At 49.3% G+C, this 121,896-nt stretch overlaps 1 protein-coding gene across 4 annotated transcripts; it reads left to right on the forward strand.

Annotated features, from left to right (window-relative positions):
- The first annotated feature begins 26,991 nt into the window (after positions 1-26,991).
- WHRN (whirlin) lies at positions 26,992-118,473 on the forward strand. Of its 4 annotated transcripts, none has more exons than XM_059071316.2 (13): positions 26,992-28,477; positions 52,818-53,036; positions 63,843-63,968; positions 96,307-96,509; positions 97,617-97,653; positions 98,827-99,039; positions 99,842-100,051; positions 102,967-102,999; positions 112,545-112,616; positions 113,843-114,380; positions 116,529-116,710; positions 117,210-117,332; positions 117,605-118,473. In XM_059071316.2, exons 1-13 carry the CDS (start codon positions 27,857-27,859, stop codon positions 117,785-117,787), a joined length of 2,760 nt encoding a protein of 919 aa, XP_058927299.1. In that variant the 5' UTR covers positions 26,992-27,856; the 3' UTR covers positions 117,788-118,473. The 4 variants fall into 4 exon arrangements, with proteins under 4 accessions (XP_058927299.1, XP_058927300.1, XP_066896996.1 ...); XM_059071317.2 differs by having other exon boundaries at positions 116,532-116,710; positions 117,605-118,467; XM_067040895.1 differs by lacking the exon at positions 102,967-102,999.
- The last annotated feature ends 3,423 nt before the right edge of the window (positions 118,474-121,896 follow it).

The raw sequence follows: 121,896 nt of genomic DNA on the forward strand, positions 1-121,896 counted from the left end.
GTCATAAAATAAACTGCATATGTTCAAAGCATACAATTTGATAAGTTTCGACATATGTAAACACATGTGAAACCATCACCACCACCAAGGTAATGAACACATCCATCACCTCCAAAAGTTTCCTCCTGCCCCTCCCACCCCTCCCAATAACCCTCATTCCCAGAAAACCACTGATCTGCTTTCTGTCATAATAGATTGATTTGCATTTTCTTTGTTTAGTTTTGGATACTTTCTATCACTATGTCATCAAGTTCACTAAAGTTCTCTGATGTATAATATGCCATGCATTTCCTTTGATGTATTTTTATCTCTGATGTTATAGTTTTCATCTCTTAGAACTTCAGTTCAGGTATTTTGATCTTTTAAGTATCTTCCTTGTATCTACTTAACATGTCTATTCTTTCCTCTAGCTTCTAGAACATATGGAATAAAATTATAATGACGGTTTCAATGTCCTTATCTACTAATTCTATCATCTATGTCATTTCTGGGTCAGGTTTAATTGATTTTTCTCCTTATTTTACTGCTTTTGCTTACCTAGTCATTCTTTATTGGATGCCAGACATTATAAATTTTACCATGTTGTGTACTGGACATTGTTGTATTAAACAAACAAACAAATCTGAATAGAGATCATTTTAATTGAGGACACTTATAACCAGAAAAGAGAAAATGTATAGCTTTTAAACTTTGTACACATTTAGCCCATCCACTTACCATTTTATCTGGCCAGGTCGTCATTATATATTTCTAAAATATATTTTTGAGCTGTTTTTCTGGGATGTGGTTCAGTTACTTGACGGCAGTTTCATCCTTTCAGGGCTTTATTTTATGTTTTATTTAGCATGACCAGAGCAATATTTAGTGTTAATTTTCTCTGCTAATGAGGCAATACCCTTTTTAGTCCTTTCACTAATGCCCCATGTATTATGAGAGTTTTCCAGTCTGGCTGTTTCCAGTCTTGTGTGAACTCTCAGCCATGTTCCTCTAGTTCTTTCAGGTGGTTCTTTCCTCAGTCTTGGCAATTTCCACACATACATGCACCTGTCAGTAAACGGAAGACTTGTGAGTGACCCTCTGACAAGCACCAGAGTTCTCTCTCTGTTAAGCTCCCTTCTCTCTGGTACTCTACCTTGCAAACACTAGCCACCTTGACTTTCTTGAACTCTCAGCTCTGTATCTTCAACTCAAGGAGCCTGAGTTGGGGATATCAGGCTCTACCCCATATCCCCATCAGCACTGTAGCCTAGAAACTTTCTCCAGGCAGAAAGCTGGTGTGTGCATAAGACACCTCCTTCGTTTCCCATCTCTCAGAGATTACTGTCCTTCATTGACCGATAGCCAATATCCTGAGAGCTGTTGTTTGGTTTTTCAGTTAATCAAGAAGGAAAGTAAATCTGATCCCTGCTTCTCTAGTTTGGCCAGAAGTAGAAACCAGGAAAGTTACTTAAACTCTCTAAGACTCAATTTCCTTACCTATAAAATGCAAATAAAAATAGCGCCCATGTCATAGAGCTGTTGCAAGGATTAAATGCTTTAATATGTGAGTCTAATACATGGTAATTGCTCAATAGGTAGAAGCTATCATTTTTGTTGTATCAATCATTGTTTTTGGGCTTCCCTGGTGGTGCAGTTGTTAAGAATCCACCTGCCAATGCAGGGGACACGGGTTCGAGCCCTGGTCCGGGAAGATCCCACGTGCTGCGGAGCAGCTAAGCCCATGCGCCACAACTACTGAAGCCTGCATGCCACAGCTAGTGAAGCCCACACGCCTAGAGCCCGTGCTCCACAACAAGAGAAGCCACCACAGTGAGAAGACCACGCACCGCAACGAAAAGTAGCCCCTGCCCGCCACAACTAGAGAAAGCCCACGCGCAGCAACGAAGACCCAAGGCAGCTAAAAATAAATTTATTTCTTTTTAAAGGTGTTGTTGTTGTTATTATTATGGATGGATGGGTTTCTGGGATCTGTAAAACTCCTGAATTTTCAGTCCCAAGCACCGTACCTGACACTTCAGTGGTATTAAATATTTGTAACTTTACTAGTGTATCCCAGACCTCTCCAGCAGATAGCTACTCAGCCTCGTACTTTGGAGCAGGTTTAGAATGACCTTTGAGATCTTTAACAGCCATCATTTCTATGCCTCAAAGATCTAATCGATATTCTCATTGAGCAAATTAGCATTTGCAGCAAACATACTTCGCTCCGGATTTATTATGTCCCCCAAATTAATGTAACAAGGGTATTCGGAAGAGTAAGCCAGAGTTTAATTCATATGAGTCAGGAGGTCAGTCTCTGAGTTAGCAAGAGGAATTCAGGGCAAGAAAAAAAGAGCTGATTCCAATCCTTCCCACGTTAACCATATGGGCAAATGAGATAGAGAACTCAGCTCTTTAAAAAAGGAGAGAAACCGGGCTTCCCTGGTGGCGCAGTCGTTGGGAACCCGCCTGCCAGTTCAGGGGACAAGGGTTCGAGCCGTGGTCAGGGAAGATCCCACGTGCTGCGGAGCAACTAGGCCTGTGCACCACAGCTGCTGAGCCTGCGCTCTACAGTCTGCGAGCCACGACTGCTGGGCCCGTATGCCACAGCTACTGAGGCCCACGCACCTAGAGCCAATGCTCCACAACGGGAGAGCCCACCGCAGTGAGAAGCCTGCGCACTGCAGCGAAGAGTGGCCCCCACTCGCCAGCAACTAGAGAAGGCCCGCGCACAGCAACAAAGACCCAACACAGCCCAAGGTGAATAATACATAAATTCATTAATTTTAAAAAAAAAAGAGAGAAACCTATTTGGGACATACAGTTGAAATGAAGGAAATAGTGGCCTAGCCTCTCCATCCCCTTAATTTCCAACCCCTGGCCTTCAGACATCTTCCCTGAGTGATGACGTGGGTGTTATCAAATGTGGTGTTTATAACTTTTTGTGGACCAGACATCCTCTTCGCTCCTCCTGGAGGCCTGAGGAAAGCCAGCAGTTTGAGGCAGGTCACAATGTGTCACCTAAAGCAGTAGGCAGCCTCATACAATGTCTACATTTCAGTGTTCTTATAAGACCTTTCCCTTCCCACCTGTTTCAATCATCAGAAATAGGGTCTGCTCCCTCCATCACATCTTGCCCTAGTGTTGCAGAGACTTATGTCTCAGGGGCTTATTAATGCCCCACACATGTTCTTAAGAAGCAGGAGCCCACTGGTACTGCTTTATCTTGTTTAAGAAAAGTGGTTTTATAGTCATTAAGAACTAAAATTCGCATGCTCAAATCAGCGGGGACCACTGGTACACTGGTTTTGCATAATGGTATCTACAGTTCATTAACAAACAGTCATTTGCCCCTTTTCATCTCTGAAATCAAGTCAATCACAGACAGAATTTTCACAAATATCTGTACACTAAAAAGGACTAAGTTTGGTCCTGAAGGCTGTTTTAGGGCTGATGGGCTACGAAAGAAGCCATGACATTCAGGGAGCGTGTCTGCGCTTAAACCTAGCCCATCATTGGGAACCTGCATTGATTCCTTTATTCGACAGTTATGAAAGAAAGGTCTAAGATAACCTCCTATTCTCAGATGGCTGCAGTTCAATAGGGATATAAGACAAGGACATAAATTATTGGAACTCATTGTAGAAGACGCTTAAGAAGTTGTATTGCAGGGCTTCCCTGGTGGCGCAGTGGTTGAGAATCCGCCTGCCGATGCAGGGGACACGGGTTCGTGCCCTGGTCCGGGAAGATCCCACATGCCGCGGAGCGACTGGGCCCGTGAGCCATGGCCGCTAGGCCTGCGCCTCCGGAGCCTGTGCTCCACAACGGGAGAGGCCACAGCAGTGAGAGGCCCGCATACCAAAAAAAAAAAAAAAAAAAAAAAAGAAGTTGTATTGCATAGCAGTTAAGATTTAGAACTTTGGAGTCAGACCTGGGTTCACCTACTGGTTTGGACTTTGACTGTGTGTCCTTGGGCAAGTCATTTGATTTCCTGAGCCATTTTATTCCTCATTGGTTTCCTCTTTTGTAAAATGGAGAGAGAGAGCAGTTGTGTGAATGAAACAAGATGAGATACGTAACGTACTTAGCACGTTGCTCCAAGGCAGCACTCAGTGTTAGCTATTATTATTCATTGTTTTTTTCAGTCCAGAGGACAGGATCTTAGATGGTTCCTCAGAGGCGGTGGCAGCCGCTTGGTGGCTCCCTGGACCCCGGAGAGGGTGGAAGCTCCAGCATTCTGATTCTGCTCCCTGTTGTCCCAATGTTTCAAAAAAAAAAATTCAAGATGGTGCTACTTCTGTCTGGAGGCCTAAGCAGCCTCGGCATGGGGTACATAAGCTCTGTGTCCACTGCTTTTCTTACCTTATGTTCCTTGACAATCACACAAACCCTGGGAGTTTGAACTCCCACCTGAGATGCTAAGATTTTGTATTTCCGGACAATGCAGTTTGTCCCAAATTAAATATTCCCATCCCTGTGGCTGCAAACTCATTGATAAATGGCATCATCCGCCCAGGCATTGAAGCCAAAAACCTTACTGACATCCTTGATGTTTCCTTTCTCCTTTCCTTTACCCTGTATCATCTGCCACCCTCCCCATTCCCCCATTCTGATGCCATGCAATCAAGTCTTGTCAGTTTCATCTGCTAAGTATTTCCTGAATTCATCCACAGCCAGGCCCCCGTGTAGATAATTGTCATCTCTCACTGATGGGCTGCAGCAACCCCATCTCCCCAGTCCTCCTGCTTCTCCCTTGTCCGTGTCAACCCATTCTCAACTCTGCAGAGAGGATGCTTGACATCCACCCATGGGTCTATCCCGCTGAAAAGCCCTCCATAGATCCCTATACAATCTTCTTTCTATTAACCTAACATCTAATCATTGCCTTCTCTCCTAACAGATCCCAATTTTGCTTGGGGTAGCAATGTGCCCAGTTAAAACAAACAAACGAACAAAACCCTTACTTTCCAGACTCTCTCAAAGCCTTATGATCAGGTTCTGGTCCAAGAGATGTATGCAGAAGTCTATAGATTGAGATTTCTAGGGGAGCCATGGTTTTCCTGATAAAAAGGGACGGCTTTAAGCGGTACAAGGCACTTTTTCTCTTCCCTCTTTTTGTCTGATTGACAGATTGATGCGTGGAGGAGGAATCATCTTGACATCAGGGAGATGAAGGTCGTACATTAAGGTTGGTAGAGCAGGAAGGTAGAAAAAGCCTGTTTTCTTGATGCCCTCATGGAGCAGCTGCAGTAACCAAGAACCATCAAGCTCCAGACTTCCTTTCCTACACAGGGAAAATAAATCTCTATTTGGTTAAGTAATTGCATCTCAGTTTCTGTTACTGAAGTCAGATTCAGTCTTAACTTATACACTGTCCCATCAACTACAGGAGCAGTTTGTAAACTTTCGTGAGCGTCCAAATCACTGGGGCGCTTGACACAAATTCAGCATGGGGACTTCCCCCCAATGGACTCTCTCCTAAGTGGATCTGCAGTGGGGCCCTGGGACCAGTATTGTTTAAAAGCACCCTGGGAGCTCCCATTACAGATGTTCCATATTGGACAATTAGAGAAACACCAAATTCTGAAAGTTACAATTAGACAATTAAGGAAACACACAAATTCTGGGTTTATGAGGGATTTTGTGAGCCGGCCTCTGCGACTTCTCCAGTCATCTCTAGCCACTCCCATTACGTGTAGTTCCCATTCAGTGACTTGACTTGTGCTGTTTCCATGTCTATGAAGCCCTTCCCACCTTTCTGGGCTGGATTCGGTCCCCCAAGATGCAGCTCAAGCCTCCCCTCACCTGGGAAGCCTTGCCTGCACCCTTAGGCTGTGCGTGTTGTCAATCGTTGAGGAGCCCTTGAAAAGTTCTGGATGGAGATAGAGTTCTGGAAGATGGGGGAGGGAAGGAGAGACACAATGTACATATGGGCAGACTTGCCTGCCCACCTGTTCCCACTTCTTTGTCTGAACGGACGTGGCAGGATGGAGAAGAAGACTTTGGGGGAATTTTAAATTTTATTGGTTTTAGTTTCAGTCCTCATTTTATAATAATTTCTAGAGTCTGGAATCTGTAGCCAGAGCTGAAAGCCTGCCCCAGAAATTCATTAATTTTAGTGGGCTGTTTTCTCCTTTTCACTTTTCATTTACATTTCAAGAGTTAGTGTCGACACCGGGCATAATAGAAGCAATCAGACAGGTCCCAGTGGAAACCAGGAACACCTAATTAAATCCTTATATTTGCAGGTCTAGCTCTCAAGAGAGGAAAAAACATTGTCTAGTTTGTTATTTATGGAGCTCATTCATTTATTCAAGCATGCATTCACTCATTTATTCACTCCCTCACTCTGCACTGACAAGATTCTCTTGGTTACAAGTTGAAGAATCACAACTCATGCTGTCTTAAGTCAGAGGAAGGGAATTCATTGGTCCATGTACCTGGAAAGTCCAAGAAGTTCAACTGGCTTCCCACACGGGGGGCTTAAACTATGTCCCCAAGTATCTGTCTTCCTCTTCTTCCTCTTCCTCTCCTTTTCTTTTTCCCTTCTCCCACCTCTCATCTTCCATCCTTCAGTCAGGCTCTCTCCTTGTGGCAAGTAAAAGAGTCTCCAGCAGCCCTAAGTAAGTATCCTAGCAGCTTAGCCACCCAGGGAAGAGAGATTGTCTACTGCTCGCCCCAACGGAAAAATCCCAGGGAGAACTCGGATCTAGCTCATGTTACTCGTCCTGGCCTGAAACCAATTTCTGTAGCTGGAAGTTTGGAACAGTCTGATTAGCTAGGCCTGGGACACATGGCCATGGTGGAGAGTGTGAGTGGTCAAGTTCAGCGCCATCTAATTGCAAGGGGTGTGTACAGGATACTGAAGAGACATAGCAAACAGATTCTACCATTCAACCTATCCATGCATCCATCCATCCATCCATCCATGGATCTGTCCATCCATTTTTCTATCTAATAAGCATTATTTAAAGCTTTTTCTATGCTTGGCACCATATGGGCACTCGTGTATAGATCACCTACCATATAGCTAAAGGGCAGGATCAGGGCTTGGTCTAAAGTAAGTGCTCAGTAAGTGTTTGAATGAATTAATAGATGACCCTCAGTCTTAAGCCTGGGCCATCAGAACAATGAGGGTGCCCCTGACAGAAAGTGAGAGTGTGGACAGGAAAAGTGGTTCTCGGGTGAAGGGGGCTGTGCTGGGCAGAGTGCTTGCTTGTCTCATGTTGGCCCCAGAGTGGTCGATGCCACCACTGCTCCCCTGGCAGCAGGAGAGCCAGGCAAGGATGGGAATTAGTTGCCACTCTGCACTGCCAGGCTCAGAGGCTGGGGACTCGAGCAATTTTTCTGAGCGATCAGATGAATAAATATTTAGGAATGAGAGTCAGCAGGGAGAAGTGATGGGATCTAAATGGTGATACAATATGCCGGGCTGCTTTGGGGAGGCCTAATAATGCGCAGGACAAGAAACTGGGAGGACAAGAGCCCAGCGTCCAGGGCACTAATCAGCCAGCGACTTCGTGCCTTGTTCCCTTCCTCTCCCTTGGGGATGTTCCCAGGGAAGGGAAGGACACTCTGCCCTACTCTCTTTTGGGCTGCTATGTCCATCAGCTTTTGGATCACATCACTGGGTGTTCTGCGTACCCACCAGTGATGGGAAATGTCCTGGTCTTTGCTATAAGAACGTCCACCCCCATGCTTGCCACCCAGCTTTAAATAAACATTAGCTCCACGCAGCCCACAGGCTGAGTGGGGTGGGAGCTCAGAGGTAGTTGAAGAGTCAGTTGAGCATGTGTTCAACTGTTACTTTACTCATAAATGTTCTCTTTCCTTCATTCGTTCGCTCAACAAACATTGGTGAGCCACATTATTAGTGGCCTGCCCAGATCCCTTCTTACTCTTTCTGTGCCCCATACCCTCGCCTTAGATGTGCCTTCTCTTCTGACAGCCAGCATCTGTAGGTCTTTGGGGGAATTTACATCCTCGAAACCCCCAGGGTGACTTTACCAATGACAGCCGAGTGCAGGAATCAGAAAGCCCCAGACCCCTGGCCTCTAATCAGGAAAACTGAGGTGTAATTTACACTCCAGCAGCCCCCAAAGGATCAGGCTGAAGCTGCCCTCTGAGGGATTTTGTCTGAAATTCCATCCTTGCCCAGAGGCCTGGGGCTAGGGCTAGGCAAGTGGGGCAATGGGGTGCAGAATTTATGGGGATCCTTATTCTCAGGTTCGTGCACAAACATCCACACATTTTGCACCTTGAGCACTTGGTTCCTGCAGCCCTGCACCCTGCTTGCTGGCCCTCGTCCTCTTCCCTATCTGCTTCCCCTGCTCCTTTATGGGGTTCCCCTGGGAGTACTTCCAGAACTACCTACGCGCCTGCAAATCTTCATCTCAAGGTCCGTGTATGAGAAATCTGACTGAAGTCAACTGAGTAAGTGCTGTCTGCTGGAAATTGTCCTGTGTATACAGAAAGGAATAAGACATGTTCTCTGCCCTCTGAGAGCTCACAGTCTGGTGGGACCATGTGGTTCTGGGCCCTCTGTCTGCAGGTAACCATTCTCCCTCTGGGTGCAGCCTGGGGAACAGAGCAACTTACCGGAGCACTCAGTTGACCAGCCTCAACTGACTTGCTACACAAAGCTGCCCAAGGCTGCTGCTTTGAGGAAAATCCACAGCATATGGAAAACTAAGAGCACTTTTAAAAATAATTGGCTTTGTACTGTCAACTGCTACAGACATCCACGGATTTGTATGCAGTAAAGGCAAAGAGATTTGTTCTTAATTAACTTATCCTACAGTATTTGGATTTGAGGTTTAGTACAATCCCAGCTGCAGGAGAGATATTTGTCTCTTGTCACCATGGAACCTCCCTGCAGAGTTAGGGTATGAGGCCAGGGTGCTCTGAAGCATCCAAAAAAGAAACCATGGAGCCAACAAAGGGATTTCACACTTGGAGTAAGTCCAGAGACCCACCCCGGCAACACACACATGGGTTGAAGTGTATCCCCCAAATCCAAGTCCACTTGGAACCTCCGAAGGTGACGTTACATGGAAATAGGTTCTTTGCAGAGATATAATTAGTTAAAAATCTAGATAAGAATCATCCTGGATTTAGGGTGTGCCCTAAATCAAATCACTGCTGTCCTTAGAAGAGGAGAGGGGTTAATATGGGGACTTCCCTGACAGTCCAGCAGTTAAGACTCCATGCTTCCACTGCAGGGGGCAGTGGTTTGATCCTTGGTCTGGGAACTAAGATCCCGTATGCTGTGCGGTGTGGCCAAAAAAAAAAAAAGTTAATATGAGAAGAGGAGAGGGCCACTCAGACCAGAGGAGGAAGGTCATGTGAGTATGGAGGCAGAGGTAGAAGGCTGCAGTTCCCAGCCAAGGAACGCCAAGGATTGTAGGTAGCCGCCAGAAGCTAGGAAGAGACAAGGGAGGATTCTTCCTAAGAGCCTTCAAAGGGAGCATGGCCCTGCCAACACCTTGATTTTGGATTTCCAGACTCCAGAACTGTAAGAGAATACATTTCTGTTGTGTTACGTCAACAGGCTCGTGGTGGTTTGTGATGATTGCTCTGGGAAATTCATACAACCCCAAGCCTCTTAGGAGAGTTACAGAAAGGACGTCTTAATGAAGTTACAAACCAGGGTCCAGGCAATTTAGAGCCATGGGCTAGGAGTCAAGAAATCACTGAAAAGTGGCAACTGACTAGCAACCCCCAAGAGGGTCCCTCCAACTTTTCACTAAATGCTTACGACTAGGAAAAAAAAAAGAGAGAGAAAGGACCCAGCAATGTGGAAAACTAAGGTGGACTCTCAAATTAAGGCCATTGTGAGTAACTGACATGAATTCAAGGCTGATGATGCAGAGGGACTGGGAAAAAAAACCTATCCAGGCTTAATGCAAGGTATACACTCCTCTGGTCCAGGTAAAAGAGACCACCAGGCATGCTGTGCTGTAGAGATGAGCCTTTTGGATTTGAATGCACAGACTCCAGAATGGTGAGAAGTGAGTTTCTGTGGTTTAAGCCACCCAGTCCATGGTATTCTGTTAGAGTTGCTCAAACTAAGAAACTATTAGTGGGTATTCAAGGGAGGATGCAAGGCTGGAGGGGCGGGGAGAGGGGTCTTGCTTACTCCTGTTTGTCTGCTGATCCTGTCAGTGCTGCCATAGCAACAGCCCTTGTTCCTGAACTAAGAGCTGGTTCCAGTTTCCAGGTGTTCCAGCCCTCCCAGAACCAGCCTCATAACACCCCCCCCCCACCGTGAGGTGCAAGCAGCAGCACCCACTCCCCACCCCACCTCCAAGCCACTAGGCTGTACCATCCCCAATCCCTCCCCTTTGCTCCCCCAGACCCAGAGGTGGTCTTTGCTCCCTTGCAGTTACTCTCTGTATTACCTCACTGTTCCCTTTGACTTTCCATACCACTAGTACTCAATAAAACAATCCCTGTATTAAATTCTCTCTGTTAAAATTAGAGTGGTTTTTGTTTTCTGACCCTGATGTCCCAGATGGGAGCTCCTGCAGCAGCCTGGATCTTGGAGCAGTGCTGCGGGCAGAGCCAACCTGCAGTGGACACGTGGTCTGAGCAAGAAATACACACACACCTTTGTGCTGTGACCCGCCAAGATTCCTGAGGTCATTTTTTTTTTTTTTGATGGGGCACGATCTAACTTATCTTGACTAATACAGAAGCCCTGAAGTCACAATGCCTTCCAGTTGGAATTCTACCAAGAGGATTGTCTTGCCATGCTGCTGGGCAGGGAGCTGCACCCAGAGCAAGCCACACACTCTGGCAACTTTACAAATACCCCAGAGTCTGGACAGATCTTGCTGTGTTTGAAACTGAGTAAAAAAGAAAAACCTGTGGTTCAGGTATGAATATTTTTATTATATAAACAGTTTTATAAATAAGGAAAAGACAAACACCCCTGTAGAAAAATGGCCTAAGGTACATATGAAAAAAAATGCTCAATTTTACCAGTAATCAAAAAACAATAACAACAAAAAGTATGTGAGAAGGGAGAGATAAATTAAGAGTTTGAGATTAACATATATACACGACTATATATAAAGTAGCTAAACAACAAGGATCTACTGTATAGCACAGGGAACTATGCTCAATATCTTATAATAACTAAATAATGGAAAAGAATCTGAAAGAATGTGTGTGTGTGTGTGTGTGTGTGTATAACTGAATCACTTTGCTGTACACTTGAAACTAATGCAACATTGTAAATTAACTATTCTTCCATAAAAAAAGAAATCATGTCAAATGAAAAACAAAAAAATCCTAATCTCCAGTACCTCAGAATGTGATCTTATTTGGAAATAAGGTCATTGCAGATGCAGTCAGTTAGGATGAGGTCACACTGGAGTAGGATGGGTCCCTAATCCAATATGACTAGTGTCCTTATAATAAGATGGCCTTGTGAAGACAGAGACACAGGGAGAAAGCCACGTGATGATGAGGGCAGAGACTGGAGTTAGGCCGTGCAAGCCAAGGAACACCAAAGATTGCCAGCAAACCACCAGAAGCTAGGAAGAGGAGCAAGCATTCCCCAACAGTTTTCAGGGGGAGTAGGGTCCTGCCAACACCTTGATTTTAGACATTAGCTTCCAGAACCGAGAGACAATACGTTTCTGTTATTTTCAGTCACATGGTTTGTCGTAAGAACAGCCCTAGGAAACTAATAAAACCATTTTTACTTTTCACACTGGAAAAGAATAAAGAGAATAAATTCTCTGGCATTTAGTAGAACGTTCCTGAGGGGTGGGTAATAGGCATCCATACACTGATGATGGGAGACTGTGCTTTACAGTTTTTTTTGTTTTTTGTTTTTTGATGAATGAATTGGCAAAGTGTACCAATAGTAGCCTTAAAAAAAGAATATACCTTTTGACCCAGTAGTTATATTTCTACAAATTTATCTGGAGAACTAAGGAAATAAAAAGATGATTATAGCTACGTTGATAATAGGGGAAGTTAAAAATAATCTGCTTGTACAAAATAGGGGATTGCTTAAATAAATCATAGCATATTCTATGCATTCATTAAGAATAATAATGTATTGCCACAGAAAAGGATGTATCACATATTGTAGGAATGATAGAGAAATTCAAATGATAAAGTACATATATAGGGTGATCCTGTTTTTTGTAGGGAAAGATGTGTATATTTACACATATACATATGCAAAGAAAAATGTCTTCAGGGTTTAATAAAGTACTTGGCAATTAGTAGATGCGCAATAAAAATTTACTGAGTAATGAATAACGAAATGAATAAAAGTTATAAACTAAAACGTTAACATTAGTTTTCTGTAGGTGTTAAAACTATGGGTGATCTTTTTAAAAAATGTTTTTTACTGTTTTTGGATTATATCTGTTTTCTAATTTTTATACAATAAACATGCGTTACATCTATACTAAGAAAAAAAAGAAAGAAAAAAAACCCGGGTTTCTGTTTCAATTCTGCTATCAACTTATGTTTTTATCACAACCTCCCCGTCCCCCTCAACCTGCCTCAGTCCCCAGCGAGAAATGGGAGTTCCTTGGATGACCTCCATGCCTTTCTCTGGTGGCCTGGCGGAGGAGTGGCGGTGTGGAAGGCTCTGCAGAAGAGGCAACAGGAATGAAATAGAACTGGAAACAGAAAGATTCCCCAGGAGCCCTGTGAAAGCATGTAGGGCAGGGAGCCACTAGCTGTAAATCCTGTTGGGGCCTCAGAGGCCCGCAGGAGGCATAGTCAGAGCTGCCCAAACACTGTCAACTTAAGTGGACCTGAAGCCATATCACACCTGAATCCTGGTTTGTAAAAAGCCAGCAAAGAGGGCTTCCCTGGTGGCGCAGTGGTTGAGAATCCGCCTGCCGATGCAGGGGGACACGGGGTTCGTGCCCCGGTCCGGGAGGATCCCACGTGCCGCGGAGCGGCTGGGCCCGTGGGCCATGGCCGCTGAGCCTGCGTGTCCAGAGCCTGTGCTCCGCAACGGGAGAGACCACAACACAGAGAGGCCCTCGTACCGCAAAAAAAAAAAAAAAAATTACACGAAGAAATGTTAGCCTTAAAGAACCCAAAAGGCTGACTTGAGAGCTATAAAACTCTGTAAGGCTTCGTGCAGCCTCTCTGGAAAACAATCTAGTAGTTCTGTTAGACATGGAGTTTCCATAAGACCCAGAAGTTCTCCTCCTAAGAGAAATGAAAATATATATTCACACAAAAACCTGTACATGAATGTTCTAAACAGCAGCATTCATAATAGCCAAAAGGTAGAAATAACCCAAATGTACCTCAATGGATGCATGGATAAAGAAAATGTAGTCTGTCCGTAGAGCGGAATATCACTCTGCTACAGAAAGAATGAAGTACTAATATAGGCTATCACATGGAGGAACCTTGAAAACATTATGCCAGGTGAAAGAAGCCAGTCACAACAGCCACATATTGTTTGATTCTATTTATATGAAATATCTAGAATAAGCAAATCTCCAGGGACAGAAAGTAGATTGGGGGTTGCCTAGGGCTCAGGGGGATCGTGGATTGGGGGTCCGGTGGCCAAAGGGTATGGAGTTTCTTTTTGGGGTGATCGCATATGTTCTAAAATTGATTGTGGTGATGCTGTCACAATTCTGTGAATACATTTTTAAACGACTGAATTGTTAACTTTAAGTGGGTGAATTGTATGGTACGTGAATAATATTCCAATAAAGCTGTTATTTTTTTAAAAAAAAAGAAAGAAAGAAAAAGAATAAAACCTCTAAGCCTACCTTTCCCTAAACCAGGTTATCGGTTCATCCAGCAGGCAAGTGTGATGACAGCTCCCATTTATGAAGGACACCCCTGTACCAGGCAAGGGTGTTAATCGTGCATGGAGCCAGAGGACAAGAGACATGTGGCCCAGCCACACCTCTCAGCCCAGCCAACAGCCAGTGAACCCACAGGTATGTGAGTGAAGCCATCCTGATCCTTCCAGCTGCCAGTCCTACATGACAGAGCCCAGCAGAGGTGAGTCAAGCTGGGCCAGACCAGAAGAACTGCCCAGGTGACCCACAAAAGTGTGAGCTGAAGAAATGATTATTGTCTAAGGGTGGTTGATTCTGCAGCAGAAACTGACTGACACACTTTTGGTACAAAAGTTCGAGAGGTCCTCTGGGGAACATGCTGTATCAAGCTGTAGAGCTGCTGGGTTATAGACTGGGCACGTCTTCAAGTCTACTAGAGATTGCCAAGTAGTTCTGAAAAGTAGTCGCGCCAAATTACACTCCCACCAGCCCTGTAGGCGGTACCTCTTGCACCATGCTCTTGCCAATACTTGGTACTGTCAGATATTTTGATTTTTGCCAATCTGATGGTGTGAAATAATGTCTCGCTGTTGTTTTAATCAGCAATTCCCCGCTCTCAAGTGAGGTGGAACCTCTTTTCTGACGTCTGTGGCTTGAACGGGGTTTCTGCAAAAGAAATGACACCCTCAGTCAGGTTTGCATATCTCCACCTTCATGGTACGGCAGACCCCCACTCATTCCTTAAGCTGCGTGAAGAAGCTTGGCTTCGATTCCACAGCACCTTCTCCAACCGACTCTCTTCACCTGCCTTCTCCTTTAGGATTCAGCTCAACCACTGTCTCCTCTAGCAAGTCCTTCCTGACTTCCAGCCCCCGTGTTGGGCTAGGCGCCTGCCTGTTCTGCGCCACGGTCCCCTCCTTCTCCCTGAACACCCACCTCATTGTAGTGTGATTGTCTACGTCCCTTCTTGAGCAGAGGTCAGAGGAACAGGGAACCACTGCCCATCCTCCTTTTCTAGGACTTGCCCTCTCAGCTCAGTGCTGGGCCCTGGGGGTGCCTCCATCCTAAACAGCTTTCTGAGGAGAGGGGTCAAAAGGACAAATTTGAATTCATGCACCTTGAGAGCATTTATCTTCACCTTTGTTTGCTGTCTTGAAGGTTCACAGAGGGCTTCCAAGTTCATCATCTCATTTTGATTTAACAATAATAATAATAGCATATTAACGGAATTAATTATTATTATGTTTATGTGGCATTCACTGAGGACTAACCACGTGGAAGGCACTGTGCTTATCACGTGACATGCATTATCTGACTGAATCCTCAAGAAGACCACACGAGGAAGACAGGTAAGATGTGTGTGTCCATTTTATAGACACAGACACTGAAGCTTTCAGAAGCAGGTGAGTCAGGGTTTAATCCAAGGTCAGTCTGACTCCATGGCCTGTGTTTTGCTCCTAATTGTGGAGCCATACTGCATCTATGAATCTGAGACCGAGACCTAGAGGAAGGGAAGTTATCCCTGAAAACCTTCCATGAACTTCCACTGCTCACCCCTCATCCTCCCCTCACCTCGTTTAATCTGAGATGGGTGGGAATGGTCACCCTCAGTTTACTCCCACTGTGAAAAGTGAAGCAATTCAGCCACTTGCTCCGGGTCCATGGTGAGGCGAGAGTGGAGCCAGGGCTCAGGATGGAAGCCTGAATCGGGACCTTCAGTGCCCAGTGCCCGTCCCCCACTACACCTTTGCTGCTCAGGTGAGGGTCCAGGCACCACGGCATTGGAATCACCCGGGAGATCGTGAGAAGCACAGAACCCCGGGTCCCATCTCATCTCATCTCATCTCATCTCATCAACTGAGATCTGCACTGTAACAGGTGCCCGGGAGATTCCTGTGCGTGTCAAAGTGTGAGAAGTCCTGCCAATACCAGGCTGCTTGAACTTGAGTGCCTCCACCACCTGTCTTAGGGAGGGACCCTGAACGAATCATCATACCCTTTCAACTTCAGTTTCCCATCTCTAAAATGGGGAGAGTCAAATACGATAACACTTGATGCACAGCAACTTTAAATAATTGTTATTAACCATGTGTATTAGTTTCCTATGCCTGCTGTGACAGATGACCACAAAGTGAGCGGCTTAAAAGGACAGAAATTTCTTCTCTCCCGGTTTGGAGGCCAGAAACCCCAAATCAAGGCATTGGCCGGGTGGGTTCCTTCTGGATGCTCTGAGGGAGAATCCATTCCATGCCTTTCTCCTAGATTCTGGTGGCTGCTGGCAACCCATGGTATTCTTGGCTGCTGTCAGCTTAACTCCAACCTCTGCTTTAGTCTTCTCCTGGCCTTCTTTCACATCTCCGGGTGCCAAGTCTCCCTCTTTTCTCTCTTATAAGGACACTAGTTATTGGATTTAGAGCTCGCCTTCAGGATGATCCCATCTCAGGATCTTTAACTCAATTACATCTGCAAAGACCTTTGTTCCAAATAAGGTCACGTGCTGAAGTTCTGGATGCGCCTGAATTTGGTGGGGTGGGAGAGACAATATCCCACCCACTACAGCCTGTTTTGTGTAGATTAATTGCAAGAATAGTCCCAGTTGTTCCCTTCCCTGTACCCATGCCCCTTGCAATGTGACTTTGCAGTTCCTCTCATTGGGAGGCAGAGTCTGAACCCCTTCCCCCCATCCCCCCGCCCCACACCTTGAATCTGGACAGGTCTTGTGACTTGCTTTGCCAACAGAACGTGGTGGCGATGTGGTTCTGCACTCTCTCTCTCTCTCTCTCTCTCTCTCTTGCGTTGCTGAGAGAGAGCCAGGTCAAGTCAGCCAACTGGAGGATGAGCCACCACATGGAGCAGAAACGAGGCGTCCCAGCTGAGGTCAGCACAGCCAGCCAGACTCCAGACGATCTGTCAGCTGACTGACAGACGCATATGTAACCCTAGCCAAAAGCAGCCAAGCAGGCTCAGATCAGCAGAACCCCTCTGCCTGACCCCAAGTAAGTATTTATTATTGTAAGCCACTGAAATTTTGTGGTTGTTTATTATGCAGCATTATTGAGGCAATTGATAACTCGTACGTGCTATCATATAAATATAAGTAGGGCTTCCCTGGTGGCGCAGTGGTTGAGAATCCGCCTGCCGATGCAGGAGACACGGGTTCGTGCCCCGGTCCGGGAAGATCCCACATGCCGCGGAGCAACTAAGCCCGTGAGCCATGGCCGCTAGGCCTGCGCGTCCGGAGCCTGTGCTCCGCAACGGGAGAGGCCACAACAGTGAGAGGCCCGCATACCGCAAAAAAAAAAAAAAAAACAAAACATATAAATATAAGTAAAATAGTGTAACAGCATGTTTCAATCTAGTAGTTGTAATCTCAGTAGATTGTTCAGATCTCCCTAGCATGTAAATTCCATGAGAACAAAGACTTTTTCTGTTTTATTTTCCACTGCATCCCTGCTTCTTAGAATTAATGCATGGCGCTTAGTGTGTATTCAATAAGTGTTTGTTGCATGGATGGACCAAATCCAGGCTCTGCCTCTTGAAGCCTTAGACCCCCAGCCTCAGTTTTCTTGGCTATTAAACAGGGATGATACAGAAAGATGGGAGAGTTGACATGAGTGTTAAATGAAGAAAGCAACATAATGTACCTGATACAGAGTAAGCGCTCAGTAAATAGAAGTAAATATTATTTGGAATAGGGAGGTCTTAATCTTTTGGGCTCATAGACCAGAGAATTTAGAGAAACGAAACATCAATACACACACACAGAAGAAATATGTGCACAATTCCAGGGACTTCACAGATGCACTGCAGCACAAGCCCCAAGTTAAGAACCCATAATTTAGAGATATTTATAAATTATCAGTTATTTTTATTATTATGTCCACCCTCAGTAGCACCTCATAAATCTTCAATAAGAAGGTGCTGCTGAATGAGTTAATATTAAAAATGGATCACCTTTCCCTGAAATTCCTCAGCCAATGACCATCTCAGCCCATGGGCAGCCCTTCAGGCCCATCACCTGTAAGGAAAGAGCAATGACCTTGGCTTATTCTGACAAGCAAAAACATAGGCACAGAGCCTTCTCCACGTGACCAGCAGAGGCTCCCACAGTCTCCCTGGGCCACCCTGCCCAACCTCCTCACAGTTCAGTAAAAAACTCCTTTCCTCCAACTCCCAGATCAGGACAATGTGATTCTGAGATGTAACGGCAGCTTCCTTTTTGCTACACTGACTTTTAATTAGGCATCAAAAAGCCCTGGAGATCATACTGTTCCCTCGTAATGGTGTGTTCCAGAAAATTACTGCCATCCGATTAAATTAAGGACAGGTTTTTCAATTGATTCATCAGGCATGTCTCAGTGGTATTGGGTTAGCATCATGGACTATCTTGCTGTTATTGTTATTTACAGAGCGAGGTGTCAACACACGTCCTTCTGGAAGGTTATTGATGAGACAAACTAGTTCTCAGGGAATAGTTAAGAGAGGCTGAGAAATCAGAGCTGAAATTGGAACATAAGGATTTTCGCCAATCAGATGCAGAGGAAGAAGCATCTAACATTAGTTGAGAGTATACTATTGTGAACTGAATTGTGTCCACCCCCCCTCCAAATTCATATGTTGAAGTCTTAACTCCAGTACCTCAGAACATAACTATATTTGGAGACAAGGTCGTTGAGGAAGTAAATGCGTTAAAATGAGATCTTTAGGGTAAGCCTTAATCCAGTATGATTTGTGTCCTCATAAGAAGAGGAAATTTGGACACAGACATGCCCACACAGAGGGAAGGCCATGTGAAGACACACAGAGCAGACAACCATCTACAAGCCAGGTAGAGAGGCCACAAAAGAAACTACTCTGCCGACACCTTGATCTCAGACTTTCAGCCTCTAGAACTGTGAGAAAATAAAGTTCTGTTGTTTAAGCCACTCATTCTATGGCACTCTGTTATGGCAGCCCTAACAAACTAATACACATACTGTATGCCAGATGAGTGCCTGGCACATACATTTACATTGGATCCTCATTGCATTCTTTACTGCCTGCATTTCACGGATGAGGAAACAGACCAGAGAGGTTACTCACTTGCTCAAGGTCTTACCAGCAGGTGAGTGTCAGAACCAGAATTTGAACCTCGCTCAGTCTGACTCTGCTGCCTGCCACACATTGCTGCATCAGACTGACATGAGGAGAAAAGGCAGTCACTGGCCTGCATGAATTTTGCAACTCCCTTCCAGTATAAACAGTCTATGGCTTGGTACGCCATGGAGGTGCAGACATATTTTTAGCAAGCTCTAGTGTCTATCATACCCTTGAAAGAGTGCCACCCTCACTGAGGATTCTTTATGGAAACGTGTATAAATCTTCGAGAGATGTTAGAGAAGGTGCCAGATGCTCCTCTAGGAAGAATCGGAATCCACACTGGCAAATTGATGTCTCTCTGTTGCTTTGAGGACACTGTCAAAATCGCCGAGCTCAGCATTCCATGTCCATCATGATTTGTCTCCGCCCACCCCCTTCTCCAGCCGAATCTCTGGCCACATGCTTGCTGAATCCAACGATGCAGAACTTCCTTGCAGTTCCCTGAACTATTTGCACTCTTTCCTGTCTCAGTGTCTTTGTTCATGCTGTTGCTTCTTCCTAGAGTGTCCTTCCCTGCATTTCTACCTGGTGACCCCTTACTCACCCTTCCAGTGTTACCCTTCAAATGCCCCCTCTTTCAGGAGGCCTTCTTGACTTCACCTGGAAGAATCAGGGCTTCCTCCTCTGGGCACTTGTTACACTTTGTCCATTTTCTATGTGATGGCCACACCCTAAGGTGACCCCCACAATGAGTTACACCCTTTTATAATCCCCTCCCCATCAGTGTGGGCAGAACCAGTGACTTGCTTCTAATCAATAGTATATGAAAAGTGATAGGGTGTCACTCCCTTGATTAGGTTACCTTTTATGACAAAGATGATGGGATGGCACTCCTAAGATTACCTTACATTATAGAAGACTCCATCTTAGTAGGCTGGAGAGAGAGAGACTCCCTTGCTAGCTTTGAAGATGTCAGCTGCCATGTGTGGGCCATATGGCGAAAAACTGTGAGTGACATGTAGAGTCAGAGAGCAGCCCCTAGCCAACAGTCAGCAAAACGGTGGGGCCTTCCATGACACTGTCATAAAAGATAAGCTCTGCCATCAACTGAATGAGTTTGAAAGCAGATCCTTCCCTAATCAAGCCTTCGAATGAGAACACGGCCCTGCCAACACCTTGATTGCAGTCTTTTGAGATACTGAGTTGAGGAACCAGATAGACGATCCCCAGACTCCTGACCCATGGAAACTATGAGATAATAAATGTGCATTGTTTAAGCTCCCAAGTTTGTGGTAATTTGTTACACAGCAATAGATAACTAATACATTCTATTACAACACATAGCCAGTATTATTCTTTATCTATTACTCCCAAGTAGATGGGAGCCATGAAAGCAAGGACTAGCGTTCAGCTCTTTCAGCCCCACAAGGTGCCTGGCACATAGTAGGCACCTGATACGTGTTTGTTGAATGAATGAATGAGTATGATTTAAGGCTCCACTTGATTTTTTTAAAAAATCACTATAATTCTAGGATATTAGAACTCCATGTACTGTTACCTTCATAGAAGGTCAATAAGAATATCAAACTTCCGAGGAATAAAGAATGCAGAGAGCGAGCATTCTTCTGTAACAGTTATAGATTCTTTGACACAATTTGCCAAGCAGTTGGGCACACTGGGCCGTGTAAATGTAATAACAATGTCTGCCGAGTGTCTTTGAGGATGGTCAAAGTCAAAGGCAAAAATCACAAAACCTGCTGAAAGGCAGCTAGGACCATTAGCTGCTATTTGAAACCCAGAGGCAAAGAGACATTAGGAGCCTCAAACCAATCAGAGGAAGAGTCATCATTCAGCTGTGGAGCTAGAGACAGAATTCTAAACCTAAATCTGCTCAGAACCCCCGGAAAACTCTTCATGCTTCCCCCTAATCCTTGTCTTCCCCTCCCCTTCTCCTCTTTTTTTTGCGGTACGCGGGCCTCTCACTGCTGTGGTCTCTCCCGTTGCGGAGCACAGGCTCCGGACGTGCAGGCTCAGCCGCCATGGCTCACGGGCCCAGCCGCTCCGCAGCATGTGGGATCCTCCCGGATCGGGGCACGAACCCGCGTCCCCTGCATCGGCAGGCGGACTCTCAACCACTGTGCCACCAGGGAAGCCCCCCTTCTCCTCTTCTGCCCTAGAAGCAAACACTTAATTCTTAGAACTAGAAAAGCCTGCCGAACCCTCCCTCCCAACCCCTCATTGTACAGATGGCAAGACTGGGGCACGGAGAGAAAGGACTTGGCCAACAATATTCAGAGGATCCCAAGGACAGCGTTCTTTTTCAGAATCCCGGAAGACTGAAGTTAAAAATAGAAACACACAAAACAAAAAGTCTTCTTTGAGGAGCACTGAGGAAATGAGGCAAGTAACCAGACATTTAAAGCACCTGGCTATTAAAAACCAAAAAGTTTTACAGGATCGATACAGGCAAGGCAAGCTAAGGAGTTATTTTCTCAAAGCAATTCTTAGAGCAGACCGGACCTCCCCTGGTCCCAGGCACTGCGCTACCTGCTTTACATGCATTACCTTCAGTAGCCTTCCAACTATTCCTTTTTTTAAATAGCCCTTTCTCTCTCTCTCTTTTTTTTTTTTAATAAATGAAGAAACTGAGGCTCGGCGAGGTGACGCGATTCCTCTTGGGTTATGTAAGCTGGAATTATTTAACCGAGTCTGTCTGCAGTACTGATCCTTTGCTGTGATGCTGAAAGAAGACTCAGAGAAGGGGATGCCAGCTGGGAGCGTTGTCTGGGACCCTCACACCAGGCCTCATCACGCTCCCCTCCAGCCACCCATTAGTTCGTTTGATGCACACAATACGACAGCTCCCGACCGTCTGCTCCAGGAGGGCAGGAACCATGGTGGTCTTGTCCTTACTGGGTCCCCAGAACAGTCGCCTGGCAGAACAGAGGAGGAGCTAAGGAAAATTTGAATGATGAGTGTATGGACAGAGTGAAGGCATGAATGGATGCCCCAGTTAACCACGTGGATGTGTGCATGGTAAGGATGTGTTTGCTGGAGCTTCTCTAATCCGAACCAAGCTGATGTGTGGAGTGAGTGTCCCTGTGTAACTAATATAAGCCTCTGATTAAAGAAGTCCTTCCAGACTTTGTAGCAATCGGATTACACAAGCATTCCTGATAAAGTCACTTCCACTGCTCTGCCTCTTTCCAGCCCACAGATCAGCTCCCTGCCATTTATTATTGCCATCAGAGTTTGCGGTTTCCCCAAAGCTGTGTGAGAGAAGTCAGCCGCAATCTCATCTGTCTTAATACAAGGTACAGTGAGAACATGTAGTGGGCAAGCATGGTGGATGGTTAACAACACAGACTTTGGGGAAACCACTTCATAGCCTAGACACTCAGTTTCCTCATCTGTTAAGTGGGGATAATAATAATATCCGTTTCACAGGATCCGTTGTGAGGATTAAAAAGAAATAACACCTGTAGAGGGCTAAGCTCTTTGGAAGCATTCAGTAAATTTTCCTTTTAGCTACAAATCAGAAAGCCCGGGACAGACACCTCTAGCTGCCACTGGGAATGTGGACCAGACAGTGACCTTCTCCAGCCTTGACAGTCCTATCCGTAACCAAGGGTGGGAGAGGAAGAGAACTAAGGATGCATTCCACAGTAATTACTGAGCACTTACTATGTGCTTGTCCTGGAGCTGAGCCCCCGACATAGAGGTAAAGGAGCTATGGTCCTGTTCTTGAGAGCTTCCCGTGCAGTGAGAGCTTTGACGGAGACAGATGCCAAGCCTTGTGGAAGTGCTTGGTACATGCCAGGCAGGGCGGTAAGCACTTTGCATACCTGAGTTCAATCAATATTCATTATAACACTAATGGCAGTGCCACTGTCCCCATTTTACAGGTAAGGGCACTCAGGTGCAAAAGCCCTCTATGACTTGCCCAAGGCCACACAGGTAACAAATATCAGAGATGGGATTTGAACCTGGAGATCAACTCTGTGCTCTAACATCCTTCTAGCACAAACACCACATGATTCTCCATTACCATGAGACAGACTCTTTGGAGGTTATACCCAGGCTAAGATAAATACCTGTATCTCTCTTCTCCTGATGTTTTTGTGCTTTCTCTTTTTCTTGCCTCTCTCTTATCTCCCTGCACTTCCACCAATATTGTCTGCATTATCTACTAGTCATAGAGGCAAATGAGTTCCTTTTCTCTGCTGATACTATCCTCATTGATATTGCAGGCAAGAGATAGGCTGTGGTACTGGAGCAGAAATGATAACTCCAGTGGCTAACCTTCTTTCTTTAGGGATCCCAGAGCTGGGAGAGGCTCCCTAGGACACCCTACACCAGATGGCCTTTATCCAGACTGAGAGCCCGGGGTGTCCCCAAATCCTCTTCATCTTCATCTCTCTCAATGATATCTTTTTTTTTTTTTTGCGGTACGCGGGCCTCTCACTGTTGTGGCCTCTCCCCTTGCGGAGCACAGGCTCTGGCGCGCAGGCTCAGCAGCCCTGGCTCGCGGGCCCAGCCGCTCCGCAGCATGCGGGATCTTCCCAGACCAGAGCATGAACCCATGTCCCCTGCGTCGGCAGGCGGACCCCCAACCACTGCGCCACCAGGGAAACCCCTCAATGATATCTTTTTATTAACCCTCTGCCCATTCTCTCCACCATAGAACGTCAGCTTACCAACCAGGAGCCATTAGTGTGTGACTTGTTTTTAAACTCTGAGATGCCCAGCCCAACTTGCAAGAAATGTGGTCTTTATGCCGCTCGCATAGGGTACATTTTAGCGTCTTCAAACCAAACACTTGGAGGCTGCACAGCACAGTGACTGAGTAAGAACTCTGGAGCCAGATGGCCTGGGTTCAAATTCCAACTCTTTTATCAGCTACCGCTGTAACCTTGAGGATAGTAATGTCCCTACATCTCGGTTTTCTGTCTGTTTTACCAGAATGATGATGATGGTGGTGGTAGTGGTGGTGGTAGTATCTCTCTTTACAGAATAATTGGGAGACTGAGTGAGATAAAATGTTTACAAATGTTTAAAACAGTGTCTGGCACTCAATAAATATTAGCTATATTCTTCTATATGTCCCATGGGAAATGCATCTCAAATGAAATTAATCTCTCTTGTCTTCTAAGGATACATTCCAGTAGATAAGAGGGAAGGGGAGAAGCTCCAAATGACTATGAAATAGAAAAAGGATTTCAAAAATTTCCATAGAAAAGAGGAGAAACTAACAACATTAGGAGAACCTATGCGCTGCGTCCTGCTTTCACTTACTGCACAGGACGAGGTATTTACAGCTGTGCTCTGGAGAGACAGGGAAGGTTTAGAAGCTTCATTTTACAGATGAGCAGGGAAGCCATTTGCCATGGGTCTCTCAACTAGTAAAGGGACGTTCTGAGGTTGGAATAATGGTTTTCTGCCCAATATCCAGAGTGCAATTCGATAGGTTTTCTCTTGGTTAAAACAAGCACATGAGAAATAAACAACCAAAAATCCAGTTCAACACAAAGCACTTCTGAGTTGAATACAATTCACTCTTCTTCCCTCTGTCTTTTCAACTGCTCCAGTCCAAGTTTCCAGGAATATCCACAGGAGAAGGGCATTGATTTGCCAGAGTTGGGTAACAATAATGGACTATATTAAAAGTGGCTTTGGTGAAGACAGCCACGGGAAGCCTGAAGCAGACACGGGAGAATTCTATTTTCCTTCTGAAGAGGGCAGTATGCAACCAAGGCCAGGTCTGCTCACGTACTCAGGGTTTCCTTCCAGGTCTTGAAGGCTGGAGGCAGTGCAGCCCTCAGAAGCGCAGGCATCTTGGGTTTCCAAGAGCTTATTTCTGAACGACAAACACATCTTCAGACATGAAATAGGATTCTTGAGGTTTGAGCACAGTTACACACTGCCTCGCATCCAAGGGTACATAGTGCAAACTGATATGAAGGAGGTCATGCAAAGATGGCTGGAAGAAACCCCAATGAGTTCTTTTTCCATGTTCTTGCACTTGTCTGCCCCCTAAATTGGCCTCTATGACATTAAACAATAGCACAGCATCCCTGATGGTCTCTGATGTTTGCAGAAGAAAGTGTTTCTTTTTCTACTAAGACCTGTGTTCAGCAGTAGTTTCTGCTGCCTAAAGCAAAATACCTTCTTGCAAATATCCTCTGCACAGAAATAAAATGTTGGGAATGGGGATTTAGCTCCTGGGATGCGTTTATCAAGCCAATCACAATAATTATAATTAGAACACAAAGTAAGTGAAAGTTTAGCATGAAATACATTTGCAGAAAACCTGAGCTGCATACAATGAAGCCCTGCCTGGTGGCATTTTGAGGTTTGCCATTAATATATTTTGGGGGTGAGGGAGATTGATTTTTTTCTTAAATGCCTTTGGCAGTTACATCAAGGCTTCAAAGGCAGTTAAGGAGAAAGAAAGATACACATCATTAACTGCTGTAACAGAGCTGTCAGATGGATGTCCAAGACACTGGCTGTTTAAGACACCCTCTCAAATATGTTCACTGGGCATTAATTTAATCAAGCTCTGTTTTAGGGAAATGAAGAAGAGAATTGACAATCTGGGGAGAATAATATAACTTCAATTCCTAGCCTCAGTTCTGGGAATGCACTAAGCTAACAGTGTATAGAATCCCTCCGTGTTTCCCCATTGTCCAAAAAAGAAAATCCATTCCCTTCATTCAGGTGTCACCTCTTTGATTGATGACGTCCTTACCATTTTCTCCTCCCATAAACCTGGACTCTCTCAGCCGTTACAACACTTATTATACTGGTTTTTACCTTAATTTATGTGGTCTTTCTCCCCTGCTAGACTAACTTCCTTGAGGTAAGAGATTTCATTTTTTTAATTGGGGTCACCAACACTCAGCACAAGATCCAGGACAGAATAGGTGATTGGAAAATGGTGAATGCAGAGTGATCAAATAAGTAAATGAATGAATGAATGCTCCACCCTTCTGGGTCCGGCTCAAACCTACTCCTTCAGGTGACACCCCATCTCTTCCTCTCCCAGATGGAAGTCAGGTGGTTCTAGAATGGCAATTCCAGAATATTTGTAGGGAAAATATGTCTTTCTATAGAAGATAGATTAGGAGAGACAATTCAGGTTGGAGGGGATGTGTGCGAGGTAGGTGTGTGTGTATGTGTGTGTGTTGGGGTCACTACTGGGCTCCTTAGAAAGTCACCTCTGAATAAAAGCACAGGCTTCCCTTAGATTGTATTGGGGGGTGACGGGGATGAGAGTCTCTAAACCAGCCTTGGAGTATCTTCCCATTTGTCTTGGTATGGGAAGGCATAGAATACTTTTTTCCCAACCCACTTCATACACATTTTTAAAAAAATGTTTATTTTGAGATAATTGTAGATTCACATGCAGTTGTAAGGAATAATACAGACATCCCATATACCCTTCACCCGGTTTCCCCCAGTGCTGACAAGATCATAACGCTGATCCTGACATTGATACAATCTACCCACCTTATTCTGATATCTCCAGTTTTCTATTTTATCTGCATGTGTGTGTGTTGTGTCCACTTTATATTTGTGAAAACGTTTTTCCCACCTACTGGAGATCGGGCAGGGGTCCAGTCTGAACTATCCCTGCACTGGAGTTGGCTCCTGCAGACACCAGTATATGCTTGAAGAGATAGGTTTCTTGCACACAGTAGGTGCCCAACAATCGTCCACAGAAACACATGAACTTGAATGTTACTGTGTGCAAAAAGGGACCGCGAGCTTTAAAGGTGAAAACTGAGCCTGAAGCATTTAGTATTTTAGGGTCAAAAAGTTGGTTATTCCCCGCGTCCCCCCCCCGCCCCAGTTGTGAATTAGCTAGCTGGCTAGTTGCACCAAAGTGATCCTGACGAACAGGCTTCGATCGCGGAAAAGCACAGTTTTTGAGGTCCAGCCCCCCGGCCCGCGGCTGGAGAAGTGGAGGGACTCGCATTATCCTCCCACCCCTACCCCCACTTTCACCCCTTTCTTCCCTGGGGTTGGACTGTTTCACCCCGTCTCCAGGCAACCGCCAGGCGCGAAGCCGGACGTCATTTCCTGAAGAGCCCGCAGGGGGGAGGGGGCGAGAGAGGGGGAGGGGCAAGGGGGCGGGGCCAAGACTGGGCTGGCTAGAGCGACGGCGTCGGAACTCGGTGGAAGATCGGCCCCGGGCTGCTCAACAGTTCTCAAAGTCCCGGCCCGCGGCTGCGCGGCTCCGTCTGCGCGCGGGTGGTTCGGGGGGCGCACGGGTCCCCGGGCTGCTGCCTCCCAGGGCTGCCCCGGACATGCCCCGCACCCCCTGCCGGACGCTCGTGCGGCTCCATCAGCTGCGATTCGGGGGGCTCTGGGACTAGAGCGCCCCCCACCCCAACTTATGACTTTGGGGTCCCCCAGCCCGAGAGGAACGGGCGGCCTGGCTGGGGGAGCCCCGGGCATGGTGTGACGGGGCGGTCAGCTTTGCTGGGCACCCCCCACCCCCTGCAGCCACCCGTCGTCTCTGTGCCCTCCAGAATGTAGCTGCTCTCTCCGCGTCCCCCTGGACTCCAGCCGCAGTAGCCGCGACCTCCGGGCTCCAGCCGCCAACTCCTTGTCCCTTGGGACCCCGCAGCCGTCTCCGGCTTGCCAGGACTCCAGCCGCTGTCTCCGCGTCCTCTGGACTCCAGCCTCCGTCTCTGCGCTCCGAGGACTCCAGTTTCGCGACCTCCTCCGTCTTCGCGCGCCCGGGACTCTAGCACTGGTCTCCGCGATACCCCCAGCATTCAGGCACTGTTTCCGTGCCCACCCCCCGCCCCGCCCAAGCTCAGACTCCGGCAGCCGTCTCTGCGTCTCCCCGGATCCAGCCCCTGTCTCGGCGTCCCCCCAGCTCCCAAACCCAGACTCCGGCTACGATCTCCGCGCTCCCGGGGATCCAGCTGTCGCGCCAGTGCCAGCGAGTGCAGCGGCTGCCCCACCGCGCGCCCCGAGTCCGCCCGGCCCTCGGCGGGGAGATGAACGCGCAGCTGGACGGCCTGTCGGTGAGCTCGTCCTCCACCGGCTCGCTGGGCTCCGCGGCCGGGGCGGGCGGCGGCGGCGGGGGCGCGGGGCTGCGACTGCTGTCTGCCAACGTGCGCCAGCTGCACCAGGCGCTGACGGCGCTGCTGAGCGAGGCGGAGCGGGAGCAGTTCACGCACTGTCTGAACGCCTACCACGCGCGCCGCAACGTCTTCGATCTGGTGCGCACCCTGCGCGTGCTGCTGGACAGCCCGGTCAAGCGGCGTCTGCTGCCCATGCTGCGGCTGGTCATCCCGCGCTCCGACCAGCTGCTCTTCGACCAATACACTGCCGAGGGTCTCTACCTGCCCGCCACCTCCTCCTACAGGCAACCCATCTGGGGCGGCCCCGACGGCGCGGGGCCCGGGGAGGTGCGCCTAGTGAGCCTGCGGCGCGCCAAGGCCCACGAGGGCTTGGGCTTCAGCATCCGCGGGGGCTCGGAGCATGGCGTGGGCATCTATGTGTCGCTGGTGGAGCCAGGCTCTCTGGCCGAGAAGGAAGGGCTGCGAGTCGGGGACCAGATTCTGCGTGTCAACGACAAATCCCTGGCCCGGGTGACCCACGCTGAGGCCGTCAAGGTAGGGCTCTGGTTTGGGGATGAGTACGGGGCAGAGTGGCGAAGCTCCTCATATTGGCAGTAACTCCATGCTGTGTGTCCTTAGGCAAATCGCTTGACCTTTCTGGGTCCCGTTTTTCTTAAAAGTATTTCTTTAAAACAGGAACATCTAGTTTTTTGAGCAAATAGATGCCAGGCACTTGGGATATAGTGATGGGCAAAACGGACATGGACCCTGCCTTCACGGGTCATAAAGGCTAGTGCGTGGGAGACAGGTGTTATCAAATACTTAGGCAAATGTGTGATTACAAAGTGCGACAGGGGCTGTGGGTTCTTATGAGCATTAAAAGAGATAAGGTCTCTGCTTGGCATATAGTTAGTTATCAGTGGGTGACCTCCCCTTCTGCTGTTGTAATTCTCATTATTCTCTAGGCTTTTGCCCCTGAAAGAAAGTTTTGTTAGCGTCAGAGTGGTCCAAGGAGGCTGGTCTGGTGACCCACAGGGTTCTGACCTGACCCTGCTGTTTATTGAACCAGGCCATGTATCTTGGGACACGTCACTTGCCCCCTCGTAACCTCTGGTGCTCACTTGGACTGTAAGTGTCTCTAACCTTGTTGGGAAGGAGGCGTCTGCCTGAATGTCAAAAATAAATCCCCCACCCCCTTGAGAGTAGTTGTACTTTTTGTGTCTGTTAATTGAGAAAAATAACCTCCTGACAACTAGCTCTTAGGGATTTAATAATGCTGTTTAAAGGAATGTACATGTTTGCTGATCTCGTGCCCAGGGCTATTGCAGATCAACTGGAGTATGAGGTGGAGAGCGTTTGGTTTATGTGTGGATTCAGGGATCCCGTGCAGGGGTACACACAGACACACACCTTTGTGTGCAAGAATTGAAGGGTTCTGGGGAAAAGAACAGTGACACAATCTGCTTCTGCAGGGAAAATGTTTCCCAGGGGATTGGGGCTGCCTTGTGACCAGCTTCTCACCACCCCAGCACTCGCCCCTGCCTCGGGTCCCCTCTTTGCAGGTGTTTTGGACTCCAGTGGAGGGCCTGCAGGCTGCTGGGGAACGCTTAGGCAGCAGAGGTCCCCAGGCTACTTCCTGTGTCCGTCAATGACCTGTGGCCAGGTGCATCTTGAAGCCACTTCCTGACTGTTCACCTGGGGCATGACCATCCCCTGACCTTGGCTTCCCTCATTTGCTTCCTGATCTCTCTACCCCTCAGGGAGGCCCCTGAGGATTTTAGAAATTTCTTCACTGCTTCTGAAAAAAGACGGATGAGTTTATTTTGTTCAGGGGTGCAACAGACAAAGCTCCTTGTGGGTTTCGGGCATCCTGCGGTCTCCTCCCCCCAGCCAATCTCTTCCTGTTATCTGACATTCCACCTATTTATAAAGAAATAGTCCATTAGCCTTTGACCCTAAAAGCTCTGGAGCTCCCAGATGATCCATTTATACTTGAAAGATACTTGATCCAAATGGTCATTTATAAACGTGGATTCAATTTTAGGGGCAGTTTAAAAGGACTCAGGTAGCTTAATCATCACAAGGTGATAGACTTGGGAAAGGCCTCGGGTAACCTGGACTTTCGAAACACTGAGTCTCCCTTCAGTTCCCACCCCAGACTCTGCGGCACCTCTAAGGCTGGAGCTGCTCGGTTGTGAGTTTCCGTTTGGCCCTCCCCCATCTCGTTGATGGCGCTCTGCATCTTATCCCTGAACGTCCCTCGACTACACCAAGGTGCTGCTAGCCGGTGGCTCAGGGCAGCACCAGGCCTTAGCTCCTGTGTTTACTCTTGTTGCTTCCAGAGTCAGACCTGAACTCGCGTGGAATAGCTTTTGAAGCTTCCGAGCTGCCCTTGCTGGCGGGGTGCGGGGCGGGGTGGTGTTGATAGGAGCAGAACTGCCCTTGGATGGGTGAGAGCCAGTGCGATCCGGGCAGCTCCTTATATCCCTGTCACTTTTCCTGAGCAGGCTGAGGGAACACTTGCCTCTCGGGTGACCCTCTTCCTTCCGGCCAATGCCAGACACACAACCAGCCTGGAACACACACTCCTTTGGACCCTCCAGAAGCAAGAGGCAAACGAGTTCTGCTTTGTGTCACCTTAACTCCGGGGAGAAAGGGGGCCGGACTTTCCATGGATGGAATTTAAAACGGAGGAGGCGGAACCTCATCTCTGAGGCCTCAGGAGGGCCTGGGCTTGCAGGATGGGCGGGAGTTTCAGGGACAGTTTAGAACACTTGCAGCTGTTGACACATTTCCACAAAATGAAAGGTGTTAAGTCCCTTAACTGAAAGCCCAAAGAGGCCCCGGCTTCTCTACGAGGTACAAACTGCCCTTAACCGGGATTTCTGCACTTCCAGCCCCTCTTTATAAGCTATCGTGCAGGGATTTTTAACTTCAGATTTTATTCAAATGGCACCAGTGTTTCTGCTTCTGTCCTTCTTCTGTTCCAGGATATCATGTTGCATTTAGTAGGAGATGTGTTTTCTTTTTTCTTCTTCTTCAATTTTATTTGTTTATTTCATTTGTTTATTTTTCGCTTCCTCCCACAGTTTTATTGAAGTGTACCTGGCAAGTAAAAATTGTATGTATTTAAGGTATACAACGGGATATTTGATACACCTTTATATCGCAAAATGATTACCACAATTAAGCCAATTCACATATCCATCACTTCACAGTTACTTTATTTTCATGGTAAGAACACTTAAGATGTACTCGCTTAGCAAATTTTAAGAATACAGTTCAGAATTATTAACTGTAGTCACCGTGCTGTGCATTAGATCCTTAGAACCTACTCATCTTATAACTGGAATGTTTACCAATATCTCCCCTTTCCTCCACCCCCAAACCCTGGCAACCACTATGCTACTCTCTACTTTCATGAGGTCAACGTTTTTAGATTCCACTTATAAGTGAAATCATACAGTATTTGTCCTTCTGTGTCTGGCTTATTTTACTTAATACAATGTCCTCCAGGTTCATCTGTGTTGTCACAAATGACAAGATTTCCTTTTTTAAAATGGCTGAATAATATTCCATTGTATATAAATATATGCCACCTTTACTTTCTCCCTTCATCTGTCAGTAGACACTTAGGTTGTTTCCATGTTTTGGGTACTGAGATATGTTTTCAATCTTGAAATCTGTATTTTTCCTCTCTAGGTAGAAAGTGGGGAAAGATCCTCTGAGCTTCTCAAAGGAGAGATTAATTTTGTGTGTGTGTGTGTGTGTGTATAAAGAAAATTAAATTTTAGGAATCAAATTCCTTAAGAGTTGATGAATCAGAGAGGGTCACCTCCTCTCTGAACAGAGGAGATTGAGTATACAAGGGTTCTTCCATTTCTCTTCTGACAAATCAAGTATCCATTGTTAGGGCAAGTTCAGTGAGGATTTTATGCTCTTTGGTGGGGCTCCCCTTCCTCTCTTGAAGCCCATTTGCTAAATCAGTAGGGACAGGTGTGGATAAGGCAAGCCATTTACTATTTGCAATTATGTTGAAACGTTTGATTTTTGAAAAGTCTATCTTGAACGAACAGGAGCCAAGCGAATAACAATTAAAAAGTAGATCTTTCAAAGATTTTCAGCTGGGGCTTCCCTGGCGGCGCAGTGGTTGGGAGTCCGCCTGCCGATGCAGGAGACACGGGTTCGCGCCCCGGTCCGGGAAGATCCCACATGCCGCGGAGCGGCTGGGCCCGTGAGCCATGGCCGCTGAGCCTGTGCGTCCGGAGCCTGTGCTCCGCAACGGGAGAGGCCACAGCAGTGAGAGGCCCGTGTACCGCAAAAAAAAAAAAAAAAAAAAAAAAAAAAAAAAAAAAAAAGACTTTCAGCCAAAAATGCTTGATAAACTGGCCAAGAAGTCCACAGGCTAGGGATGTTGGACTCTGTTGCACATTTGTTGTGTGACCTTGGGCCAGTCACTGACTCTCTACGGGTCCTAGGGTGGATGAGCCAGGGCTGCCCAAGGTCCCTTCCAGTTCAGACAGTCTGTGATTTGCTCAGTATGTACTACACAGAGGCATTTAGAATGTCTAATCCGGTGTTTTCTTGTTCTTTTGGAATTGATTTCGTTTATCACAGAGTAAAGAAAGTTGGCTAACGATTGGGAGACAAGAATCTTGGCACTTTGGGGTAGCCTCCTACCAAATCAAGAAATTGATGGCTTACACACTGTGCTGACGAGAACTTGACTGCTGTCCCTCAACCCAAGAACACTAACCCTTGTGCCATTCCAGAGTAAATGAGAAAAACGACAACAGGACTGTGGCCTGCCCAGCACCACTCTGGGAGCGTTCAAAATCAAATGCACTCACCCGCCTGCTTGCTTGCTTTCTGAGTCCCAGATTCTTCCGGTAGCAGAATGCGGGGTATCCACGTGCCGCCAGGATGTGTGTGTATGGATGCGTGTGTTTCACCTCGATAAAAATTAAGCAGCTTCAGTACAGTCTCTGAATCCCCCCAGGTACATCCAAGGAGCATATTAGAATTTGAAACGTTCCGGAAGTTTAAAACAGTGGCTGGCCCTTTCATTTAGTTACAGTTATCACACCCTCCCTTCCTTTGCATAATAACCTGGGAAGAATCTGTCTGGATTAACAAAATTTATTGTATTTGGTCTGGCACATTCTAGGTGACACATTTGTCATCTTCCCATTGTACATGGTTGGCTGAAGCCATTACAAATTATTACCACTTCCAACTTGGTGTCTGAAACGCAGCTCCTCCTCCCCTGTCTCATTCCTGTCTTCCAATTTGGAAACCATGGGTAATGTGTTCGTGGAGACACACAGGCTTTCCTCTGGCTCTGCACTCACTCTTGGGTCCTCTGAGTCCTGCCAGCAATGACATGTGGAAAGCTCACTATTAATAAAACCATTATTGAATAGATGTTTGGTTGCTGGGCCCAGAGCGGGATGCAGTACCTTGAGAGGGTGCATTTCTTTAATTTAGTCTTGTGTATTTATTTGGCTGAAGCAGGTCCTCAAGGTTTTAGAAAATGATGGTGCCTTTCAACTGGTTATTTACGGTTCAAATCAAAGAAGCATTTTCTAGGGTGGAAGAGAATGCCTTTATTTGATTTTTTCAGGATTGATATTTTTATAGTAGAAGATTCCTGCCTCCTGACTTTAAGCTGGATGGGAAAGAGATGTAGAATCACTCCAGCGCCAGCTTCTTGTTATTCCCCCTCCCCCTCCCGACAAACCCAGTTGTTTATTACCTGCCGTAGATTCATCATTTAGATGGAGCTACAAAGATAAGTATGATCCTTTAACCCCCGACCAATTGGATTTTGTGCACGGTGCCACTTCCCACCTCCGCCTGCCTTCAGCCACAAGACACCCAGTCTGTACGCACCTGTCAAGTGCACGCAGCCCCTTGCCTGCGTGTCGGCTCGGCTCCGCTCGTGCTTGCTGCACATGTGCATTTCCTCCGAGTCATAATCCCCCGCCACCCTTCAAAGGGCTTTGCACTAAAGCAGGCGTTCCTGGGGATTAGGCTCCAACTGACTTTCCAGCAAGGTTCTTTGATGACCTGGAAGGGCAGTGTTTGGTCTCCACGGCTCAGGGACCCCGGACTAGTGCCCAGCAAGGACCAGATAATCTGATTAGAAAGAATGACATTTCATGGCTAGAGGTAGCTGCAGGCTGCAATACAAATCTTTCAAAACCGATTCTATTTCTTCCTTTTTTCTTCTTCTTTAAAAACCCCCAAGCAAGAATCTGACATTAATGTTGAGCGCACACAGACTTCTAATTGCGCCCCAGGGCGGGAGCCGCCTTTTCAAGATTCCTGTGCTGCAGACATTTCCATTGTACTTTTACAGCAGGACAGGTGGAAAGGGTGCAAAGAGCAAAAATCAGCCTCCTCCATTTGCTTCCCGTGCACTCGGGCATCAGCTGCAGGAGACAGCACCATGGGGTCGGTGCACTTGTGTCTTAGCCTTGCTTTCCAGAACACTGCTGGGAAGAGAGGAGGCTGACTCAGTGTGTGTCTACTGTATGCTGGGTGCTTTCTCCCCGCCAGGGAAGGCAGGGAGGTCAGGAGGGTTGTGTCCAAGGAGGTGAAATTGACTAGCCCAGGGTCACCATTGGGATTAGGAGTTAAGTAGCCCTTTTGCCTTACCTCCCCTCCTGGAACCCAGCCCTAGGGATATGGACCCGTCCTTCTGGAAGGCAATGCCAGCCCCCTGCTGGAAGGCAGGCAGACGGCACATTTTGTGCCTGACATTCAGGGGGCCTTTTAAAAACTATCCAAAGGCTTCATTTTACTAAGTGGGGAATCTGATGCTTACATGTCGAGAGAAAGTGGCATGTTTTAGTCCAGCCTGTCATCAGGCAGAGCCGTTTGTCCGCTGGTGCTCTAAGCAGCACTTACCACACCCAGACCTGTGTCTTGTACTTGGAAATCAGAAATGACAGAATACAGCCCGTGCCCTCGGGGAGTCATGAGGGGGACTTGGATCCATCCATGGCCACAGGTCACCAAGTGTTGATATTTGTGTTTGTTTTTTAAAATTTATTTATTCATTCATTCATTTATTTCTTTATGGCTGCATTGGGTCTTCGTTGCTGCGCGTGGGCTTTCTCTAGTTGCGGCCAGCGGGGGCTACTCTTCGTTGTGGTGCCCGGGCTTCTCATTGAGGTGGCTTCTCGTGTTGCGGAGCACGGGCTCTAGGTGCGTGAGCTTCAGTAGTTGTGGTGCACGGGCTCAGTAGTTGTGGCTCGCAGGTTTAGTTGCTCCATGGCGTGTGGGATCTTCCTGGACCAGGGATTGAACCCACGTCCCCTGCGTTGGCAGGCAGATTCCCAACCACTGCGCCACCAGGGAAGTCCCACCGAGTGTTCTAAGTGCCGTGACATCTGCATGCATCTGCATCCATGCCACCCTCTCCAAAGCAGTATCGCCCCCACCCCCCCAGCTCCTCCATCCTTGTACCCTGCTTTAATTTCCTTCAGCACACTTGTCACTACCAGAAGGACATTTTACTGTTTATCATTTGCCTTCCCCACTTCGAGTAAGCTCCGTGAGAACTGAAGTTTGACCTGCATTACTCACTGACACACCCCAAGCACCTCCACGGTGCCTGGCACGCAGTAGGTGTTTTAATAAATAAATATTTGCTGAATGAATGGAATGATCTTACTCCCAATACAGTGCTGGTGACTTCAGGATTCCTTGGTTCTTGAGTGTGATTGCTTAAGAAAGTCTGTGGGTTGCAGTGTACTGGGTGCTGGATAGAAAAATCAAGGAAAGCCATAGGCTCTACTGTGTGCTGTACCAGGAAGCTAGCAGCTGTGTGGCTGTGGGCAGATCACTTGACATCTCTGAACCTCAGCTTCAGAACTGTGAAATGGTCAGAGCTACCTCCCACTTGCCTCCTTCCCAGGGTGGCCGTAGGGATCAAATGAGTTAATAGGTATCAAAACCTACTGAAGAGGAAACCCTCTAATACCACTGAAGTGAAACACCTTTAAAAAAAAGTGTGGTCTGTGATGGTGGGCAATAGCTTTTTTTTTTTTTTTAAATAAATTTATTTACTTTTTATTTTTGGCTGCGTTGGGTCTTCATTGCTGCACGTGGGCATTCTCTAGTTGTGATGAGCGGGCGCTGCTCTTTGTTGTGGTGCGCAGGCCTCTGTTGCAGAGCACAGGCTCTAGGTGCACGGGCTTCAGTAGTTGTGGCACATGGGCTCAGTAGTTGTGGCTCACGGGCTCTGGAGCACAAGCTCAGTACTTGTGGCGCAGGGGCTTAGTTGCTCCGCGGCATGTGGGATCTTCCAGGACCAGGGCTCGAACCCATGTCCCCTGCATTGGCAGGTGGATTCCTAACTGCTGCGCCACCAGGGAAGCCCTGGGCAATAGCTTTTTCCAACGTCTGCAGCCCAAATCGACCCTAAGAGACCCCTTCAGTTATTTCATTTGTCACTTTGCTTTTAATTTAAAAATCATATTCCCAGAAGTGGGTTATTTCCACAGCCTGACTGTGTCTGAGATTCCAAAATAGAATCATTTATGCATTCTGAAGCAATCAATGAACCAATTTCGGGTGAGATATATCTTCTATATCTTCTGGCTTTTTATTATTTAAAAAAAAAATAAAAGAAAGAAACACTTCAGGTTTCAAGAAACCTCAACATTTCAGGTGAAGGGCAAATTCCTACTAATCACATGTATGTTTCAAAGCTGCTTTATCTGAGAATGCATAAATGGTTTTTTTTCTTCTTTTTTTAATTTTTTAAATCTTTTTTGCTGTACGCGGGCCTCTCACTGTTGTGGCCTCTCCCGTGGCGGAGTGCAGCCTCCGGACGTGCAGGCTCAGCGGCCGTGGCCCACGGGCCCAGCCTCTCCGCGGCATGTGGGATCCTCCCGAACCAGGGCACGAACCCATGTCCCCTGCATCGGCAGGTGGACTCCCAACCACTGCGCCACCAGGGAAGCCCTTTTTTCTTCTTTTCCAGTCCCAGCCCCTTTGCCTCCTTTCCCCTTTTGAGAATTTGTGTTCCTTCAGCTAAATTGGCTGTGGTACTGCGTCTGCTGGCAGCCAGTTTCATAGTTATTTTTCCTTTCTACCTGAGTTTTCATAATATCAGCATCCTCTCAACTTTGAATGCAAAGCAAATAGATCAGCCTCCCATAAACAAGTCCCAAGCTGTCCTCTTTACAGTACATTTAAGCTAAAGGCTACAGGGAAGAACATAGTAAAGTGACATCAAAAGTGTGTTTCCAGACACCCAGGTGGTTGGGGCCTTAAAAGTGGTGATTCACAAATTAACAAGCCCCCCCCCCACAAGTCTTAACCACTCTGAGGTTTGGGAAGCACATCTTTCTTTTGGATTCCACCCCTTCCCCCTACCCCACCCCTATTTATATCCACATAAAGACTTGATCAGAAAGGTGGATTGAGCCTGTCCCCATCCTTAGCTGTTTCAGAGCACAATTCCAGATGTGCAAGGTCAGCTGATACATTGGAAAATCAAGGGAAGGGAGGTCTGTACCCAAGAGGTAACTTTTGGAGATGGACCTGGGTTCATCTGACAGTGTACTTGGCTGTGACCTTGAGCAGCTGCCTTTGCCTCTCTGTGACTCAGACTCCCACACTGGTGAGCCTGGTTCACTGTCCTTACAAACAGGTCACTGACGCCGTGGCACATCAGAAGTTTGAGAAATAAAGATGTAGAGGTCCCACTGGAAGGATTGAAGTGAAAAATGCTATCGACTGAATTTGCTTGGCTTTGAAAGTTTTCCTTTGTGCCTCTTGAAAAACAAAGAAAAAATGTATTTGGAAGAAAACTCTGTAACTTGGGGCTTTCGTGATCCATTGTAGATGTTTGAATTGCACAGTCATTTACTAAATGTAATCAATATTCCCACATAGACAGAGTTTCTCGAAAATGTAATTGCTCCTATCTGGATGTTGGCATCTGCATTTTCATTTTACAGCAGTAATCAAGCCCAGGGATTGAGTGCAATTGTATGCCCCGACCTCCCTTAAAAATGTCGGGAGGCAAGATGGACGCATGGCCCAGAGGCCAGCGTGTGACAGCCTTGTCCCCTGATCAGCTGCATGTCCAACCTTGTTCCCCAGCATCCTTCCCTGTTGGGCGCCCCAGAGGCCCTGACGAGGAGGCAGAGGAGTTAGCTGTTTCCAGAACCCATTTAAGCAATTAATGCAGGTGAAAGTGGTGATTTGACAACATGGGCATCCGCACTTAAAAAAAAAAACAAAACCCTGTAATTTATTTGAACCACATCTGCAATGGTGTTCTAGGCTTCATTAAGAGGTTTCTGATTAAGAAAAGAAAAGAATAGAAAAGTGGTCCAGCTATCAGAAGTTAGCCTCCCATGTAGGCAGGGAAGCTTCGCTCAGAAGTCCTTGGGGAGGGGTTTTCCTTCTGCCGTTTCCATCCTCCTGGCCCCAGATGGGAGGGTATGGTGTCCTTTGGTGTGTCTGGACCCAGCATGACCTTTATTCTTTTCTTCATCTCTCTTCCGCCTCCCTCTTCTTTCTTCTTGGGTTCCCCAAACCTCTCCCAGATTTTCCCCAACTCTCCTGAACCCTCTCCCCCTTCCAAGAGTCCTTCCAAATCCTGAGATTTTTAAGTCTGCTGGGCAGGTCAGCATGTTCAGATCGCCCACAGATTCCTTCCCCTTTTCCCCCAAATGTCTGTCTCTTCACCCATCTCCTAGCAGGGTGGTCTCTGAACAGGATCTGTCCTCCCTTTAGTTTATTTATTTATTTTTATTTATAGCTTCAGCTCTTCTCTAGTATTAACAACAACTTTATTTGCCCTGGAAGCCCTGGCTCATCTCTGACCCTCTGATGGCACCTCTCCGCTCACCTGCAAATCGTGGACATTTCCCAAGTTAGTAACTTGACCTGCCCCTCTTCTCCATGGTCCCCGTTGGGGATTGCACCAGCGCTGGCGGGGTTAGACTCTCTGGGACTGACCTCTCCCCGGCGGGTCTCAAACCACTCCTCCCCCGCCATCGCCACTGCCGGACCTCAGAGGCCTCCTCTCTGTCTCCCATCTTGCTCACCTGCCGCCCAGTCCATTCTGCACCCTGGAAGCAGGGTGAACTTTCTAAACTTGGGTCTGATCCAGCCATGCCCTGCCTAGTGCCTCGCACCGGAGCTGGGAGCCCATGGGGCAGAGGCCGAGCTCCTCACCCTGATGTTCGGGCTGCCCATGATCCGATCCTTTTCTACCCACAGACAGTCCTTTTCTCCGGCTGTTCCCAAGTGCAGTTCACAGTTGGCCAGACAAACAGCACACCCTCCTCTGAAACAAGGCTTTGTTTCTCTCTACCCGTTGACATCCACGGCCCCAGTGCATCCACCCAGCAGTGCTGCCCCCATCCGCGAGAAACCTTCCCTTCTCCCCTCCCCTTCCTCTGGGTAGTGGCCTCCTCCTTCACTCTGTTGTGACACAGGGTATATATCTCCTAGTGTTTTCTTGTGTTGCTCTGCGGACAATAATAACCTTTGTACATATAAATTCACTTAAACATCATGACAGCCCCGTCAGGTAGGTACCACGTTTATTTGCTTCATTTTGCAAAACTACAAAGAATTTGTCACTTGCCTGTTGTCACAAAGATGGAAAGTGGCAGAGTCAGGATTTAAACCCAGATTTTGTTGACTTGAGGGAATGTATCCATCACCCCAGCACCGGAAAGAGGCAACATCCTTCTGTGCTTGACCCTAGAGCACAGACGCTCTGGGTTTGAAGCCCGGCTCCGCCACTTTGTACTGTAGGGCCTTGAGCAAGCTTCTTAACCTCTCTGATTCTTAGATTCCTCTTCAATCAAATTACGATGGGAATAATAGTCAAATGGCAGGCAAGTTACTTAACTGCTCTGTTCCATTTCCTCATCTCTAAAATAGGGATACTGATGGCATTGCAGGTAATGTATTGAAACACTGGGCACATCTATTAGTTTGAACATTGAATGATTACCCACTGTGTTGGGTCTGTTTTCCTACCAGGTGATGTTCTGCTTTGTATAAAATACATAACACACAAGTTGCTTACAAGCCTACGATACTGAGGACGCTCATAAATATGACCACATGGAGGGTCTTCTGTGCCACCAGGAGCTCTGCTTGGGCTTCACACACCGACTCTTCACACAGCCCCCGGGGAGAGGGGACTGAGCATCTGGGAGAGGAAGTGACCAGTCACCTGCACACAGATGGGAGGTCACAGGACCCGATTTGAACCCAGGTCTTTCTGCCTCCAAAGCGTTGCTCTTGGCCACTGCTCTCGACAGCTTCTGAGAAGCGGAGTGTAAGCCGCGGTGCTGGCCAGACCTGGGGTTTCGTAAATGTACGCTTCTTCCCTCATTTTTTCCATTTGGCAGGAAAAGCCATGAGGAACCAAACAACCCAGGCCACAGCCGCCCCGCCCCTTCCTGGGAAAGCTCTGTGCATGTCCTTGACTAAACCTTAGGTACAGAGGTGGCAGTGGGCACTCCTTGCCTCCTTTCCTTGTCCCCCTCTCTTATCTCTCTCACCATGCCCTGACCTTTGTCAGGATTTTCTTTTGTGCAGTCTGTGGAAATTCCCTAACTAGATAGCTGTGACCTCAACTCAACCCCCATTAGGATAAACCTGTAACTTACGAAATCATCTCACTGGATGGTGGAGGCTCGAATCTGTCTTGCTGTCTGCCACCTGGGCAGGATGAGGACAGAGTCTCCTCGGCCTTATGTAAAAGACTGGTGGCCATTGCAGAGTGGGTAAATCAAAGACCGTGTTGTTGGGTTCACAGGAAACATGAGGAGTAGAGGAGTCTGTTTGGGCTTTTAAAAAAATAAAAATGTGTGTGGGGGTGTTAATGACCTAAGAGATACGGGTTCAATTTAGAAAACTTAGAAACCCCAGAAAAACACAAAGGAAAAAAAACCCAGATCTGGATAATCCCCTCCACCCAGAAGGAGTCACTGTGGACAATTTGATTCCTGTCTGTTCAGTCCCCTGTGTGCCTATGTGTGTAAATTTGCACTGGGAACCTTCTATAAAACCGCCACTCTGAACATAGCCATGGATCCTGCCTCTTTCAGCAGACAATGTATCAGGACTGTTTTCCCACCTTGATAAATGTTTCTCAAAAATGATTTTTAATGATTGCGTAATTCATGGTTTATTTAACTAATTTCTTCTTGTCGGACTGTTTTTTTAAAAAAACATTATCCATATTTCTGCTTTAAACATCCTTGCACATTAATCTTTAAGCACATCTCTAATAATTCTTTGGACTGTCTCTCTAGAGGTGGCATTGGCTTAGGGGATAGGCAGATTTTTAAGGCTTGGGTAAAAGAGCCAAAGTGCTCTTGGGAAAGAGTTTGGGGTTTTTGTGGGGGTTTTTTGGGGTTTTTTTTTGCGGTACGCGGGCCTCTCACTGCTGTGGCCCCTCCCGTTGCGGAGCACAGGCTCCAGATGCGCAGGCTCAGCGGCCATGGCTCACGGGCCCAGCCGCTCTGCGGCATGTGGGATCTTCCCGGACTGGGGCACAAACCCATGTCCCCTGCATCGGCAGGCGGACTCTCAACCACTGCGCCACCAGGGAAGCCCAGAGTTTGTTTTTATTACAGTCCCTCCTCCCAACATTAGCAGCGTATGAGACGCCTCATTTTTCCCCAGCCTCGCCAACACTGGATATTGTATTTCTTTCCCATTTTTGCCAATCTGATCGACAAAATGTATCCTGCTCTGATCTGCATAATTTAAATAGTGAAGTTGAACTGCTTTGCATGTTTATTGTTTGTATAGCTGTATGTACATATATATGGTGTATAGAATATATCATATATTATATACATATATAGATATATAATACATATATTATATAAAACATTTATTTGGTGTATAACTTTTTGATGTTCTTTGCCCATTGAATCACAAGAATTTGACATCTCCATGTCATCAAATCTATCAGCCTTTTAGTTTATCATATCTCCTGGGTAGATTGTTAGGAGGTGGTTGATTCATCCACTTTGAATTCAGATTCTTCAGTCTAAGGGTGAATTAAGTTGGAAGCCCACCCCCGTGTTAACTGAGAATGCACAGAAAGTGATGACGGACAGGAATGTGGAGAGTCAGCAAGGAGAATACTCCCCATCCATGTATCCACTCGTGCACTGAGAAAATGATACTGATATAAACTGATTTTCCTGATGGATGGATGCGCTATGGACATTGATTCTAGACAGCAAAGCAGTCCATTGCAAACCCATCGAGGCGCACTGGTGATTATATTTATGACTCCTAGAATCTTGTTAGTTCCTTCTTAAAGGAAAAAAGAAAAGAAGAGACAACATTTAAAAGAACATTTGTAGGGGCTTCCCTGGTGGCGCAGTGGTTGAGAATCCGCCTGCAGATGCAGGGGACACGAGTTCGTGCCCCGGTCCGGGAAGATCCCACGTGCCGCAGAGCGGCTGGGCCCGTGAGCCATGGCCGCTGAGCCTGCGTCCGGAGCCTGCGCTCCGCAATGGGAGAGGCCACAACAGTGAGAGGCCCGCGTACCACAAAAAAAAAAAAAAAAAAAAAAAAAAAAAAAAAAAAAAAAAAAAAATTTGTAAAGCAATTTACTTAAATTATAAGAGACTAAAAGCCAGGCTTAGTAGATAATTGAAGAATTGCATTAAAAAGGAATCAGTATCTTTCTGGAATCCTCTGTCCTCACCTTGTGAATTGTTTTGCAAAGGGAGGGTCACTCTGTCACTATCTTGTAAATCTCTCATGGCATTATCGCCAAGGACAACATTTTTTTTCCCTCTCTTTGATCCTTCATGTTTTTCCTTTTCACACAGCCTTAGTTCACTGAGACATTTAGGGGCAAAAATACGGGAGAGCAGGGGTTTTGAAATTTCAGGTCCCCGTTCCAGCCTCTGGCATCCTGGCATTCCCAGCACTGGAGCAAAGGTTTCCTTCTGCATCTTCACACTGAGCCTTTGGAGAAGGTCAAACTCACAAAGATAAGAGAATGAGGGGAATGCGCAGGTGATATTTGAAAATCCACTTATTAAGTTCCCAATTAAAGGCAAGTTTAAACATCATTAAGAAAACTGAAAAGGAGGAAAGAAGATGCAGATATTCCCACCCTCCTTAACTAGTCATCACTTCTCTGCCATTTCCCCTGGCCTTTATCTCTATGTATTCACATTTCCTCAGTGGTTTAATTACCTTTCTCCTTTCATTTTTGCTTCATACGTCTGTGAAAAATATCTCTGCTTCCAACTGCGTATAGAAGATGTCTAATCCTTGAGATGTCCTTTAGCATTCATTCATCAACTTGACAGTTGTTTTACTGAGCACCTTCTATGTGACTGGTGTGATTTAACACCCTCTTTAAACTCTATGTATCCCATGTACTTATTTGTTAATATATTTGTAATTAATATTACTTCCTACTTCAAAAATAACTGAGTGACTTAACCTAAAAAGCATATCGTGAAAGAGGGATGAGAAACCATATTGAAAAGTGTATTGTGTGTGTGTGTGTGTGCGCGCACACACACACACGCACACGTGTTCACGCACAGGCATGTGTGAGGTAGTGCCTTTATAGGGATGATATTTCATATTCCAATGGAATTCTGAGCTTCCTAGCAACCAAGGCAGAAAGAGAAATTAATACATTTTTTAAAGATTCTATAGAGAACTCATTGGTACTTCAGGAGAGGTAAAATTCCTCATTGGCTGTCAGTTTCAAGAGGAAGGAGGTCAATTTCAGGAGGAAGGCAATTTCATTTGCATTTTTCATTGTCTCTCATTTTATGTGGAATCACCCACAGTCTCCTATCTTTCATATTTATTGATACATCTGTGACCAAACCAGAAGAATTTCCTGTCTTCTCTGTCTATTGAGAAAGATGTGGATAAAATAATCACTTACATAAGTGAGTTTGCTGAGATATGTACTTTCAGGGACAGGGAGCAGCACGTGCAAATAGCTTGGAGCACTTGATACTCTAAGGAAGGCTAGGTGGCAGGGCAGGAGATGAGGCTGGCGGGGCAGCAGGGCCAGCTGTGCAGGCCCGAGAGGCACTGAGAGAGTTTGGGCCAGGGCAGGGAATGGTCCACTTGCGTTTTATTTTTTTGTTGTTGTTACAGTTCAATATTTGTTTAACATCTTTATTGGAGTATAATTGCTTTACAATGGTGTGTTAGTTTCTGCTTTACAACAAAGTGAATCAGTTATACATATACATATGTTCCCATATCTCTTCCCTCTTGCGTCTCCCTCCCTCCCACCCTCCCTATCCCACCCCTCTAGGTGGTCACAAAGCACTGAGCAGATCTCCCTGTGCTGTGTGGCTGCTTCCCACTAGCTATCCACCCTATGTTTGGTAGTGTATATATGTCCCTGCCGCTCTCTCACTTCGTCCCAGCTTCCCCTTCCCCCTCCCCATATCCTCAAGTCCATGCTCTAGTTGGTCTGTGTTTTATTCCCGTCCTACCCCTAGTCTCTTCATGACATTTTTTTCTTAGATTCCATATCTATGTGTTAGCATACGACATTTGTATTTCTCCTTCTGACTTACTTCACTCTGTATGACAGACTCCAGGTCCATCCACCTCACTACAAATAACTCAATTTCGTTTCTTTTTATGGCTGAGTAATATTCCATTGTATATATGTGCCACTTCTTCTTTATCCATTCATCTGATGATGGACACTTAGGTTGCTTCCATGTCCTGGCTATAGTAAATAGGGCTGCAATGAACATTTTGGTACATGACTCTTTTTAAAAGGATGTCCGAACCCCCTGCAGAGACTAATCTTGAAGGCTGAGAGAGGAGGCTGGAAAGCCGTTGCAGTTGGTGGTCCCTGTAAGAGGTAGTAATTAACACAGACAAAAATGTGGTGCAGAGGAAGGAGCTCTGAAGACAGAGTGTTAATTAGGGCTTTTCTTTCTCGTGACATTAAAATATGCCACAGGGGCAGAGAGTCCACACACCAATTTCTGTCCTCTCTCAGTGGGGCTAAATGGAGAGGGTCTTCCTAGTGCCTATGGCTGCACCTGGGACCAGCTCAGGGTTCAAGAGTACAAGGCCTCTCATTTATTTACAGCCTGTAAGTCCACGCTCCCTTTTCCGATCCTCTCCTCGTCCATCCTGTGAGGCCAAGACATAGGATTGGCCTTGTGTTATTTGAACCTTCTTGAACTACTGGTAAGAGATGCATGAGTTTGGAGAATCCAAGATTCAAGTCCAAGCCCAGCCTCTTATCCTCTCTGTGACCTTACATAAGACACTTCAGCACCCAGATGTTCTTTCTTCATATGTGCAGTGGGAAGAATAAAACGCGTGGTCATTGCAGTAATTTTGCTGTTATCAATAATATTAACCACCATTTGCTGGCACCTGCTATATGCCATGCCCAGTGCAAGATGCTTTGTGTACATTATCTTGTCTGTCCTCATTTTTTCCATACAGCTCCATAAGGGTAGGCATTAGTAGCCCCATTTAACAGGTGAGAAAGCTGGGGCCTGAAGGGCTTAAGGAACTTGCCTGAACTCTCATAGCTAGGAAGACGTGGAACTATGTCTGGGAATGGTTTTCTAGTGAGTATACCTTTTACTGAAAAACTCTTGAGGGGTCCTCCAGCTCAGCCACCTTTTTATTTTGATGCTTTATAATACTTTGGTCCCCAGAAGGGATTGGAAGATAGAGCCAAGATTTGCCTAAACGGGGAGATTTCTGGAGCCTGTGGAAGAAGGCATGAAAGAGTATGGATCCCTGCGCCACAGTGAGCTCTGCTTAGGGAAAAGATCGCTGCACAGCCCTCACCCAGTCCCATCCACAGCGCCCATAGATGGGGGGCATTCAGGCCTCCTATAGGTCCAGGCTTCACAGTGCTGCCCCCTGCAGGTAGTTACAGGAACTACACAGAGAGGGACAGGGTTGCATATGAAAAAAAGACAGCCCAGTGCCTCTGGGATTCCACTTTTCTCTGGTGTAGAGAATTAGATAGATGCACGTGTGCTCCAAGATGCACGTAAAAGTATGTTATCGCAGATTGCTGGTGCTGGCAAAAATGAGAAGCAACATAAATGTCCAGCAATAGGGGAATGGGAATTCAGTGGTTGTGCATCTCTGCCAGGGAATGCCATGTAGTGTTGGAAGAGGTGATCTTTCTAGGAAAGAGCTTCAAAATATATTTTTTTAGCTGAAAAAAAAAAAAGACATCAATGAAACCTTAAGTATGAGTCAGCCTGTGTAAACCTCAGACAACAATAGTTTTGTGTGTGAACATCCACGTGTCTGTAAAATGCACACAAGAAGTCGGGAAGGACAGACACCAGAATGCAGCTGTGTGTGGTTACCATGGATGGTGAATTGAGACTTCTGCTCTAGGTTCTCTATAATAATAACACCTAACCGTTCTGTACCTCTTACCTGTCTTCCAGGCACTAAACACTTTATGTATATTAAGTAATTTAATCCTCACCACTGCCCTGTGAGATAATACTACTATTATCCCGTCTTATGCCTGGGACACTGGGGTACAGACTAGCTAAGTAACTTGCCTGGGGTTGCCATCGGCGGGTAGCAGAGCCAGGATGGGAATCCTTGCAGCCCTGCTTCAGAGCTGCGGCTCTTAACCATTCCCTCTTCTGCTTCTGTCTCTGAATTCCACGTGTGTCTGAGGTGTGTATGCCCACGTGAGTGTGCAGAAGCATGGAATGGTGACCCAGGGCTGCCTGAGCCCCAGGCTAGTGTACTGCTCTTTCTGTGGCCTCATTTGAACAAATTCCTGGGGGCTGCCTGGCGTCTCGAAAGCCCAGTGAATTATCTTGAATGAATGAGCAAATGAATGAAATGAATGAATGGGTAAGTAAGTGAAGGCGAAGGAACAGGGGGAGGGTATAAAGAAAAGAGAACATGCATTGTGCCTTAAGGAACTTGTCTTGTAGTCTTAGAGACAGAATGTATGAAGGTGATGCAGAGGCTATAGTATAGATGGCAACAAAAACATGCAAGTGCGCTGGGTGCTCTCCGAGAAGGGGAGTCACTCACTATCTAGGAAGGCTTCCTGGAGGTGGTGGGAAAGGGGCTGAGTGTCAAAGGCGGGGCTGATATGAGGCAGTGTGGGTTAAAGGAAAGAAGGACGTTTCTGAAGAGGAGGAAAGTTGGGAGGGAGGGGCAAGAGTTGCTCATGTATTTGTATTCACGTAGATGGAAGGTTTAGAGAATTTCTAGGGCTTTTGTTTGGGAGAAGAAGCTGGCAGACGTAGGAAGGAAATTCATGTGCATTTAGTACCTACTCTGTGCTATGTACTATATAGGTAGTTTACATTATCTTAATAGTCCTTACAACAGTTGCATTTTAAATGCAGAAACAGGCACAGAGAGGTTAGGTTATTTGCTCTGTGCCACACAGCAGGTCAACCTCAGAGCCAGGATTGGTGCCCAGTGAGTCTGAACCCAAAGCCCAACTAGGCAGCATCCTTCCCTCTCTTCCCCATCACTAACCTGGGTCTTAGACCAGCTCCCTCCCCTTCCTGATTTTGAGTGATCTGTTCCCCAGAAGAGAAAACCTTGCCCTGAAATAAGCTGGATGACTCACCATTATGTGTCCTTACTCGAGACGTTACTGAAACACTTCTTTTGTACCTGCCCCTCCAGACAGTAGTCTAATGGTCTTGTGACCTTGTGCTTGCACTTTGGTGCATATTTTTGAACACAGGAGCATGTGTGCATCTGTCGTGCTAACACCCCTCCCCCCGCCCCCCAGTCCCTTCGCACTGTAGCCCGTCTCCAGTCTATTTCTCAGTCCTCTGCTGAGCAGAGAATTCTATCACCTGGACTGTGATTTTGGGGTGTCAGAGTCAGCTCTGAAGAGCTGAGCGAGGCAGATTTGCCTCCTGAGAGCATTAATCCGAGTAGCAAGTTATTAAGTTTGAAGACATATACATATAATTTACATTTCTACAATCATAGCACGCAGTCTGAGTAGTCATCTGGTGATGGGTCGTATCTTAGCCGTGCCATCCGACGGGTCAGATCCAAATTTCCTTATTCTGACCTGGTGGAATGCTGGTGAGCCCCTCGGTCGAGTTTCATCAGTAAATGTGATAAGAAGCAGGGGAGCAGAGGACTCTGGTGACGGCTCTTGCTCGCAGTGGACTTTCCCCCTAGATCTCATGGGATTTTTTTAGCCTTAGCTCATTGGATTCTTAAGTATCAGGCACTGTGCTCATAGTGAGATACTCTCTACCTAAAGAGAGAGTAGAAAAGAGATCTTCATTTTACAGGAGGGAAACAGATGAACAGAGAGGTTTGGTAACTTGTGTGAGGTGGCACAGCTTATAAGCAATGGATTCAGGAGACTGGATGATTCTGCAGGTTGCTGCAGCAGGAGGGGGGTGTGGTTGACAGTCACCAACAGTCATAGGCAGAGCATGCAGGCTGCGTTAAGCTAGCTTTTGGATGTGATTTACCGCACATAAGCAGCTGCCTACAAAGAGCAGGGAGACACAGTTATAGTCCCATTGGAGTGTGTCCACCCCCCCACACACAGGTCCCTTTGAAGGACCCTCTGCTGCCCATGATAGTGCCGAGTTGGGGGGTGCGTCCTGTGACACCTGAGATGCTCCCTCTACCCCTTGGGTGTTTTCTTAAACCCTTCTGGTCCCTCCCAATTGATATGGAACCTCAGAGCCTCCAGGTTCAAGATCTGGTTCAGGGACCTGATAGCAACTTCTTTTATTTTATTTTATTTTATTTTTTTATTTTTATTTTTATTTTTTGGTGGTACGCGGGCCTCTCACTGTTGTGGCCTCTCCCTTTGCGGAGCACAGGCTCCGGACGCACAGGCTCAGCGGCCATGGCTCACGGCCCAGCCGCTCCACGGCATGTGGGATCTTCCCAGACCAGGGCATGAACCCGTGTCCCCTGCATCCGCAGGCGGATTCGCAACCACTGCGCCACCAGGGAAGCCCAACTTCTTTTCTTTTAAATACAGCAATGAACCAGAGGACATTGAAGTTTAACTTGGGGCAGGACCTTAGCAATCAGGGATTCCAACCCATTCATTGCCAGTTGGCAAAACGGAGGCCCAGCAAGAGGAGGACGTAGCCCCCGACCACCCAGCAGGACACAGTGGCACAGCAGGGACATGCCTGGGTCTCGGTTTCACAGCCAGAGTTCTTTCTACTTTGCCCTACTGCATAGGGCTGCTTGCCAGAGAGAGAAGCCACCAGTTCTGTGAAATGCATGGCCTGGGCACCTAATCACACTATCCTCCAGATGGCCTGAGCCTCGGGGATCAAGGTAGCAATGGTGAGTAAGTGTGGAAGGCAGGTGGAAGGGTTGTCAGGGCTAGAAAGCACCAGCCAGCTCTTTTTAGGAATTAACCCCTCCATTCAGTGACACCTTTTAAAATAAGCAAGCGGTTGTTTGTTTAAAAAAAAAAAGGGAGACAAGAAGACAATGAGAAAATAGAAACTGAATTCCTAGACCATCCCCTCCTCCTCGCCTTCCCTGCGTGACACACAAGGTTTAGTCAAAGCACAGTGGATGGAGGCCTTCCCTTGGGGTTCTAATGGCCACGGCACCGAGACCATATTCCCAGAGCCTGCTTGGATGTGGAAAGTGCTGTCTCAGGAATCTTGTGTTTTCTTCAGTCTTGCCAGGAAAGTAAAGATGGATAATGATGCAGTGGATGATGATATTCGTGCTCTCCAAGACCCCATGAGAGCCCATGTTTACCGCCACCTCCCCCAAGAGCCAGTATCAGAGGTTCCAGAATGGTCTAGGCTTGAGTGGCCGTCAGACTTTCTGGTCCCACAGGCTTGGGAGGGGGAAACTGAGGTGCAGAGGCGAAGAGGCTGGTCCAGGGCTGGCCTCCTGTGTCTGGGCTGTACCCTCTCAGTCCCTTCCCATCTTGGGTTGCCAGTGTCCCTTTCTGTACCACACTGAGGACGGGCAGCACTTGGGAGACTCAGTGACCTCCCAGGCCGTCTCCGGCGCCAGCTCTCCGTGGTGTTCTCATCAGTCATTAACATCCTCTCCGTTCTCAAGGTTGCTGCTTGCCTATTTATAGAACTGACCAAGAGAATTCCACTATTGCCAGCAATACAGAATACAGATCATGCACTGTGCATTGGTTTTCATTCTCTCAGACGCCTCTTTTTTTTTTTTTTTTTTTTTTTAAACTCCTTGGACAATGCTTATCCACACCTGGTTTCCCTTCTTAATGTGGACACTCCTGGGAGGAGAGGCGAGTGGGCTCTGCTACCTGCTGACCCCCCCACTGTGTGCAGAGGCCCGGCCCTCAAGCACACTGTTTCATTGAACCCTCGCAATCCTGAGAGGTGGGCATTGTCTGCATCCCACGTGTGCTGCTTTCAGAGAGGAAGCAGCCGGCCCCAGGGCTCCTGACCTACAAGTGACAGAAGCGACTTAAATCCGGTTCTGCCCAAATCCACAAGGTCCATTCCTTCCACTTGCCTTCCCCGTTTCCTAATTCCAGCGCAGCCTTCCGGATGAGATGAGGAAGGTGGCTGCAGGATGATGCCTGTGCATGCTGTGGTTCCTTTGGAGGCCACATATATGCTTTCTCATCCAGTCAGGGCGACCAGGTCTTTCTGAGGACCTACTGTGCGCCTGACGGAGCCTTGTCTCTCTCCAGGCTGTAGGTGCCCTGAGGATACGCCCACTTTGCTCTCTCCAGGCCCAGCACACGGTAGGCTCGGTCAGCCCTTGTTGATGAGTGCTGGGGCCCAGACTCACCGTCTGTCCAGGGAAGGGAGCAAAGAAGAGGCAGGCCAGTTGGAGCAGCATTAGAGCTGCAGCAGTGCCTTCACGGAGGAGGGAGCGGGGGGCAGGGCAGAAGGGGCAGGAAGACAGCTCAGAGGCTGCAGTGGCTTCTGCGGATGGTGGTCGTGTCCTGAGCTCTGGCAGAAGCCCGCTTGGTCTACGGCTTCCTCCATCCTGCATCTCAAACCTCACAGAGGTTTTATTTTCCCAACTGTTCTGTCAGGGAAGTCCCAGGAAATGTGAAAAGAACACTGTACAGTCTTTCTCTGCTCATCTTCTCAGAAATCTTTTTCACAAGCAGGATTTTGGAGAGCTGCCATCCTCTCGTTGTCCCTCCACCCGGGACTGGCTTTAAGCTGTGGAACTGAGGGGGTCACTCCAGCTTGCCCGTCCTCCTCTGGAAGAGGTTCAGAAGTCAGAGTGTCCAGTCCTGTGGCCCAGCGTCCTTGTCTGGCAGCCCCGCCCAGCCAGGGCTCCCCACGATCTTGGAAAGCCCCACTCTTGACCCCTTTTTTGTCTGCCAAGAGAACTGGGGGGTCAGTAGAACCCAGAGCTCCACAGATTCAGAGAGCTAAGTGCCCCCCTACCCTTTTATGTATATTGCTGTCTTCTGGTATTGGACACAATATACCTTCATTCTGGAACATTTGGAAAATAATGAGAAACAGGAAGGACAAAATAATAATCACCCATAATTCTGCCGCCCTGAGAGAAGCACTGCTGGCATCTTGGCACGTTACTCCTCAGTTTCACTTTTTTTTTTCCTGTGTAACTTTTCTCCTAACATAACTGAGATCACACTGTAAGACAGGATTTATATCCTTTTGACCGCACTTAACATTAAAATGTATCACACATCCATGGCATTACAAATACTTTGTAATGATTGTAAAATGCGATTTTAACGGCAGCGTGAATTTTCCCACGTGCGGGTACTATCTATCATTGGCTCAGAAGTCCCAGGTTTAGGGGTATGTTCGCTGTTAATCCCAGTGTTCAGTGACCGTCTCCTTGAATAAAGGGCTTCACGTCTGTACAGGTGCATCATGGGAAAGCAGTATGGCCGCTCCCAGGGCTCAGAGTTTGGGTTCACCTCTCCCTGTGGCTGTTCCATCCCCAGACTAAAAGTGTTGAGTCAAGGTGGTATGCACACTCAAAATTAGTTGCTGTACGAAAGGAACCCCTTACTAGCTGTGCGGGCAGGTCATTTCCCTCGTTTTCTTCCACTAAATCATGGAATCCCTCTCCCACTAAATTGGGTTCCATGAGGATTTCAGGAGATAAAGCACATCAGATACAGAGCCGAGTGTTTCATACATACAGGCCCTTTATCATTGTTAAGCTACAATTTGTATCAGTATTTTTATCTCTTGACTCTTGTCTAGTAATTTATCGGGGTCACCAAGGCCACCCCCAGTTTCCTTAAGGGCTCACAGGTTCAGCTTATGATTGTGCTTGTGGCCAAGATTTGTTACAGCAAAAGGATACACAGCACAGTGAGCACAGGAGCAGCACGGGGAAGCAAAGTCTGCAGGAAACCAGGCAGAAGCGTCTGAGTCCTCTCTCTGTGCAGTCACACAGGATGGGCTTGATTCCTCCAGCACTGAGTTGCAACAACACGTGTGAAATGTTGTCTACCAGGGATGCTCGTTAGAGACTCAGCACCAGAGGTAGGCGCCTCTGGCCGTACCCACATCCCAGACTCCCACGTGGTTTGCACAAATAATCCAGGCACGGCAAGCCGCCCTTACTGGTTAGGGAATGGTGGGAACACTCAGCATCCAAGTTCCCAGAGGCCCGCCCAGCAGGCCCTCGTAAGGGTGCAGTTGTAGGTCTGCTCTGTTAACTCTGTTCCGCACAGGTATGCTGAGAGGTCCTATTCCATGTGTTTGTACTTCAAGATGGGGGCCGGAGTGGGGTGAGACAGATGTCCTCATTTCCGTAGGACAAAATTGAGGGCTAGTAAAGGGAAGACATTTACGAGCTGGTCTCCTACTCCATGTGCGGGGTCCTGAGAGGAAGCAAGTTCTGGATAATCCCTCACCGTCCCCTTTCCTGCTAACTCGTGTCTCTCTCTCTCTCCCTCTAGACTCTCAAGGGCTCCAAGAAGCTGATGCTGTCGGTGTACTCAGCGGGGCGCATCCCTGGCGGCTACGTCACCAACCATATCTACACCTGGGTAGACCCCCAAGGCCGCAGCATCTCTCCGCCCTCGGGCCTGCCCCAACCCCATGGCAGCGCCCTGCGGCAGCACGAGGGTGACCGGAGGAGCATGCTACACCTCCTGCAAGGCGGGGATGAGAAAAAGGTGAGCCTCTGGGCCTTGGCCTCGCCGGCCCTCCCGCAAGTGGAGGGTGGCTGGGAATGGGGGGCTGGCCATCAAGACCACATTCTCCTTGCCAAACCCAGAATAGGGAAGTTTCTTAGAGGCTGGAAGAAGCGGGTTGGCCTGTAGGGGCTCTGGCCTTCGTCTCTCCCTCAAGTCCCAACTGAAGGGTTTTTTTTTTTTTTTTTCATTTTAACCTATGCACCACATATCATAGTTCACACTAAGCTGCTGCCACAAGAGGCCAAATACCGTGATTTAAATAAGCTAGATTATCTGCCCCTCACATAGCAGAGTAAAGGGGACCATCCAGGCTGATGGGGCAGCTCTGCTCTCCGTGTGCCATCCTCTGGGATACCGCCCCCTTATGGTTGAAGCCTAGTCCCCCTGTAGCCCCTAGAGTGGAAAGAGGAAGCGAGAAAGCTCGGATGATTTACACTAGAGATGATTTAACTTCTCAGTGGTCCAGACCCAGGCCATGGCCACACGCAGCTGCCAGGACTCCAAGCTCCACAGGGCACCTTTTGCAGTGTGGGTCTCAGGTTGTAAGGAACAGAAACCAGAAACCGGTCCTGGTCACCTTCCACAAAGTCAGAATTCACTGGAAGGGTGTGGGCAGCCCCAGAACTGAAGCTGAGGGACTCAGGGTGCAGTCTCCAGGAAGAAAGGGATCCCCGTGGTTTCTGTTCTCTGTATCCTTCCCCTCAAGATTCATATTCCAGGGAGGGAGCACCTGATTGCCTGGCAGGGAGGTGCCCTTTGATTGACAGAAACACCAAGACTGTGGCCGGTGGAGGAGGGGCTGTAGCCCAAAGCACCATGGGGTGTTGTAACCTGAAGAAGACGGCCAGGGGCATCAATAGATGCCCCCTACAGAGCCTTTCTCCCCGAGACCATGACTGTTTCTTTAGTAAGGACTGAGAGATGGTCCCCCTGATATTTAAGGTTCACTCCGGGTGCTGTTGGCATTGTGTCCTATGGTTGCTCCTGGGACCAAGAGTCATTCCTGTAAGCATGACTTTGGTGTGACCATGACCATGGTCAAAGCATGACCATGACTTTGGTCTCTGGTGTTTTAAGACCTTGACACAGCTTGGGGGCTCTGAGCCAACCGCCTTCCCTCTGGAGACTCTTGCTCAGCTCTCTTTTCCTGTCCATAAGACCATAACATTTATTTAATGTGTTTTGTGTTCTTTGCTCAAATGTCGATATGCAGGAAGCGGCAGAGATGGCGGGGGCCTCTGTGCCAGGCAAGAGGCAGTGGGGTAGCCAGTTCGTATGCACCGTCAGAGCCTGCCTGGGCTTCTTCAAGGTGGCCAGGTTTGCAGAGGTGGGCTCATATCCCCCTCCCCGCCAGGCGATGTTGCTCTCTGGCCATCTTGAGAAAGGAGCCCAGCCTGTGGCGTTGAGTCATTTTCAAGGCCAGCCTTCCAGGGTGGGTAGAGAACTCGCTTTATCTTTTTCTCAAGCTCTTCCCTGTATAGTGCATGAACTTAGAATAGTAAGAGCTCACCATGTGCTGGCTCTGTGCTTACAGCATCTCATTGAATCCTCGTGGCTTCCCCATGGGGTAGGTGTCCTCATGCACATTTTACAGATGCAAAAGCCGACATTCAGGGGGCACCGCGGCAGCTAGGACCCATTGAGCGAGTCAGCCCACACTTAGTGAGCACTTATGCCCGACGCTGTTATGGGAGGTGGGAATGAAGAAATGGACAAGAGACATGAAGCCTTGCTCTGGGGAAGCTTCCAGTGAGTTTGGAAGTCGTAGGAGGCATGAGACAAAAATCCAGCAATGAGCATAAATGAGCAAGATAATTAAGGTGGTGAAGATTGATGGAAGGAAATAAAATCAGGAAGGGGGTTAGAGAGTGATGGGGAGGGAGGCTCTGCTTCAGATGAGGTGGGCAGGGAAAACCTCTCTGAGGAGGTGACTTCTGAGCTGAGACTGAGAGAGGAAGGTGGAGCCACCACTTACCGTTCTGAGCACTGAACATGACAGGCAGCAAGGACAGCATGTGCAAAGGCCCTGAGGTGGGAATGAGCATGGCATCTTCAGGTCTTAGAGAGAAGGACCCTACCACTGGAACTGAGTGGGTGGGAGGATTGGGAGGATGTAAGGTGCCCTCTGGGAGTCTTAGAGTAACGTATATAGGAATGTAGAAGGCAAAGGCTGAGGGAGTCATGCTCCAGGGAGGACCCAGATACCTCAGGAGGCAGGAAATGCCCTGAACCACACGAGAGAAGCCTTCACAGATTTTACAGCTCCAGGCTGCAGCTTCTACACTCCCCCACCCCGTTCCTCCTTTTGCTGGTGCAACATGGAGCCCCCGTTTTCCTGTTGAGGAAGGGCATGGGGGACATGTCTCTGGAGCCCTCACTTCTGGCCCCCTGGCCTGATTCTCTTCCCTCCAGCAGCCTGGTCTCAGCTAATATTCCAGGTAGCTACGACCAGGCTCCCAGACTTCCCATGCCAAACCTCAAAACTCCTAACCTCAACCCCAGTGGGAACACACCTTCTAGGGAAATGAGTTCTCAGGGCAATAGTGATGTAAAAATCACACGTAGCAAAATTACCCTTGAAAACCGCCTAAGCTGTCCACTGAAGCTGGTTCTGGTTTTGCAACCCTTGCTAGGAATGCCCTTCTCCACACTGAAGTGTGAGAACCATCCCATGAGGCTGAAGGAAGGAACAGAAGGGAAGGACGCAGGTAGCACCTCTGGGAATCAGGCCTGTCTGCTCTCAAGTCACCATCACATCGTCAGAGGTGAATAGGGTGCAGAGTTGTTCAGTGTTCCAGCTTCCCTTTCTGGGCTAACCCCCAGCCTCTATAGTACAGATGTAGCCTCTGTATGAAAAAAATGGAACAGATCTGTTGTGGGAGTTAGATAGTATGGTGGCAGTGTGGCAGGGAGAGTAAGACACTGGAACCAGGCTGCCTGGGTTCAAGTCCTGGCTCCACCACTTGCCAGCTGTGTGACCTCGGATAAGTTACATAACCTCTCAGAGCCTGAATCTCCTCTTCTATAACATGGAGACAGTGGTAGGGCCTCCTCTCCCCACCACGGTGTAAGGCTCTTGTTTCTGTGCCCTGGTATGCCCAAAGTGCCTGGATCAGTGCCTGGCACAGTGGAGGTGCTCAGTAAGTATTTATTACATGAATGTCTGAATTAAAATGCAGAGCTGGGCTTCCCTGGTGGTGCAGTGGTTGGGAGTCCGCCTGCCGATGCAGGGGACACGGGTTCGTGCCCCGGTCCGGGAGGATCCCACGTGCCGTGGAGCGGCTGGGTCCGTGAGCCATGGCCGCTGAGCCTGCACATCCGGAGCCTGTGCTCCGCAACGGGAGAGGCCACAACAGCGAGAGGCCCGCGTACGGCCAAAAAAAAAAAAAAAAAAAAGACTTAAAATGCAGAGCTCACAACAATCCCACTACTGGGCATATACCCAAAGAAAACCATAATTCAAAAAGACACATGCACCCCAATGTTCATTGCAGCACTATTTACGATAGCCAGGTCATGGAAGCAACCTAAATGCCCATCGACAGACAAATGGATAAAGAAGATGTGGTACGTAATGGAATATTACTCAGCCATAAAAATGAACGAAATTGGGTCATTTGTTGAGACGTGGATGGATCTAGAGACCATCATACAGAATGAAGTAAGTCAGAAAGAGAAAAACAAATATCGTATATTAATGCATGTATGTGGAACCTAGAAAAATGGTACAGGTGAACCGGTTTGCAGAGCAGAAGTTGAGACACAGATGTAGAGAACAAACATATGGACACCAAGGGGGGAAAGCCATGGGGGGTGGGGATGGTGGTGTGCTGAATTGGGCGATTGGGATTGATATGTATACACTGATGTGTATAAAATTGATGACTAATAAGAACCTGATGTATTAAAAAATTTTTTTAAATAAAAAAAAGAGCGACCATAAAAAAAAAATAATAATAATAATAAAATAAAATGCAGGGCTCAAAGTCCCCTACTGCCCCCTGCCAGGGTCACTGGCCCATGAGCAAGTGAGCAAGTCTCAGTGGTTTCTCGGTCCCAAGGCCCCGCTCCGGGCTGAGCAGGCAGACCCTCTGCAGCAGCGGCTGCTCCCCCAGGCTCATGCCTTCAGCAGCCGCAGAGATAAGGTGGGGCCTGCCCCTTAGCTCAGGCTGGGGCCCAGCTGGGAATGGAAGGTGAGGAGCCTTTGGGACCGGCTCTGAAGAAACACCTACAGTTCTCCTCCTGTGTTTGTCCTTTACCATCACACTCACCGAGCTTCTGACACCAGATGTGGGGGAGGTTTTCCCACCAAGCAATTCTCTGTGACACCAGCTGGATGTCTTACAATTTAACTCAATTCTGACACTGTCTACCTGGAGAGAGTGTCCAGTCCCACAGGTTAAGGACTCGGTCCCATGAAACAGCCCCCTACCTGTCCCCACTTCAGGTACCAGTTGCAAGTCCACAGGTTATCACCTGTGCTTCTGACTGATCAGCTGTAACTCAGAGGTTCCCCTGACCCCATCTCAGCTTTGATTAATTTGCTAAAGTGACTCACAGAGCTCAGGAAAACAGTTTACTTACTGTGCACCAGTTTATTACAAAAGGATACGGTGAAGGATATAGATGAACATCCAGATGGAAGGGATGTGTAGGGCAGGTTATGTGGGAAGGGGCGCAGAGCTTCCATGCCCCCGACAGGTGCACCACTCTCCCCGTACCTCCACCTGTTCACTGACCCAGAAGCTCTCTGAACCCCATACTATTGGGATTTTTATGGAGCCTTCATCACGTAGGCATGGTCAGTTTTTAAAAAATTTTATTTATTTTTTTGGCCGTGTCGGGTCTCAGTTGCGGCATGCGGGATCTTCGATGCGGTGCGAGGACTCTTCATTGTGGCTCGTGGGCTTCTCTCTAGTTGTGGTGTGCGGGTTTTCTCTCTCTAGCTGAGGTGTGCGAGCTCAGTAGTTGTGGCACACAGGCTTAGTGGCTACGCGGCATGTGGGATCTTAGTTGCTACCTGTGGCACGTGGGATCCCTGACCCGGGATCGAACCCACGTCCCCTGCATTGCAAGACGGATTCTTTACCACTGGACCACCAGGGAAGTCCCGTGCATGATCAATTATTAACTCCACTTCCAGCCCCTCTTCCCTCTCTGGAGAAATTGGGGTGGGGCTGAAAATTCCAAGCTTCTAATCATGGCTTGGTCTTTCTGGTGACCAGCCACCATCCAGGAGGCCAATCAGAGTCGCCTCATTAGAATAAAAGATGCTCCTAGTGGTCTTATCACTTAGGAATTTACAGAGGTTTCAGGAGCTCAGTGCCAGGAACGAAGACAAAGACAAAATATTTCTTAGTATAAATCACAGTATCGCACCTGGTATCAGAACTCCCTGACTGTGTGACCTTGGGTGAGTCACTTAACCTTGGGTGAGTCACTTAAGCTTCCCTAGCCATGGTTTGTGGATGGTCATAGCAGCCATATGGGGCTGTTTCAAGAATCAATAAATCATGTGCACAGAGGATAGTGCCTGGGGCATAGTAATTCATTGCAGTAACAACCATCATTTATCCAATGCTTCCTAGGTGCTAGGTACCTTTCATATCATTTTTGTCCCCAAATGTTTATTGATGTCATCTCCTGAGGCTGCTCATGCTGCTTCCTGGACAGGGTTGGGGTTCTAGAGGAAGGTGGGAAGAGAGATAGCAGTGCTTGTGCCCGGTAAGCTGTGCAACTCTCATTTCACTGATGGGGAGACTGAAAGATCAGAAAAGCAACAGGCCCTGCCCCAGGGTTGCCCAGGAGTAAAGGGCAGGACCAGGATGCGAACTCAGGCCTGTGGGAGGCAGTGCAGTGAGCTGATTAAATGCCTGGGCTCTGCCCCCTGTTTGACCTTGGCCATGTCATTTCACCTCTCTGGCCTCACTTTCCTCACCTGGAAAATGGGGATAATAAGAGAAACCACAGAGGAGGAAAGAGGACTCAACGAAGTAAGGCATGTAAAGTGCTGAGCACAGTGCCTGGGATCTAGGAAAGACTCAATAAATTTAGTAACCAATTGATTTAGTGAGTTATCATTATATTCTTATTATTGGTGGGAATGGTATTCTTTTTTTTTTTTTTTTCAAAATTGTATTTTTATTTATTTATTTATTTATTTATGGCTGTGCTGGGTCTCCGTTTCTGTGCGAGGGCTTTCTCTAGCTGCGGCGAGCGGGGGCCACTCTTCATCGCGGTGCGCGGGCCTCTCACTGTCGCGGCCTCTCTCGTTGTGGAGCATAGGTTCCGGACGCGCAGGCTCAGTGGTTGTGGCTCGCGGGCCTAGTTGCTCCGCGGCATGTGGGATCCTCCCGGACCGGGGCACGAACCCGTGTCCCCTGCATCGGCAGGCAGATTCTCAACCACTGCGCCACCAGGGAAGCCCGGGAATGGTATTCTTTTCACTGTGCCAGGCTGCCTCTCACAGCTTAGTGCCCATTCCCATAGGTGAGTTTTGTTTCCTGCCAAGTGCTGGTGGAGTTTCCAGCAGGTGATTGAAGCAGATACCCTGCTGTCGATAGGTCTGTTATTACCGTCCTGGGATGAAGACTCCATTTTATTCCCATGTGAAGGATTTATGGGGAAGCGACTGGCAGGCAGTGGGGTTTGTTTTCATCCTTAGTATTCAAAGGCGGGGACCACAGCCGTCTGTGTGCTCCTGGGTTCCTGTCTGCTCTCTCCCCCCAGAATCTTCATGTCCCGGAGCTGGAGAGACCAGGTGGGGGTGGGAATGGGGGAGGGACTGACCCACGCCACCAAGTGAACCGGGCTGGAGCCTTGGTGTGAGGCCCCCAGGCCAGGCCTGGCTTGTCCCAATGCCCCAGCAGCACAGCCTGCAGGAGGGGTCCATCCGGGTTTGAGGCGGGAGCTGCCACTCTGTCCTCAGCCGGCCTCACTGACGTCGCCCAGGTGTGAAGCTCGCCTTCCCTCACCCCACCAGTGTCGTAAGGCACACACCGTGTCTTAAAGGAGCTCCAGAAGTTGGCCTCCTCTGCTGCTAGCCCTCCCCAGTAGTCTTCCTAAAATCCGAGTCTGAGCCTTTTCTCTCCTGCTTGAAGCCCAGGCTGTTGACCTCGCTCACTGCCCCACACAGGGTAGCGCCATGCCTTCCTCCCCTGCCACCCTCCCGCCAAACACAACCCTGCAGTGATCCCAGGGCGCCCTGCTCTGTCCTGTTCCTGAGCTTTTGCACACGTTCTTGCCCTCCCCTTGCCCTGGTTGACCCCCTCGGCCTTCAGGGCTTGGAGGTCATATTTCTGGGGTGCTCTGCCTGTGGTCGGGCTCCCAGGAATGGACTCTGAGACCAAGACTTCCCTGAAAGAGGTTTATAGGAATGTGCCTGTGGTAGACAGAATAATGATGGCCCAAAGACGTCTACCCCCTAAGCTCTGGAGCCTGTGAACAGGTCACTTTACATGGCAAAGGGGCTTCCCAGGTGTGATTAAGATGAGGCTCTTGAGATAGAGACATTTTCCTGGATTATGTGGGTGGACCCGATGCGATCACAAGTGTCCTTAGAAGAACGCAGGAGTGTCAGAGTCAGAAAAAAGGTGGTGTGATGCCAGGAGCAGAGTGAGAGAGGGACCAGAAGATGCTACACTGCTGGCTTTGGAGATGAAGGATGCGTCCATGAGCCCAAGAATGCAGGTGGCCTCTAGAAGCTAGAAAAGGCAAGAAAATGGGTTCTCCCCAACAACCTCTAGAAGGAATGCAGTCCTGTTGACCCACTGTAGACTTTTGACCTCCAGAGCTTTGAGGTAATAAACCTGTGTTATTTTAAGCGCCTAAATCCATGGTCATTTATTACAGCAGAAATGCAGTGCCTCGGGATCACCACCAGAAAAGGCATGAGGAATACAGGACTGCACAGAGGAAGGAGTAGCCTGTGATACCATCTCTGCAGAGGCCTTGGCTGCTCCCAAGGGAGCTCTGGAGCCGGGGGGTGACTTGCAAGATTGTCCTGAATTGAGGCAGGGGTCAGGCTTTCGCTCGTCTGCATCAACCAGTCATTGGATGGGAGCTGCTCCAGGGAGGCTGTGACCTTAGGTGAGGCAGGTCCTGGCAGGCACTCAGCTGTGAGCCATCAACAGCCAATACTCCAGCTCAGGGCCTCCTCTGAGGACAGGGACCCAGTTAGATTCTCCCCTGAATCTGTGCCCAGTGCGGAGTTGGGGTTTGGTTTGCATTGGATGCAATACCAGCAACGGCTCCCTGTCTCAGAAGCAGCCCATGTTCATTCTCTCGCATGAAGAAGCCTTCCTCATTCTTTCCAGATCATATCTGCCCAAGCTCGGTGCCATGGCTTGCCCGCGAGGGACATTTTGAAGATAATAACGATAGCTGACGCAGTGTGAGTGCTTCTGCTGTGTCATGATTCTAAGTGCTCCAAGTAGATACACCCGTTCATCACTCACAACAACCCAGTAAGGTTGCTGTGATTGTTTTACCCATTTTATAGATGAGAAAACTGAGGCACAGAGAGGTGAAGTAACCTGCCCAGTGTTACACACCTAGCGAGTGTCCTTGCCGGCATTAAACTTCCGCAGTCTGGCTTTAGAGTCTATACAGGCAGCCAGCACACTGTCACCTCCCAAACACACAGACCTGGATGTGATGAGGGACCAGGGTGAACCAGCGTGGACCTAGGTCACCTCAAACCTATCCCAGCCCTGGAGCTGCACTGGGGAAGGGAGGGGGCTAGGAAGTTGTTCCCAAGTCCGACTTCAAGCATCCCCAGAGCCTGCTCTTCCAAGAACTCTGACATTTCTGGGTGACTGCTCACAAGCCCCCCTGAGGCTTCTGTGGGCCTCACAGATGCTCTCCTTATAATGTGCTCATGGTGTCTGATGAGGAGATGGGGGGCTGGCTCTGGACTAAAGGGGCTGAGGCCATGCCACTGGGCGGTACGGCCTGGCACTGTCCCACAGGGCTGGGCCTCCCTGACATGCTGCGGAGTCTGCAGTCTTAGAACCAGACCATGTAGAGTCGTTCTGTGTGTAGGGCTCTCCCCCGACACTGGCCTGCCAGCCAGTAGGTGTCAGCTGCGGCTGTGTGGCCTTGTCTGCTTTTGTCCTGTGCAAAGTAGCACCAACAGCGGCTAACATCTATTGAGCGTTTACTGTGGGCCAGAGACTAGCCTACGTTTGTCTCTCAATTTGATCCTCTCCCTAGTAACCTTATAAGGCAGACACTATTTTCATCCTCATTTTCTAGGTGAGGAGGCTGAGGCACAGAGAAGTGAAGTAACTTGCCCAAGGTCACACAGCCGGGCCCCCACTGGTCAGTTTGGACTTGAATCTGTCCTCTTCAGCACCTCCCCTCTGACTTCCGGCGGCGGGGGGGTTGAAGGAGGAAGATAATAAATGTAAAAAGCTTCTCCTTGTGGCTGGCGCAGAGCCCCTGGTAACTCTTAGATGAATGACTTTTCGGAAATAGAAAGCTAGTTGGATGGCTTCCCTAACACCATGCCATTTGCCCTCCCCTGATGCCTGCCGGGACCTCCACCCCTTCCTCTCCCGTGGGTGGTCACACTGTGCTCTTTCGGTCCCTTACATGTCACTGGGTCTTAACTTGTTGCAGGATGTTTTCTGTTCTCTGCGGTAGGTTCCAGCTGTTCTGGCCACTTCTTTTTGTAAGTTCCCCTTTCAGACGCGAGGCACACTTAACCTGCATGTTCCTGCAGGTGCCTGCATGGATTCTGAGGCTCCGTGAATCTGCCCCAGCCTCTCCTGCCCACTCAGCCCCCTCCCCGGCCCCCATCCCACCCCCGGCTCTCCCTGCTCTGGCCACAGCGCCTCACTTCTCTGGTCCGGTGTCAAGTGTGCTCTCCTTCCTACTGCTGTCCCGTGACCCTGAATGCCCCTCTCGCCCTCGCCCTACCCTCTCCTGGTTGACTCCTGCCCACCCTCCAGTCTCATCAGAGATGTCGCTTTCTCCAGGAAGCCCCTCCGCACCCGTCCCCCCACCTCCAGGCGGGATCATTGCCCCTCCTCTGCACCCACACAGCCCACAAGTCACCGCATCTGGCTGTGATCACGCGGTACCGTGGAGGTCTGTTTACTGGTCTCTCCGCCCCTCAGGACTCTGAGCCCTCGGGAGCAGGCCTGTGTCTGGGTCCTCTCCACACCCCCTGGCCTGGCGCTGGGTCTGCCCTTAGTGGGCGCACCCTGTGTTTATGGAATGAAGAGCTGCTGAGGCGACACTGCCGTGGCCTCTCAGGATGGATGGCAGAGCCCTGGGAAGGCGGGAGACCCCTGGGGTGGCAGCTGGTGGGGCCCTGCACCTGGACTTGGCCTTGATCCTGAGGCGGGAGGATGGGAGGTGAGGGAGCTGGGTGGAGGGTCCGCGGCCTGACGGGTACTCCCTGACCGAAGGGCGTATAGTCAGGGGCAGCCAGTGGAGGCCTAGAGAGTCCGTGGCCGCCATGGTGTGAGGAACACGTGAAAACCTGGAGCGTCTAGAGTGTTAGCACCAGAGGGGTCCCTGGAGGTCCTCTCCTCAGCGCCTTGCTTTTACCGCACTTGTACCTGTGACCCACGGAGGGGAGAGGGGCTTCCCCAGGTCACTCAGCAAACGAGGGGCAGAGCTGGGGCAGAAACTGGAGTGTTCCAGGAGATCTTGCAGGCCTGAATAGGCATGCCCGTCGGAGTATGGCGGGGGGGGGGGAGGTCTTTAGCCTGCCGCCCCCCCAAAGGTCCTGGTGCCCTCCAGGCCCTCGAATACTCTCTTCGCTCCCTCCTGCAGGTGAACCTGGTGCTGGGGGACGGCCGGTCCCTGGGCCTCACCATCCGTGGGGGAGCCGAGTACGGCCTGGGCATTTACATCACTGGCGTGGACCCGGGCTCTGAAGCGGAAAGCAGCGGACTCAAGGTGAGAGACCCCTGACTCCCAGGGAGGGGATGGGGCGCCAGGCTGAACGTGTTGGGGCGAGGGAGGGAAAGACCCGTGTGTGGAGCCCTGTGCAGCTGGTTTCAACGGGACGTCCAGCAGAGCAGCCGGCACCCCCACGCGAAGGACCTGTCGCAGCCGAGAGCCCTCCCCTGGCTGCACGGCTCTAGCTCAGAGCTCAGAGCAGGCACCAGGAGCCGCCACCTCTCCCGAACCCCGAGTTCTCCCGGCCATCCGCAGAGCAGGGCAGCCTCCCACGAGCTGCTGGGCAGCAGGCCAGCTTGAGTTCCTCGTGGCTGCTGTTTTGGAAACACTGCTGATGGCCTGTGATGGCCCCGACTTCAGGGTTGATTGTGGTACTCGGAGAGGGAAGAGGAGAGGAAGCTGCAGGCTGGGGTGGGTTTGCACCGGGCAGCCTCGGGGCTGGCGTTTGATCCAGAGCAACCAGCAATTAGCTCTCACTTTAAAGAGGGCTATCTGTGTGCCCAGCATCCGTTAATTGACGTTACACATATCATCTCATTGAACCGTATCCCGTGGGGTAGTATGTTATTACCCGAATTTCCCGGTTGGGGAAACTGAGGCATGTAGAGGTTAAACGGACTTGTCCAAGTTCATGCAGCTGATCAGTTGCAGAGCAGGGTTTGAGCCCAATAGTCTTAATTCCAAAGCCCATGTTCTTAACTGCTACGCTGTATCTCCTGCTGGGGAGGGCCAGGAACTGGCTCAGAGCTTTGGGTGGGGGGAGGTGACAGTGAGTGAGGCAGAGACTGTCCACAAGGGCACTGGACTCAGGACACACCTAGTCACCTAGATAAACGGCAGCACGCTTTTGGGCTAAATCCTGGTGGCAGGGATGCCACAGCAGCGGTGACCCCGGGTGCAGGTGGCGTTTGAGCCACGTCTTGTGGGACGAGAGAGGCTGTTGGGTAAACGGGCTGGGCTGTGGAGCTGCCTGGTTGAAGGAGCCATGTGGTTTGACCGTGTGTGACTGGATGGGCAACCGGCCACATGTGAGGCTGGGAAAGAAGGCACGAGGTGAGGTCGTGCCTTCCTAACAAAGGGCCTTGAATGTCCCACTGACGGAGGGAAGCGGATTCTCTCTGTGGACGAGAAGGGTCATGGAGGATCAGAGTGGTGGTCAGGAGACCTCTTCGCCCACCAAGCCACAAAGGATGAGGCTGGAGTGGCAGAGAGACAGGAGCCAGCCTCATCCTCCGTGACGTGGCTCGGGGGGTTCTCTTAGGAAACATGGCACAATGGGAAGAGCTCTGGGTCTGGAGTCCAGATCCCAGCCTTGCTGCTTTTACTTTAGTAGCTGTGTGACCTTGGAGAATCTCTCTACCTCTCTGAGTTTCCCTTCCCTTTCCCAGATAATAACAATATATAGCATCTCTTTCTCAGAAAAAAAATGAGGAACCAACTCACAGTGACATTAAAAATAAAGGTTAAAATTATTGAGGGTCTGTGTTTTGGACTGAATGTTTGTGTTCCTCCCAAATTCATACCTTGAAACCCTAACCCCCAAAGTGATGATACTAGCAGGTGTGGCCTTTGGGAGGTGATTAGGTCATGAAGGCAGAGCCTCATGAATGGAATTAGTGCCCTTAGAAAAGGGACCCCAGTGAGATTCCTGGCTGTCTTTCCGCCTTGGGAGGATACAATGAGAAAGAAGTTGGCAGTCTGCAGCTCAGAAGAGGGTCCTCACCAAAACCTGACCACACTGGCTCCCTGATCTCAGACATTCAGCCTCCAGAACTCCAAGAAATAAATGTCTGTTGTCTATAAGCTATCCAGTCTGTGGTACTTTGTTACACAGCCTACACTGACTGAGACTGTCTGCTCTTTCCCAAGCACTTTATGTCATAAAATCACCTAAACCTCCCAACATTCCTGTGAAAGCAGTTCTTCCGTTAGCCCATTTTATAGGCGCAGTATCTGGGACTCAGAGAGCTGCACAGCTGTAAGAGGCAAAGCCGGGATTCCCATCCAGGAATCAGAATTCTGGTTCTAGAACTGTGTGCTGGTTACCAGGCCAGCCTGGGCGGGGGTGGGGAGAGGAGTAGATGTCCCACAAATGTTGGTAGGCTCTAGGTGATTCGGAAATGCCCTGGGTCTCCGGCTTGCTATGCTCTCAGTGAGTAAAGATGATTCCTTGTTGGGACTCCAAAAGGAGACAATCTCATGGTATTCTATATGCAGATAGTATTTAATAAATTTGTTATTTTGTATTAATTTTAGATTTACTGAAAAGTTGCAAAGAGATTGCCCATTTGTTCTTTATCCAGCTTCCTCTAATGTTAACATCTTATATAACCATGATGTGTTTGTCAAGACTAAGAAACTAACATTGGTATAATACTGTTAAACAAACTACAGACTTTATTCAGAGTTCACCAGTTTTCCCACTAATTCCCCTTTTCTATTCTAGGATACAGTCCAGTTCAGCATAGCACGTTGTGTTTAGCCTGTATGCATTTTTCATTCCATTTATTTTCCCCAAAATTTCAAAAAAGATTCAAGTCAGTTTCTAGACACAGAGTAAAGATTTTTTTTTAAACGATTAAGTGAGGAAATTGGGAGGAAGGGAGAAAGCGAGAAAGCCGAGGTGAGAGTCCTTCCGAGAACACTCGCCGTGTGGGGCTGCAAACCGCTACAGGCAACACACAGATTTGACTCCGAGCTTCCCGGCAGCCAACACAAAGAGGGCAGCAGGTCAGGGACATTTGTAAGATGAAAACAGACCAACTGTGCTGGAGAAGCCTGGTTATTCCTCTTCCTGAGGCCTGAGGGCAGTTTTCCTCTGGTCCTTCTTAGAGAGGATGTTGTGTGATGACATAAGCAGTGTCTTCAGTGACAGCAGACACGTGAGCAGGTCCCATACTTTGTTGGTGGTGAATACACGCTTACTGAATCCATGTTAAGAGAAAGCGGGAGCGGGGAACGGCAGCGTGCAAGAGAGATGACGTGCTAGGTTCTGGCCAGAGAGGACTGAGCATCTCTCTCTCTCTCTCTCTCTCTCTCTCTCTCCCTCCCTCTGATTACTGACAGGTGGTAGCTTTGCTATCATGTTAGCCACTTACTGAGCAGTTACTATGTTAGGACGGCGCTAAATGCTTCACATTATCTTACTGATTTTTGCAACAGTCTATGAAAACGGAATGTCCTTCTCCCTCTTTGACAGGTGGCAGATTCAGGAGCAATAGTAAGCAGCTTGCCCAAGGTCGCCCAGCTAGGAAGTGCTAGCTTTGAACTCACACCTGCTCACTCCAAGCCCATACTCTTAACCACCACGTTCCACTGCCTTCAAGTGATGATGTGGGTGTTACCATCTCCAATTTACTGTTGAAGAAACCAAGGCTCATGGAGATAAAGGCCAAATTCTTTCTCATGTCAGAACTGGGATTTGAACCCAGGCCTCACAGAGCCTAGGGTTGCCCTGTTTAGGGGGGAATGGGAGGCCTAGGACCTGCCCTGACCAGCTGTGTCTTCGAAGGTGGACTTGTCCCCTGCTCCCTGGGCCTCAGTCTCCCAGCTCAGACAGTCTGCAGGTGAACGGCTGGGCAGGCGGATCTCTGGGGCTTTCTCCTAGATCTGCACATTTTCCCGGCCTGAGAGCGCCAGTGGGTGCCCAGGCTCAGGAGCGTGATCCGTTCTCCTTCACCTGCAGGTTCCCATACCCACGGAGAGATGCCAAAGTAGGTAACCTGCCGGCAGATCCCTCTTCTGTGTGGAAGGAAGGAAGGAAGTGGGCATTACATGCAGGCAGTGGGTCTCCCTGGCTGCCCCTCCTTTCCTTCCTTGCATTTAATCAGCAGATATGTACTCAGGATTCCTGTGTGCCAGACACTGTACTTGCCCTGTGGCTTCTGAGCTGAGCCAGACAGACACAGTCCCCGACCTCCTGGAGCTTACTTTCTAGTGGGAAGACAAGGGCGGAATAAGTTCCACCACTGTTTGTTTAATTACGATTGTGATAAATACCAAGATGGCGAAGTACATGGAACTCTGTCTGGTGGTAGATATCCAGGAAGGCTTCCTGGAGAAAGAAACATTTCGGTTGAAATTTAAAAGGTAAAAATTAATTATGTGAAAGAGGAAAGGAGAATTTCAGGCAGAAAGGACAGAAAATGCTGAGTCCCTGAAGTGGAAAGAAGTGTTCCAGGATGCAAAGGAAGACCAGAGTTGGCTGAACGCAGAAAGCCAGGCAGGGAGATGGTGCCAGATGATGTGGAGGAGGCGAACAGCCAGATCACACAGGGTGTATAATGCACCCAAGACTGCAGCCATGAAAAGATGATGCTGAGATCTGCCATTATTGATATGGAAGGATGTCCATGGTATGTTATTAGGTGAGAAACAGACTGCCAAACCACATATCTGTCAGGATCGCATGCATATTGTATACATAGACAAAAATATCCCCAGAGAAACGTCTACACGTGGTTATCCCGAGGTGGGAAGATTATGGCTGATTTTCATTTTATTCTTTACATCCTTATACAGTGTCTGAATGGAGCAAATACTAGTTTTATAGTCACGCAAACAGCAACAATAAAGCAGTTTCCATTTTGAAACAAGGCAGAGGAAAAATATTCCATAGAAGTTCTTCAGTTACTTTAGTTTGCTTCTCAGTTGCAGGCAGTCAGAGGCTTTATTTGCTCATAAAATGCTCACCTTCAGTAAAGTCCCTTCCATCTTCAGTCCCCACCGCAGTAAAGCGTTTTTTATTCCCTGCCACTGTTTTACTTTCTTCTCCAAGGTCCCTCGCATCTGCTAACACCTGCCTACACTCACTCAGGCGTCCAGGACTGATTGATGCTCTTTGTTGCCAACGCACTTTCCATGGAATTAGGCATATTGAAATGGAATAAAGGGGCTTGGCCGTGTGGGCGGTAGAGCCAAGAACAGGCTTTATTTGTACATAGGGCTCCTTGCCACCGTGCAGAGCTTTCCTGGGGCAATAGTTCCCCTCGTGCCTGGCTTCCAGCCACTCCCTTAGCTCCTGAGGGGCCCTGTGAGTGCAGCCAACACTGCTGGGAGGAGAAGCTTCTCGGAGGAGGTCAGGCACTTCCCAGTATTCACCCGAGGGTTGCGGGGGCGCGCCTGGGGGGCGGCCACGTAGAACTTGGAACTGTCCCACCCTCCTGGCAGGGGCTGACTGCCCCTTCGGCATTGATCTTTAGGCCTCTCTTACTCCTTTGCACCTGCCCCCAGCAAACCCTACCAAAGAATAGACCATAAAACTTTGTTCCTTTAAGGACAGCCAGAATTGACTGGCATTTAAACCTAATAATAATGGTAGCAGTTGCTATTTATTAACCAGTTATTATGAATTGGGCACTGTGCTAAACGCTTTAGATACACTCTTATTTAATCCTCCAATAACCCTACGGTTGGCATTAATAATGCCATTTAATAGATGAGCAACTGAGGCTCAGAGAGGTGTAGTAACTTGCTCAGGATCTGGCCCCAGCCCTTCAAGCCCTCTAAAAGCCATGGGCTTTTCTCTGCCACCTCCCTAGTACCCTAAACTGGCTAAATATCGAAAGAATGCGGAGAAAAGAAACAAAGGCCATTTAGTGTTTTCGGAAGTCACCAAGCTTCTGAAGCCCAGAGAGGTTAACCCTGACCCTGCCCGGCTCCACGGCCTTCACCCTTGAGGTCATTCCAGGGTGGGAGGCCCGTTTTGCTTTTGCCGGTGGGAGCCACGCTTCCATCCCGGCTGGGGTTCGCCGGGGCAGGATCTCTGTTCTCATGAATGCCGCACCCTTGGGGTCACCACTGTGCTACTTGTGGTCTTGGGGCCGGCCGTGGAGCATCTGCTTCACGTTCGGTGTCTCAGTGGCGATGGGGGTGAACTGCTACTCTGCAGATCTGTCGTGTGTGCTATGTGTCAGCTAAATTGGAGAAGCCAGCTGGGCTGGGCTGTCACCTCTGCAGACTGGCTTTTGCCAGGGTCCTCTTTAGATTAAGCCTGGGATGGCATCCTTTGCAGAACACTCACCCAGTATCAGGTGATCTCCACGTGTCAGCTCTTACCCTCACCACAGCTCCATGAGGTAGGAACTTGTAATCCCATCATAATTGGGGATTATTTATTAATGACTGTCTCTTTTCTGAGATCCCAGCAGCATGGGGCAGAGACTGGGTGTTGTTTACACACCGTTATCTCCCTGCGCAGACAGTGCCTGGCACACAGTGGGTGTCTTGAATGAAGGAGTCAGTGGCTGCAGCTGAGGCAGGCCCCAAGCCAGGTCTTTATTTTTTTATTTTTTTAACATCTTTCTTGGAGTATAATTGCTTTACCATGGTGTGTTAGTTTCTGCTTTACTACAAAGTGAATCAGTTATACATATACATACGTTCCCGTATCTCTTCCCTCTTGCGTCTCCCTCCCTCCCACCCTCCCTATCCCACCCCTCTAGGTGGTCACAGAGCACCGAGCTGATCTCCCTGTGCCATGCAGCTGCTTCCCACTAGCTATCTGTTTTACGTTTGGTAGTAGTATATAGTTTTTTTGACTCCAAAGCTCCAATCTTGACCACTGCTTCATTTGCATCCTGGCCTGAACACGGCACAGAGCTGGCAGTTTTGTTAAGGGGTGAATCCTGATAAGAGGTGTTAGTGGATTTTACAACTACCTGGGATGGGCCCGAGCAGTCAGACCCTTTCCCTTAGAGACTCCTGCCTTCATGTCGAAGAAGCTGAGTAGCAGCCGTGGCCCGCAGTGAGGTTTGCTCATCAAAGGTGCCCATGGGCATCTGGTGCCACCTTCAGCTCTTCTCTGATGAAGGATAAGTGACAGGAATCCATCTATATGCATAGATCCCAGCCTCCAACCCTCCCATTTTACACATGGGGAGACTGAGGACCAGAAGGAGGGGAAGGACTGGCTGAGGATCATGGAGAGGTGGGTCCAGACACCTCTGGACAGAGCCCCTCCATCATCTGGCAGTCCGACTTTGCCTGCTGACTCTGTCTCTGTGTGTCCCTGAAATAGTTCTGCTGGGAGAGAATGAGCCAGGAATACTCTCCAAGGCTGCTGTCTATGTATTCTTGGTGGGAAAAGGGTGTGGCTACTACAGAATACTTGTTTAGTAAGGATCCTTTAAAAGTATTTTTATCTGTGATTATGGCTGATTTTACAGCAGTTCTAATGAAGATGACAAAAAAATACCTCTTAATATTTATATAATTCCTAACAGTTAAAAAAAAAAAAAACAAACCTTAGATAATAAGGGCATGTTACAAGCAACTCTCTGCCTATGAATTCTCTAACTTAGAGGAATGAACCAATTTCTTGAAAGACACAAACCACTAATACTCAAGAAAGAAAAATAGATAACCTGAAAGTTCTATATGTGTGTCAAAGAAACTGAATTTATAATTAAAAACCATCCAAAAAAGAAAACTCAAGGCCAGATGCTTCTACTAATGAACTCTTCCAAATAGTTAAAGAAGAAAATTGTGCAGTCTCCCCCTGAAAATAAAAGATGAGGGCATGCTTCCCAACTCATTTTATGAAACCAGCATTATGTAATACCAAGAACAAACAAACACATTTCAGGAAAACTACACATCACTATTCTTCGTGAACATAGATGTGAAAATCCTCAACAAAATTTTAGAAAAACAAATCCAGCAATCTATAAAAAGGATAATATACCGTGACCAAGTGGGTTTTATCCAAGGAATGCAAGGCTGGTGCGACATTTGAAAATCAATGTTACTGAGAAAACCATGTAATCAGAAAAAGCATTTAACAATATTCTATGTCCATTTATGATAAAAACTCTAATCAAATTAGGAATCAAAGGGAAATTCCATTACCTGATGAAAGGCATCTTCACAAACCTGTAGATAACATATTTAATGGTGAAAAACTAAAAGGTTTCCTCTAAGATTGAAATAAGGCAAAAATGTCATCCCTCACCACTCCTATTCAATATCATACTAGAAGTTGTAGTCAGTGCAATAAGTCCATAGAAAGAAAGAAAAGGCATACAGATCTGAAAAGAAGAAATAAAAACTCTATTTACAGAGACTGATGATCTGCATAGAAAATTCCAAAGAATCTACAAAAAAACTCCTAATAAATGAGTTTAGCAAGGTGGGGGGAATACAAAAGTCAATTGCATTTCTATATGCTAGCAATGCACAACTGGAATTCAATGTTAATAAAAACAATACAGTTTAGAGTAGGTATAAATAACAAAATATGTGCAGTATTTGTATGCTGAAAACTCCAAAAAAGACATAAATAAATGGAGATATACACTGTGTTCCTGGATAGGAAGACTGAATATTACTAAGATGTCAGGTCTCCCTAATTCGATCTAGATTCAACACAATCCCAATTCCAATCCCAGCAGGATTTTTTGTAGATATTTACAAGCTGATTGTAAATTTTGTAATGCAAAGGCAAAGAAACTAGAGGAGCTAAAACAATTCTGAAACCAAAGAGCACTGTTAGAGGACTTAGTACCTGATTTCAAGACTTACTGTAAAACTATAGTAAACAAGATGATGCGGTATTAGTGAAAGGATAGACACATAGATCAGTGGAACAGAGTAGAGAGTTCAGCAATAAACCCACAAAAGCATACTTAACTGACTGTTGGCAAAGTGCAAAGGTAATTCAATGGAGAAAGGGTAGTCCTTTCAGCAGATGGTGCTGGAACAATTGGACGTCTGCATGCCAACAAATGAACCTCAACCTCAACCTCACACCTTCTATGAAAATTAACTCAAAATAAATCGTAGACCTAAAAGTAAAATATAACACTGCACTACTTCCACAGGAATTCATAGGAGAGGGACTCCCTTGGTGGTCCAATGGGTAAGACTCCACACTTCCGATGCAGGGGGCCCAGGTTCGATCCCTGGTCTGGAAACTAGATCCAGCATGCATGCCACAACTGGGAGTCCACGTGCCGCAACTAAGAAGTCCAAACACTGCAGCTAAAGATCCCGCGTGCCACAACTAAGACCCGGTGCAACCAAAATAAATAAATAAATAAAAATAATTTTTTTTTCAAGGAATACATAGGATAAAAATCTGTGTGATCTTGCATTAGGCAACGAGTTTTTAGATGTGACACCAAAAGCATGGCCCATAAGAGAAAAAATTGACAAAATGGACGTTATGAAAATTAAAAACTTCTGTCTGCAAAAGACACACTTTTAAGAGAATTGAAAAGACACACCACAGACTTGGAGAAGTCAATATTTTCTAATCCCATTTCTGACAAAGGGTTTATATTGAGAATGTATAAAGAACTGTCAAAATGGGCAAAAGACCTGGGAAATGGTTTTGTGTGGAAAACTGGTTGCATGTAGTGATAGACACATGAGTCTGTGCACTTGTCAAAACCCACAGAACTGTACACGGAGTAATTTTGTTATATATAAATTTTTAAAAATCAACTCGGTTGTTGCAGGGATAGATGGAGAGCAGACTGAGACAAATGAAGACAAAGGAATCTAACTATTACAGGTGATTCCTGCGGCCACACTGAAAGGGAATGGAGAAGGAAGAAGCTGACCTAAGCAATTTTGAAAAACATTGTTTCTACCAAAACTGTAAGGCAAAGACAAGACGAACTGTACTCAGACACTGTACTCCAGTTGGCAGATTTCTTTTCCTCAAAGGGATATGGACTAGGAATTCTGAAACTACTTCATTTGTACATGGTTCATTTGAAAAAATAAGTACTTTTTTTTTTTTTTTTTTTTGTGGTACGCGGGCCTCTCACTGTCGTGGCCTCTCCCGTCGTGGAGCACAGGCTCCGGACGCACAGGCTCAGTGGCCATGGCTCACGGGCCCAGCCGCTCCGCGGCATGTGGGATCTTCCCGGACCGGGGCATGAACCCGTGTCCCCTGCATCGGCAGGCGGATTCTCAACCACTGCGCCACGAGGGAAGCCCATGGAAAAATAAGTACATTTTAGATAGTGAGAGCCAGGTTTCTCACTCTCAGAGAAAGTTACAAGGAAGGAAAGGGAAAATAGAATAAACCCTGTTGGTGCAGGACTCGTCAGAGGTATCAATATGGACTCATTTACAAGAAAAACACAAAATGTATACATTTACCCCCAGATAAATAGATACAGAAATCAACTTACATGTGTATGTATGCGTGAGTTAGTACATACACATATAATTCCTCACTCTATCCATTGAGAGGGATTGTACGCAATTAAAATAGGTACAACTAGCACTCAGATTTTAGTTTCTAAGTACTATTCTGTACATGAAAGGAACCAGGGCTCTTTGTAGGAGTCATTGATTCCAGGTCTAGGACAGAGAAGCCTGGGGTATCTTTTGGGACCAGAAAACAAAGATGTGCTACCAAATCAATCAACCAACCAATCAGCCTATCAGATGTGTACAGAGCCAACCTGAAAGAGCACCTCATGGCCAAAGGAGAAGACAGTAAATATCCATGGATCCATACTAATGGAATTACATAAAGAACGGAATAAATACATCAATGGGGGAGAAGCGACCACTCTTCCTTAAGGAAAATTCCCATGAAAAAATGTAGAAGGAATAAGGGAAGAGAAAATCACCATTAATACATTACATTACAGGGCTTCCCTGGTGGCGCAGTGGTTGAGAGTCCGCCTGCCGAGGCAAAGCATACGGGTTCATGCCCCGGCCTGGGAAGATCCCACATGCTGCAGAGCGGCTGGGCCCGTGAGCCATGGCCGTTGAGCCTGCGCGTCCGGAGCCTGTGCTCCACAACCGGAGAGGCCACAATACTGAGAGGCCTGCGTACCGCAAAAAAAACAAAACAAAACAAAAAAAAAAACATTACATTACAGTGTTAATTGCTGTAGGCAAGATGCACCAATGGAAGCTAAATTGTGGGCAGAAGTTTAAGCAGAAACAGGAGGTTTTGCATAGTTTCAAAGTATCTCTACCAATATATTTTGTAATTACGCAGGGGAAAAGAATAAGTTTACAGTGGAGAATCCTGGCAGGTACCAAGTTAGCCAAGTGTAATACAGATTACGAAAAAAATCTTAACTTTTTTCTAATTGTAAACGTAACACTTGCTGGTTGTAGAAAAGTCAGATCACGCACTGACTCCTGTTTGCAGTGACAGTCCTTCCTCCCCTGCCCCTGTGCAGCCCGGGACGAGACAACTGTCAGCCGTTGGCGTGTCCTTCCAGACCTTTTTCTCCCTGGCCTGTTGTGCACACAGTGATTTGGGGACCCTTGTTCATTCTGTTCCTTTTGTGACCCAACCATCAGCTTCTTAGAAAAGTGCTTCCTTTCTCAGTTCAAAACCTGACATCTCTGATTTCTAAGATTTTGACTAAGTTGTTGCCACTTCAGAGCGACAAGAAGGCCCTCCTCCAAAGTCGAAGCACAAACAGGGAGCACAAGTGTATCTTAGCCATCTTCTCATTTTTTTACTACTGCGATTCAGTATCTGTAATGTTCTCTGCTGTCTGCTAGAGAGACAACACGAGGAGAAAGGAAAAAATGTCTCCTGAGCATGTCCGTTTTCTCATCTTGAGCAGGATTTGGAGAGAGTCTTGCTGGCTAGGTGGCAGGGAGGGTGAGCGGCTGTGTCCCTCCCCGGGCACCCCAAGCCCGTGGGTCCTTCTTGTGGTTGGAGGGCTGTGGGCATTCCGGTGGGCATCGGGTGCTGGTGATCTGGGGACCAGAGTGAGGCTTGCGCGACACAGCACCTGGATTTGTGTCTCCTGCGTGCTCTGCATGGAAATCGTGTTGAATGGGGAGGGTGGGAGTGGGAGACAGAGGCAGCGAAGACTCCTGGTGCCCCAGGTGACGTGCTGGCTGAGCGTCACTGAGAGGAATGGTGACAGTGAACCTCCACTGAGTCATTTTTCCAGCCCGGCGCCCTGCTAGGTGCTCTTTTATGTTCCACCTTAATGAATCCCTAAACAATTCTTGACGTAGACACTGTACATCTACTTCATTAAAGATGATCACACTGAAGTTCAGGGAGGTCACTTGCTCAAGATCACACGGCAAGGAAGTGGTGAAACTGGAGTAGGGATTGGCTCCAGGACCTCCCCTGTTAGCCACGAGACCCTATGACCCTGAACTTGTGGGATGGAGAAAACCAGACTGATGGCCTTTGGCAGCCAGGCCCTCAGCCCTCCCTGCTTCTCCTCAGGCCTCTGACATCAGCACAGTCGTGACACCTGCCCAGTGTTTCTACACACTCTGCTTTTGGATTGGGAACCAGGAGGATTCTCCTGGCCATTCAGAATATGTTCAAGTAAAAGTATGGTGGAGGGCTTCCCTGGTGGGACAGTGGTTAAGAATCCGCCTGCCAATGCGGGGAACAAGGGTTCGAGCCCTGGTCCGGGAAGATCCCACATGCCGCAGAGCAACTAAGCCCGTGCACCACAGCTACTGAGCCTGAGCTGTAGAGCCCGCGAGCCACAACTACTGAAGCCCACGCACCTAGAGCCTGTGCTCTGCAACAACAGAAGCCACCGCAATGAGAAGCCCTCGCACCTCAACGAAGAGTAGCCCCCGCTCGCCGCAACTAGAGAAAGCCCGCACACAGCAACAAAGACCCAGCACAGCCAGAAATAAATAAATTAAATAAATAAACTTAAAAAAAAAAAAAAAGTATGGTGGAAATGGCAGAAGGTACGGCAGTGTGAGGGTAGTAATGATAATAATATTAATAAGGAATGATAATAATAGAAGGAAGTAAGTTAGGGCAGAGGAGTCTTCCAGTATTTCTAATTGACAGTAACAATCATAGGAGTCACCAGCATCTGGGGAGTGCTCCCTCTGTGCCAACCAGGGTGCTTAGTGGGTGCTGTCCCTGCACTGAGTCATTTAATTCTCCCAGCAACCCTGTGAGGAGGCAGTAGAATCATCCTCATTTTAGAGATGGGCAACCAAGGCCCAGAGAGGTTAAGTAATACACCCAAGGTCACACAGCTGGTAGGTGGAGGAGCTGGGATTGACTCTCAGGCAGGTCTGCAGCTTAGTCACAGAAATCCAGTTCCCACCTCTTCCTTCCCTCATACCCCCTCCTCTGGCCAACTGCAGTGGCTCTTACAGGACCTAGAGGGTCGTCCCTTTGTAAAATGGTTCTCACACAGACTGGGCAGCTTGAGCTTACTGCCCCCGGGAGGTGAGGGAGGAGTGAATAATCCTGGACTTCCGGGTTGTTTCTCTGTGTATGTGGTGTGTGTGCTCCTGCCTCCACACACCCAGTGATATTCCTGAAATCTACAGAATAACAACAGCACAGAAGCACTAATAGTCACCGACCACTCCCAGCCCAGTCCCGCCCGGGAGGGATCATCTCGTCTGTCCTCATCGCAGCCCCACGCAGAGGTTCTGACTGTTGTCCAATCATCCGCATTTTATGGATGAAGGGACTGAGGCTCAGTGAGATTAAGCAGCTCGCCCCAAAGCGTGTTCTTAGCTGGCTGAGAATTGGCAATTCAAATGCAGAGCTCTCTGAGGCCACGTGCTCACCTCCCTTGCCAGCTGGATGGCTGAACACAGAAGTCAGAATGTCTCTTGACTGGTAACGTGGTTTTCTAAATTTTACATTGGGAAAGGCTTTGTCCATGTTTCTCTGCTTCCAAACCCAGTGCTCTTTCCATTTGCAGGGACGGCAAATAATCTCTATCTTGTGTGCCAACGCCATTTAATTAGTGTGGCTGCAGAAGTGTTTATACGTGTGTGTTTGCAACTGGGTTCTCCCAGAAAGAATACTTTGCTAAGCTTAAGGCTCTCCCAGTAGTGTCTTCTGTGGACCGAAGGGGGACCTGGGGCCCAGATGACTGGATGTGTGCCATCTCCATGGGAGAGCACGGGCATAGCTCAGCTTTTAAGATTATCTAAATAAGAATTTACGATTAAAGCTGTACTTCAGCAAGAAAGTATTATTTGGGGAAAACTAATAACAGTGGCAACCACTTCTCATACCCACCGTGTCAGGCACTGTGAGTCATTACCAGGCAGTGTCACATGGTGGTTAAATGCACACACTTTGGAGTCAAAATTACCAGCTGTATCACTTTATCTCCCTGGACTCAGTTTCCCCATCTGTAAAGCTGGGAAAATAATACCTTTAGGAACTTGTGGGGATGAAGCCAGAGAATCTCTATAAAAGCGCTTAACACAGATAAAAGTATTCATAATATGCTGGCTTTGCATAGCACAGGGAGATCAGCTTAGTGCTTTGTGACTACCTAGAGTGGTAGGATAGGGAGGGTGGGAGGGAGGGAGACGCAAGAGGGAGGGGATATGGGGATGTATGTACACGTATAGCTGATTCACTTTGTTATACAGCAGAAACTAACACAACATTGTAAAGCAATTGTACTCCAATATTAATGATAGGACATTTTGCAGAAGACTGGAGCCAATGAAACATTTGCTTTGCTAACCTGCGACGTATATAGGAATGCTATAGGTAAATAGAACCAACAACACAATAAGTGATTATTAAAATATTAGTCATGTTGCATAGTTAGGTCTCTACCTTAAGACTGAATCTGACACAACACTGTAAATCAACTATACCCCAATTTTTTTTAAAAAAGGCTGAAAACAAACAAAAAAAGCAATTATACTCCAATAAAGATGTTTAAAAAAAAGAAGAAAAAATATGCTGGCTTTGGTTTTCAGTATAAGCCTGTGAGTAAATAGAATTGGTTCTGTTTGTGGATGAGGAAAATGAGGCTCCGAAAGTGGGAGTGATTTGTCCAAGGTCACATGCCAGGAACGGGCTGGCCAAGGTCACAGGCCTGGCTCTCAGCTCTAATGCCCATCCATGTGGTTTCCGCTGTGGGTCCTGCCTCCCCGGTGAAGGGTCAGTCTGGCATTGCCCCGCCGGGATGGAATAAACCCAGGCCGTTCCTTCAGTTCCTCGCTGGCATACCGACCCGGGCCCTGCACGGAGCCTGCTTGCGAGGGATCGTGGCAGAGCAGCCCCTGATTGCTTGGAGCCTTGAAAGTCCCCTGGCTCTTTCAACAAGAGATGGGATAACAGCTTTCACAATATTGCCAAGCTCCACCTTAGAAGACTGGCTTTGCCTCCCTTCCCAAGCCCCTCGCCAGAGCAGGGCCTTCTCTGCCAGGCCTTTCCCTGGGGTGCGGTGGCCACCTCTTTCTCCTGGGTGGGACTCCATGAGCTGTGAACCTCCAGCTGGCATCTTGCTTCCCTTCCAAGGACTGTGGGAGAGGAGTTGTGCTTCCCATAGATTCCAGGTTCTCTAAAAATAGTAAAAATAGTGATACCAGCACCACCGCCACCTGTGTCCTAAGTACCATATTGTCGAGACTCAATGAGTGAATGCAGGTAAAGCCCAGTGCCTGGCACAGGATAAGCTCCCCTCAAATGGTAGCTCTGGTTATGTGAGTGATCTTCAGTATCCACATATCCATTCAGTATTCAGTGATCTTCAGTATTCAGTACACACATGAGTGTGTGTGCTCGTGGGTGAGACTGGTCCTTGATGGCATCTGAAACTCTCGGGTAGCTGATGGATATGCCCAGATGATGAACACCTTTCTGAGGAGCCAGAAGGTGGTTTCTTTCCTGAGAATCCTGGCACGTGCTGGGCGACAGTTTTAGCCTCTCACCCCACCCCGCACCCCACTCCCACCGGCTGTGCCACATTCTCAGTCCTTCCATAGCATGCTCTCCTAGCTGGGTTTGTGAACTAGCCTCTGAATGTGTGTTTAGTAAATTGCAAACGTTCGAGTTGCTTAGTCCTACCTGCTGACTTTTAAAGGGGCCCCTGCTAGGGTAGTAATTGCTCCCAGGAAGGCTATTGCCAAAAAGAGTAACACTTAGTTTCTTTTTTTTTTTTTTGGTGTTACGCGGGCCTCTCACTGTTGTGGCCTCTCCCGTTGCGGAGCACAGGCTCCGGACGCGCAGGCCCAGCGGCCACGGCTCACGGGCCCAGCCGCTCCGCGGCACGCGGGATCTTCCCGGACCGGGGCACGAACCCATGTCCCCTGCCTCGGCAGGCCGACTCTCAACCACTGCGCCACCAGGGAAGCCCAACACTTAGTTTCTACAGGGAGGCCCCGTGAAGCAGGAGCCCAGCTGTGGCTTGCCCTGGTCACGGCAAAAGGGGAGAGTGTTCGTTCAGGTGCCCATGGCCTCCATGAACATGCTGTCCACAGGAGGAAGACTGGGCTTCCAGGGGCTGGCTTTCCTTCTCATCCCTGTCCCAAGTGGCCAAGGGAAGGGCCCGAGGAGCTGGGCGGCCACTGACCAGCACGGGAGGGTCGTCAGTTGCCCTCTGGCTCCACACGTGGCCATGGCAAGTTCGGTGCCTGTATATCAAGGATGTACACGGTTTGCTGGATCTGAGGTCAGCCTGTTCCGCCGTTTCGTAAGGGAAACAGTGATCAGCGAGCATTTCCTTAGCCCCTGCTGTGGGATAGGGCCCACGTGACGGGCTTTGAGAGCTGTCAGTAAACATGCTGGGCAGTGCTTCAGGCACTTGACCGTGCATACGAATGATCAGGGACCTTGTCAAGTGCAGATTATGATTCAGCAAGTGCTGCAGTTATTATGGCCTCATAACTATCCCAAAACCAAGAGGTGTGCTGTAGCCACAGATTCTGCTCAGCCTTGCTGCAGATCAGGAAACGGACAGGCCACAGCAGGGCGGCTTGTCTCGGCTCCGTGATCCTCAGGCTACAGCCGGAAGACTCGGTCTGGGCACCGGAGCCGTTGCGAGGCTTGTTTTGTCTCATGTCTGGAGGTTGGCATTGGCTGTTGACCGGGGGCCCCCAGCTCTTCCCTGCACGGGCCTCCCCATGCCATCTTCTCACAGAGCTAGTTTGGGCTTCTTCTAAGCATGGTGGCTTAGAAAGGGATTCTGAGGGCATGGGTCCTGGGAGAGAGACAAGTAGAGCTGTATTCTTTTTTTTTTTTTTTTTTTTTTTTTTTTTGCGGTACGCAGGCCTCTCACTGCTGTGGCCTCTCCCGTCGCAGAGCACAGGCTCTGGACGCGCAGGCTCAGCGGCCATGGCTCACGGGCCCAGCCGCTGCGCGGCACGTGGGATCCTCCCGGACCGGGGCACGAACCCGCGTCCCCTGCATCGGCAGGCAGACTCTCAACCACTGCGCCACCAGGGCAGCCCCAGCTGTATTCTTTTTATGACCCAGCCTCAGAAGGCAGGTTCAAGGGGAAGGAAATAACTCTTACTTCCTGTATCAGTTTCCTAGGGCTATTGTAACAAATGATCGTCACACCCTTAGTGGCTTAAAACAACATAAATTTATTCTCCCACAAATCAAGGTGTTGACAGGGTCATACTCCTTCTGAAGGCTCTAGGGGAAGATCCTTCCTTGCCTTTTCCAGCTTCTGGTGTTCCCGCCATTCCCTGGCTTGTGGCAGCATCCCTGCAGTGTCTGCCTCTTCGTCACTTGGTCTTCCCTGCAAGTCTCTGGGTCTCACATCTCTCTCTCCTTTCTTTTCTATGGATGCCAACCAATGGGTTTAGGGCCCACCCTAAATCCAAGATGATCCCATCTCAAGATCCTTAACTTAAGTACATCTGCAAAGATCTTATCTCCAAATAAGGTCATATTCAACAGGTACTGGGGGTTAGGACTTGGACATCACTTTTTTGGGGGGAGAGACACATTTCAACCCACTACAGCTCCTGATGGAGAGTGGCAAGGTTCTAGGAGAGCATATAAGACTTGGAAAATGTGGGATGGGGACTGCGATTCTGCATTTCTCATAAGCTCCTAGGCTGTTGATACTGCGACAAAGATATAGGCTACTGTTCTCAAATCTCAGTCTGTTGAGGAGGAAGGAGGAGTAAATAGCAAACTAGGTACCATATTAATACCAATACTATGTAATATTTGCATAACACACAGCATCTACTGTGTACAGTCACTTGACATATATTAGCTCCTTTAAACCTTCACAGCCACCTTTTGAAAAGGTTTTTGTCCCTGTTCACGGATGTGAGGCTCAGAGAGGTTAAATGACTTAACCAAGGTCACACAGCCAGGAAGTGGTGGAGCCAGGACTTGAACCCAAGCAGAGCTGGTTCAAAATTCTTGCAGTTACTACTGCACTCCCCTGCCTGGGCTGGGAGCTCGGGAGGGAGCCATCAGCCCAGGGGAGGAGAGCCAGTGTGGCTGCAGAGAGGAAGTAGCTCCCTAGCTGGGCCTTACAGGGCAGTCACTCAGGCACCTGAGATTTGCTAAACATGTGTGTGTGCCTGACACAAAAGCAGGAGCCAAAAGACATGTGCTTTCTGCCCTTGTGTAATCTGCTTGGGGTGTTGACTGTGGACAGTTATACCAGGTAGAGAAGTGAAGGAACGGATCTTCAGGGAGGGACTCTAGCAAGAGCAAAGGCACAGAGACATGAGCTGGGGTTCACAGGTGTGCTGAGGGGAGCCTGGGGGCTGACCAAGAGGAGGAGCAGGGCGAGGGGCCATGGGGTGGGGAAGGAGACCCTGGCTTTTCCCAGACCTCACCAATGGCTGGACAAACCTGGAGAGACACATAGCGCTTGGACTGATTGCATTAACTCCAGAATCAAGGAGCTGTTTGCTGTAAGGCAGACAGAAGGAGGCCAAAGCTTTCCGAGGTTGGGGAGTCCAGAGACCTGGGTGGGGCCGTGTACTAGAACTATTAACTCACACCCTCTGGGGGACTTTGTTTCTTTTTTGTTTATTTTTTCCAGCTATTAAAGTAATAGATTCAATATGTAATACACACACAAAAACATGTGACAGTAGAAGGATCCAGATGTCCTACCTTCCAAAGACAGCCTTTGTTAACGTCTTTTATTTTTTTACATATAATTCGCATACCATAAAAATCACCCTTTCAAAGTATGCAAATCAGTGAAGTACATTCATAAGATTGCACAACCATCACCACCACCTAATCTTAAAATATTTTCATCATCTCCCCCGACCCCCTGCAAAAAATTCCTGTACCTTTTTAGCAGTCACTCCCCATTTCTGTCTCTAAAGATTTGCCTATTTGGGGCATTTTCATATCAGTGAATCATAGAATATGTGGCCTTGGTGTCTGACTCCTTTCACTTAACATAGAGTTGTAGCATATATCAGTAAATTCCTTTTTGTAGTGAAATAATATTCTGTTGTGTAGCTATAACATATTTTGTTTGTCCATTTGTGAGTCGATGGACGTTTGGTTGTCTCCATCTGTTAGTACCTTGATGTAGCTTCTTTTATTCCTTTCTCTGTACACTTTTGCACAATGATATTACACAGTATATACTATTTTGCATCCCACATTTTCACTTGTGTTTTCCCATGTAATTAAAAACTTCTTATAAGTGCAATTTGTAATAGCTGCATGATAATACTCCATCTTCTGGCTGAATTATAATTTACCTAACCATTCCCTAGAAGCCAGGCGTTTGGTTGTTTCCAATTGAAGTCAGATTTTTAAAGGAGCAACAAATGAGAGAAACCTCAGGGGATCTTTCCAGAAGAGTTTAAATCGCCTCCCAGCCTATCTGGGCCAGCAAGCTGCTGAGCCCAGAGAGAGACGAGAATGACTTATCCCAAATTACTAGGAGACAAGGATCAGACTGGATGGTGTAAAAAAGATTCTTCTCCAGGGTGTCACAGCAGATCTGCCAAGGGCCCAGGCCCGCTCTTCCCCAGACCCCCAGATGTCAACGGAGATGTTAGCTTTATATCACGCCCCCTGGAAAATTTTTACATTTCTTGTTTGAATTTATTTTCTTTACCCTCAACAATATAGTCTTCATATACAGTCTGGAAAGCAGAGAAAATGAATAAAGAGCTTGAAATTAAAATTGCCTGGAATTCACCTCTCAGAGGCAACTCCTGTGAACATTTTGGCATATTCCTTCCCAGTCTCTTTAACACATTTGAAGACCACGCTAGATGGGCAATTTTAAGATCACATTAAAAAACCTGAATTCACAAGTAAAGCAGGACCACTGTAGAAGATGTAGAAAATCCTACACTAAGGGAAAACCTCATGCAACAGTCTAGGTGTCTGTCCTTCCAGAGCGTTACACTCAGAGGGCATAGGATATGGACAAAAATAGTTCAGCAAAGTTGGGGTCAGACTATTTGCTTTCCCCCATCCTCCATAACATCTTTCCATTTCAGAAAGACCTTTGCAAAATATTAAGGTACAGAGTGGTGTTATGTGATTCCATTTTTTTTTTTAAGAAGAGAAGTATATTTGTACATATGTGAAGAGAGTTCCTGGGAGGATGCCCAAGGAACTGTTAATGGTGGTTTACTTTTTTTAAAAAAATTATACAGTTATACAATTTTTAGAGGTTACACTCCATTTACAGTTATTACAAAATATTGGCTATGCTCCCCATCCTTGAGCCTGTCTTATACCTAATAGATTGTACCTTCCACTCCTCCACTCCTATATTGTCCCTCCCCCTCTCTCCCCACTGGTAACCACTAGTTTGTTCTCTATGTCTGTGGGTCTGCTTCTTTTTTGTTATATTTACTAGTTTGTTGTACCTTTTAGGTTCCACATGTAAGTGATGTCATAGATTTGTCTTTCTCTGTCCAACTTATTTCACTCAGCATAAACCCCTCCAAGTCCATCCATGTTGCTACAAATGGCAAAATTTCATTCTTTTTTATGGCTGAGTAGTACTCCATTATATATATGTATAATGGTGGTTACTTCTTAGGCTCAGTCCTGGGGCCTGTGACTTCAGTAGTCTGGGGGCCTGAGATGTGTTTTTAAGGGAAGGGAGTTTTGGGGAGGCGGGATTTTTACAATTTGTGTATATACCCATTTTTTACTGTTTGCCTATTTCTATTAGATGCAATTTTAAGTTTAATTGGAAAAAATAATGATATGTCATTAAATATTCTGCAACATTATTGTTTATGACTTTATAGCATCGCTGTATGGATATACCATAGGGTATTTGAGTGATCGATTCATAGACATTTAAGAGGGGGGGTCCAAATTATTTTTGAAACTTTTTGTTTTGCATAGTCTTGACTTTCTTGGGGTTAATTCCTAGAAGTAGAGTTGCAAAAGTTTTGTAGCACTTTGTCAAATATTTCTTAGCAAGTTTGAACCAAAGTGTGCTCCAGCTGGCAAAGTGCCAGATGCCCTGTTAAACTTTCTTACCCAGATGGGGTGGTCAAAGCCTTTTAGTGTTTGGTTCTTTTTGGCTAACCATGAGTGCCACCGTGTTTTGAGTACCACCCGTGTGGTAAGCAGAATAATGAGCCCCAAAGTTGTCTACATCCTAATCCTCAGAACCTGTGACTATGTTAGGTTGTATGACAAAGGGGAGTTAAGATTACAGATGAAATTAAGGTTGCTGCTGATCAGCTAACTTTGACATAGAGGGATGATTCTGGATTATCCAGGTGGGCCCAGTGTAATCACAAGAGGCCTTAAAGTGGAGAAGAGAATAATAAGAGAGAACAAGAAAGATGGCTGTATGAGAAGGGTTTAACCCGAAGATGCTGGCTTTGAGGATGGAGGAATGGGGCCACAGCCAAAGAATGTGGGTGGCCTCTAGAAGCTTGGAAAAGGCAAGGCAATGGATTGTGTCTTAGAGCCTCCAGAAAGGAACTCAGCCCCGCTGACGTCTTAGTTCTTAGTCCAGTGAGACCCATGCTGGATTTCTGACCTTGAGAACTGTAAGATAATAAATTTATGTCCTTTTAAGCCACTAAGGTTGGGACAATTTGTCACAGCAGCTATAGGGAACTAATACAGTACAGTACATACTGTATCCCCAACACCTAGCATAGTGCTGGCCCTGAGAGAGGTTCTTGGTTCTTGTCTAGATGGTTCATTATATTTATCATCTGCCCAGTCTTAACAAGACACAAAAGTAGTTTTGCAGTTGCCACATACATACCACTGGAAAACGAACCCACTAAGTTGTGTTTCTGATTCGTTTGCAGTACATTTTGTCTGTAAACTGAGTGTTTATAGTCAAAGTACTGTGTTACTTGGGTTATTTCTTTTTTCCCCTTCACCTTAGTTCTGTTATTGATTTGAAGTAGGTTCATGTGTTTCTGCTGGAATTCAGTAGGGTTTCCCCACATCTTTATTGATTTAATTTTACTTTTTAAATAACAAAAACAACAAAACTGTACCAAAAAAAGTACTCAGAGTTATTACTTCTCCCCCACATCCCTTCTACCCGCCCCCACCACTCCTCGCAAGACAACTAAATAAGCTTAATTTCTGGCTTATTTCTGTTTCTGTTTGCAAGAATAAGCAGATACATGTATATGTTCTTTTGCTTTTCTTATATAAAAGGTAGTATGCGATAGATATTCTTTTTCAGTTAATTTTTAAAAATTTAGCGTCCTGGAAATCACTGCATGTCATTTCACAGAAACCTTTGTCATTCTTTTCTACAGCTGCATAGTACTCCACTGTGTAGCTTTGCTGTACTTTATTCAACTGCTGTCCTCTGTCTGGGCACTTAGATTGTTTTCAGTATTTTACAGTTACAAACAATGATGCAATGGGTAACTCCATGTATATGTATTTAGTCACTTTGGAAAGTGTATCTTCAGGGTAAATTTCTGGAGTTGGGATTTCTGTGTCAAAGGGTAAATACATATATAGTTGGTCAATATTGCAATGTCCCACTCCATAAGAGTTGTTCCACCCTGAATTCCCACCAGCCGTGTCTGAGCATGCCCGACAGGTGCTGTCAAGTTTTTAATTGTTTCCTATCTGATAGGTGAGAAAGGGTATCTTGATGTAGCTTAATTTGTAATATTCTTATGAGTGAAATTGAACATCTTTTAATATGTTTATGGACCATTTTTATGTCTTCTTGTAACTTGGTTGTGTCTTTTATTATCCTTCTGTTGTCAAGATTTTGGACTTTTTCCCCTAAAATTTAAGAATTCTTTACATATTGAGGCTTACTAGCCCTTTATCTGTGACATGTATTACAAATGTTTTCTCCTTGGTTGTCATTTTCTTTCAACTTTGCTTATAGAGTTTTTTTTTCCCCAATGTGCAAGGTTTTTTTGGTTTTTTTTTTGTTTTTTTTTTGTGGTATGCGGGCCTCTCACTGTTGTGGCCTCTCCCGTTGCGGAGCACAGGCTCCGGACGCGCAGGCTCAGCGCAAGTTTTTTAAATTATCATTTAGTTTAATTACCAATTCTTTCTTCTGTTGAATTTGAGGTCTCTTTAGAAAACCTTTCTTAGATATAGAGCATTTTATCCATTTTTTTTCTTTTAACACTTGTAAATACATTCTTCTTTTTAAAGCTCTGATTAGCACACTGGCCCTCAACTCCATGCAGATCTGATTTATTCTTGTGTGCAGTATAAGATACGGATCCAATTTTATCTGTTTCCAAATGGCTACATAGTTACCCTAGTGCTGTGTATTAAAAGCCCATCATCGCCACAATGATTTGTGATGCCCCCTTTATCATGTACTACATTTCTGTGTGTCCTTGAGCCTGTTTCTAGCCTGTTCCCCTGTCTGTCCACCTCCTCACGGGTCAGTCCCCCACCGTTTAATTGCAGAGGCTTTAGAGCAGGATTTAGTATCTGGTACCTCCTCCTGTAGCAATTCTGTATCAGGGTTTTCATAGCTATTCTCGTATTTTGATTTTTTAATTAAAAATTATTATTAAAAATTAACAGATTCATTTTTACAGTAATTTTAGGTTGATAAAAAAAGTTAAGCAGAGAGTATAGAGTTCTCATATACCCCTTCTCCATCCACCCTTTTCACACACAATTTCCTTTATTATTAACATCTTTCGTTAGTGTGGTACGTTTATTACAGTGATGAGCCACATTGTGATACATTGTTATTAACTAAAATCCATAGTTTACATTAGGGTTCACTCTTGGTATTGTACATTCTATGGGTTTCAGCAAATGTATACTGAAATGTAGCCACCATTACAGTACCATAGGAATAGTTTCACTGCCCTAAAAATCCTCTGTGTTCTACCTATTCATCCCTCCTTGCCTGAACCCCTGGCAACCACTGATCTTTTTACTGTCTCCATAGTTTTGCTTTTTCCAGAATGTCATGTGGTTGGAATTATACATTATGTAACCTTTTCAGATTGGCTTCCTCCACTTAGCCATATGCGTTTAGGGTTCCTCCATGTGCAGTTTTATTTTTTCACGTGACCTTTTTATGTCAGCTTATCTAACAAAAGCTCATGTGTGTTTTTATGGGGATAATGTTAAATTTTCAAATGAGAGAGAATTGACATCTTCATGATGCTGAATCCTTTCCAACAACAGGCCATCTTTTTTTTTTTCCTTTTTGTTGAGTCCATTTTGAGTGTTTTAAGTTTTCTTCACATGTGTGTTGCACATTTCCTGTTAAGTTTATTCCTGTTTTCTCTCTTCTGTCACCATTATAAATGTAGAGTATAGAGCACAGAGTATATACTCTAACTCTTCTGATTGGTCACTCTGTGTATATGAAGGCTTGAACTGGAGAACTCACTGATTTTTACAGGTCTGTGGAGCAGCACACAGGAGGTGAGAGGGCAAGTTCCAGGCCAGCTTTACCCCAACTTACCAGGAGGCCTCAGACCCCATGACGTGTTTTCTCTACCCCTCACCCCAGTTTTCTCTCTTCGAAAATGAAGGGCTGGATAAATGTGCACCATTTCCCAGAGTGAAATTTCAGCCAAAACTAAATTGTGGTTTGTGTTTTTACCTCTTTCCCTTACTTGTGATTGACAAATTGGATATTCTTTCCCTGCTGCAGTGCACAGAGCCAGGCTGCAAGTACCCAGCCTCCCTACATGCCCTGGCCTTGTCAAACTAGACCTTTACGTAAATGGAAAATGTCTCTTGCCTGTCTACAGAAACCAGAAAGGGCAAAGGGGACTAGCTTGCTTGTTTGTATATTTGTTCATCCATTTATCAAATTGTTTTTTCACAAGCTACTGGTTCTGTCAGGCATTGGTGGGGTGCCTCCCATGTGCTATGCAAGGGGGGTGCAGTACTCTGGCCCTGAACTCGGTGCTTACAGCCCAGCATGGTCTCAAACTATGATGAGGGCTTTGGGGCTGGTACTGCAGAAAGTTCTTTCCGACAGTGCTGGTTTAGAGTGCCTTTGCGTCATCTGAGTTGAAATGTTGAGGAGGCAAATACAAGTCTGGGGCTCAGAATAGCAGTTGGGCTGGGTTCATATCTTGCTCTGCTATTTGACTGGTGGGTGTCCTTGGGCAAGTGACTTCACCTCTCTGAACCTCACTGCCCTCATCTATAGAACAGGCTATATACCATTCCGTGCCTCAGGTCATGCTTATTAAGGCTAGAGCCAAATTGTACGAGGTCACTGGCCTGAGCGAGGTGCTCAGGGGGTTCCATAGCTGTCATTCCTCCTGGGTTTGACCTTTGTAATTGCTCTCATGTGTTTACTTGAAAGCCAGACTCTCCTGTGAGAAGAGCTCAGGAGTGGCTTCTCTGCCCTCATTCCACCATTGACTCAGAGTATGACCTTGGGCAAGTCCTTTCCCCTCTCTGGGCCTCAGTTTTTCCACTGATGACCTGGGGGTTAGAGCAGGCCTTCTTTGAGGGCTGCCCATGTCCTGGGTAGAGTAAGAAAGGACTGACAATGGACGTGTTAGTGTGAGAAGAAGGAACCAGAAGGAAGTCAGAATGCACCAGGTCCGCCAGTTCCATCCGTGGCGTGTCTGTCTGAGTGGGTTCTGCCTTGTGAGAGCAAGGTTTGCCAGGGAGGGTTGTGTGATGAGCTCACCCAGACCCAGCCCTCACCCACAGCTTGCTTGTTCTAGGAACCTTCTGAGCATTTACCTTGATCTTTTTAAAAAAAAAATACAGACAAGGTTTACTGACTTCTGAACTGTTGGAAAAAACTAATGTTGTCTCATTAAAACTGCATTGCTCACTTGTACCAAAAAAAAAGAGCAAGAAAGAAAACAAGCCCATTAAAGTTTTAAACCTGACATGGAAGACTATTAAAGATTCATAATTGCAATAAAACTCTTCAATAGAATTTGAGTTTTCGTTGTGGTAATGCTACAGTCAGCGGAGTCCTCATTTGAAGCCGCAAAATCCACTTCAGTAAAGTCTTGGGAAGGCGGTGAAGAAGGGCCTGAAGTCGGCCTCCTTGTGGGAGCTCAGCCCTGCTGCCATCCTTCTGTGGGTTCTTTGGGCTCGTTTGTTCCTTTCACCAGGCAAGACCAGAGCACCTACTGTGTGCATGGCAGAATGCCCGGGGCCGAGAGGTCACGTCAGAGGTGGAAGGATAGGCTGGATTTCCCTCGGGGAGGAGCTGATACTGGTTCGAGCAGAGGTTTCCCAGGCTGGCAGAACGAGGCCCAGCTCCCAGCTCTCGTCACGTCACCTTCTGGCCTCAGCCTCCCCATCTGTAAGATGGGGATAACAGTGTGTGAGTGTTGGCACGGAAGGTGGGAAGGCGGAGGGTGTGGCTTTGAGAGACTCGGAGGAGGCAGAAGTGCAATATTTGGTTGGTGAGTGACCAAGGGCCACTTTAAGGGTAAACATGGTTTTCAAAAACGCAGCTAACATTTATTGAGGACTTACTGTATGCTGGATACTGTTGTACCTGCTTTGTGATATGTTCATTCAATAAATATTCCTTGAGCACCTACCATGTGCCAGGTGCTGTGTTAGGTGCTGGGGATACAGTAGAGAGTGTATTAACTCATTTAATCCTCAGACATAGGCAGGTAGGCACTGACGCTTTCCCCATTTTCCAGAGAAGGTAACAACTGAGCCACAGAGAGGGCAGGGAAATTACCCGAGGTCACACAACTGGGAAGTGGCAGAGCCTGGAATTAGATCCCGAGGGCAAGACTCCTGGGTCCGTGCTCAGTAACCACACAGCAAGTGGCTTCTCATTTAGTTGGTGTAACACTCTTCACGGATGCTGGTCTTACTCCCGTTTTGAGGGAAGAAAAGCCTAGAGCGGTAACATTATTTTCCGCAAGTCTCTTAAGGAGCAGGAGGGAATCATTGCCAAGGCCAGCTCACTCCTAAGCCTGCTGAGGTCTTCCCACTGCTGCAGGGGCCTCAGACCCAGGGGAAGGGAATTCCTGCTTCCTGGTGGTTGGCTGGCCAGGTTCAGGGGAAAATCAGTGTCCTGGCCTTGGTAAAAGTCCCTCTCCTCTCTCCTGGGAGCATCCCGACCCCGAGCCTCTCACTCGATGGCTGTGGATGGTGGAGGAGCCTTCCTCTGCCTTAAAATGGAGGGCACTGCCGCACTCCACCCTCTGCTCCTTCATCACTGGTGATGAATAGGACGCCCGTGGAGACAAATAAAATAAAACCTCCTTTATTGGTTCATCCTTCTACGTCCTCCCCATCGGCGCCTGTCTGAAAGCTGAGCAATAGTAGACACTCGGTCACACTCTGCTCCTGTCTCTCCCTTCTCTCTGTGGGGTCGTGTCCTGACAGCTCTGGGCTGGTGGGTGCTTTCTTGGTTCATCAGCCTCAGGGTCTGGGCTTTGCTGTTGCCTCGCTCTGTGGTCCCTGACACGTCCCTGTGCAGCCTGTCCCCCCATATGTAGGGGACCTTGGGAGGCCTGACAGTAGCCACGTTTTCCTTTATCCTTTTTTTCTTAAATCTGCCCTCCCCCTCCCCAGCCCGGGTTACCTAACTCAGAGCTGGCTATTGTGGGAAGGAGACAGTGAAACTTCAGTGAATAAACACAGAGAGCTCTTATGTTGTGTTTGTTTGTTTGTTTGTTTGTTTGCGGTACGCGGGGCTCTCACTGCTGCGGCCTCTCCCGGACGCGCAGGCCCAGCGGCCATGGCTCACGAGCCCAGCCGCTCCGCGGCATGTGGGATCCTCCCGGACCTGGGCACGAACCCGAGTCCCCTGCATCGGCAGGCGGACTCTCAATTTTTATTTTATTCGTTTTTTAGCTGGAACTCAGATTTAAATGGTGGCCTGTATTTTTATTTGCTAAATCTGGCAACACTGAGGTCGGGGTGTCAGTAGCCTCTGGGGGCAATGGTTCTTGGTGGGGGGGTGTACCGATTTAGTGCTATGGTTTCCAAACTTCAGTTACTCTCCCTTCCCTGAGCCGGGCACCTGTAATTTACGCAGTGCTGTGAATCACCGGCACACATTTACTGCAGCCTCCTCGTAAACATTAACATCCATGAAATCAAAGGTCTGCTGTGCTAATCACATTTCCCCCTAATGTCTGCTGAATGAACCCCTACCCGACCTGTGAGTCCGTGTGGGGTTCATGTGCAGTCCACTTGGGGAGCAGGTGTGAAGTAGGAGCCACACTCTGGAAACCCCAACTTAATGGGGGGGTTACATGAGCCCGTCTTCCCCATCTCTTTCCATCCACTCCTATCTTTCTTCTTCTTCAGAGCCTGTTTTAAAACTGAAGCTCTAGGTGGGGTTGTCTCCAGGCAGCCCTCTGCAGCATCTGAGTTGGTCTGAGTGACTCCCATTTAAAATAATAGAAAAGGGCTTCCCTGGTGGCGCAGTGGTTGAGAGTCCGCCTGCCGATGCAGGGGTCACGGGTTCGTGCCCTGGTCCGGGAAGATCCCACGTGTCGCGGAGCGGCTGGGCCCGTGAGCCATGGCCGCTGAGCCTGCGCGTCCGGAGCCTGTGCTCCGCAATGGGAGAGGCCACAGCAGTGAGAGGCCCGCATACCGCAAAAAAAAAAAAAAATAATAATAATAATAATAATAATATAAAAGAAAAATAAAAAGCGAATACTTTTTTTAGTGTGCATACTTCCCATGCGATATTTGGGACATTCCCTGCCTCTCCAGCCTCACTGTGAAGGGCCAGGTAGGTGCTTGTAGAATTGAGTTGCTTCCCCCAGGCCTGGACCTGTAGGGAGAGGCTTGCTCACAAAAGGATGCCCTCACTTATCTGGTCTCTCAGATGTTACTTCCTTTAATTAAACTGCTGGGATGAAATAAAGTGGGTGGGAAAGACTAAAATTGACTTCCTTAGCTTAACAGAAGCCAAAGCTATTGAGAGGGATACTTAAGGAAAGAGAGCACTTCAGCAGATGAAAAGTACAGCCTGGCTCCAGCTCGGATCTGTTGGGGGAGACAACCAGGGCCAGAGGGGAGAGGTAGCGCGGTTACTCAGGGAGACTGTGATGACGTGGGCCGAGGGGGCCATCCTTGCCCGTGAGCAACCCTCTGCTCTCAGTAAGGCCCGAACGCCTGCCTGCGAAGCTCTCCTTTGACACAGCTCTGCTCCTCAGCATCGGGGAACACCAGCTGGGAGAGAGGCACAGTGGGAAGTGGCGAAATCCATACCTCCGCGCATAAGCACTTATTGAGCACTTGCTGTGTGCCAAGCCCCGAATCAGGTGTTGGGTCTCACCTCTAGCTCTTTACAAGGAAACCAGCTGGGGTTGCCTAAGTTCTCAGGGACCCCAGTTTCTCAACTAGGGAGCTTCAAAGATGCAGAAAGAAAAAAATTGTTGATATTGCTGGTGGCATTGGGAAACACATGCTGATGACTATAGAGATTTGCAGGGCAATCCAGGGCTAGGATTCCCGATTTTACAGCAGAGGAAACTAAGGGACAGAAGCTCACTGTGGGATTTGCTTGAGCTCGTGTGGCATGAAAGTAGCAGAGCCAGGATTTGGACCTGCATCTGATGGTCTTTGAAACCCTTAACCATAGCGTTATGCTGCTTCCTGGATTGTAGGGGTTGTTGAGGTTTTTAAGCCGGGAAGGATATCATGAAAGCAAAAAGTTGAAGAAACATTAATCGGGTGCTAGGTCTGAGGCCAGTTTAGAAGTTAATGCACAGAGGAGGATGCCAGCTCAGGAGCTCAGGTATGAGCAGGTGGGGACCCAGGTTAGGGGACCGATGGGAGAGGAGGAAGGCGAGACTTCCTAGAGAGTCTACTCAGGGAATAGAGGCAGAGTTTATGATGGGGGTGGGCTTTCAGAGCTGGATGCTGCGGGCAGGGCTAGGGAGGAATGGCAGGCTTTGGACATGCTGGATCTGAAGCCCGACAGCAGCCCAGTAGTAGAAAGCACTAGGGCCTTGGGACCTGACCTGGGTGTACACCCTAGCTGTCCTCTTTACTAGCTCTGTGACCACAAACTATTAACTTAACCTCTCTGAGCCTCTGTCTTCTCTCTGGTGAGATGCAGAGCAATGATACCTACTTGGCAGGATACTGAAGATATTAAATAAGGAAAACTATGTAAAGGGACAGACAAGGTTCTTGACACACAGTCAGCATCTGGTTACAAGTGGTTTGAAATTTGGGGCCCCAGGCTGGTGTCATGTGTTGGCCCCCACTGAGCTGCAGCAGAGATGGTCCTGGAGCTAGGAATGGAGGGACTGGTGTCTGACTCTTCATTCATTTGATGAATTTTTATTGCATTCCCACTGTGTGCCGGACCCTGGGGACATCGTGTGGAGAGGCTGGTGGGAAAACCCAATTACAGCACAAGACGGAGCCCGCTGAGCAACCTGAGAGCAGGATGTGATCTGTCCGGCTGTGCATGGTGTCCCAGCTCAGAGCCTGGCACGTAGTAGGTGTGCAGGAAACGTTGAATGGGGTTGTGGTGGCAAAGATGCGGTGAGCCTTCTCTGAGCACATCAGCGCTGGTGCAGAGGGGGGTCGGAAAGTCTGAATTTGTAACTACTTTCTGTTCTGGAAACTCCCCAACAGCAGGTGAGGGGTTAAAGAAAAGATGAGAAACTGGGGACCAGGGTTTCAGTTCTCAGTCTCATCACCACACCTTAGTCTCTTTTTCTTCCAAATTCCCAATTGGCTCACCTTTTCCAAATCCTGCTTTGAAAAACACTGGAAAACGCCCCTGGGGGTGACCATATGCCATCAGCAGGCTGGGACGGGGGGAGAAGGAAAAGTGGCCAGGAATAATTGGCATTATGGGGACTTCCCTGGTGGTCCGGCGGCTAAGACTCCACGCTCCCAATGCAGGGGGCCCAGGTGTGATCCCTGGTCAGGGAACTAGATCCCACATGCGTGCCGCAACTAAGGAGCTGGTGATCCGCAACTAAGGAGCCTGTGAGCCACAACTAAGGAGCCTGCCTGCCACAACTAAAAGATCCCGCACACGGCAACGAAGATCCAGTGTGCCGCAACTAAGACCCGGCGCGGCCAAATAAATAAATAAATAAACAAATATAAAAAATAATTGGCATTATGGGGCTGCCCTTCAAGGCCACGGTGGGCTGTGACCCTGGGCAGCCCCCTCTGGTCACCCATCAGTGAACAGAGGAAAAGCACCAAACCTCCAAGTTTAAACATGCTGCAGATCCTTCTGATATACCCCGAGTCACAACTGCAGCAGCTTCCCAGCCAACCTCTTCTGGTTTTGTCACGTACTTACGTTTATTGGAAGGCTAGTCTTTTCTCTCTATTTTTTACTCCTTTCATTAAAAAATATGTTCTTATATTACAAAATAAAACTGCCTTCTTTTTTAAAATTTATTTTATTTTATTTATTTTTGGCTGCATTGGGTCTTCGTTGCTGCGCACGGGCTTCTCATTGCAGTGGCTTCTCTTGTTGCAGAGCACGGGCTCTAGGTGTGCGGGCTTCAGTAGTTGTGGCGCGCGGGCTCAGTAGTCGTGGCACACGGGCTCAGTAGTTGTGGCTCACAGGCTCTAGAGCGCAGGCTTAGTAGTTGTGGCGCACGGGCTTAGTTGCTCCGCGGCACGTGGGATCTTCCCAGACCAGGGGCTTGAACTTCACTGTGTCCCCTGCATTGGCAGGCGGATTCTTAACCACCGCGCCACCAGGGAAGCCCCCAAACCACCTTCTTGTCATAAGAATCCAAGCAATATATTATTCCTTTAACGGGAGGCTAGTTTTCTCATTTATTGCTTTATTCTTGAGTAACTTAAAATGATGTTTAAAGGTAATGTAAGAATGCATGCTTGTAAAAATTTTAACAATGTAGAAGTGTAAAAGGAAAATAATGGAACTCTGCCTTCACACCTCATCCTACCCCCAATTCCAGCCACCTCCAGGCCTCTGAAATGGTTTTTGTTTTCTAGATAAGGGGACGCTTGGGAATCTCATAGACACATTCCTTAAAGCCATTGCTAAGTTGAGGGGAGGTGGCCCTTTCTAGTGACAGGAACATGAGTTGAGGATCAGGATTGGACAGTTGGTTCTACCACTGATTTACTGTGTGACCCTCAGGAATTCACATAACCTCTTTGAGCCTCCTGCTGTATGACCTCAAGCACCCGCATAGACTCTCTGAGGCTCGGTGACCTCCTTGGCAGGCTACCCAGGAGGAGAATTGGGACCAGGGCTCTGAAGCCCTGATGTGTCGGTGTCCTGCAAACAGCCCAGGTGACTGTGTTGTCTTGTGGTCTTGGCAGGTTGGGGACCAGATTCTGGAGGTGAACGGGCAGAGCTTTCTCAACATCCTGCACGACGAAGCGGTCAGCTTGCTCAAGTCATCCCAGCACCTCATCCTGACCGTGAAGGACGTCAGGAGGCTGCCCCACGCCCGAACCACCGTGGACGAGACCAAGTGGATTGCCAGTTCCCGGATCGGGGATGCCGCCACGAACTCAGCAGGGTGTGGCTGCCCTGCTCTCTCGCTCTGAGCCCCAGGACCCCAGGGCCATTTCTGAAAGCCAGTAACAGCCCTTCCCACCTCTTTGCCATGCACCATGCCCTGACCCGTGAAGACTGCACTGATTCCCAGAGCCTGGGGTCCCAGCCCCGGGGTCCCTTCCGTTGGCCGGGCAGGACCTCGGGCACATCCCTTGTCCCCTCCTGGCCTTGGTTTCCCTTGGAAAGCTGAGCCACAGGGTCCGGCTCTCCCGTTCTTTATTTGCGCCCCCCTCCGCCCCAGCAAATCACACATCTTACTTCTTGGCCCTCAGTTGCTTTGTCTGAGGAGTGGGAATCGTAACCCCAGCCCCCAGCCCAGGTGTGTGGATGAGGATCCCATGCGTTACTTGGGTGAAAGGGTCTTGGGAGTCATAGAGTGAGATACAGTTGCCAGGTGGGTGCGCAGCTGCTAAGAATGTGTAAAGTGTCCCCTTTGGACTTCCATCGGAAGTCTCAGACTGGCTGGGTGGCCCCCAAGCCAAACACACCCAGAGCATCTCTTTCTCCCTTTCTTCATTCCCTCCTTCCTCTCTTCCTTTCACCTGCACAGTATTATAATTTTAAAAAATTAGTTACCAACATTTAAAAGGTCATCTGGTTTCCCATGAGAAAAACTGGATTTCTGGCTGCTTCTTGAAAAATCAGGGATCCTGGCAGCTTGAGCCCACGTTTTTTTGTGAAAATAGACTGGAACCAAGCTGCACCTGTGCATTGCACTTCAGCACCTCCAGTTGACCCCATCCCCACCCTCCCTAACGTTGACCCCGAGGCCACGAGGCAGTTACCATTTATTCTCTCCTCTCCTTGTTACCTCCCCGGCCCCTATAGGGTTGGAAACAACTCAGGAGACCACCTTGCATGGTTTTAGAAATGCTATCCACATGGTTGGGCAGGAGGACAGAAGCTGCCCGGCTGTCCAGGGGTTGATCTTCCCTTGAGTGGCCCCGGCGAGTGCAGGCCGTAGTTCTCCCAAAGCTTTGCTCATCCTGCAGCAAAGCAGCCGTTCCCTTCCCCGTGCCTGTTTGAACTGCTCAGACATGAGGCTGAACATGCTTGTCTTTCTTCATAGCTTTCCTGGGGATCTCACAGCAGAGGGGACCAACAAGGTAGGCTGCTCTCTGTCTGGGTGTCTTCAGCTTCTTCACAGCTCCCCATGCAGGGAGTGCTGGGCCTGGCAGGGTGGGTTGAGAGACTCACGGACACGACCTCCTTTCATTTGGGCAGCCCGCTCACCGTCCATCCTCCATCCTACGCACGTCTGTGAGTGCCACCAGGCTCCGGGTACCGCCCCGGACACCCGGGTTAACGGCACGAACAGAACAGATCAGGTCCCCACCCTGGTGGAGTTTATCCCCAGTGAAGGAGACACACATAAAACCCAAAGAAAACTGCGCATGTATCTGACCACAAAAGACTTTCAGTGCCATCCAGGAAAGGTGCTGCGTCTGATGAGAGAGAATGACAGAGACACCTAGTTTAGATTGGGGGAGAGGCCAGAGGGAGAGGGCAAAGGCTCTCTGAGGTAGTGACACGGTGTCTGGGCCGTAAACCGAACGTGAAGTGGAGGTTAGTGAGATCAACGTCTGGGCAGGAGCAGGAGGGGGATGACGTAGGCAGAGGGCACAGCATGTGCCAGAGCCCTGAGGCAGGTGCCACACTTGGCTTGTTGGTGGGAGAGCCAGATCACACAGGACTCAGTGGGTCGTGTAAGAGGTTTGCCTGCTAACCTAAAATGATAGGTTGCCGTTGAAGGGCTTAAACGGGGGAGCAGGGTGAGGAGATCTGTGTTTTTACGAGGTCCTCTCAGCAGCTCCGTGTAGGTGACAGACAGAGGCAGAAAAGACAAGGAGGGAGACCGGATGGTGTCTTAGACACAGCTGATGGTGGCAGAGGCAGTGCCGGGAAGGGTGGAGTGTGTGGGTGCAGATCTGAGCTATGTTTTGGAAATAAAATTACTATTATCCCCATACCAAGAAAGATATTTCAACCTAGAGAGTAAAATGGGAACCATAATGATAATACTGCCTGACTCTGAATGGTCACGAGGCCCTGATGAGATAACATATGTAAAAGTGCTACATGAGCCGTGAAAGCACTTTGCAACTGCACGAGGCCGCGTGCTCTGGGAACATACCGGTAACATCTGCAGCTTTACCATGTGGGCCGAGACCTCAGAGAGACCCACCCCATCCCTCGGCAGGGGGGGTTGCTGGCTGGGCCTGGCCGTTTGCCTCCAGAGCAGCTCCGAATTCCCAGACCTGTGTCTTGCTGTCTTTCAGCTGGGGTTTTACAAGGGGCCGGCCGGCTCCCAGGTGACGCTGAGCAGCCTGGGGAACCAGACGCGGGTGCTGCTGGAGGAGCGGGCACGGCACCTGCTGAACGAGCAGGAACGGGCCACCATGGCCTACTACCTGGAGGAGTACCGCGGCGGCAGCGTGTCCGTGGAGGCCCTCGTCATGGCCCTGTTTGAGCTGCTCAACACCCGTGCCAAGGTGACCCACGCCTCCTCGGGCGAGGCAGGGCTGGGGGCGCCTGGCTTCAGCTCTCAGGGTCTCCTCATCCTTCCCTGCCGCCCTCTGTCCCCTACTCCTTTCCTGAGAACCCACAGTCAGGCCCAAACTGAACCCCAGGCGGAGGCTGGTGACCCGAGACAGACCCTGCCACGGGGGAGCCCGCAGACTCCTGGGGAAACTGTCAGTTAAGGTCCCCTGTGACTGGGGCCCTAACGCAGCGGCTTTCCATGCTGAGCGTACATTTAGAATCATCTGGATTGCTCTTAAAAAGCGATGCTCAAGCCCCACCCCAGGCTGGCTGACCGCACACATCTGTGGATGGGAGCCGGCCACCAGTAATTTTTAGGAGCCCCCCAAGTGACTGTGCCGTGCTGCCCTCTTGGAGAACCCTGCCCTAGTGGAAGTCTGTTTGAGGTTCAAAAGCTGCACGGAGGAAGAAGTGATTAAATCCACTGGGAGTGGTTACATTTGGGAAGACTTAACAGAGGAAATGCAATTTGGAGAGGAGGGGGAAGGGACAGCCAGGGGCTTCCTGTTCAGGGACTTGCAGCCTTATGTGCAGGCTGAGATGCCGGGGAGAAAGAGGTGAGATGGAAGCAGGGGTCAGATGATGCCGGGCTCGGCGTACAGGCGAAGGTGCTTGGACAAAGTGGGGAGCCACGAGGGTGAAGGAGGGGAGGCCAGTGGCCAAGTTTGCATGCAGGTCATTTAGGGTGGCAGGGGGCTGTCCCACCTGCTGGTGGAGCTCCCTGCTGAGTGCCCGGCTTGTCCCTGCCTCCAGTTCTTGCTCCTCTCTGAGGTGAGAGGTACCATCTCCCCCCAAGACCTGGACCGCTTCGACCACCTGGTGCTGAGGCGGGAGATCGAGTCGATGAAGGCACGGCAGCCCCCCGGCCCTGTGGCCGGGGACACCTACTCCATGGTCTCCTGCAGCGACACAGGCTCGTCCACGGGCAGCCACGGCACCTCCACCACTGTCAGCTCAGCCAGGGTGAGCTGCCCCTGCCCCGTCCCTGGCTTGATGGCCAGCAGGGGAGTTAAGATAACGGCTTTGGAGTGAGACCCATCCAGGTTCGAATCCCAGCACCGGGCGTCTGTGCTGGGCTTCGACCCCTTGCCAGCTCTGTGCCTTGCCTTTCTGAGCCTCAGTTTTTTCACCTGTGAAAACCTCCTAATTGTTGGGTGCCTGCTGCATGCCAGGCATGGGCTCTGGGACACAACCGGTGAACAAGGCAGCTGTGGCCCTGCCTCAGGCACTCACAGTCTGGGGGATAGGGTGCAGGCTGGGGGAGAAAGGTGAAAAACACAGGTCATGAGACAGATAGAAAAAATAATGCCAGTCCATGCGAGGATCCCACGAGAGACCACACAGGGCATTCGTGGTCGTGGTCGCGGTGACCGGGATCTTCCCTGAGACATACCCTCCTGATTCTCTGGAGCCCCAGAGCCCAGCCTGACTTTCTCCCAGACTCGCCAGCCCCTAGAAAAGCATCTGGTCCATCTCATGGTGTGACTCTGCCCCCAGCATTCTCAGAGGCAGATTAACCCCTGGAGGCCTTTGCAAGGATAAGGGCAGAGGAAATGCCTTATTATCCATCATGGGAAACAGCCAGTTATTAAGGTCCGTGCATTGGGAAGAGCCGGAGCTGGAGGTCAGGAGAGCCGGCTTGGCTCCGTCCTCTCCTTTCCTGTCTTGTCAGTCATTCAGCACCCCTTTGCTGTGGAACGGGAGTGGGAAAGTCGAGTTCCTTAAACACCATAACTCCCAGACACTGAACTGGGAGCTCTTATGGGTGGAATCTCTGTGAGACTGTGTTCGTTGTCCTGTTGGGGGAGCAGGAGGTCTGAGAGTGCAGTGATGTCCACGTGCAGACACAGCTGGGAAGTGGGCACAGATGAGCCTGCAGCCACCAGGAGACAGCCCTGGAGCATGTGTGCCTTTCCCTTGGGGACTCCAGCTCCCAATATAGCTTTTTTTTTTTTTTTTTAGCTCTGGGGATCTGAGTTTCTGGGGAAACTTCTACTCCTCTACCTCCTATCCCTACCATCCCAAGTCACCTTCATCCCCCAAGAGTCCTCGACCTTCCTGGGGTGACCAGGAAGCTGCCACATATTCCTCCTGGCTCTGGACGCAGCTGCAGTGGAGGCGATGTCATGCTTCAGGATGAGCAGATCACTTCTGGGGCAGGGCGGAGACTGCCTCCTGCCTGGGGCTGCATGTTTGGCTCTGATGTAGCGCACAGGTGATGAGCTGGTTTCAGGCTGCGCACAGGTGATGAGCTGGTTTCAGGCTGCGGGGGCCCTGGCCCGAGGGTTTATTTCTCTCTGGGTCCAACTCCACAGAGGTTGGCTTGATGACGTCCACGTGGGGCTTCAGGAGCCATCAGTCACTGCTCTAAAACTTGGACTGTAATTCTGGGATGGTCCCTTTAGAATCAGGGGTGTGAAATGCAGTGGGTGGGATGGGGTGTGTTCTAACCTGGGAGGCAAGAGGTTTAGGTTTAAGCCCACCCTCTCTGGGCCTTGATTTCCCTGTGGGTAAAATCACCTGAGGTCCTTGGTGGCTCTGGCCATGGCAGCCCGAGACCCTGATGGCAGGCCAAGGCTGCAGGAGTAAGAGGAGTCAGGGTAACTATTATACCCAGGAAGGGCTCTGGGCAGGGGTCCCAGCCCAGCTCAGCACTGGCCTCCAATGACCCTGTCCCAGCCCGGGGGTCTCTCCTGCACCTGGGGAGCGCTGACCCTGGCTCTCTGAGCCCCAGCTGTGGCAGTTGACCCTGCCCTGCCGGAGAGGCCCTCTCTATGGATGGGAGCGCCCTGGGAAAGGCAGACTTCAGAAAGGCCACGGGATGATTTTGAGCAGGGAGTTTGTGGGACAGATGGAAGGGGTCTCCCAGCTTCTGAAATGGGAATAACCATGAGTTTGAGACCCACTGGATAGCACGGGCATGTCAGATCAGGACTAACCAAGACCAGGGCGAGCCCTCGGAGGTGGGTGCTAAGAGAACATCGTACAGGCAGGAGAGGCGATGTGGAAAGGCTGCCTCGATCCGCAGTGCCTCCGTTTCCCTCCTTGCGTTGGGGCAGCGGTCCTGCTTTCCCCAGCTTGTTGGCAGGAGTAAAGGATGAGTAACATCCCAGACATGCTGCCCACAGCCCGAGGGCAGAGGAAACCTCTGTTCTTCCTGACCTGTCCCAGCCTGGCCGGAAAAACCACCCTGTATCCGGGGCCTTGCAGGCACTTGGTGGCTTCTGGAAAGCACTGGGCTGAGGATCTGCCACTCCCCCTCCAAACTTCATCCCCCCTGGGTGCTCTCCACACGCACAGCCCAGGGCTCCAGTTTGCAGACGCTGAGCTTCTCTGCCACCACGGGGCCTGGGCCTCCCTGAAATCTGGGTCTTCTCTGATCGAGGCTTCTGAACAGTGTCCTCCTTCAGGCTCTGCCTTTCAGTTGCAGGAGTGACCTTGAACAAGTCACTTCCCTTTGCTTAGCCTCAGTTCTCCCATCTGCCAAATGGGAATAATGACCCTAGCTAGCCTCAACTGCTAGAGGGTCCCAGGATTGCCTCCGGGGGCATGACCATCTCCTGAAGGCCCTTTTTAAGGACACGTGTCATTTCTGCAGAGCAGTGAGGAGCCCCTGGTTTCCTTCAAGGAGGCAGTTAGAACGAGGCCATGCTGATTGTAGCAGTGGGGTTTCCTCACCCCTTCTTTATTCTTGCCCACAACATCCCAAGTAAAGAAAAAAGGGACTTGGAGAATCCCTTTGTTTATTTTGCTTTTGTGTGTGTGTGTGTATGTGGTGGTGGGGGGTGTTTGGGAAGGGGGTTTGCTGTGCCCATTCCATCCCTAATATTTATTTGATGTATTTTTCTTTTTGCCTTTTGCCCACCCTTCCTCCCCAGGAGCGGCTGCTGTGGCTTATAGACCTGATGGAGGTACCGTCCTTCCTGCCAAGTGGGGCCGTGGGAGTGCCTTAGCTGGGGCAGAGGCAGGGGACTGTGGGCCTTCCCCCCACCTCCTTACACCCGCACCCAGCCCTGGTGTTCACTGTCTCTCCTGTTCGCCAGTTCATCAGGTTTTTCAGGCTCTGGGGTGAGAATGCCCTCTGTTCATTCTCAAATCCCAGCTCCGCCACTTCCTTGCTGTGTGACCTCAAGAAGTAGTTTCACCTCTCTGAGCTGAGTTTTATAAAATGAGGATGATAATTTCTGTGCTGTGGAGCTGTTGAGAGACCTCTCGGCCTTTGCATATGCCACACAATCTGTCTGTCTGGAGTGTTCCCCTTCCCACTTCACATGGCCTGGCTAGCTCCTGTGTGCTTCAGCCCTTAGCTCACATGCCACCTCTTCCAAGCACACTTCCCTGATCCTCTCAAGGAGGGTGACTTTGAGCCTCTGGCTCCTTCAGACCCTTGGGCTTCTTGCTGTTATGGCTCTTGTGTCATTGTATTCCAATAATTTGTACAAGACTGGCTGGTTACCCGCCTTGACTGTGGGCTGCTTGAGGGCAGCAGCTGTGTCTGGAGTTACCATCGAATCCCTAGCGCTCAGCATAGAGCAGAGCCTGGTCCGTATTCATAATTGGGGCCTTTATTAATAATAATAGCAGCTGGCATTTGTCAAGCATCTCCATGACACTATGATAATGCTTTCCAACTGTATCTTCTTTGACCCGCCCAGTAACTAGGTGTGGCAAGTACTGCTATGATCCTCATTTTACGGAGAAGAAAAACTGAGGCTTAGAAAGAAGTGACTTGCTCAAGATTGCTCAGCAAGTGAACAGTGGAATGTGGATTCAAACCCAGGCCTGCTTACCTCCGGGCTGGTGCTGTTAACACGGCAGTCTGGTTGTGATTCTTCCCTGAAGCAGCTCAAGGATAATGCTTGCTAGGCATTATCTATCTGTCTAACTATCTATCTATCTATCTATCTGTCTATCTCCTCTCTCCCTCTTTCTCTTTCTTCTGTTCTGTTGCCAAATATCAATTGAGTGATTGCTATGTGCTATATCCAGTTCTAGGTGCTGGGAATACAGTGGTGAAAGAAACACAAAGAAATTCTTCTGCTTTTTTTTTTTTTTTTTTTTTTTTTTTGTGGTACGCGGGCCTCTCACTGTTGTGGTCTCTCCCGTTGTGGAGCACAGGCTCCGGACGCGCAGGCCCAGCGGCCATGGCTCACGGGCCCAGCCGCTCCGCGGCACGTGGGATCTTCCCGGACCGGGGCACGAACCCGTATCCCCTGCATCGGCAGGCGGATTCTCAACCACTGCGCCACCAGGGAAGCCCAGAAATTCTTTCCATTATGGAATTTAAGGTAGAGCAGGCATGACAGGCTAAAGCATATAAATAACTGAAATGCACGGTACGTTAAGTGGTAAAAAGTGCTAAGGAGAAAAATGAAACAGGACAGGGGACTTGGGGAGGGGGTGGCATGGTCAAGAAGTGACACCTGCGTGAGATCTGAAAAAGGTGAGGAAGATGGTCCTGCCCACAGCTGGGGAACAGCGAATGTAAAGGCCCTAAGGTGGGAGCATGCCTGGAGTGTCTGAGCAAAGTCCGGAAGCCATGAGGCTGGAGCAGTAAGCGAGGGGAAGGGCAGTGGCGGATTATGTGCTGAGGACTTGGACTTCGCGTCTGAGTGAGATGGGAGCCGTTGGCAGGTTAGAGCAGGGGCTGACGTGATCTGACTTAGTTCACCAGGATGCCGCTGATTGTTGAGAACAGACGGGGATGGGTTTGAACCAAAAACAGGTTCGTTCCCAGGAAGGGCCTGGGGAGGTCGTGCAGCCTGAGCTGTTAAGAGACGTGATGACGGGCTCTGCAGGCGCCAGCTCTTTCTGCTGCCTGGTCAGCCCGGGCCTCAGTGTCTCCTGGGAACACCCTTCCTCCACACCCACAGCAGGTCTCAGACTGGACACCCCATGCTGCCTGCATTGCAGAGCCAAGGACAGAAACCTCCTCTTGGAAGCCCCTCTGCAAGAATGCAGGGCAGCAGGCCCATCCGGGGAGTCAGGAGGCCACACCCTTCCTCCTCTCTGCCCCCACCACTCAGTGCACCCTCAGGAAAGCCCCTCACTCACCGTCAGCCTCAGTCTCCCCATCTGTACGATGCACGCAGACCCCCAAGTCTCCTCCAACTCTGAGAGTCCTCTTGTCAGGAGGTTCTCGAAAATATTCCAGGGGAGGCACGGCAACGAATGGCAGCCCTGTGTTCCCACCACTTATCTGTGTATTTGAACAAGGGCTGCATCATTCCTCCTGAGAGAGAGCTTAAAATAATATTAATTCATTTGCCGCTAAGTGCCAGGCACTGGTCTGCAACACCACCATGTATTAGTGAGCTTTTGCTGCAGGGATGCTGAGTAACAAACATGCCCCACAATCTGGATGGACAACAACCAAAAACATTTCTTGCTCATGGCCAAAATCCCTTCCCTCGTGGAGCACGCGTGCTTTTCACATCTCCATTAAAATGCCCGCCATGTTGCTTTAACCTCTGCCTGAGTGTCTTCCCCAGTACACAGGGAAAGCTGGTGGGGTCAGGCAGGGGCCTCATCTTTCTCCTGTCTGTGTCCCTACTGCCAGCCCAGGGCTTGGCACAGAGCAGAGTTCAAGGAAATGTGAAGCAGAAACCGAAATGAAACCTCATTCCCTGGCCACCCAGGATCATCTTCTAACGTTCCAGCCTCCTGAACAGTTACCTCCCACATCGTAGGAAAATGTCCTCTGCTCTGGCATTCAGACGGCAAGGGGGCAGGAGGCTGGCTCTTGTGACCCACATGCCGCAGACAGATGCCCCAGCTGGAGCCGGTTTCCATTTAACCCAAATTCCCTGGATCGTGCTGCACGATTATCAATCCCAGGTTAAACGTGGCTCGTTCTGCAGCCATTTTCCCTCGAACCAGACACAATCGATCAAAGGAAATCAGTTGCTGCCTTCCCCCTTCAACAAATTGTGTTTATTTTCCATTTGTCTAATAGAGAGTCAGCCCTGGGAATTTTGGGCTGCCTCCAGACGGTATCATTCCCCTCCCATAAAGATTTCGGCCAGGAGAGCTGCGTGAAAAAAGAAAGGCCTGCCCGACATTTCTTGAATTCCTCATCTAGTGTGAGCAGGCCTGTGGTAGAAGGGCTTAAGTGCACAAGCTCTGGAATCCCACACACCAGGGTTGGCTCTCCCAGCTGGTAGCCGTGTCACCTTGGGCAGGCGACTTAAGCTTTTGGAGCCTCAGTTTCTGCATCTGTACAGTGGGCTGATAAGGCCGGCCATCTACCGGTTGTTGTGGAGAATTGAGTGAGAGTAGGGGTGGACTTACAGGTGTGGACTATATAGGAGCCGATTCTGTTGATATTCTGAAGGCTGGCAAAGGGCACTGCAGAGGAAAAAGGGGCTGAAAGGCCAAAACCAGCCTTGTACCCATGGAGCAGATGCTATTGAGGTCGGGGTGGCAGTAGAACTTGCCCTAGCCTTACCCACAGCCCTCTTCCTCCTGGATTTGAGAGGTTTTGCAGTCTAGGCCTCTCAAGTACCTGGAAAGGGGCTCCCCAGGCTTGCTAAAGGGTGCTGGAGGTGGGGCCCCTGCCTCTAAAGGTAAAACGTGTGCTTCTTTATCATCACTCCGAGTAACAAGGTCTGACAGCAGGTCGGTAACAGCTGTAATTGTCAGGCCGTGATGAGCATAAATGAGGCTTTGCAGCCTCTGCCATGTGCTACGAAAGATCTGTGACAAGTGTCACAGGCGCTGCTGATTCGGCTGGGCTGTGTTGCCTCCGTTCGTAAAGGAAGGAGATGCTACATTTTGGTTAGAGGTTAATGAAAAGATGCAGGCTTTTCCTCCAGCCAGGTTCACCGGCTTCTGACTCCCTCCTGGAGCCCCGCTTTCCAATGCCTGTCCTAAGGGCTCTTCCGTCCCTGACCTGGAGATTCTGGGTCACCCTGTCTGTCCACTGAATGACATCCTTTTCCTAAGACCATTGGGAGGGAGATGCGTGGAGGCAGAAGGAAATGCGGGCTGTGCTGGGACAAGGCAGTAAGACCCACCTCTTGGGAGGGCTCCGTGCACCATCTTCCCGGGGGCTTTCCTGCTTCTGTGGTTTGGTGGCCAAACATGGTAGCAGGAGTGGACAAGCTGCTAAAAGGCCCAGTGCCAGCTCCCATGGCCTCAGCCTCGCCAGCGAGTGCAGGTTCCAGCCCTCTGTGTTGAGGTTTGTTTCTCTCGCTGTCCTCTCCTCTGCCCTCCCCTCCAGCTTCCAGACTTCCACCCAAGCCCCGGGCTCGGAGAGGCTGGGACAGCATGATCTGTCTCCAGCAGCACGGCCATCACCCCAGGGTCTGGCCACTTGATCCTTTTGGACCCCCAGACCTGTCCCCTTCACTCTGGGCAGCCCCCTGCCCCCCCAGGAACCCCAGGACTTTCTGGCTCTACCGGCTGTGACAAGCTCCTCTTCCCCAGCTCTTATTCTCGCTCCTCCCTCTCTAGTTTCTCTCTCCCTCTGTCCTCTTCCTCTCAGCGGCCTCCACTGCTGACCTTGTGGAAGCCTTTGTGACTCTGTGCCTCAGTTTGCCCATTGACAGAAAGGGGAGGGCACTCCCAGCCCCAGGCCTCTGGTGCATTTTGGGGTGGAGGTGGGGGGAGCCTGTAGTCCAGACATCAGAGTAAAGAAGCAAGAAGAACGAAGAGCTGAAAAGAGCACCCTTATGTAAGAGCCCTCCCATCATAATGAGAGGGTGCAGGCAGAGGAGCCCCGAACTGGGCTGGAGAGAGGGGAGGGAAAGAGGGCAGGGGAAAGGAGGGCCTCATTTTGCTGAGGTGGCACCCGGGCCACACACGGCCTTACGGGCCTCCCTTTCCAGGATCACGAGTCCATCTAGCAGAGGCAAGCACAGGTGATTTGCCCCTTATGATTTCATTTCGTTTTCTCCCCCACAGTTCCCTCAAAGCAGGCCCTGGGGAATCTGAGCCCTGACTGGGCAAACTCAGATGAAAAGGAGTTCTCTTTGAAAGGAAGGGGATTTGCTGGACCGCCACAGATTTGAGGAGGAAGGAGGTGGGGGGGGCAACGGCAGCAGGTCTTGAGGGCATCCTGGCTCTCACGGGAAGTAGTCTGGATAACAGAGTCAGACCTTGAATAGGGTTCAGCTTCCTGCTCCGTCCTTGCTGTGTGACTTTGGGCAGGTGGCCTCCCCTCTCTGAGCCTCAGTCACCTCAGCTGTAGAATTGATGAAGGGTCCCACCTGGCAGGATTAATTGAGCCGCCAGGTTTAAACCCTTAGCTGGTCTCTGGCCTCAGTGGGTGCGGGAGGAGGGCGGCCCAAGCAGCTGGGGCCGAGGGGGGGCGGGGTGGGGAGGAGGCCAGGACGCACGGGCTCCTTCGTGAGCTCTGACCTTGATCCTCCTCTCGAAGCCTGTTCCAGAAGCGTTTCTGCTGACGCATCCCCCGGGTTCTTAGCCTGCTGTCTGCAGCTATTTCAGATGCACAAGGAACAGGGCTCGGGGCCTCGGGGCTCCTGAGCGTCTGGATTCAGCAGATGGAGACTGGCAGGGCTGGGCTCCAACCCGTCTGCCATTTGCTCCACTTCAGGCCTTCCTCCCAGGGCCGGATGTCTGTCCTGATCCACCCTCACCCTTCCACCTCTCCATCCCTGCCTTCCATCTTGGCTCCAGGATACCACTAACAGCTGGGAATGACTGAGGCCAGGGGCCAGCGACGGCTGTGTTCTCTCTTGTTTCAGAGAGGGTTCTCCTGGGGCCCTTTGGTTCCTATAGTATCAGGACCCTATTCAATTCTGGGGTCAGGGTAAGGTTGCATGGGCTTTGGGGTCACCTTGACATGGGTTAGAAAACTGATCTGCTGTAGAATGGCCCTGTGGCCTTGGACAAGTCACTGCCTTCTCTGAGCTTCAGTGTAAAAGATGTGAGCAGGGACAGTCAGAGTGCCTGCCTTACAGGGTCGTTGGGAGAATCAATGAGATCATGGAAGGAAAACATCCAGCAGGGGTCTGGCATGCAGTAGGCCCGCCACAGTCTGGAGTTCTCTGATGTCCTTCTCTCTAAGAGAAAGTCACGCCCTCCCTGTAGCGCTCGGCAAAACGTGCTTGTGTTGTCAGGATCAGGATCCTTCCTTGCCGCCTCCCGTGGGCCCCATACACCGCCAGCCCCATCAGTGATCCCGAACAAGAGTTTGTGGGCAGCTCCTCCATGCCTGGCCCTCTGCTGGGTGTTGGGGACACGGTGGCCTGCTCACCTTTTACCCCCATGAGCTTTCCTCATGAGTCAAGGCTGCCTGATAAGTGCTTGTTGATTAACCAAATGAATATTCAAAGCTCCTGATGTGCCAGAACAGGACAGAATCCCATGTCTTCTGTCCAGCCGTGGACGGTCATCTAAGCCCCCAGGTGCCTACAAGGTGAATTTTGGGGGCAGGTGGCAGTGGCTAGCTACATTTGAGGTGATGGAGGTCCCTCTTGTCTTTGGTTGTAGGCACCTTCCAGGTCGATGACCCCCTGGGGCCTCCCGCTGAGGCCAAGGCAGTAACTGCCGAGTCTTGGGAAGTCACTGCACGTAACCTGCCTCGCCGTTCACCTTCATCCTAGATGGTCTGTGTTGCCCAGCTGGACTGTTTCCTGGGAGCACTGGACTCATTACGGTTTTGGAGGAGGGGGTATATGAAAGGATTACTGTTTCTTTCCATCGAAGTGCTCACATGGGCCAGGGCACGTTGTGTACCCATTTGGTTCCTAGGGCAGATTTGCAAGATCCCAGGCTTCTGATAACCTCCCCTCTTATATTGTGCCAGGCTCTGTTCTGAGCATCTTTCAGGTGTTAATGCATCAACTCCATGAGGGAGGAACTGCTGTTTACCCATGTTAAAGATGAGGAAACTGAGGCCCAGAGCACTTCAGTGGTTTGCCCAGTGTCACTCACCTGTGAGTGGCGGAGCTTGGTGTGATCTCAGAAAAGCCAGAACCACTAATCAGTGTGTGAAAGAGCAACCCTCCCCTCCTCAAGGAGCCCCCCATGCTTGCATCACCGAAGCTGTCGGGGCGTCTTCCTGTGAGGTGGTGTGCAGGAGATGGTGTTGGAGAGAGCGGGAGAGGTCAGGAAGCTGAGGTTTGCACGTAAGCCTCAGCTTCGTTGATAAAACAAGGCAGTTGTCCTGGCCTGACGTTGCCCCAGGACAACGTCCTGAGGCATCACAGGACCAGATGAGGAGCCCTGGGTGAGAAAGGCTCAGGGCCAGGAGGGCGGGGCATCTTGTAGGTTGATGGATTCCCATGGCTGCCCACGTGCCCTGTGCCCACCCAGAATGCTCAAGGCTTCAGGAGGCTCATATGAGATGGGGGTCAGTGTGGAGTGACTTGGCAGCCTCTGCCCTAGGGGTATGGAGTCAGGGGGCTTCTCCCATCCACCTGCTGCCTTCACCCTCATTCAAGCCACCATTACTGCTCTCCATGACCTACCGTAGCCACCTTGCTCAATTCTTTGCCTGCTCGGGCCTCCTCCCTGTGACAGCCATGGTCACTGATTAATTCATTCACCCATTGATTCATTCGTGGATTAATTAATTTGCTTAGTAAATATTTACCAAGCAGCCACTATCCTGAACACTGAGGATAGAGTAGGGACTAGGTAGTCACAAGTCCTGCCTTTGAGGAGTTATCCTAGTGGGGAGACAAACAAGAAGCAAATCAATAGTATCTGATCAGGTGGTTATAAATCTATACAGAAAAACGAAGCAGGGTCAAGGGTTAGACAGAGGTGGTATGGGGGGGTTGGAGAGGGGTGCTGTTTGAAAACAGGGCTGGTCAGGGAAGGCCTCACTAAGGTCAGAACTAAATAAAGTGAGAGGGTGAGTCAGGAGTGTAGTGCAGGCAGAGCAGTGAGTGCAAAGGCCCTGGGGCAGGAACCATCCCATCCCGTTGGAAGAGTAGCAAGAAAGGGCCCAGTCACCAGGCACAGTGAAGGCAGAGTTTGGAATTTCCTCTGCGTAAAATGGAAAGACCCTGGAGGGATTATGAGCTAGGGAGGGACACTGTCTGATTTACCTTTCAAGATTATATCCTGGCTGCTGGGTAAAGAATAGTGATCAGTGCAAAGGAGGAAAATAAAGCAGGGCAGGGGTGGGGGTTGTGATTTTAGGTGGGGTTGTCAGCGTGGACCTTTTTGAGGAGGTGATATTTGAGTAAGGTCTTGAAGGAGGTGAGCAAACAGATCACGCCTTGTGGATAGTCCCGGGGAAGCATGTTCCAGACAGAAGGAACAGCCAGTGTAAATTGTAAAGGCCCTGACATGCCTGCGTGGCTCTAGCGTGGCTGGAGAGAGGAAGTGAGCAAAGGGGAATCTTCTTAGGAGGCAAACCTGACCACATCTCCATGGTGACCCTGCCCTCAGGCTTAGGTCTAAGCAGCTCTTGACTCATGTGGAACCACCCGAAGATTCTCAAGCATCCTCTATTCCTGCTTAATGCACACCCCTCCCTCTGAAACACCCATCACTCCTTCCTTTGCCCAGCTTTAAGCTGTGCTCGCTCCTTCAGGAAGCCTTCCCGGATGACCCCTCCAGCTGCATTATATGCCTGTGTCTCCTCACCCTGTGCAATCTCCTCCTTGCTTTTTTGTGTCCACCCCACTCTCTCTAAGCTATTGAAGGCAGGGGCGGTGTCTCACCTCCTCTGTGTCCCCAGGCCCTCGGTCTGGAGCACTGAAACTGCTCAGTATCGATCCCTGAACTTGAGAGTTGAGCCCGGTGATGGTCGTGGAGGCGCCTTGCCATCCTGGGCCAGGTGAGGTGGAGGGAGGTAGCTCTGCTGAGCCCTCAGGAGCCCAGCATAAGAGAGGAGCACTGCTGGGCATCCCGGGGTGGCTGGAGATGGCAGCTTCGTGTCACCTGAGGGAGCATTAGGCTTCTGGGGAGGTAGGAAAGGAAGAAATGAACATCTTTGCAAAATAAGCTCCATGGAAACCGTAACCCTCTCCCCCTTCCCCCACAGCACAAAACCATTAAAATTAAAAGAGAGAGAGACTTTCCCCATCCACCTCTCATCTGCATTTTGCCACTTTCACACCTCCCTGGGATCCTGACGGGAGCAGTGGAGAGAGAACCCTTGGGTTTTGGAGGCGTTGAGAGTGTTGAGCACGGGATGAGCTACAGGAAATCCCAGTCAAGGCCAGAGCCAAGCCACAGCATCCGCACATAACAGCATCCGCACATAACAGCATCCGCACATAACAGCATCGGCACATAGCTCGGGAGAGGCCTGGAAAGTCTCCAAGAAATTGACATCCTTGAAATTGATTTCCAAATGAAATCGACATTAATTTTAATGTGTAAAGTAAATTCCCACGGAGTCGGGCAGGTCAGGAGAAACTCAAACCACAGCACAAAGGTGTCTCAGGGCATGTAGAGTTGGTGTCCCAGAGAGCAAAGTGTTTTTTTCCCTCTCAGTTTGTATTTGCTCACATGGCTTTCTTCTCTGTTCTAGAACACTCTGGACCTGGAGGAGACTGGGGAGGCCGTCCAGGGCAATATGAACACCCTCTCAGACGTCTCCCTGGTAATAAGACCCTCTCTGGCCCTTTCATTGTGTTTTGCCCTCCCGGGTCTGCCTGAGACCCTGGGGGCTGGCTCCCCGGTGAGAGCCACAGGAAGGAGACAGAGGCCCTCAGCTGTGAGCTCTCAGCTAGTTCTGGGGACTTTAGGCAGGGCTGTCAGGCTGTTTGACTATTTGCCGAGTTGGTGTTACTTTTGATATGTTATCTGAACATTGTCATAGCAAGTACTGAAGCATCAAGTGTGTGGCGAGAGCTCCTCAAGGAGGCCCTGTGATTGCACTGGAAAAGGGAGTTAAACGTGACCTCCTGCCCACACGTGCGCATCAGCAGTCCGGGTAGCGTTGCCTTGTGATCTGACCCACATAACTCTTAAATGGCCTGGGCTTTGGAGCCAGACTGCCTGGGGTTCAAATCCCACTCTCTGCCACTGACTGTGTGACTTTGGGCAAGTTTCTTCTCTGTGCCTCGGTTTTCCCATCTGTAAAAATGGGGGTAATAATAGTGGACTACCCCATAAGTTTGTGGCAAGGAGTAAATTAATTAAACTAAGTAAAGAATTTGGAGCAGTGCCCGCAAGGCCATCAGACCTGTGCCAATGTTGGATGCCAGGGAGCGGGGCATAGTGATGACAGGACCTGCCACTCACCAGGCACCTGCCGGGTCCCAGGCCCCTTGCTAATGCATTACACACGCTGCCCCTCACCTCCCCACGACTCTGCTGGGTAGGTGCAGTTTTCCCCGTTGCCCAGAGGTGCACTCAGAGAGGTGCTGTGTCTTGCCCAGGGCCACACAGCATCCCAGCCCATGTCTGTCCACCTTCTACCCACTCTTTCCCATCAGTCCTGTCACACCTCCTGTCTCCAGAAGCTATGATAATCCCTTAAAAAGAAAAGCCAAAGAAAGGCCTTTTTTGTTTTCCATCTCTGCATCCTGCATCTAATTAAGTCCCGTGCCCTGTGACAAGCCCTGGCTAATGCCAAGAACTTAAGTTCCCAAAGGTAATGATGCCATCCCCAGAGACTCCCGCCAAGATCCCCACGCTTATCAGCTGCTGAGATGCAGGGAGAAGTTTTCCACTCGGGTGTTGCATTATTCAGAGCAGCGTGGCCAAGAGCTGATAGAGCAGGGACGGAATTGCAGCCGGGGCCTGGAGCACTGGGGCGCTCAGGTCTCCCCTCTAACAGGCACGATGGGCTCTGACTCCTACTCCTGTTGGGTCTTTTGGCAGGATGATGTCAAGTCCACCTCCAAGGGACTGCCTAGCTACAAGCCACCTCCTCCCCCATCACCTTTGCCCCAAGGCCACGACCACCTGATCCACCAGATGAGGCAGCCGGGCAGAGAGGACCTCCAGCCGCCTTCCTCCGCGTCTTCCCATGCGGGCATCGTCTTCTCTGCTCCGCGGAACCGCAGCCCGCCGGCGGGCACCTCCCCCGCCCCAGAGGCCTCCTCAGCACAGGACTCGCCCTCCTCCCCCATCTACGCCTCCATCTCCCCGGCCAACCCCGGCTCCAAGAGGCCGCTGGACGCCCATCTGGCCCTGGTCAACCAGCACCCCATTGGCCCCTTCCCGCGGGTCCAGTCACCCCCGCACCTGAAGAGCCCCCCTGCAGAGGCCACGCTGGCGGGCGGCAGCCTTCCGCCACCCTCCCCGTCCGGCCACCCAGACCAGACGGGCACGAACCAGCACTTTGTCATGGTGGAGGTGCACCGCCCAGACAGTGAGCCCGACGTGAACGAAGTGAGGGCGCTGCCCCAGACGCGCAGTGAGTACCGCAGACCCTGGCGGGCTGGGCTCAGGGTGCTGCTGTGTCATCTTAGGGGCTCCCTGTCCCCCCTACGTTGACCTGCCCATCAACACAGCCAAGGTGGGACCAGATGCTCACCCAGTGAGGGGCCTTCGAGCCCAGGCCTCCCCCCTCACGGTCAGGGGGTCCAGGGAACGGGGTCCCGAGCCCAATCCCGCACTGAGGGGCTCTGGAGGCAGAGGTGGGAATGTGAGTCCCCGCCCTGCCTTTACTGGCTGTGTGACTGTGGACAGGCTGCCATGCTTTCCCATCGGGGACAGGAGATAACAGTGACAGTCCTGCCAGGTGGCTGTAAGGGTCGGGCTCCTCCTCCAGGGGCCCCAGACCTGGTCATCCTGCACTCACCTACAAGTCTCCCCAAGAAGACTGAGCCTGTTCAGGCCAGGGGTGCCTTCTGTGATCTCTGTCCCCCAGTGCCAGGCACAGAGCAGGTGCTGGGGGACAGGTGGGCATTGAAATTGCAGCCTCTGGACCCCTGGAGGTCTCCTGACCTGGGGCTGCAGGGTCAGAGTGCGGGCTCGACCTTCCAGACACCTGGGAGGCCAGCCCGAGGCCGCATGCCCTGAGCTTCCAGAGGTTGTCCAGCTGGGGAGGTGGCAGGAATGGTAGAGCTGGCTCTCCACTCCGTTAGGCTGAGCCCTCCGCAGGCCCTGGACCCCCTCCCTCCTATTAGTGAGTTGGGTACGTTTTGTTGGATTCTGCTGCCATCTTGTGGCTAAGGTGATGTGTGGGACAGCCTTGGCCAGGGAAGGTGGCCAGCCAGGTCAGGGGACATTTACTGAGCACCTGCTGTATGCAAGCAGCGGCCAGACTAGGTTGCAGAATGCGGGGTCCCTGCATTCAGTAGCTCACTGAGGGAAGGCAGCTAAGGGAAGAGCAGGCAGGATGTGGTGAGAGAAACCTGAGCTATCATAGGTGGATCGCTCCAGACCTGGCACTGAGCCGGACACACATGATAATAAAGCTAACAGGTGTACAGCACTCTCTGTGTGCCAGGAACACTGTTCTAGGGACCTTGCCGATATTAGTAACTCATCTAATCCTCCCAACAGCTCTGTGAGGCTGGACTGTTATTATCCCCATTTTACAGATGAAGAGACTGAGGCACGGAATGTAATTGTGGGGCCGGGCAATCTAGCATAAGCCTGTTCTCCTGGCTGCTTCACCCAACACATTGTGTCTGTTAGTCTTTATGATAACGCCATGGGATAGGCATCATTGCTCCCGGGTTAGAACAAGAACATGGAGGCTCAGAGAGGCTGTGTAACTTGCCCAGGTTTGCGCAGCTGGTCAGAGAGGATTCAAACCCCACCTGCCAGACTCCAGAGTGTCTCAAACTCAGGGGCCAAGCCGTTACACACATAGTGAAGCAGCTTGGGTTTGACTGTTAAACCAGAGGGCGTGTGCCCATCACTCAGCTCAGGCCAGGTGGGGTCAGCAGGGACACAGACCAACCATGGCAGACCTTCCTTTTTTTTTTTTTCCCCCAAGAAGCTTGGAATTTAATTTTTGTGCGAAATCTCCCAATTCGAATGTGTTGGTCCTTCGTTAAAAACTGACAACACAGAGCTTCCCTGGTGGCACAGTGGTTGAGAGTCTGCCTGCCGATGCAGGGGACGCGGGTTCGTGCCCCGGTCCGGGAGGATCCCACATGCCGCGGAGCGGGTGGGCCCGTGAGCCATGGCCTCTGGGCCTGTGCGTCCGGAGCCTGTGCTCCACAGCGGGAGAGGCCATGGCAGTGAGAGGCCCACGTACCGCAAAAAACACACAAAACAAACAAAAACAAACAAACAAAATTGCCAACACTGTGAGAGTTTAAAAAATAAAATAAAAAAATAAAGCAAAACAAAGCCCGTATCTGTAGGCTGGGTTTGCCTCCTAAGTTCTGTTTTAATCATTATGCCAGGGGCAGTCAAAGCAGACTTCCTGGAAGTGGTGGCCTTGGAGCCAGACCCAGCTGGAAGGGCAGGTCTCAGTAGGTGAGAGGGTGGCAGGAAGTCTCTGCCCAGAGAATCCGCAGCCTTCCAGCCTGTCGCTCAGCTCCTCCAGGAAGCCCCCGCCAGCCCCAGCTGTAAACCATGCCTCTCCCCCTGTCCCCACTCCCAGCAGCCTCCACACTCTCCCAGCTCTCGGACAGTGGGCAGACCCTGAGCGAGGACAGTGGCGTGGACGCCGGCGAGGCAGAAGCCAGCGCCCCAGGCCGAGGCAGACAGGTGGTATCCACCAAGAGCAGGGGTAGCAAGGAGACGCCTCGGAACGACAGGACCACCGAGGGGGCCGCCAAACCGGTGAGCGAGGAGTGGGGGGTGCAGAGGGGGAGGGCGAGGCCGGTCCCAGGTGAAGAACAGGAGGTCCTGAGCAGGGTTCAACTTGACAAGTAACCACAGGGTAGGTAGTGAGCCCCCTGTCACTGGAGAGATGTGGGTGTCTGGAAAGACCGCTGTATTCAGAGTCTGAAGGCCCTCCCTTGGCCACTGACACAGACAAGCCAAGTGCTCAAGGTGGGTCTCAAGGATCTTTAAGCTCAGTCCTGACGTGATGTGGTGGCGAGGCAGTCGGGCTGTATTCAAGTCCCGGTGTCACCCCCAGGCAGCCTTGGGCCAGCCCCTTAACCTCCCGAGCCTCAGAATTAGAGAGCTGAGAACACCAAGCGCTGTGCTTAGTGCTCGCACACTGCAGGCTCCCGACACGGGGCTGACCCAGAGGCCTGTCATGGCTGGTCCAGCCCCCAGGCCAGGCCTGTCCACCCAGGAGGCCTGTCACTGGTTTCCTTTCTCACACCTGCAGCCCGGACTCCTGGAGCCCACCTCCACCCTGGTCCGCGTGAAGAAAAATGCAGCCACCCTGGGCATTGCCATCGAGGGCGGCGCCAACACCCGCCAGCCCCTGCCTAGGATCGTCACGATTCAGGTACTTCGCCGGGGACTTGCCTGACCGCGTCTCCCTACCCCTGACGGTCCCCCTCTCAGCATCCCCAGGGATTTGCCATGCCCAGAGATGACCCAGCACCCAGGGGCAGACCCAGGCTCATACCGCCTTTGCTCTCGCTGAGCCACAGTTTTCCTAACGAGGGCAGTGGACACCAGATTGTGGCTGCCTGGCTGTCTGGTGGGTGGTCAAGGCCAGGCTGGCCTAGCCCTCAGGCACCCCCTGTGCTCACGCCCTGTGTCTCACTCCTGCAGCGAGGCGGCTCTGCCCACAACTGTGGGCAGCTCAAGGTGGGCCACGTGATCCTGGAAGTGAACGGGGTGACGCTTCGGGGCAAGGAGCATCGGGAGGCCGCGCGCATCATCGCGGAGGCCTTCAAGAGCAAGGCTCACGACTACATCGACTTTCTGGTCACCGAGTTCAATGTGATGCTCTAGGGGGGCCTTCCACCGCTGCCCAGCCCCTGGCCCTGGTCCTTCCTCCCCTCCTGGCACTATTGAGCTCCTTCAGGGGCCGGGGCTGCATGGCCAGGGTAGCAGGAAGACATCCCTCCACTCCTTCCTGGCCCACTGGACCAGAACCGGGAAAAAAAGAGCTGGGCGAGGCAAACAGAAGGTCAGGTCGGGGTCTGGTGCAATGCCCAGTACACAGTAAGCACTCAGTATAAGCATGAAACCTCAGGAAGGGAAGAAACTAAGGGGAAGGGTGGAGCGCCTCTGTCTTCACCTGAGGCCTCCCAGGGCCTGGAACTCTGGGCTGCGTGGAGGCCCTGCTGCCCCCCGGCCAGCTAGGACCTGGCCCATCCCCAGATGCCCGAGCTTTTGTCTGGAGTGAAGTGACATGAGAATCCGTAGACACAGCCCCCAGCCAGGGCGGCATCTTGCAGGACCTTCAGTGCCACAAATAAGCATCGAGCACCCCCCCCAATTCACAACCCCGTTCCTCCTAGCTCCTCATCCTCCACGGTATTTATTATTTATTTCCATCCCACACCCCTGGATACCCCAGGGCCCCAGCTTCCCACCACACCCCTAGCCTATCCCAGAGGCCTTGCAGGTGACCAGCGTCGTCAGTGTATTTATATACAGAGCTTATGACTTTAATTTTTCAATAAAGAGATCTGAACAAGATTAGGACCCGGCGTGCTATGTGGCCTGCCTGTGTGGCTGGCGTTTTGACTGCTTGACGTGGAGAGGGGACGGTAGGACAGATGGATGCACCCAGAATATCACATTTTCCCTGCCCCTCCTTGGCTCAATCTGGGTCACACAGCAGGTATGCAGGGGCACTGGAGCCACAGCCACATCTTTGGAACACCTTCCTTGAAGGTGATTTACAGATATTTTTAGCTCAAAATACACAGGCATATATAGCTGTTAAACTGTAACGCTGGACCCCTGAAACTTACATAGTAATATTTTAAGTGCACATTTATGTTATGAGGCAGAATGCACAATGTACATGAATGTTTTAAAATATTGTCTGCCTGCCAATGCAGGGGACACGGGTTCGAGCCCTGGTCCAGATCTCCAGAGAGGTGGCCTATCTTAGGGCGGGTCCCAGAAACTGACTCTGAGATTCGGATGTGTGTGCAGGTGATTCATTAAGGAAGTGTGGTGGAGAGTCCAGTATAGCAATGGGGGAATCAGAAGGGAAGGTGAGGAAGCCAAGCAGGATGTGATTACAGGCAAAGTCCTGGGAGGACAGTGGCAGCCTGATCCCACGGGGGACACTGGAGTGTAAGCTTGGCCTAGAGTTGTCCCCACTCAGGGCAAGGGGACAGGGCTTTCAAGTTGTCAGTCTTTGGACAAGGTCTGGGGGGAGAGGGGAGAGGCAGTGAATTCCCAATCACTTCCCACCCTCTATCTGTGCAGATCAAGCTGGTCCAGGAGCCAAGGGCAGTGGGTGTTAGAAGCAAAAACCCATGGGGGGAGCGGGGAGGGGAGGGGGCCAAAAACTGTTCTGCTACACAGCCCCGCTGCCAGCCTGCGTGCCCATTTCCTTCATCCCCAGTCTTTCTCTGGCGCAAGAACACTTTGAGAAGTCCTGCTTTGTCCAGCCCTGTGTCCAGGGGTCTGCCAGAAGTGGGTTGGGGGCAGTTGATTCCCCAGACTTATACCAGATCTGGTTCTTAGCTGCTCCTGTCCCCTCCCTAGCTTAAGGAGACCACCTGAGGCCAGAGCCCTGGATTCCACTGGACCTCTAAAGCAGCCAGTATCCCCCAAAGCCCCAGCCCCTCCCATGGGACTCTGTATGCTCCTCTCCAGCGCTAGTACTCCTGCAGGGAATAATCCTCATCTGGCTGCAAGAGGGCTTTGTCAGGCCCCAGCTCTTCTGGCATCAGACTCCAACTCCTGTGTGGTCACGGGCAGGCGATTTCACCTTTCTGAACCCTAGTTCCCAATGTAGAAAATGGGTGTGGTTGGCTGAGTAATGGCTCCCAAAGATATCCAGATTCCTGTTGCGTGTGAGTGTTACCTATATGGCAAAGGGAGATGTGATTAAGGCAGTTAGATGGGGAGGTTATCCTGGATTATCTGGGTGGGCCCGATGTAATCACAAGGGTCCTTATAAGAGGAACGCAGAGGGAGATTTGGCACAGCAGAGGAAAAGGTGTTGTGATGATGGAAGCAGAGGTTGGAGGGATGCAGTTCAAAGATGGAGGAAGGGAACTTCCCTGGTGGCGCGGTGTTTAGGAATCCGCCTGCCAATGCAGGGGACACGGGTTCGAGCCCTGGTCCGGGAAGATCCCACATGCCGCGGAGCAACTAAGCCCGTGTGCTACAACTACTGAGCCTGCGCTCTAGAGCCTGCGAGCCACAACTACTGAGCCCACGTGCCACAACTAAGAAGCCTGCACGCCTAGAGCCCATACTCCTCAACAAGAGAAGCCACCGCAACGAGAAGCCTGCGCACCGCAATGAAGGGTAGCCCCCGTTCACTGCAACTAGGGAAAGCCCGCACGCAGCAACGAAGACCCAACGCAGCCAAAAATAAATAAATAAAATAAATAAATCTTAAAAAAAAAAAAAATGGAGGAAGGGACCATGAGCCCAGGAATACAGGTGGCCATTTAGAAGCTGAAAAGGGCAAGGAAATGGATTCTCCCTGAGCCTGCAGATGGAACCTGCCCTGCCAACACCTTGACTTTAGCCAGGTGAAACTGATTTGGGGCTTCCACCTCTCTTTGTAAGAACAAATCTGTGTTGTTTTAAACCATGAACTGGTGGCAGTTTGTTACAGTAGCCACAGGAAATAAATACAATGGGGATACTGCTACTTGCTTCTGATGGAGTCTGGGATGCTGTGTGTAGGCTCAGACTGCAGGCTTGGAGTCAGCCCCAGGGAGACGATTGCACTTGGGATGCTGGTGAACAAAGGAGTCGTCTGACCTTATAAACACCACATCTTTTCCAGGCCCAAGTCCTTGTGCATCTGTTCTGAATCAAGAGGTTTTCGTCTATTACTGACTTGCTGTGTGAATTTCAGGCCAGTTACGGGCCTGCCCTATGAACTCCAGGACAGGTCATGACTTCCCCTGTCTTGTACCAGCCATCTCCCCACTCCACCCAACCCCAGGGGTCAGGGAGCTCCCGGCAGCTGCTGCCCACCCCAAGTTTGGCCTCTGAAAAAAGGACAAGAATGAGTTTCTGGAAGTGTTGGTTCTGAAATTCCTGGGTCTGACTCCAGGGCTGTAGGCCATTGGGTATGAGGGTTCCCCTCCCAGTAGAACTGTAAGCTTAAAAAAATTCCTTTGCACGTGGGCTTAGAAAGGCCAAGTTACTTGCCCCAAGTTGCATACCTTATGAGTGGTAGTGGACAAATTTGGACCCACGGCTACCTGAGGTTCACAATGTGAAGCCCCAAGATAAGCATGTGTCCTGTCCTGTTGCCTTTGAAGGGACCTAAAACAATGGGCTAAGGCAGCTTGGATATTGGGAGAGGGAGGGGCCAGAGGTCCACCTGGCCACAACATCGTTACTCATAACGCTGGAGCTGGGGGCAGGTGGAAGGCACAACTAAACAGTTTCAGGGTCTGCTGCTAGATGAAGGAGAAGGCGGAAGAGGGCAAGTTTTTGGTTTGCAATAGGGCGTGCCCAAGCAAGTGCCGAGTTGGCCTTCAAATCACTTGGCACCCTCTCTGCTTGGAAGAAAGCAGGGTGAGGGATGAAGTAGACCACTGTGAGGATCACAAGGACAGAGAACAAGGCACACCTCAAAGAGCCCATACCTCAGAGTCTGACATTTGGGCTCAAATTCTACATCTACCACTTCCTGGCTGTGTGATCTTGGGCAAGTCACTTAACTTCTCTGAGCCTCAGATTTCTCATCTTTTTTTTATCATCGTATTTATTTATCTATTTTTATTTTTTTAATTGAAGTATAGTTGATTTACAATGTTGTGTTAGTTTCAGGTGTACGGCAAAGTGCTTCAGTTATGTAAATATATATATATATATATATATATATATATATACTCTTTTTCAGATTCTTTATAGTTCCCTGTGCTATACAGTAGGTTCTTGTTGTTTATTTTATAGATAGT

This window comes from Kogia breviceps, chromosome 8 (genome assembly GCF_026419965.1).
Source record: "Kogia breviceps isolate mKogBre1 chromosome 8, mKogBre1 haplotype 1, whole genome shotgun sequence".
In the NCBI taxonomy this organism is placed as follows: Eukaryota; Metazoa; Chordata; class Mammalia; order Artiodactyla; family Physeteridae; genus Kogia; species Kogia breviceps.

Excerpts from the sequence above, each read along its gene's own strand:
- WHRN (XM_059071316.2), top strand. The coding sequence starts at position 27,857 with ATGAACGCGCAGCTGGACGGCCTGTCGGTGAGCTCGTCCTCCACCGGC. Across the intron at positions 96,510-97,616 it reads GCCGCCACGAACTCAGCAGG|CTTTCCTGGGGATCTCACAG; the intron begins GTGTGGCTGCCC and ends CTTTCTTCATAG. Across the intron at positions 117,333-117,604 it reads CTAGGATCGTCACGATTCAG|CGAGGCGGCTCTGCCCACAA; the intron begins GTACTTCGCCGG and ends TCACTCCTGCAG.